We start from the raw sequence: 142,623 nt of genomic DNA, 5'->3' as shown, positions 1-142,623 counted from the left end.
GGAGGAAGGTGAACAAGATGGAGCAGTACCTGTTGTTTCCGGGTTCTTCATCACCAACTTACCCGCGCAGGAAAACACAGCCCGCGCTGGGAAAGATGCAGATCAACCGAGCATGCGCCAGGTGACGTCAATCTGAAGAGACCGAGACTTACCTGGCCGCACCTAGGGAACGCCCCTATCACGCCCTTATCCGGCCCACTGCCCTCCCCCTTCCACTACCAATGCATAAAAGTCAGCTGCAGGCAGGAGCCCGCGTGACTTCTTCCGCCCGCATTCATGGACAGGAGAACATCATCCCAGAGCGCCCGAGCGACTTCCCTGGCCCCCCCACAACTGAGGACCAGAGAACCTCACCTGAGAGCTGTGCATATTTGCAATAAAAGACTGCCGCTTCCTTTTTTTTTTTTTTTGAGACGGAATCGCGCTCTGTCGCCCAGGCTGGAGTGCAGTGGCTGGATCTCAGCTCACTGCAAGCTCTGCCTCCCGGGTTCATGCCATTCTCCTGCCTCAGCCTCCCGAGTAGCTGGGACTACAGGCGCCCGCCACCTCGCCCAGCTAATATTTGTATTTTTAGGAGAGACGGGGTTTCACCGTGTTAGGATGGTTTCGATCTCCTGACCTCATGATCCGCCCACCTCGGCCTCCCAAAGTGCTGGGATTACAGGCGTGAGCCACTGCGCCCGGCCAAGATTGCCACTTTCTTATGTACTTTGGTCTCATGTTTAATTACTTAGCTCTCCTAAATTAAGTTACATTAAATTAAATTAAGACAGGTGGTGCCCAGACCCGGGAGGAGACCCCTCCTCAGGGCCCCCCAAGGTCCAGGGAGCCTCCTCCTCCTTCCACACCACGACGGACCAGGACCCAGACGCTACTTTCCACACCTCCAAGCCTCCTAGGGGTGAATACCTCTTGCCTCCCTCTCTTACTCCTTGGCCAGAAGTCCTGCGCAGGCCCAAGGCTTTTGGTCACCAGGTGACCCACAGGAGAGTTCCCAAAGGTAGAGACGTCTGCCCAAAGGAACTCCATTCCAGTCCGCATGAGACCCAGTCCAGGACGGAGACGTCCGCCTGGAAGTAATCTCCATTCCGGCTCCAGGAGCCATCTGGTCTCTAGTGGCTCCAAAGGATGCTTTGCGCCTTCCGCGAGAGAGAGGCAATGAGAAATCCCCAATCCAAAATACCTAGAGACACCCCTTTAAGGTGTCTTCTGGCCAATCTGAAAACTTTACAATTAGAACAAGATCTTAAACGAAAGCGACTAATTTTCCTCTTCACGGTGGCATGGCCGCAATACAAGTTAGATAATCAGTCTCAATGGCCACCAGAAGGAACCCTTGACTATAGTATTTTACTTGATTTGTCTAATTTCTGCCAAAGGCTAGGAAAGTGGTCACAAATCAATTATGTCCAAGGCTTTTAGGACTTGTGCTCTCGCCTGGACCTGTGCACCCAATGTTCAATGGCCCAGGTCTTGTTAGCAAAAACTCGGCCCTCAGCCCCCACCTCAGCAACTGAGGAGGACTCCACCTCCATTTCAGATGGGGCCGACAGCGGGCGACCTCCCTCCCGACCTTCCAACCCACTCCCACGGACCTCCTGACGCCCCTCCCTCAGCCACTCCCCTTACCCCTCCCTATGCACTTCCCACCTCCCCTCTCGACACTCCTCCCTCAGCAGCCACTCCTCCCTCAGCAGCCACTCCTCTCACCTCTCCCATTGCAGCCCATACCCATTCAAAGACTACTATACCAAACCTTACAAATCAGCCTTCCACTAACCAATCTAACCCTGCCTCCCCTGCCAATCTACTGGCCCCCTCCGAGAGGTCGCCGGAGCCGAAGGGCTAGTTAGAGTCCATGTCCCTTTTTCCTTGGCTGATCTCTCCAAAATTGAACAACGACTTGGCGATTTCTCAGCCAGCCCCATGCAACATTCCAAAAAATTTAGGTACCTTTGTCAGGCATATGATCTAATCTGGCATGACTTACAGGTCATTTTGTCCTCCTCCCTTAACCAAGAGGAAAAAGGGCGTATTCTCGCAGCCGCCAGGCAACATGCATATCAATGGCATTTAACTGACGCCACCGTCCTGTTAGGAGAGATGGCTGTCCCATTCATAGAACCAGATTAGGACTACCAACCACAGCAGCCTGGCCACTGTAGGAGGGACATTATGATTCAATGTCTCTTGGCCGGTATGCAGGCAGCCTCTAACAAAGCAGTAAATTTTGATAAATTAAGAGAAATTATCCAACACCCAGATGAGAACCCGGCTTCCTTCCTAAATCGCCTTACAGAGGCACTGGCCCAATTTACCCAGCTAGACCCCACCTCCCCAGCCGGGGCAGCTGTCCTAGCCTCCTATTTTATTTCCTAGTCAGCCTCAGATATTCGAAAAAAGCTAAAAAGGTTGAAGACGGGCCTCAGACTCCCATACAGGACCTAGTAAAAATTAGCCTTCAAAGTTTTTAACTCCAGACAAGCAGCAGCTGAGGCCACAGAGCTAGACAAGGAGAAAAGAAGGGCTGCGCTTCAGGCGCAAGCTTTAGTGGCTGCCCTCCAACCAGCATTGCCCACTCTGCCGGCAGGGAAGACACAGGGCAAGTCTCCTAAGGGCTCTTGCTATAAATGTGGAGACCCAGGACAGTAGGCAAACCAGTGTCCCCAGGCCAAGCCAGCCACTCCATCTCGTCCATGCTTTAAGTGTGGCACAACCGGGCATTAGGCAAAACACTGTCCAAATCCTCGCCTGCCTACCACGCTGTGCCCAACCTGCCAACAGGAAGGACACTGGAAGTCTGATTGCCCCACCATCAGGACGGGTGCGGCGCCTCAACGTGGTGCCTCTCCTCAAAGGTCAGAAGGCTCCTTCCAGCTCCTACACCTTGACGACGATTGATGGTGCCCACACTAGGAGACCCCGGTCACCCTTGCCGAGCCCAGGGTAACGCTACAGGTAGCAGGTAAGCCAATTTCTTTTCTCCTCGTTATGGAGGCTACCTACTCAGTTTTGCCATCCTATAGTGGACCTAGCCAACTCTCCACTATTTCAGTAGTAGAAGTAGACAGTAAGCCATCTAACCCTCGCCAGAACTCAATGTTAAACTGGTGCCTGGACTATGCATGTTTTGCCCACTCTTTCCTCATCATGCCTTCATGTTCCACCTCCCTCTTAGGACGAGACATCTTAAGCAAACTCTCCATAGAGACACGTCAATCGTGGGTAACCCTGCTTCCCGTTGCCCTTACCAGACTATGGGCGACACCTAGAAGCCCTACAGGCCTTAGCCCATTTGAACTAGTTTAAGGGCGCCCTCTTGCATTACAAGAACTTCCTATTCTTCCCACACCGTTGGCACCCTACTTGACCTATCTCTCTCTCTTAAGACAATTACTTAGAGAACACGCCAAAAGGTCACTTCCCCCACCTACATAAGGAAATCCAGACACCCCCCCCTTCCCTTTCTCCAGGTGACCAGGTTCTACTGAAGGATCAACACCCTCCTCAAATTTTCCCATTTCCTCACTATTCTTCATCTTAACTGACTTCTCCCTCACAAACCCCATAGATACCCTCCTCCCCGACCCATCCCCAATCAGTGGGTCTTCCGACTTTCTACTCTCACAGAAAACCTAGCCTGGCAGGGTGCCCTTTGTGATTTCAGCAATGTTGAACTTACTCTCTACACTTTTGCCACCATTATTATGGTTCACTCTAATCCCCCTAGTTACTCCTACTAATCCTAACTTTGTATGGAAATTTTCTATAACTGAAACCTGGTCTACAGACAACCAGGTACACTCAGTCATGCAGGGCACTGCAGAATATCCCCCCCAGGGCTGTCAATCTGCCCTCTCCCTAAACTTTTCCCTAAGTTCCATCACTGGAGGCCTCCCGGCCATATGTTTCTTATATGACCAAACAGAATATAATTGTAAGAACTACTGGCAAGAAACCAACCTCGGGTGTCCATACAATTACTGCAAAATCCATCCTTTGTATGACTTCTTTGCACAATCCCAACATAAAAATATGTTTCAAAGCCCTTCGCCAGGAACATATAGTCTTATTATTAATGATCCCTGGGACCCTCGGTGGGCCCAGGGAGTTAAAGGTGAACTATATGCATCAACTTCTTCCTCATATCCCACCGCAACCATCCAGGTAAAGAGAATATACGTTCAGCAAGTACAACTCCCTAAGGGTGTACAGGCCCTACAAAATTTAACCTCAGCCGTAAAATCTCATGAACAAAAAATACAGAAGCTGTTAAGCAGATGCTTCCATTCCTAATTCCCATACTAATCCTCTGTCTTATGTTATGTCTTGCTCCCATTCTAATAAAATTTCTCCGAGCCAGGGTCCAAGAGATCACCTGAGTCACCTTCAACCAAATGCTCCTGCATGCCTACACCCAACTGCCAACCTCAGACCCTAACTATGCCCCTTAATAGCAGGAAGCAGCCAGACAGACCACGGCGCCCTAAATTCTTATAATCAATAAGAGGTTGGACTGTTTGGGTGAGGGAGAAGGGACAAAATGGAGGAAGGTGAACAAGATGGAGCAGTACCTGTTGTTTCCGGGTTCTTCATCACCAGCTTACCCACGCACGGGAAAATGCAGCCTGCTCCGGGGACGATGCAGATCAACTGAGCATGCGCCAGGTGACGTCAATCTGAAGAGACCGAGACTTAGCTGGCCGCACCTACGGAACGCCCCTATCACGCCCTTATCCCGCCCACTGCCCGCCCCCTTCCAGTACCAATGCATAAAAGTCCCCTGCAGGCGGGAGCCAGTGTGACTTCTTTGGCCCCCGCATTCTTGGACCGGAGAACATCACCGGAGAGCGCCCGCGGGACTTCCCTGGCCCCTCCACACCTGAGGACCACAGAACGTCGCCCGAGAGTATGTGCATATTTGCAATAAAAGACTGCCACTTTCTTATGTACTTTGGCCTCATGTTTAATTACTTAGCTCTCCTAAATTAAGTTACATTTTTTTTTTTTTTTTTTTTTTTTTTTTTTTTTAGAGACGGAGTCTCGCCCTGTTGCCCAGGCTGGAGTGCAGTGGCTGGATCTCGGCTCACTGCAAGCTCCGCCTCCCGTGTTCCCGCCATTCTCCTGCCTCAGCCTCCCGAGTAGCTGGGACTACAGGCGCCCACTACCACGCCCGGCTAATTTTTTTGCATTTTTAGTAGAGACGGGGTTTCACCGTGTTAGCCAGGATGGTCTCGATCTCCTGACCTTGTGATCCGCCCGTCTCGGCCTCCCAAAGTGCTGGGATTATAGGCGTGAGCCACGGCACCTGGCCTGTTTGCTTGTTTTTTAAGACGGAGTCTCGCTCTGTCACCCAGGCTGGAGTGCAGTGGCACAGTCTCAGTTCACTGCAACCTCTGCCTCTCAGATTCAAGCGATTCTCCTGCCTCAGCCTCCCGAGTAGCTGGGATTATAGGCATGCACCACCACGCCTGGTTAATTGTTGCTTTTTTTTTTTTGGAAGAGACAGGGTTTCGCCATGTTGGCCTGGCTGATCTGGAACTCCTGACCTCAAGTGATCTGCCTGCCTCAGTCTCCCAAAGTGCTGGCCTTACAGGCCTGAGTCGCTGTGCCCGATGCCCATATTTTGTTTTATACTTTTAACAAGTCTATTTAAATGTTTAAATGAGCAAATTATTTGGAAGTTGCCTTGCACATTCTGATGCTGCTTTGTAGCACATTAAGAGTCTTGACATTAAGCCATCATTCATTTCCTCTTTCATTCCGCCAACATTGATTCCCTGTCAGGCATGTGGGAGAGGTTGCAGACACAAAGGCAAACAATCCCAAACATAGGCTTTCTCCACCTTGTATATTGAGACAAAGAAGCAGAAATGAGCCTGGGATCAGAGTCTGCGCTGAGCAGCATGGAGCAAACAGGGAGTCCCCTTCTCAGTGACAGCGGGACTCGGGCTGACAACCATCTTGGCTTCCCTGGGACCGTCCCAGATCAGCACTAAAAATCTCACGCCCATGAACACCCCGCAGGCCTGGGCAGATGGGAACCTTGGTCACTCTTGCAGAAACTTGAGTCAGGTAAGGGTGGTAAACAGACAAATGGAATTGGGGTATGGAGGTGGGTGACAGATTGGATCTGGACCTGAGATGTGAAACAAGGATCATTAGCATACAGATGATCATTAACTAGTGAGCATGTGGATGAGGTCCCCTAGGGAGACAGTGTTGATTTCCTCCCTTATCATGCAGAGCAAGCAGACCTCCACTTTCCCAGGGAGACTTTTCGCTTTGAATCCCGGCCGATGCTAACATATCCCCCCTCACTTCCTTTCTGGTTCTCCTGTACCTGGTACTATATGTTTGCCTGTAATTATCTTTCCCTTTGTCCTCATGTCGTGGGTCTGACTTGTAAGCAACCTATTATTGGATTTTTGTTTTTTAATTCAATTTGCTTCCTTTTAGTGATTGAATTAACCCATTTATATCCATCAACATTGCTTCTCTTCAGTTTCACTTCTGTAATTGTTTCCTCTCTATTCCGTATGGTTTTGTTTGAGTGAGGTCTTCCCCCCCCCCCCGCCCCCGCTTTTATTTTCCTGTATAGATTCTAGTACTGATTTGTAAGGTAAATATTCTTTTAATCTAATAATTGTTACATGAAAAAAAGTTTTTTTGAAACAGGGTCTCATTCTATTGCCCAGGCTGGAGTGCAGTGGCGTGATCTCAGCTCACTGAAGCCTTACCTCCCAGGCTTAGGCGATCCTCCCACCTCAGGCTCCTGAGTAGCTGGGACTGCAGGTGCACATCGCCATGCTCGGCTAAGTTTTGTATTTTTTAGAGAGACAGGGTTTTGCTATGTTGCTCAAACTGGTTTCGAACTCCTGAGCTCAAGCAATCCTCTTGCCACGGCCGCCCAAAGTGTGCTAGGATTATAGGCATGAGCCACTGTGCTTGGCCTACATGAAAATATTTAAAAACGTACTTTTTTTTTTTTTTTTTTTTTGAGAGAGTCTCGCTCTGTCACCCAGGCTGGAGTGCAGTGGCGTGATCTTGGCTCACTGCAGCCTCTGCCTCCCAGGTTCAAGCGATTCTCCTGCCTCAGCCTCCCAAGGAGCTGGGATTACAGGTGTCTGCTACCATGGCCGGCTAATTTTTTTGTATTTTAGTAGAGACGGAATTTCACCGTGTTAGCCAGGATGGTCTCGATCTCCTGACCTCGTGATCCGCCCACCTTAGCCCCTCTAAGTGTTGAGATTACAGGCATTGGCCACTGAGCCCGGCCTAAAACTCTATTCTTAAACTTAATGGAAACTAACTGTCAAATTCAGCAAGGAAAGGATCCTTGTAATAACCTTATAAGGAAAACAGTAGATTTTGAAGTTTTCTTCCTTACCTCCCCACCCCCACTCCAAATTAATCCAGACCTGTAAACATCATCATTTTAATATTTTCCTGCAAATCATTTCTTTCAATAACAACAACAGCAAAGTACTTTTAAAAATTGTGTCTTAAAAGTTGCATGGCTTTTTCTCCATATGTTTAACTTGGGTCACTGCCTGCCCTTTCCAGCCATGATTTCCTCATGTTGGAATTCTATTTTTGGGCTGATTTGTATTTCATTCTACAAATCTTTTTTTTTTTTTTTTTTCCGAGATGGACTCTCACTCTGTCGCCCAGGCTGGAGTGCAATGGCATAATCTCGGCTCACTGCAGACTCTGCCTCCCGGGTTCAAGCAATTCTCCTGCCTCAGCCTCCCAAAGAGCTGGGATTACAGGCACCCACCACCACGCCCAGCTAATTTTTGTATTTTTAGTAGAGGTGGGGTTTCGTGATGTTGGCCAGGCTGGTCTCGAACTCCTGACCTCAAGTGATCCGCCCGCCTCAGCCTCCCAAAGTGCTGGGATTTCGATTGCAGGCATGAGCCACTGCGCCCAGCTCATTCTACAATGTTGATGATTGGTTTTGCCCCATCTCCATTCTGGCTCTCTGAAATGTTATGATCATATTTTTCTGACCTGTCCTGGCGGTAGTGTTGTCTCTCTGACCGTCTACGTCTGCTTGTCCCTTTATAACACAACCGTCTGTGAGCCTTCCATCTGCTCCCAAACCTCAGTTTTCCAGCCTGAAGACTGCATTCCCACTTCATTTCCTGGGCACACATAAACTTCTCTTCTCTGTGTTCTGCAGAGATTCTGGGAAAACTTGAGAGCATGGGAACCTCCTCCAAGGCTCTACCACTGCCTTGTCTGGAAGTCTCCTTCACAAACGGGAAGGGGTTGGATATCCTGGGCTTCTTCCTTCCAAAGTGATTCTTTCTTTCTCTCTCTCTTTTTTTTTTGACACGGAATCTCACTCTGTCACCAGGCTGGAGTGCAGTGGCCCAATCTCGGTTCACTGTAACCTCCGCCTCCTGAGTTCAAGTGATTCTCCTGTCTCAGTCTCCCAAGGAGCTGGGAATACAGGCGTGTGCCACCATGCCCGGCTAATTTTTTTGTATTTTTATTAGAGACAGGGTTTCACCATGTTGGCCAGGATGGTCTCAATCTCTTGACCTTGTGATCTGCCCGCCTCAACTTCCCATAGTGCTGGGATTACAGGCGTGAGCCACTGCGCCTGGCCCCAAACTGACTCTTTACCTCAAGTGGCCAGGTTTGCCTGGAGAGCAGGTTTCCTGGTGGGGGACAGGAAGGGGCGCCTCTGTCCTGACAGCCTGACAAGAGGAGAGCAGAGGCAGCCAAGGGAAAGGCAAAGCCCAGGTCCACGGGCCAAGGTAGGGACTTCAGACAGCACGACATTGTGATAAGAGGCACCCCTCACTCTCACCAGACTCAATCACACTAGCAAGTGCAACATACAGTGTGTGAAAATCCATACTTATGGAGGCCAGCTTTATCAGAGCCTACTTACGGGGAGAGGGGAGCAGTAGAGGGGCTGAGGCAGAGAGAGCCTGACCCGGGGGTGCATGGCTGCCTCCACAGAGAGGGCACAGGCCCTGCCTGCTACCTGCCCCCAGTGCCACCTCTAGACTCTGGCGACGATCTCAGATGCTTCTGCCTCTGAAAAGGCACCTTCAGGTTCCCATTCACACTGTGCCCTCTCATTTATCTGGCTGTTGCACCCCAAAACCAATAAACAATGATTTGAAGGGGAAAAAAAAGAAAATATCTTGGTCTCCTTCTAGCTCCTCCCTTATCTTGATCCATTCATAGCCAATTTCTTCTGTTTTTAAAAAATTGTAATAGCTTTGGGGGTACAAGTGGTTTCTGGTTACATGGATGAATTCTGTAGTGGTGAAGTCTGGGAGTTAGCACACCCATCACTTGGGCAGTGTACACTGTACCCAATGTGTACTCTTTTTTTTATTTTATTTTTATTTTTTATTTATTTATTTATTTTTTGAGACGGAGTCTTGCTCTGTCGCCCAGGCTGGAGTGCAATGGCCCGATCTCGGCTCACTGCAAGTTCCGCCTCCCGGGCTCACACCATTCTCCTGCCTCAGCCTCCAGAGTAGCTGGGACTACAGACGCCCGCCATGACACCCAGCAGTTTTTTTTTTTTTTTTTTTTTTTTTTTTTTTGTATTTTTAGTAGAGACGGGGTTTCACCGTGTTAGCCAGGATGGTCTCAGTCTCCTGACCTCGTGATCCGCCCGCCTCGGCCTCCCAAAGTGCTGAGATTACAGGTGTGAGCCACTGCACCCAGCCCCAATGTGTACTCTTTTATCCCTCACTTGCCTCCCACTCGCTGTGGAGTCCACAAAGTCCATTAAATCACTCTATATGTCTTTATGCATAGCCAATTTCTTAAAAACATCCTGAGCCCGGGTCTCCCACTCTCACCTCCCAGTCTGCCCTCTGCCCTCTGCCCTTCTGTCATGGCTAAAGCAGCCCATGCTCTTCCTGTTGCCAAACCAACAGAAGTCCTCTGCTTTTCTCTTTTTTGCCATCCCACTCACATCTGACATGACTGACCCTTCTCTCCTACTTGAAATCCGTTCTCTCCTGGCCTTCGGAGGCTGGGCTACCTTGACTTCCCTTCTGTTTCCCCAAGTGTACCTTCTGAGTCTTCTCTTGACTCCCTCTGGATGCTCACTCATTCTCTCCACAAATATTTCTGGGGCACCAACTTGTTCCCAGGGAGCGTTTAGGCCCAGTGGATATGGCAATCGCCTCTCCTCTGGAAGAACTTAACGTTTCAATGCAGGGTGAGGGTGGAGAGCAAGGAACAAGTGACAAATAAATGAAGGCTTAAGTATGTACCACGAGGACGGGTGATGATAAACACTGGGCAGCAAAATAAAAGGAGGCGAAGTTGATGGAGAGTAACAGAAGAGGGCTCTACCTGGATTAGGGTGATCAGAGAGGGAGGCTGCTGATTAGAGGTGGAATGACACAGGAAGGTGGCCAACGTGAAGTCCTGGGGAGCATGCACTTGGCAAACAGAACAGCAAGTCCGGAGACCCTCAGGCAGGTCCCTGTTGCATATGTTTGAGGAGCAGCAGGGGAGATATGGCAAGAGAGGAAGGGGTGGAGGGAGAGCATGCGCCAAGGTGTCCAGGAGGGAATGACAGTTTCCATTATTGTCCTGATGAATCTACAACGTCAGCCCACACTTCTTGGTTAAGAATCAGACCCCCATCGTTAGGATATCTCGATTTGGATGTCCCAGAAATATCTCAGACTCAACATGTCCAAACCCAACTTCCTCTTTCCCCTCAGAACTGCTTCCTTTCTGGGATTCCCCATCCTGTGAAGGGAGACATTACCTGCTAAGTCAATTGGCCGAACGGAGGCATTGTGCTAGTCTTCTCCTTCGTTCTCTCCAAATAGCCACAAATCGAACAGCGTCTACTGTCCTCACATCGAGCATCTCTGCTTACCACACTGCTACCACTCCAGTCCCAACCCTCATCACTTCTTGCTCCAGTTTCTGCAACAACCTTCATGTCCTTCATGACCCAAGTTTCGTCCCCTTCTGGTCCACCTTCCATACTCCAGACAGGAGGGACTTTTGAGGAACAGATGTCCTCATGGCCCTCCCCTGCTTTCAGTCTAGAGTATTCCATTAACATCGCTTGGAAAAGTGATCTGTCCTTCATCTCACTCTCAAGTCACATTCTCTCCAACACAGACACATGTGCTACAATCTCACTCCTCCAGCCCACCCGGGCCACCCATGCCCAGCTCTTGCAATGTCCTAGGCTGTCCCGCATCCCACATCTTCCCACTGACTTCCTCCTCCACCTGTGATGCCCAGAGCTCCCTCTCAGTTAGTGGATACCTGTCATCCTTCAGAACCAACCCAATGTGGTGAATAAAGTCTGGCACAGCCGTGCAATGAAACACTCTATGTCCATTAAAGAGAAGGAGACAACACTCTGTCCTCTGCTTTGGCACCATTTCCAGGATATTCTGTTTAGGCAGAAGGTAAGGTGCAGAATAGTGTTGTGCGGAGGCTAGCATTTGTGTGTTAAACAAAGAGACTATTAGAAGTGTAATGGCAAAGATTTTAGAATTCAGTAGAAAATTTGGAAAATAAAATGAAGGCAGTATCTAAAAAGAGCTGAGCAAATAGACACAGAGATAGGGAATACATGAGGAAAAAAAGAAAACAGGGTCAAACATCCAAAAAATCAGAGTCCCAGAGAGAGAAAAAAATCAGAGTTCCAGAGAGAGAAAATGGAGGAGCTCATTTTCTTTTTCTTTTATTTTTGTTTATTTATTTATTTATTTTGAGACAGAGTCTCACTGTGTCACTGAGGCTGGAGTGCAGTGGTGCAATCTCGGCTCACTGCAACCTCTGTCTCCTGGGTTCAAGAGATTCTTCAGCCTCAGCCTCCCAAGTAGCTGAGATTACAGGCATGTGCCACCACGCCTGGCTAATTTGTGTATTTTTAGTAGGGACAGGGTTTCACCATGTTGGCCATGCTGGTCTCGAACTCCTGACCTCAAGTGATCTGCACCCCCTCAGCCTCCCAAAGTGCTGGGATTATAGGTGAGAGCCACCACGCCCGGCCGGGCTCAAATTATTAAAGAAAAAAGATTCAGGAAAATCTCCCACAATTTAAACAGAAGAAGCACGTGTGTTTCCAGATTGAAAGTCTGTTAAATTGTTCATCACAAATCACAATAGATGAAAATAGAACGCAAAGTGACATCTCAAGAAATTTCACAACCCTGAGAACAGAGAGAAATTTCTAAGAACACCGAGAGAAGAAATATCTATCCATCAGATGCGCTGTGCACGTTAGAGGTGAAAAACGCTGGTCTATTTGGATAAGTGATACAATTCTTGTTAGTGGATAATAAGTGTATTCATAACTTCCTGTGTGTTCCCTTTTCTTTGGTTACCTGGGAGCTCGGTGTTAAATCTTATGCTCAGTTGCAGGCATACACCTCAGCCAAGTTTTGCTGGGATAAAAAAATAAAAAATAAAAAAATAAAAATAACTCCTTCCATCTTTAGTCCATATTACAAGGCTCTTAAACATGTACTTTCTTTTTAATGGCTTTATGGACTTTGTATTATTCATCATGAACTGTCTAAATCCCCTTGGAGCACACATGGGCATGAAAAATAAGCCTGAAGAAACAGTTGGCCTTTATCCCACCCCACCCCAGAGATGTCAGCCTCTAGCCAGTGCTCGGGGCACACTGCAACCCTGGGAGTCTCTGTGTATGGGAATAGCCCCTCTCCTTCTGAACGGTCCTTTTTTCCCTCGAGTTCTCAATGGTCTTCCTTGGTAGTGATTCTCATGTCTAGGGAAAGAAGAAAGGAAAACGCCTCCCCTAGACTTTTTTATGTTGTCATGTATTGCCTGTTACCCCTACCTGATTTTAATTCTGTGACAGCATGTACGTTGTAATATTCCCTGGGGCTCCAACAATGCCTGGCCCACCGTAGGCTCTTAACTGTTTATTAAATGAACACATGAACCTGGGCTGTCAAGGCTTGAGGGGACTTCAGAGATGATCTAGTTCATCTGCTTATTTGACCCAAATGTAGGAAGAAAAGTGACCTATTCAAGGTGACACAGGCAGCTGTGGGCACACCTAGGACTGTACGGCCCTCGCCTGTGGAGAAGCATCAGTAGGCACAAGCCTTGCCGATGAAGAACACATGCTGTTAGGGAGACCTGGGTTCGAGCCTGTCATGTGCCACTTCCCAGCTATCTGTGATCTTGGGCAAAGTATTGAATCACTGAGAATGATTTTGTAAAAATGAAAATAGGCCGGGCGCGGTGGCTCAAGCCTGTAATTCCAGCACTTTGGGAGGCCGAGACGGGCGGATCACGAGGTCAGGAGATCGAGACCATCCTGGCTAACATGGTGAAACCCCGTCTCTACTAAAAAAATACAAAAAATTAGCCGGGCGAGATGGCGGGCGCCTGTAGTCCCAGCTACTCGGGAGGCTGAGGCAGGAGAATGGCGTAAACCCGGGAGGCAGGAGCTTGCAGTGAGCTGAGATCCGGCCACTGCACTCCAGCCTGGGCAACAGAGCGAGACTCCGTCTCAAAAAAAAAAAAAAAAAAAAATTAAAATAATAGGAGGCAATGTGTGCAACATAGTATCTGCCTCAGAAGAAGCACTCAAGAGCTGTTAGTTCAATTTGACTCGGTGTTCATTGGGGAAGGTGCTACCCTGGAAAGTACGCAGAGAGATCTGAAGATGACAATCTATGCCTTTGCCTGACTCTTTCCGCAGCTGCCTGAGACGCTAGACCCAAAGGCTAGGGCATCAGAGGGCACCCCAGCCCAGGCGTGGTGATCCACCTCCAAAGGTGCAGAGCAGAATAAATGCCAGGAAGAGCTTCCCGTGTAAACAACTGATAAAGACTCGGAATCCAAAGGTGGCATTTGGAACAAGTGTATAAACAGAGAGCCAATCGTCAGGCCTGGGAGTTCTCCCCTGAGAGATACGGGTGACTGGTTCTTGTGCAGATGAAATATATCAGGTTTATACAGGATGAAGCAGCAGCCCGGAAACCAGTGTCCCATTGCCTAGGTTCCATACCCTGCCTCTATGAGGAGGAGGAACTAGAAACTGACATCAGAAACAGAGGTAGGAGCAGTTGGGGGAGGGCAGTTGTACTTTTAGCCTGCAGCATATAATGATACATTTTTAATAAGTGACAGTTTTTGAGACCCAGTCCTTTTGTTGCTGTCTAAAAGAACTTCTCAGACGACCTCCTTCCTGCCCTCATCTATGAGAATTTAGATTCTGATGCTCAGAGGAGAAAATCAGGAAGCCCCCTCCCTGTTCTTTCCAAGTGTGTGTAGACAGTGAGCCTGTGAGATTACTGCCCCCATGGTGGCCTTCTCTGACCATGCCCATTACCTGGGGAGGGAGCAGGGCCACCTGCCCTTCCCCTCTCTGCCCTTCCAGAACCCCTAGGGAGAGAGGCTGACACACAAAACTACCAGCTTAGGGAGAGATCACCCCAAAGCTGAGCCTGCAGCAGGCCCTCTCCCTACGCAGCCTCTCTTTAGTGACAGCTCCAACTGCTGCCCTGCTCTGCACTGACCAGAGGTGTGGGGCACCTGGCAGCCTCCGAATTCCTCTCCAGGGCCGGTACCTGCTTTCAGGCCAGCATGCTGCTGGGGAAGAATGAACTGTGAAGTCCAGGCTCAGACTGTCTTAGAGTCCCAGCAAGTGTGAGCTCTCCTCATCACTTACTGGGCTGGAGAAATGGGGCCCCACACAAAACAAGCACCCCACCAGGGCACTTCTTGTTTTCTTTTTTTTCTTTTTCAAACTATCTCTCAAGAGCACCTGATGCACAAGCAAGCATAAAAAAGCAAATCATTTCCCTCCTCTGCCCTTTATAACCAAAACAAAATGGACATAAGAAATGGACATCACTTACTTTGTAGCTTCTCTCCCGCATGCTTCCAGCAAAAGCCCCGGGTTTCTGTCCCCCTGGCCTGACCTGGCTCAGGTGTCTGCCTCTGAGATTTGGAGGTTCTGATTGGCTGGTCCTGGAGTCAGGAGCTGCAGGCGCCACCAGAAGCACACATCTGAGTGTGACTCTCTAAAGGAAGATGAGGGTACGGTTCACCAAGGAGGGGGTAGAGTGGCAGGCAGGCAACCCAAAATGCACCAGAGGCCAGGAACACAAAGGTTTGCTATTGACTTTCCAGATGTTAAGAACCATGTGTTGACCAGACCTTTACCTCTCCCCAGTGAGTAACGTGCTATCTAAACAGAAATCTCAAATCTATGCTTCTCTCTGGCCCTCAAAAGGTCAACAAGGACAGAAATGTGGCTAAGGTAGATAACCGGTAAAGAAAGCTCCTTATAATGCAAGAGAAAAAGGGGAAGGAAAGAAGAGAGGCAGGGAGAGGAGAGGAGGATGGAAGGGAGAATGAAAAAAGAAAAGGGAGAATGGGAGCCAGGGAGGAAGACAGAGGGAAGGAGAGAATGCCCTCTCCAACATCTTACACACGGAGAGAAAAGTCCACCCACCAGTAGACACAACAACAAAAGAGAAGAAAAATTTGCAGGTTTTGCTATGGAATCTATGTCCACATCTCCCTGACATTCTTGAAAACACCAATTTTTTTTTCTGATTATATCTAATTATCATTTTTATTATAAATTAACAAGCTATAGTTGTAAATACTTACGGGATACAAAATGATATGCTTCATGAATACAATATGAAGTAATTAGATCAAGCCAACAAATACAACCATCACCTCAAATATTCATCATTTTGGGGGGTGAGAACACTTAAAATTTACTCTATTAGCAATTTTGAAATGTACAATACACTATTATTTGCTATATTTGCCATGCCTTGCAACAGATTTCAAAGAAAATGATTACTATTCCTCCTGTCTAACTGAGGCTTTGTACCCTTTGACCTTCACCTCCTCATGCCCCCAACCCCCAGCCTCTGTTACCACCATTCTACTCTTGGTTTCAATGAGTTTGATTGTTTTAGATTTCCCATGTAAGTAAGAACCTGTGGTATTTGTCTTTCTGTGCCTGAGCATAATGTTTTTCTCTGCCATCTATGTTATCGAAAATTACAAAATTTCTTTCTTTTTAAAGGCTAAATAGTATTCTACCGTGTATATACACAACATTTTCTTTCCCCATTCAACTGTTGATGGACACTTAGGTTGATTCCATATTTTGGCTATTGTGAATAGTGCTGCAATGAACATGGAAGAGCAAATTTCTCTTCAACATACTCATTTCAAATATTTTGGGTAAACACCCAGAAGTGGGATTGCTGGATCATGTGGTAATTCTACTTTTAGTTTTTAGAGGCATTTCCATACTGTCTTCCATAATGGCTGTACTAATTGACATTCCCTTCAACAGCCTACAAGGGTTCCCCTTTCTCCACATCCTCACCAACACTCGTTACGTTTTGTCATTTTGATAATAGCCATTCTGACAGGTGTGAGTTGATGTCTCATTGTGGTTTTAATTTGTACTTCCCTAATGATTAATGATGTTGAACACTTTTACATATATCTGTGGGCCGTATATATGTTTTCTTTTGGGAAATATCTATTCAGGTTTTTTGCTATTTTAAAAATCAGATATTTTTTTCTCCTAATAGAGTTGTTTGAATTTCTTACATATTTTGTGTATTAACCCCTTATTAGATATATGGCTTGCAAATATTTTCTCCCAATCTGTGGGATGTCTTTTCATTGTTAATTGTTTCCTTTATTGTATAGAAGCTTTTTTAGTTTGATGTAATCCCCTTCGTTTATTTGTGCTTTTCTTACCTCTACTTTTGGAATCAAATCTAAAAGCATCATTATGCAGACTAATGTAGCTTTTCCCCTATGTTCTCCTTCAGCAGTTTTATAGTCTCAAGTCTCAAGTCTTGAGACCTGGCTTTTCTTTTTTTTTTTTTTTTTTAATATTTTATGTTTAAATATTTAATCCATTTTGAGTTGATTTTTGTATATGGGGTGAGATAAGGATCCAGTTTTATTCTTCTGCATATGAATGTCCAATTTTCCCAGTACCATTTAGTAAACACATTGTCCTTTTCCCATTGTGTATTCTTAGCACCTTTGTCAAAAACCCATTGACTGTACAGATGTACATTCATTTTCGGGCTCTCTATTCTGTTGCATTGGTCAATGTGTCTATTTTTATGCCTGTGTCATGCTGTTTTAATTACTATCACTTTGTAGTATAGTTTGAATTCAAGTAGTGTCGTGCCTCTAGCTTTGTTCTTTTTGTGTGTGATTGCCTTGGCTATTTGGATTTCTTTTGTGGTTTCACATGAATTTTAGGATCATTGTTTCTATTTTTATGTAAAATTACATTGGAGATTTTATAGTGATTTCATTAAATCTATAGATTATTTTGGGTAGCACAGACACTTTAACAATATTACTTCTTCCAATCTATGAACATAGGATATCTTTCTATTTATGTGTGTTTTCTTCAATTTCTTTCATCAGCATTTTATGGTTTTCAGTGTACAGGTTTTCACCTACTTGGCGACATTTATTCTTAAGTTGTTTTTGTTTTTGAAGCCATTGTAAATGGGATTGCTCTTTTAATTTGTGTTTTGGAAAGTTTGTTCATAGTGTCAACAAATCAATAGAAACTACTGATTTTTGTGTTGCTTTTGTAATACTCAACTTTACTGTATTAATTTCTTAGTCCTAATAGTTTTTTGGTGAAATCTTTAAGGTTTCCTCTGTGTGGGATCATGTCATCAACAAACAGCAACAATTTCACTTCATCCTTTCCCATTTGGATGCCTTCTATTTCTTTCTCTTGCCTAATTGCAAGGACTTCCAATATGATGTTAAATAGAAGTGGTGAGAGTTGGTTTCCTTGTCTTGTTCTGAATTTTAGAGGAAAGGGTTTCAATTTTTCACCATTGAGTATAAGGTTAACTGTGTGCTATATATATATATATATTCTTCATTGCGTTAAGGTACATTCCTTCTATACCTAATTTGTTGAGAGTTTTTATCATGAAAGGATGTCAAGTTTTGTCAAATGCTTTTTCTGTGTCTGATGACATGATCATATGGTTTTTGTCCCTCATTCTGTTAATGTGGTGTATCGCATTTGTAGCTTTACATTTGTTGAACCATCTTCCTATCCTATGATAAATTCCACTTAATCATGGTGAATGATCCTTTTAATGTGTTGTTGAATTCAGCTTACTAGTATTTTGTTGAGGATTTTTGTATCTATGTTCAACAGGGATCTTGGCCTGTAGTTTTACTTACTTATTTATGTATTTATTTTTGTAGTGTCTTTTTCTGGTTTTGGTATCAGAGTAATGCTGGCCTCATAAAAAGAGTTTGAAATATTTCCTCCTCTTTAATGTTTTGGAAGAGTTTGTGAAAGACTGGTATTAGTTATTCTTTAAATATTTGGTAAAATTCAGCAGTGAAACCATGAGGTCTCTTAGGATCCTTTATATTTCTGTAGTATCAGTTGCAATATTTCTTTTATTTCTGACTTTATTTATTTGTCCTCTCTTTTTTTCTTCGTCTAGCTAAAGGTTTGTCAGTTTTGTTTATCTTTTCTTTCTTTCTTTTCTGAGGCAGAGTCGTGCTCTGTCACCCAGGCTGGAGAGCAGTGATGAGACTTGGCTTACTGCAACCTCTGCCTCCTAGGTTCAAGCAATTCTCGTGCCTCAGCCTCCCGAGTATCTGGGACTACAGGTACACGCCACCACACCTGGCTAATTTTTGTATTTTTAGTAGAGACAGGGTTTTACCATGTTGGCCAGGCTGGTCTTGAACTCCTAGCCTCAAGTGATTCACCCCCTTGGCCTCCCTAAGTGCTAAGATTACAGGCATAAGCCACTGTACCTGGCCATTTATCTTTTCAAAAAAACAACTCCTGGTTTTGTTAATCTTTTGTATTTTATTTTTAGTCTTTTTCATTTATTTCTCCTCTGATCTTTATTTTTTTTCCTTCTACTAACATTAAGCTTATTCTTCTTTCTGTGTTTCCTTGAGGCACGATGTTAAGTTGTTTATCTGAGATCTTTCTCCTTTTTTGATGTAAATGGAAAACACCAATTAAAATCCCTATGTAAATACAATTGATATCCATGTTGACACGACTAATAGTTACTGATTTTTTTTTTTTTTTTTTTGAGACAGAGTCTCAACTGTGTACTCCTTAAGTAGAAGAATCTAGAACATACCTATCTTCCTATCCTCAGCTCCTATCAGTCATCCAGCCTGGAGTGTAGTGGTGCAATCTCAGCTCACTGCAACCTCCGCCTCCGGGATTCAAGTGATTCTCATGCCTCAGTCTCCCAAGTCGCTGGGATTACAGGTGCCCGCCACTACGCCCATCTAATTTTTGCATTTTTTAGTAGAGATAGGGTTTCGCCATGTTAGCCATGCCTGTCTCAAGCTCCTGACCTCAGGTGGTCCACCAGCCTCCGCCTCCCAGAACGCTGGGATTACAGGCGTGAGCCACTGCTTCTGGCCCGGATTTTTTTTTTTTTTTTTTTTTTTTTTTAAGAAATAAAGCAACTTCTCCCAGGCCAGGTGGAAAAGCCATGTGTGACCCAGAGAAACAAATGTGGGTAAATCTCAGCCCTCTAGACGGAATGTTCTGCTGTTCGTGCTGTTTCCTAATCACAAGACTGGCTGTGGGATACAAACCTATCACCTCTTTTATACATTCCCAAACTCACCAAAATGCCTTTGTCAAATTTTCATAGTTTGACACTGAAATATTAACTGTGCAGATGATGACTGGCCTTGCACAGTTTTGATTCTACTCTTTGCAGGACTTTCTGGGACTTGAGGTAGCCTGCATGTCTGGCCTGGTCTTCCTCGGCCCCGTAGAAACATCCCACTCTCCTCACCAGACACAGAAAGCCCTTTGATCCTTTCCTGGAACTCCCTCAAACCTCCAAATTTTGCACTTGCAGATTCTGCCTGGGATGTCTGCCCCCTAGTTCTGTTTCTTTTTTTTTTTTTTTTGAGACAGTTTTGCTCTGTCGCCCAGGCTGGAGTGCAGTGGCTGGATCTCGGCTCACTGCAATCTCTGCCTCCTAGGTTCAAGCGATTCTCCTGCCTCAGCCTCCTGAGTAGCTGTAACTACAGGCATGCGCCACCACACCCGCTAATTTTTTTTTGTATTTTTAGTAGAGATAAGGTTTCACTGTGTTGGCCAGGCTGGTCTTAAACTCCTGACCTCAGATGATCCACCCACATTGGCCTCCCAAAGTGCTGGGATTATAAGTATGGGATTATAAGTATAAGCACCGCGCCTGGCCCCAGTGCTTATAAATTTATTAAGGACAGTCAGCCGTGTGGAGGGGGCTCCCTGTCACAACTTTTTAGAACTGGAAGGATAGAGGCTTCTCAGAATGGCAAACATATCACCCAACATTTTCTGGCAAAACCGAAGTCTCGCTGTCTCTTATAGCTAGTGTCTCACTGAATTTTTGGCAAAGTAATGTTCTCCAAGCTGCTGGGGAAGTTACAGAGGATGGGCAGCATCTAGATGCCCCATGAGCCCGCATTTCCCAACACAGTCCCCTTGGAATCTCTCTCTTTCCCTCTTTCCATTCACTTAATTCTTTACTCTCTGGTCTCACTGGTGTCATTTCAGTCCCTGAGGGTGTGAAGCGCTTTCAAGCCCCAGGGTCTTTGCACATGCCTTTCCCTCTGCCCAGCATGCCCCTCTCCACTCCTTTCCCTTTGGGTCCAATGTCACCTCCCCTAGTGCCTTCTCCAGCCCTCCCACATAAAGCAGGTCTCACGTCATCCTAGTTCACAGCCGACTGTGCTTTCTTTTAGGACGCTTCTCACCACCTGTAGGCTTTGTGGTTCCCCTTCTGCCTGGCTCCACTCTGGAATCTCAGCTGCCTCTGTCTCACCAGGGCTCTCACTCCCTGGGGCCATGCTCCAGGGCTGGCATGCAGCAGATGTCCAATAAATATTTCTTGAACAAATGCATGTCATTCTGTAGGCTTTTGAATCATGTAAGCAGCATTTTCTCCCTCAACTTAAATCCACTGTATTAGGCTGTTCTTGTGTTGCTATAAAGGAATACCTGAGACTGTGTAATTTATACAGAAAAGAGATCTATTTGACTCACAGATCTGCGGGCTGTACAAACACGGCTCCGGCCTCTGCTCAGTTTCTGATGAGGCCTCAGGGAGCTTTTACTCATGGTGGAAGGCGAAGTGGGAGCAAGAGAGAGAGGGGGAGGTGCCACATACTTTTATAGGCCAGATCTCCCAAGTACTCACTCACTATTGGGGAGGACAGCACCAAGCCACGAGGGGTCTGTCACCATGACCCAAACACCTCCCACCAGGTCCCACCTCCAACATTGGGAGTTATATTTCAATAAGAGAGTTCAAAGGAACAAATATCCAAATTTTATCACCAACAGAGGGTATGTATCCAGGCTTGCATTTTGATAACAGGTCCTCTCTCCGCATTCTGAGTCAGAGACAACTAATTTAAAATTCCATTCACCCACATTGACAATTCAATTTCTATTGTTATGGATTCCATTTGAAAAATACCCTGTGCGTTGTGCTCTTCTTCGCTCCTTCAGCTGTGTTTTGTACATTTGTATTCTATTTTCCCTGTGACATGGACATTTTGGTCACTGATGATTTCACTTCACCAGAAGAACATTATCCTCTTTATTTCATTGCTGAGAATGTTTCTGTCCACAGGGAGATATTTTCGTGGTGGGCCACATGCAATTTCTGAGTAGTTATTTCCTAATGTGAAGTGTATTTTATAGGTGGCCAGAACGTTGTAACTTATTAGAGGGCTTATGTAGAGTTCAGGAGAGTGTGTATTACTTGGGAGTTATTCTTGCCCGGGCTGCTTTTTCTGGGAGTGTTATGTCTATTCTGAGAAGTCCCTGTGATGAATTGGTGGTGCTTGGTGTGATTGAACTGTTGCTGGTGTTAGTAACAGACGCAGCACATTGACCGTCAAACCTACCCCAATCTTTCCCTGCACCGTCTGTGTGCATCTTACTTTCCTAGACGACAGAGACACTGAGTACACCCCAACACAGAGGAGCCCGTGCTCACCAAGAGATTTGCCAAGTGGAGTCCTTTCAAGACGTCCAAATTTCACTGTTTTTGACTTATTAATGTGAAACAAAGAATAGTGTGTATGTGTGTGTAAATACTAATAGTTACAGCTTATATTTGTAAACGATGTGCCGTGCGCCCAGCACTACGTTAAGCAGTTTCCATGCAGCACCTCCATTAATCCTGGTGAGCACTGTACCCACTCCAAGGTGATAACACTGGCACTGAGTGACCCTGCTTTATGTCACCCAGCGGGTGAGTGGTGGGGCTGGTATTCAAAGCTGGGCAGCCTGATTTTAGAACCCACGACACCGTCTTTATACATAGGTGCATTTGCATGTATATATACCCATACAAATCACACACATATGTATCATCTATACATGCACACATCCAACACGTGCAAACGCTTTCCCTAAGATGCTTGGGGAAAGCCTCTGGCAGAGTATAATTCACGGTAAACTGTGGAATCTGGGAAAGGGTAGGAACTTAGGATCGATATTTACTTTTTACTCTATAAAATTCTCTAATCATTTTAATCCTTTGAAACAAATGTGTTATCTCTGTACTAAAAAAACTCCCCAAGTTATTGATTTTGCTGTATGTGTTCCCACTGGAAAGCTTATTGAATAATTGAGTGTTACGAATGAATAGCTCATTTTTTTTTCTTTTGATCCAGAGGCCTTTAGAAGAGCAAGTAACAAAAATTGGTGGAAGAAAAGCACACATTCAACAGGAAGCAACATCTAGAGACCTTTCTGCCTTCCAGGATGCAAAAAGAAAACAGTTCACAAACAACTTACACCTAAACCAGTAATGTTGACTCCCTGGCTCATACCAGCTGAAGAAGAATTCCAGTTACTGTAGTAAGAATATAAGGTAATATGTTCTTCCCCCTCGCCCCCTGCCCACACTTTGTTTAAATATTCTGACCTCTGTTAATTCCTCTCTAGGATGTGGACTGGTTTGAGGATGCTTGAGGCATGACTGTAGCCAGTACTGCGCATACATATGTGGACATCATAAGACACGTTCTCTGCTTCCCCAGGCGAAATCTGTAATGCCTTGTTTATTCACGTTCTATCCTGCATTTCCACGGCACTTTGTTCTTTGTAATTTTTAGGGTATCTTCCTCCCTCTCTGCTCAGTGAACTGAGCTGCCTGGACAGGCCTTGTGTTTTCTCATTCGATTTTTGTGTGTGTGTGTATTTAGCCCTAGTTTCCTCACTAGTATAGTCAAGGAGCTTTTCATGCTTTGAACCATTTTCAGGAATTATCTACGTAGCTTTTGTTCATTTTCTACTGGCTTGTCTTTTTCAATGTTTTTATAGGTATTTTTTTAAAACCACAGTGTGGATGTTATTTGGGATAGCAGTACTAATAGCAGCTAAAACTTATTAAAAGCTACTATGTGCCAGGCAGTCTGCTGAGCACTTTGCATACTGCCTTTCATTTTCACACTCATTTAGGAAACTGAGTCACAGAGAGGCGAGATAACTTGCCAGAGATTCAGGCACACTCCAGACACATCCCTACACCAATCAGACCTTCTAGTCACCCAGAACTTTCCTCTGTTCGGAGGCTTCTCTGCTTCCTCTACCTGCCCCTTCGCCTCACTGCCTCCTTTTAAAATCTGCCGCATGTATTTTAGGGATACTCGTATCCATTTTCAGGAATTCCATGATCTACACACAAATGACACCAAAATCAGAACAGCAATGTCCACCCTTCTCCCGAGCCCTAGGTCGGTGTCTCTGTCCACCTGTGTCTCCTGAAACTTCAACACAGATTTCAAATGCAGCGGAAGAAAACCAGATTCCTTAGAGAAAGGAAGGTCTACCAGACCACAGGAGCGGCAGGGCTTGGGGCAGCCGCAGGGGCTTGGGAGTCTGAACGTCCCCGGTTTGAATTCAGACTCTGGCACGCCCCATGCGATCCTAACATAATGTTTAACGTCTCAAGCCACCTATAAAATGGGGACAATAACAATATCTGCCTCGGGGTTAATGGGGAGGACTGACTGTGTGTCTCGGAGCAACAAATGTTGGCTTCTTCCCGCGCTTTCTCCTGGGCTCCGGGTTCCCAGGGTGGGGGTGGGCGTAGTCCCTAGGGCCCCAGGCAGTGGCACAGTGGTTAGACCCCAGCCTCTGGAGTCGGCCTCGGTTCAGATTCTGGTTCTACCCTTCTCCTGCTGTGGCGAACCAACCCTCCGAGCTCTAGTTTACTCGTGTGAAATGGACTAAGGAGAGTAGCCAAAATTGTGTGTGTGTGTGTGTGTTTTTAAGGATTAGATGTGTCGGTCCATAGTCGTCGCTGGCCACATAGTTAAGTGGTGCGTTCATTCACTGGGCATTGATGGAGCGCCTACTACGTGCCAGGCCTGTTTTACGCGCCGGGGGCCCAGAAGCGCCCAGGTCAGACGAAGTGTAAACTATTCCGACCAGAGCCCTTCAATCTGTATTCCGCTTCGCAGGAAGCTCTCCTCCCTTTACGATTTTCAGCGTGACTGCCTTCCCTCTTGTTAGTGTGTAACTTTCGCGCCGGCCCCCGCAGCCTCGCGCCTGCCTTCCCTCCACGGTCCTCCGCCAAGGTGTTGTAAGACGTCTACGAACCCGGCGCGACCCTCGCCAACGCCCGCTCGCGGGGGTGGGGGGGGTGGGGGATGGGGCCGCATCGCCCCAGGGGTCCTAGCTAGGGGTTCCCGGAGAAGGGGTGGGAGATGGGGGTGCGGGGGAGCACAGGAGCGCGGGCCAGCACCCAGACCTGCTCGGTACGGGAGAACTAGACCCGGGGATGCCGGGCGGCCAGGACCCCGCTACCCTGGCCGGCTCCGGGCAGAGTAACAAGAGAAGGCGCCCAGACTGCATCTCTGCCGGGACCCGGAGCGGCGGCACCACCCCCAGCCCGCCCCACGCTCGCCAACCTCAGGCGGCCGCGCCCCGCCCCGCCCCTCTCCCGAAGCCCCGCCCCGGCTCGGGACCACCCCTCCGCGGCCTCCGCTCTCGTCCCGGCCCCGCCCCCCGCGACCCCGCCCCGTCCCCGCCCCCGCCCCGGCGCGGGACCACCCTCCGCCCGGCGAGGTGGGGGCCCAGCGCGCCCGGCACTCTCGGCGGTCCGGGCCCCTAGCCACCACCGCCGCCGACGCCGCCGTGAGTCCCGCGGAGCCGCGCGCGCCCCCGGCTGGGCCGAGCTGCCGGCCGACCAGCGGAGCCGCAGGAGCCCGCGGGGACGCCATGCGAGCCAGGTAGGCAGGCGGCGGCGGGGAGCGCCTCGGGCGGCAGGGCCCTGGGGGCCAGCGGGGACGCGGGGTCGTGCTCGGGGCTTTGCACTCCCTCGCGGGCGCCGATCGTGCCACCGCCGCCTGAGTTCGGGGCTGCGCGGGTGCCTGGGCGCGGGGCGGCTTCGGGGAAGCCTCGCGCGCCCCTCGCCGCTCCCCCAGGCGCTCGGGTCGTCCCGGTGCTGGCGGGCAGGGACCCGGCTCGCGGTTCCTGGGGCCGAGCAGCTCTCGGAGACCCCGCATGCGCTCGGGCCGACCCCCCCACCCCGGCTCTGGCCACTTCCCGGCGGGCGGCCCTGCAGGGTGGCCTCCCTGGGCAACCGGACGCGTCCTCGGGCGCGAATCGGGGGGCGCGCTCTGCTCGTGGGGGCCGTGGGGTCACGGGAGGGCGTGGAGGGGTCGGGGCGCCCCCCTCGCGCGGCGCTGGGGAGGAGGGAAGGACGCGCGGTCTCCAGTTAAACTTGTTGGTGACAATGCATATTTCAACTTCTTCGGAGATCCCTCCTGTGAGGATGAAATTGAAAACTCCGGTTTCTGGCTTGGCGATCGGGTGACCGGGCAGCCGCGAGGTGACAGCGCCGGCGGCCCGCGGGCGGGGACCCGCTGGGATAGAGGCGCGTTGTTCTCCGAGCGATGTTTACGGAGAAGCCCGCTCCGCGGCACGGGCGGGTGTCTGTTGGGACCCCAACCCTGGGTCCCGCGGCTCCTAGCCCGGGGCCTGCGGTGTAGACGGGGGTGGGGGACAGGCCCAGCTGGCCCTGACCGGGTGTCGGGCGCCCAGATATGCCGCGCGGGAGGAGCTGCGGGAGAGCCGCCGGGCTCAGCGAGCAGAGGGTCGTGGAACCTGATGGATCAATGAAATCTGAAAAAGAACACTGTGCGAGATTGTATTCTTGCTTATTCTTTTCAAGTTAATAGGCAGATTGGAACTATAGAATTTATCCGGGATAATAATAAAGTTCGCATAACTTTTATTCTGATTACAGAAACAATGTTATGCTCATGCAGAAAGCTGGAGATAAAGAGAAATATAAACAGCAAACAGGAAGCCATCCCCAATCCCGCGGTTTCTACCAGCCTTGTCACAGCCTGGCAGATTTGAACATTAAGTTAGAACTGGAGCCATTCTTGCCTAAATCAGAGAATCCCTGAATGCAGCTTCCCCTGCTCACCCTTGTGATCGTCTCGGAGCTCCAAAGTTTGGGTTTTTTCCTTGCTCCCTACTCGGGCACAGTCTCTGCTGGCCACGAGTCCTCTTTCCTGTGGGCTGGGGCTTTCCTTGAGATCCGTGGCCCAGATGGAATGATGGGAGAGGCCTGGATCCTCACCGCCCTCTGTGGTTTTGGTTCCTTGCCTTGTAAAAATGAAGGTAATGATTCTCAATCTGCTTCTCAGGCCACCATAAAAATTAATGGGTGGTTTGCAGAGCGTTTTGACATCCGTGGATGGACAGCGGCTGTACTTTAAGGTGCTGGGGAACATTTTGCCGTTCCTGATTGCAGTGGCCATCCAGTGTAATAGGCTGCTTCTCACCTGGCCATCCTGCCCAGGAAACAGACTCCAGGAATGTCCAGTGGAGCCCTGAGGACAATATTCCTGGTTCCCTGCTCAGTGCCCTCAGGACTCGGCCAAATCCCTCAGAGTGGGAAGCTTGGGAGGAGGCAGCACTGTCAAATCCCTCTCCCTGACCTCTGCTTTCTGCTTGTAGGCAGATTTCTTAAAGTAAGGGGACAGTGATATTTAGGCAGGACCCCAGATTGCCCACTGCCTGATGTTTGTGGGTCTGTGCAATGCCCGGGCCGTGCTTATCCAAAAGAACAGTTAGTTCTGGGAGGACGCGTGAACTGAACAAACCGGGCTTCCTAGGGATTTCTATGGCTCACTTGTTTACTAAATGAACAATGACCGGCTGCGGAGAAGCCCAGGACACTTCTGTGAGCTTTATTATTTTTTTTTCCTGTTGCCCTAAGACTACATTTTAGTGATCTTATAAAACAATAAATAAGAATCCATGCCATTTGTTAATTCCGGGTACCAAAGGCCCAGGTGGGGAGAGGTACTTCACAGCATGCCTTTGTCCTCAAGCACCCACACCACCCCGCCAACCACAAAGTAATCAGGGTAGAAGATCCTCTTTCGGTAACAGTTTGTCATTTGATAGTTTCATTTTTTAAATTGTGGCTTCCACCAGCACATGGATCTGATCAGGGTCTGTCTAGTTGCAGATGACAGCTCAACCGGGGGTTTTGGAAAGACCGAGAAAGTGGGCTGAGAAAACTGCTGATAAAGTATCCTTCACCGGGTGCCTTGTCTGTTAATGTATTGTGCTCTTACTTTTCTCAGTGGAGGGAGGACCTTCCTGGATTTTCTCCATTGCTCTTGTTTGCTAATCCGCCAGCCTGGAATTATTTCCCTCTGGGCTGCTTGAATAGACTTTCTTCTTATTCTAATGCTGGGTTCTGGTCTGATCATAAGATATGCGAATGGTGAATGTGGTTTACGCCCTTGAGTCCTGGGAGGTGTTCCTGGTTTTAAATCCTGGGTTCCTGGCCAGTTAAGAGCCCTTGGCTCCCCTGAGATTGTGTGGGAGGTATGTGTGCTTTCTCTTCCTGGGGAGCTTCTTACAGAACCCTTGACCCAAAGAAGGTTAAGAGCTCCAGAGTGCGGCCCTGCAGACCTCGTCCCTGGCCCCTGTCCCTGGCCCCTGTCCCTGGCCCCTGGCTCTGGGCAGACCTCCCCGTTCCTTGTTTCAGGTACCAGCCTTGTTTTGACCAAGTAGGAACTGCTGTTTACAATTGGCCAGCCATGTGGATTTCCCTTAGCTTTATTGTTTTCAAATTCCACACCTAAATTGGGCTGTGTTGTGATTTTTCTTCTGAAAGTTGGAGTCAGGCCCCTGGGACATTTCCCAAGGCCCTGGAGGTGGGCATCAAGTCTCTTTGTTGCGAGGTCGCCGCCTGACAACCAGGAATCCGAAAAGGTCACCGAGCACTAAATAGAGTTCTCAGAGCACTCTCAGTGTCCGGGTCAGCTTTGCTCCTGGCCGGGAGTGAGCCTCAGGCCAAGCAGCGTTTACACTTAGCTTTTGGGGAGCTGGGCTAGGTCTCTGGGCTCCCCAGCTATTTGCACAAAAGAAGCGTCACATTCTGCCACCACCCTGTGGAGCAGTGACAGAAAAACAATTCATCTAGCCCCCAAACGCCTAGGGAACAGTCCAGCTACTTGATTCAGTATCCTCCAGGAAGCCGAAACCAGCTCCTCGGTGGGCCCTGAGGGCATCCGTGTGTTACATAACCCAGCACCTGATGCCACCGTGACCTCGCTCAAGGGAAAAAGTCTCAATAATCAGTCTTCAGATGGCGAGGGAGTGCAGAATACGCTTTAGAAAGAAAGGCTGTGTGTGGTGTTTAAGAAGGGTGAAATCCCATGTAGAACATCACAGCCTCCCATCTTCCAGGTGAACAGTGCCTCCTGAAGTCATCAGGAAGCATGTGAATTTGAGGAGGTAGAATTGCTGTATGGAATTCCTCTAATTTAAGGTTTGGGGTATTTTGAGGGATGGCAATAGGTACCCCTTGTTGAGGGCTTATCATATGCTAGGCCACGTGTGTGCTCTTTTCAATCCTCACGAAAACTGCCAGAGGTTTCATTTTACAGGGAAGCTACGAGAGTGTAAGAAACTCCTCCAACCTTAGACTTGAATGAGTGCTCGACTTGGGATTTGAACCTGGATCTGTCCAAGTCCAGAGCTCGTCATCACATATCCCAGGGTACTGAGGTTAAAGAAATAAACGGCTCTCAGTCACACATTGGAGCCTGAAGATACAGGCATGCAAATAGCAGGGTGCCAGCCTCCTTCACCCAATTAGAAAATAGCTTGTACTCTGAAGGTGATGAAATCTTTAAAACATGTGACGCTTTCTTAGCCTAAATGGAAGGCAGCCATTTTGCACCTTTGTTCTTGAAACCCTCACCCCATCGCCAGGGTGAAGCAAGGTTTATTTGGAAGATTGTGACTTTGAACTCGGGATAACTCCAGATTTGGTACAACGTCTTTCCTCGTCCCGTGAAAAGAGCGCGTTTGGGCACATGAGGTCACTAGAATGAGATTAAGATTATAGGAAGGCTGTTAAGTAAATGTACAATAAGGGTTCCACCTTCCTCTTTACAATCAAATAAATGACATACTAATGAGATTATTCTTATCTGTACAATAAAAGCTTGTCTCAGGGGAGCTCTCTTTGCTGAAGCCTGTTAGCCCAATTCTTCTGTAGAGATAGAGAAGAATACTTCCTTTGAAAGGATTTTATGGTTCCAAGTTTTTGTTAAATCTTCCCCCCAATCTGCATAACTGAGGACAACCCTGCCTCTGTGTGTGTGTGTGTGTGTGTGTGTGTGTGTGTGTGTGTTGAGATTTCTCTGTTACCCAGGCTGGAGTGCAGTGGCTCAGTCATAGCCCACTGCAGCCTTCAACTCCTGGGCTCAAGCAATCCTTCTTCCTCAGCCTTGTGAGTGGCTGGAACTATATAGGTGCACACCAGCATGCCCGGGTAATTTTTTTTTTTTTATTCTTGTAGAAATGGGGTTTTGCTATGTTGTCCAGGCTGGTCTTGAACTCCTGGTTTCAAGTGATCCTCTGGCCTTGGTCTCCCAAAGCACTGGGCTTACAGGTGTGAGGCACGTTGATCTGCCCTTGTCCCATTTTTATGAGCTACTAAAGTCTGCAGGCCTGAAGGAAGCTTTTCTAGCCCCTCCGATGTAGGAGGTCCCTGAGCTCATAGTGTGCTGGTAAACCTGCTCTCTGAGGAAAAAGCAGAACTTTGATTGCAGTATCTGCCAATTTCTATGATGTAAATACTCCCACCGCAGCCAATTTCTTTCTTTTCTTTTCTTTTCTTTTTTTTTTTTTTTGAGTCTCACTCTGTCGCCCAGGCTGGAGTACAGTGGTGCAATCTTGGCTCACTGCAACCTCCACCTCCCAGGTTCAAGCTATTCACCTACCTCAGCCTCCTGAGTAGCTGGGACTGCAGGTGTGCACCACCAAGCCCAGCAAACTTTTGTATTTTCAGTAGAGACCAGCTTCCCCAGCCCACCTTGGCCTCCCAAAGTGCTGGAATTACAGATGTGAGCCACCGCGCCCAGCCTGATTTCAAACTGCCAGTTTGGGCTAGGAATATTACTAAACAGTTAACAAGCTGTGTGAGCCAATAAGAGCTGGGTCCTGCTCACTGTTCCTTGCACTGAGCCCACCCACATGACACCCCCGCTTCCCCTCCCGTCTGCCCCATCACTTAATAGCTGAAATCGTGGCCTCACTTCTGCTTGGTCCATGTCTGCCTAGGAGCAGTGCTGAAAAAGGATTTGGGTACTATTGAGTAACCAAATTTGGCCAGCAAGAGTAGAAGGCTTCAAAACTCAGGCTGCATTTTAAACTCACCCGGGAGCTTGAAAAAACAACAGTCCATATTCCAGGCCCATCCCCAGTTGAATCAGAACGTCTGGGTGTGGGGCCAGACCTCTGTAGATTTGGAAAGCTTCCCGGGTGACTGTAATGTATATCCACGTTGAACTCCAGGGATGTGGTAATGAATTTGTTCAAGAAGAAATTTGGGGGTGGGGGGCAATTTGGGGCAGGGCGTGGCAGACCCTGTATTTGAGCCCAGGGAAGTAAGATCTCTCTTGAAAAGCAGGGAATGTTTTTCCTTGAAGCCTCGGAGCGGGTGAGGAAGTGCTGGGCTAGGAGAGGCAGGTGGAACCCATCTTCCCCCCAGCAGGTCTGTCCGCCTCCAGGGGCACGTGTCCTACACTGATGAGGTCCAATTGCTTGTTTAGCTTTGGTTGCTTCTGCTGGTCTAGAAAGGAAAAGGGTCTTCCTTCCAGGAAGTCAGGGGTCAGGATGAAGCCAGGCAGACGCCCTGGGTGGGTGTGATGAGCTGTTCTCAGATGTTAAAGCAGAGGGGCTTCCTGGGACCACCCAGGCGAAGGCTGGAGGACCATAGCTGAGCACTGTAAGAGTCCTTGAGCTTGGGTGCACACATAAGCTGATTATTTTTTCTCCATCATAATTAGCAGTAAAATTATTTTAAAATGTGAGAGCTTTCTTTGGAGGCAGTAAGCATGTGGGAGGCAAACGTCATTCAACTTCAGAGCCAGCCTTGGTGAGCGGGGCTGGGACTGGGGAGAGGCACACGAGGCCCCTGGGGTGCAGGATTCAAGGAGGTGCTCACCCTGGGGGGTGTCTGGGGCAGGGTCTGTCCTGCTGGCCAGAGGAGGGCTGTTTGAGAGAGGGTGGGCCTGGGCTCAGTTCCTTAGAGTTGGACGGTGAGTGTGGAAGAGCTCACACATGGGAACCTAGTGTGAAGAGCAGGGGCCGGGATCACACTGCTGGGTCACCCCCGGGTGGGGCAGGAAGGCTAAGGGGGAGCCAGTGGAGGAGCAGCTGGGATGGGAGAACAAGTGCCCTGCGTGGCCCTGAAGCCAAGGAGGAGAAACGTGGGGGTAGGGGGAGAGGGGGTTGAGAGCTCAAAGCAGACGGGACAGTTCTGGGTCTATCATGTGCTGAGGATTTATGGACGGGAGGACTGGAACCCTGTCACTGTGGTAGTGGAGAAACTCCTATAATGGAAGAAATAGTGCAGAGTGGAGGCCACGCAGAAGAATGTTGGTGATAAGAGAAATTGGACTGTATTTGATGGTGTGGAGACAGGGCAGGAAGGAACCAGGGCTGGGTCAGAGGGACTGGGATTCTAGCAGGGGCGGAAAATTCTCCTTGGGGTACCCGTGCACTGGGGAGTGGCCGCAGATACTGAGAGGGAAGCATTGGGTGTGAAGAACTCATCACCAGGAGCAGCTGGTTAAAAGACCTTCCCCAAATGCTTTTTCAGATCATACATCTGCAACTTTTTCCCACTAGCCTTTGTGGAGGGCTGGCTGGGGGAGCCCATTTGTCCTTAAGACGCAGTTCACTAGACTCACTTGCTCTTCCAGGCCCAGTTCACACTCCCTTCTCAGACACACCCGAGTGATTTGCACCTGGCTCTGCCTGTGTCCTAGCTTTCTTACCTGTCTGTTGTCCCCCTAGGCAGGGCGCTGCTTGGGAGCAGTTGCATTTTATCATCTCTGCATCCTCCATACACAGGAGCCCCTCAGACACCATGCCCAGTGCATGAAAGAGCTGGCAGAGAGAGAGAGAGAGAGAGGCTGGGCAAGGTGAAAACTTAGGGTGGTGACTTCATACAGCTATGTAGTGACAACTCCAATATTCTCTTCTTGACATCTTGGCGGTTTAAAACTTACAATATATGATAGAAGTAATTCCTCCTTATGAATAATAAACAGCTTACTTATAAAAACTGTCAAGTGGCCGTCCCCATAGTTCTGTGCAATTTAATTTTTAATTCGGGTAGGTTTACCTCGCCTTTGTTTACCCATTTTCTACTGTTGCCCTTTGTAAGAGGATTTGACTTTTTTTTTTTTTTTTTTTGAGACAGAATCTCACTCTTGCCCATGCTGGAGTGCAATGGCACGATCTCGGCTCATTGAAACCTCTGCCTCCTAGGTTCAAGTGATTCTCCTGCTTCAGTCCCCCAAGTAGCTGGGATTACAGGCGTGCACCACCATGCCTGGCTAATTTTTGTGTTTTTAGTAGAGATGGGATTTTACCATGTTGGTGAGGCTGGTCTTGAACTCCTGACCTCACTTGATCCGCCCACCCCACCCAAAGTGCTGGGATTACAGGTGTGGGTCACCTTGCCCAGCAAGGATTTGATTTTTTAATAGCTTTAAGATATTAAGAGGTAAATGGAGTATTCTTAAAATGCATGTGCATTTAAGCATTTTTAAATCCTCCTATCAATCATAGTTGATGGACAAGTGCTGTCAAATATTTGTATGTGTCCTGTGCATAAATGGGAAATAAGGGTCCTGTGTTCAGATCTAACTGAAAATAATGATTGGAGCTGATGTAATACTTACACATAATTCATGTAGAATGCTAGGCCCAGGGCCTAGGCCCCAGTGCAAATTGGTGAATAAAAATATGGTTGTGATTCTTACTGCTGTGGTCTAATCTCACTTTTCCTTACCCCTGTCCCAGATATCCCCTCAGGAAAGTTGGGTTTTTGTTTTTATCTTGTGGTTTGGGGAATCGATATTTCAGATGTTTGTAAGAGGCATGCTCTGTTCCGGTTCAGAACTGAGCAGCAACCTTTGGTTCTCTCCTTTACAGTGTGGGACTGGGACATCAACACGATTTTGAATTTTGGTTCCATTTCAGGCCTGTGTGAGGGGGTGCTGACTGGGTGACATCAGGAGATCAGGCACTGGCTAGTCATCAAAAACAGAATCCCAGGAGTTCACTTAGTGCCCATTTTTGCTAATATGTGTATCTTATTGGAGCCATCTGTGATTTTCAGAACTACTGAATTGGGGGAAAGCAGATGCTACGGTTGGGGCCACATGCACACACACTTGAAATGCTCAGTTGTCCTGTGTAACGTAAGATGTTTCCCTGGGTTCGGATTCTTCCCAGATTTGTTGGCCTTTTCCCTGTGTTAGGCACTGAGACACTTCTGTACACAGCTGTTTCTTCGAAATCAATCACGTATGAAACAGCCTGATTTGCAAAACTGAAAGTTGTCGTACGCAGGAAAATCCTTGGTAAGAATTTCATGGCTCACGCATCATGTTCTTCTAACATTGTTTTTTGTTTCCCAGCCATTGTCAGGGAACAATAGCTGGAATGACGTTTTCACAGACTGCAATATGAGAAGTTCCTTTTTCCAGTGGAGGCTCCGTGGCTCTTTGTTGGGACCTGGTTCATTGCGGGGACATCACAGTGGGAAAGAGCAGGGGTGGTCTCAGCCCCACACACCTGTCTGTGTCCGAATATTTGGCTTATCTTCCTGTTATGACCTCAGACACATTTTTGTATGTCTTTGAGGCTCAGCCTTCTGATCTCTAAAATGGTGACCATCATACTTTGCTCCTGGAGTTGGACAGTTTAAATGAGATCACACTAAATGCCACTGTACTGTTAGCTGTGGATTTGGCTGCATCATTGTCCCTGTGGTTTTTGTTGTTTGTTTTTGAGATGGAGTCTTGCTCTGTCACCCAGACTGGAGTGCAGTGGTGCGATCTTGGCTCACTGAAATCTCCACCCCCCGGGTTCAAGTGATTCTCCTGCTTCAGCCTCCCAAGTACTTGGGATTACAGGTGTGCACCACCATGCCCAGCTACATTTTGTATTTTTAGTAGAGATGGGGTTTTACCATGTTGGCCAGGCTGGTCTTGAACTCCTGACCTCAGGTGATCCACCTACCTCAGCCTCCCCAGGTGCTGGGATTACAGGCCTGAGCCACTGCGCCTGGCCCCCATGTTGGTTTTGAGTCCCATCCTTGTCAGCATGCAGTTCTTTATGCCTTGCTTCTTTTGTCTTGTGTACATGTGCTGTAGTTTATTCTTAGATATTGAGTTAATAGAGTTTCTGTGATGTTCCAGCATCTGAGTTGAACAGAGTGTAGGGCTTTGTTCTTTTGGTGCTCAACTTGACCTTTAAAAAGCATGTAGGTGTGGACCAGGGGCTTGATGCGGTCCTAAGTGTCTAAATAAGATTTAGGGCTCATCCATGCTGACTTTGCCCAGTTCCTGAAGTTCCTGGAGGAGGTGGGGTGGTGGGTGTGTGAAGAGAGGGATGTGTTTGATGAGGCCACAGGTCCCCGACTTGGGGTGGAGTGTGGCTCTGGCGGGTGGCATAGAAGGACCAGCAGCAAGTGCCGGAGGCCCCTGTGCCTTTGTTTGCAAGAGGTCTTTACCTGCCCTGACTTCTTGGGTGGGGTGGGGAGGTGAGAAACATCTTTTGTTCACTGTAAGTACTTTGTAGACATATGAGTTGTTTTTGGAATTGTTCCTTGTGATTTTCTGTCTTTTTTTTTTTTATTTCTGGAGGCAGCATCTCCCTCTGTCACCGAGACTGGAGTGCAGTGGCCCAATCTCAGCTCACTACAACCTCCGCCTCCCGGGTTCAAGTGATTCTCATGCCTCAGCCCCCGTAGTAGCTGGGATTACAGGTGCCTGCCACCACGCTTGGCTAATTTTTGTATTTGTAGCAGAGACGGGGGTTTCGCTGTGGTGGCCAGGCAGGTCTCGAACTCCTGACCTCAAGTGATCTGCCCGTCTTGGTCTCCCAAAGTGCTGGGATTACAGGTGTGAGCGAGCCACTGTGCCTGGCCTCTTCTTTAAAAAACAAAGCAAAACAAAAAAACCCTTTCTGCTTATGTATTTTAAATGACTTAATAAATTACAGGTTTGTACGTGTTTGTTTTAGAAACACTAGAAAATGTAAAAGGAAAAGAAATTCACATCAGTGGAATTCTGCCACCCACAATGACCCCTCTGGACACTTGCATATGCGTCTTTTAGATATTTTTGCCTGGAAGTATAGAGCTTTCAGACAAAAACAGGCTGGGACAATGAGTGGTCTTCCCTGTGTATCTGGCATATAGCAATTTTTCAATAAGTATTTGTTGAATGAATACTACCTTTTTTTTTTTTTTTTTTTTTTTTTGAGGCTTTTTGAGTATCGCTGTGTCACCCAGGCTGGCTCACTGCAACTTCCGCCTCCTGGATTCAAGCGATTCTCCTGCCTCAGCCTCCCTAGTAGCTGGGATTACAGGCACTTGCCACCATGCCTGGCTAATTTTAATATTTTAGTAGAGACAGGGTTTTGCCATGTTGGCCAGGCTGGTCTTGAACTCCTGATCTCAAGCGATCCACCTGCCTCGGCCTCCCAAAGTGCTGGGATTATAGGCGTGAGCCACCGTGCCCAGAAATACTATGCTTTTAAAAATAGCTTTTTATCTAAAATTGTTGACATATTTTCAGATCAATAAATACAGATTTACATCCTCATTTTTCATGTCAGGTTTGTATAGGTAAGTACCCTGTTTGTTTAACAAGCGTTTATGAATAGACACTTCCCAGTTATTTTGAAATTATAAACAACACTGCAATGAAAGTCTCTGATATATAGATTTTTCCATGCATATTAAGTTTCTCCTTTGAATGAATCTTTTACTTTTATTGTGCTTAAAATCTATGAAGAACTTCTAATTATATTAATTGTTGGGTGACTGTGTAATTACTATACAGAAAAGCACCTCAAAAGGGAGTAATGTTGGGAAGAGTTCCAGAATCTGTTGTATAAAACTTGGTGAACTTTTAAGAGCAGTCTTATTCATTCCCATCCTTTTTGGGGGAATGCTTTCTGTTTCTCCAGACCCTGATGTGCTTTGCGTCCTGTGCTTTTGGAGTGGGAGGTTGGGTAACAGGGTCACGTTGATGCCTTCAGCGCCTACTTCAGTTTTAGGATGCACACATACGTGCCAGCTTCAGAAACATTAACATCTGGGAGTAACTGTGTCCTAGAGCCCAGGAGGTGTTTCTGCTGGGTGATCTTCAAGGCCCACTCCTTCCTAGAAGGGGATGAGTGATGTGTTCAGCTTTGGAACTGCCGTTGCGAGCTTCTCCGGGGTCATGTCGTCATGGGTGTCCAGAGTGATTTTGTGGCTGTGTCACTTGATCAGCTGTGACAAGACAGACTGCAGTTGGATCTGGCATCCGGTAAAAGCGCAGACTTGGTTTTCAGGACTTCTGGGTTCACTAAGGGGAGAGTTTGTCATGCCTCCTGCTGATTGCAAGACTGTAATTTGGATCTTTGACTGCGGTCTGGTGTCGCAAGCCTTCTTTCTGGCAAGGGAGGAAAACTAATTTATGGGCGGAATATTTTTTGGCCTGTCTCCTGTGCGTAGTTTTGCACAGGGGCCTGGCTGCCTCCTCGGGTCTTGGCACTGCAGTATTTGTGAGTCATCCACCTATAGGTAACATGAGGCAGCACTTTGGGGCTTTGTGAAACCCCAGCTAGGCGGGTAAGGGACTGGCCAGCATTCCCAGGACACCCCAGGGGCTGCCTGGAAGCAGGAGACTGTCCATGAGTTCTGGTTTTTTGTTCTGAGTGTGGGGGACACCTTCAGGAGGCTGGGAGGGGGGCCCCGACATCAAGCCTGAGAGCTGACCCCTTTTCTAACTCTCTGGGACATGGTCCTGGCTCTTCCCCTCTTCCTCTTCACGCGTTAACGCCTTTTAATTCCTTGACTCACTGCTGAGCCCCTCTGGATTCCAGGTGGAGGAGATAAATGGGGAGCCCACCAGACACAGCATCTGCTCACAGGGAGTTCGATACCCAGCACGGGAGAAGGGGCGTTAAAGTGCACCAGGGGAAAGGTCAGGGCTCGTGAGGTTGTGTTGGGGGTCAGGGCAGGATCCCCAAAGAAGTCCCACTAAGTAGGGGGACCTGAGAAATGAGCAGGCTAGAAAGTGCATGGTGATTTAGGGGGGGCAGTGGACTGGTAGGTTCTGGGCAGGGTGACTTGATGAGTCCAAGGAACCAAAAGGGGGCCATAGTGAGACCCCTTCCCAAGAGCTCCTGGGAGGGATTCCGGGGCAGGTGGCTGGATCGGACAGGTCCTTCTGCGCTTCCCTAGCTTTGAACTTGTATCTAAGGGCACCAAGAAGATGCGATTAGATGTGTAAGCACGACTTGAAAGGGGCCAGGTGACCTGCCCGGGGTTCCCTGGCACAGGAGGTGATCCGTCCATCATCGAGGCGTGGCGGGGAGGCTACCCTGTGCACCACATCCTGTTCCAGACCCCCATCTTCACAGCCCTGGCACTACGTGTAGCAGAGTCGGTCTCCCAGCCCAGTGCTCCCGTGACCCACATGTGGTACTTCTCCCTCCCGGCCTGCTGTGAGATTCTTATAAAATTGTCTCCTGATTAACCACCCTGTACAGCTTTTTTTTTTTTTTTTTTTTTTTGAGACGGAGTCTCGCTCTGTCGCCCAGGCTGGAGTGCAGTGGCCAGATCTCAGCTCACTGCAAACTCCGCCCCCCGGGTTTACGCCTTTCTCCGGCCTCAGCCTCCGGAGTAGCTGGGACTACAGGCGCCCGCCACCTCGCCCAGCTCGTTTTTTTGTATTTTTTAGTAGAGACGGGGTTTCACCATGTTAGCCAGGATGGTCTCGATCTCCTGACCTCGTGATCCGCCCGTCTCGGCCTCCCAAAGTGCTGGGATTACAGGCTTGAGCCACCGCGCCCGGCCTACAGCTTTTAAAAGTTACTTTTATTACCCAAAACAACACTTCAGAAACTAAGCTGACCGTTGAATCATTAAAGAAGTCACAGCATTCTTTCATCCCAGAGGGAAAAAAGTGTTGAAGAGGAGACTGTCCAGTGAAAACCACGTGAGAGGCACCCAGCATCAGTGCACCTCTCTCTGGTCAGCTGAGTCCTTGAACTCCTCGGCAGTTCCCCCTCAGGGAAAGTCAGTGAACAGGCCGTGTCCTGGCTTTAATTGTCAGTTTCTGAAACTCGCTGGGCTGGGTGGTCAGACTCCTGACAGCCACTGTCTCTGCACTCCCGTGAGCTGCTGAGTTTACTGGCCATTCAGAGAGACTTCTGTGTTGAACCCACATGAATCTGGCTAATCCCATCTCTTCTGTGAAAACTTGAATACAGCCTTCTGCTGCGATAGGAAAACCGGCTGTCCTTAACTTGCTCAGAGGAAAACCATTGATTTTTCAAGGTGAAAAGGAAATGGTGAAAAGCTGAGAGATGATGTCATAAACACGGAATTTTTTGTCATTAGTGAAATTGTCTAGAAATTGGCTGCTTGCTAAATTGGGAGTCGGATTGTTATTCTAGGAAGATGGGGGTTACTTTCATGAGCAGGAAGATGGGTAAAATGGCAGTGATTCCCACAGCGAACCTGTGTTGGAGGGCTGTGACTAACAGGTGAGTAACATTCAGGACAAAATTCCGATGTACTGCTTAGCCGATGATTGCCAATTAGGCATTATGGGAAAAACTTGCGCTTGTGTGACTTTGAAAGTCAGGTTGTTTGTTGTCCTCTTGTGCTACTAGGAATTGCAAATAGGCAACGCAGTAGAGCTTGCAAATAGGGTCTGGAAGGGAATGTACAAAAATAACAATTGTTGTTTGGGTTGAGATTTGGCCTGGTGAGGTTCAGGATGGTCATCTCCTGCCCAGCCACACCTCACCCCTCCCGTTGTCTTTAAGGAAACAAAGTAAACTGTAAATTTAAATACTTTGGAAGAAAAGAGGAGAAATAGGCTGGCCACGGTGGCTCACGCCTGTAATCCCAACACTTTGGGAGGCCAAGGCAGGTGGATCACTTGAGGTCAGGAGTTTGAGACCAGCCTGGCCAACATGGTGAATCCCCATTTTTACTAAAAATGCAGAATTAACCGGGCATGGCCTCTAATCCCAGCTACTCAGGAGGCTGAGGCAGGAGAACCGCTGAACCCAGGAGGTGGAAGTTGCAGTGAGCCGAGATTGTGCCATTGCACTCCAGCCTGGGCGAACAGAGCAGAACTCTGTTTAAAAAAAAAGGAGGAGAAAGGGAGGTGGTGGCTAAAATTTGTAAAGCAGCTATAGGCAGTCACTGTACTAGGTTATTTCACTTCCTTAATCCTCAGGAAAACTCAGTGGAGTAAATGGTTTTGTTTCCATTTTGTGATGAAACTAAAGCCAAGAGGATAATTAATGTGTCCATGAACACAGCAAGTATCTGAAATACCAAACAGTAAATCTTGTGTGTGGCACTTAGGTCTGGATATTAACCGAGGGGAATTGGAGACACAAGGCACCGGCATGTTGCTTTTACTTTTCTGCAAACTCTATTTCACATTCTATGTTTGAGGATGCCTGTGACTTGGACATCATTTTGACTCTCTAATATTCCTTTGAACTATAAGGGTCTTTTGAAACTTTGAAAATGGTTATTTTCATTGGCAGCAAATAGCCCTGGTGTCAAACTAATGTGAACATTGCCTGCTGGCAGAAAAGGTAAAAAAAGCTTTGCTTAATAAAGGTAACATTATTCTTGATAATAGAAATATTAAAAATATGTAATCCTACTTTGCTAACTAATCATGTTTGTGTATTCCATCTTTCTGATTCTTGTTTAGTGTTCATGCGTAACGCATGTATTATGCTTATAGTAATAATAGTAATAGAATAGGGCTGCATGCCATCCTGTGTTTTCAGCACTTTACAACCTTACAACACAAGAGGGGAGGGATTCTTTCTCTGTTTAACAGATCGGGAAACTGAGGAACCACAGAGTTTAGGGACTTGTGTGAGCTGGGAAGGGCAGAAGCCAGGAGTTAAGTCCTGGCTGTCTCAACCATGATACCGTTCTCCCCGACGCGGGCTGCCAGGTCTCGATTCCAGGGTGAACAAGGTGCTTAACTGGGACCAGACTGGGGAGCAAGATGGGCTGTGTTGTGGGAGGTGAGGAACCTGAGGTCCCAGATGAGGTGTGAGGATGGGCGGGAGATTGCCAGGTGGGTAGTCAGGAGGATGAGTCCAGACCTACAGCAGGAGCCACTTCTTGGAGGATGAGGGGAAGGCCCTAACACCAAGAGGGTATGGAGCTGGGGTCTCACCACTGCACCCTGACACATGGGCTCCCTATCTTCCCTGCCAGCTTGGAGTCTCCTGCAACAGTCCTCGGCCTTCCAGCCCTGCGGCTTCTGCTGCACCCTTACACTTCCCTAAGTGGTACTGGAGCTGTGCTCATTGCAACAAGGAATTCTTCTCATGGCTTCATATCCGTGTCAGGTTTCCTCTTTCCCATTCCTCCCTGGCTGCCCGGGTTCTTGGTGCTCACCTCTGCACAGAGAGGTGTCACTGAAGCCCCTCACCTTGTGACCTGGGGATGCTGAGTCCTGCTTTGGGAGGCGTGGCACAGGGGCAGCCACAGTGGACCCTTGGTGGAGATGATCAGAGCCAGGATCCCTGCCACCCTGAGTGGCGGATGCTGCAGAGACACTATACCTGAGAAGCTTGCCCTCAGGTATCTGTACGTTGTGGGGTTTCTCTGATTGGCCATTGTGTGTTCATCTAAGAATTAGTGCATGGCAGGAAGCTCCCACCCAGATGGTGAAGGCACCTGCTGGGTTTCCTTCCACCTGTGGAGAAGCCCACTCCTTTGCTTGTTCAGTTGAGGGCGACCACACCCAGGTCCGCCTGGTTCCACCAAGCGGTCTGTAGCTGATGGAGTGAAGGGAGCAGCTGGGCTGTAGCCGGGTGGTCAGGGATCTGGTCAGCTCGGTGGTAGCAATGATAATAGATGGAGTGTTCTAGGTTTTCCCGTTTAGAAATCTGAACTCTACTCAGGGAGTATTTGTTAGTAGCAACCTCAGTAGACTCATGAGGTGGGGATTGGAGGCTTGTGTTTCCATGAGGGGCTGCAGAAACACAGCCACCTGGTGCCCAGTGGGTTTGTAGAGCCAGATAGAGCCTGGGGTATTCTCCTTGTACCTTCTAAGGAGTCTTTAACTCAAGAGAGTTTTTTCTTTCTTTCTTTTTTTTTTTCAAGTTGTTTACTCTTATTTTCTAGTTACCTTCTAGAATTATTGCACTGGGGCCAGGTGGTGTCTAGTACAGGTTTTTACTTTGGGGAATTTATTGAAATTTTCTTTGGCTGAGAATGCCTTCAGTGTTTGTGGTTGCTCCTTGGATACTTGCAAAAATATTGTATTTTCTCTGGGACACGGGGTTTCAGATAGATCGGTTAAATCAAGCTTGATTGTATCGTATTTCACATCGCATGCCACGTGTCTTGTCTGTTGGACTGTCAGATCTCAAGAGACGGGCTTGGGTTTCCCTGTGTGGCTGCTGCTTTGCCCTTTCCCTGATCCTCACTCACAGCTTTTACCATATGTTTTAGTCATTCTTTCAGCATAATTGGATGTTTCCGTTGCTTTGCAGTTTTACCAGTAGAGAAATCCTGTGTGTGTGTATTTCATACTTTTCCTGATACCCCTTTATTGCCTCCCTTTCTAGGTCATTTGTTGTGGTTTTATTTTATGCAAATAGTGTGCAAGTGATTCCTTCTGCTGGTTTTCATATTTGGTGTTGGAACTGACTCCACTGGTTTCATCACTGCCCTCTTACATGAAGATACCATCTTCTAGAGCTCTTTCTTCCTTTATGATTTGGAAGTGAGACCAGCCACCCTGGTTCCAGGTGACTTTGCTGTTAGCTTTAGAAAGGAGAGAGTTCAAGCTCGTCCCAGCCCAGGGCTACTTCCCCCAGGGCGCCTCTTGCCGGTAGCCACAGGGGAACTTTCATTTAAGAGGTTCTAATTTTGTGTTGTTGAAGCTGCCAGTCTTGTTAGGCAGATTGGCAGCATAGGATATCTCATTTATTGGCTTTTTGCAGAATTTTGTGGGTGGTTTTAGTTTTGTACTTTTGGTGCTCTGATCTGTGGGGTGGCTTTGGGGAACAGTAGAGTCTGGGTCTATGCCACTTCCTCATGCTCAGAGTCCCCTCCCCTGAAGTTTGGAAGTTGCATGCCATCATGTGCAGTCCTGGGACGTCCCAGTGCGTGCTGGCTCTGAGTAGGTGGCTCTGTGACCCTGGCCTCTGTCTGGGAGGCTACCCTTGTGCCTCCTGCCCATTCATTCATTGATTCGCTCAGCAGACACGCGCAGGCTGCCTTCAGTGCCACTTGTGGCCTTACTGCTGTTCCAAGGACTGAAAACACAGATCTGATCGTGCCTCTTCCTGGCCTGCAGACTTCCGAGGACTTCGTGGTTTTACAGAATAAGCCTCCACTTTTCCACACAGCACTCGGAGCCTGCCAAGCTGGACTTGGAGGGTTTTATCCAGAGCCTGCGCCTGCCCTGCCTCCTCCAGTGGGCCCCTAAGATGCCTGTGGGTCCCTTCAGGGAAGCATGTGTGCACCCCAGCCTTCCCTTTACTGCCTCTGCCTGGTGGGACCTTCCTTCTCAGCTTTGAGGCTGAAACACGTGTGTGTGTGCACACACTCACACATATACACTCACACACACTCACACAGAAACACACACACACTCTCACATACACTCTCGCTGTCTCTCTCACACATGCACACACACTCTCACACATACACACTCACACACACATAAACACGCACTCTCACATACACACACTCGCTGTCTCTCACACACACACATAAACACACTCACACACTCACACACACATAAACACACACACACTCACACACACTCACATACACACACTCTTGCTGTCTCACACTCACACACACTCACACACATACACACACACTTTTGCTGTCTCACACTCTCACACTCACACACACATACACTCACACTCACACACACATAAACACACATGCACTCTCACATACACACACTCGCTGTCTCTCACACACACACATAAACACACTCACACACTCACACACACAAACACACACACACTCACACACACTCACATACACACACTCTTGCTGTCTCACACTCACACACACTCACACACATACACACACACTTTTGCTGTCTCACACTCTCTCACACTCACACACACACATACACACACTCACACACACACATACACACACTCACACACACACATACACACACTCTTGCTGTCTCTCACACTCTCACACACACACTCACACACACATAAACACACACACACACTCTTCCTGTCTCACACTCTCTCACACACACTCACACACACACTCACACTCACACACACATACACACACTTGCTGTCTCTCACACTCACACACACACACACACATAAACACACACTCACACACTCTTCCTGTCTCACACTCTCTCACACACACTCACACACACACTCACACTCACACACACTCTCTCACACTCACACACACTCTCTCACACACACTCACACACACACTCACACTCACACACACACTCACACTCACACACACACTCACACTCACACACACACTCACACTCACACACACACTCACACTCACACACACTCTCTCACACACACTCACACACACACTCACACTCACACACACACTCACACTCACACACACACTCACACTCACACACACTCTCTCACACACACTCACACACACACTCACACTCACACACACTCTCTCACACTCACACACACTCTCTCACACTCACACACACCCCTCTTTGTTTCTAGAGCACTTCTGCTTTAGTTCCAGCTGTGTTGGTCAGAACTCAAAACACTCGGGAACGCCGATGCTGAAGGACTGGCCGGATGGAATCTGAAAAGTGGACAAGCCTTAACCCATCTGTAAGCCTTGGTGGGACTTCTACTCCTGTGCATCAGAATCAAGTGTGAGGGCTGAAGATATTGCTCAGGTCCTTCCCCTAGAGATTCCATTGGCCTGGAGCTGGGACCTCTGCCTTTTTAATTTTACAAGCACCCTAGGTGACTGGATAGGCCCAACTGGCATTGAAAATGAGCAGTTAGACAGTTACCTCCTTTGGAATACGTGTCTTGAGTGGTATCATTTCTGAGATCATGGTTTTTCAAAACTTTGGGTGTGCTTAACTGTTTTTGTTGTAGGAATAATAAAAGCCTTTGTAGTCATTCCAAATATTACAGACACATAGAAAGTGAACAGTGAGTCACCCTCCTTTCCTGGAGCGCCTTCCCCCAGGGTGCCGGTCTTGCATTCCACCGCTAATTCCAGCTAATTGGGGTGCACTCTTCAGCTGACTTCTGTTGCGTAGGTTTCCATGTCTGTATTCCCAGATGGGATTTATGTGTTGTTTTCTTTTTTGTTTATTAGCGCTGGGGATCGGGATCACTTTTTGCCTAGTAAAAGCAATTGGAGAGAGGGTTGACTTTTTTTTAACTGCTTTAGAATTGTTTTGTGGGTTATCAAGTCCAAATGGAAAGAAGGTAGATGTGGTGATGGCATTAGCATGAGTTACCAGACACAAATTTCTTCAGAGACTGCATGAAGACAACAAAATAGGCTACTCAATATGGCCTTCCCTCACTGCCTTTAAAAAAAATTCTAAAATTGTGGTAAAAGACATAATATAAATGTTATCATCTTAACCATCTGGAAGCATACAGTTCAGTTGCCTTAGAGTTGTGTAGCAGAATCTTCACCACTTTTCCATCTTGCAGAATGAAAATTCTGTACCCGTTTCCTCCTGCCCCAGTTCCTGGCACCCACCATTCCACTTTCTGTTGCTATGGATTTGACTACTACAGGTACTTCATATAGGTGGAATCATACAGTATTTGTCTTTTTGTGATTGGTGTATTTCACTTAGCATAATGTCTTCAAGGCTCATCCATGCTGTGGCCTGTGATGTTACAGTTGAAGGCTGCATAATATTCCATTATATGTATGTGTTATATTTTGTTTATCCATTCATCTGTCCATGGACATTTGAGTTGCACCTCCTGGCTATAGTGAATAATACTGCTGTGAATCTGGGTATGCAGACATCTCTTCGAGACCCTGCTCCCAGCTCTTTTGGGTATATTCCCAGAGGTGGAATTGCTGGATTATATGGTAATTCTATTTTTAATTTTTTGTGGAACTTCCATATTGTTCTCCATAGCATTCACTCCATTTGGCGTTTCCATCGACAGTGTACAAGGGTTCCGGTTCCTTCACATCCTCACCAGCATTTGGTATTTTCTGTTTTTTTTTGACAGTAGCCGTCTCAACAGATGTGTGGTGGTCTCTCATGGTGGTTTTGATTTGCATCTCTCTGACGACTCATGATGTTGGCCAGCTTCCCTTCTTTAAACTGCATTTATTCACTTAAAGTTTCTGTAAAGTTTTCCTTTTTCGTTTCCCTTCTTTCTTTCTTTCTTGAGACAGAGTCTTGCTCTGTCGCTAGGCTGGAGTGCAGTGGCGTGATCTCGGCTCACTGCAACCTCCACCTCCCAGGTTCAAGCGATTCTCCTGCCTCAGCCTCCCGAGTAGCTGAGACTATGGGCGTGTGCCAGCACACCCAGCTAATTTTTGTATTTTTAGTAGAGACGGGGTTTCACCATGTTGGCCAGGATGGCCTCAGTCTTTTGACCTCATGATCCGCCCTTCTCAGCCTCCCAAAGTGCTGGGATTACAGGTGTGAGCCACCGTGCCTGGCCTTTTTTTTTTTTTTTTTTTTTTTTGAGACAGTGTCGCCCAGGCTGGAGTGCAGTGGTGCCATCTCAGCTCACTGCAACCTCTGCCTCCTGGGTTCAAGTGGTTGTCATGCCTCAGCCTCCTGAGTAGCTGGGATTATAGGCATGCGCCACCATGCTTGGCTAATTTTTGTATTTTTTTGGTAGAGAGAGGGTTTTACCATGTTGGCCAGGCTGGTCTTGGACTCTTGACCTCAGGTGATCCACCTGCCTCAGCCTCCCAAAGTGCTGGGAAGCATGGTGGCTCATGCCTGTAATCCCTTCAGTTTTTTGTTTTTTTTTTTTGTAGAGATGGAGGAGGGAGGAGGGAAGCTGAGGCAGGAGGTTCGCTTGAGCCCATCAGTCTGAGACCAACCTGGGCAACATAGTGAAACCCCGTCTCTACATAAAAATACAAAATCTTAGCTGGGCAGGTGGCATGTGCCTGTAGTCCCAGCTACTGGGGAGACTAAGGTGGAAGGATGGCTGAGCCCAGGAGAGGATGATTGAGCCCAGGAGGTCAAGGCTGCAGTGAACTGCGATCATGCCACTGCACCGCAACCTCCAGCCTGGGTACAGAGCAAGAGCTTGTTTCAACAAAAAAGAAAAAAAAAAGAAAAGAAAAAGTTAAGCTCAGCACTTTGGGAGGCCGAGACGGGCGGATCACGAGGTCAGGAGATTGAGACCATCCTGGACAACATGGTGAAACCCCATCTCTACTAAAAAATACGAAAAAAAACCTAGCCGGGCGAGGTGGCGGGCGCCTGTAGTCCCAGCAACTCGGGAGGCTGAGGCAGGAGAATGGTGTGAACCCGGGAGGCGGAGCTTGCAGTGAGCTGAGATCCGGCCACTGCACTCCAGCCTGGGCAACAGAGCGAGACTCCGTCTCAAAAAAAAAAAAAAAAAGAAAGAAAAAAAGAAAAAGTAAAGCTCAAATGAGTTGTTTTAGATAGTGTGTGTTTCTTTCATTGCACATTTGCTCGGGGAGCTTATTTCTGAACAGACTGCAGAAAGAAGTTCCTTCCGTGGAAAGTGGGAACGAGCCTTTTCCCTGGCTTTACTCTTCCAAAGCCACCTGTACCCTTGCAGATTGTTGAGAGTGAATGTAGTTGAAGTATGTTGTGTTGAAAAACACATGCGGAACACAGACATCACTGCAGACTCGAGGGCTGAGACTCCAGCCTCCTGGTGACTCTAAAGTATGGCCAGCAATTGTCCTTTTGTCTGTTGGTGAGTTACATGTGTATCGTAGAAGATGTAGAAAATAGAGCCTCGGAAAGAAATTAAAAATCATCTGACTTCTCTTAACTCCATTACTGTGAGCTCAATCACACAGACATTCTTTTTAGATGGGGTCATTTGTGTTCATATCTGCACCCTGCTTCTTTCACTGGCAGGTTTCACTGGCGGTGCTGACGTTCCCCACACACCATCCACCTGTGAGCAACCCCCGGCGGGAGGTGGAAGGCCAACTTCCGGGGAAGTTATTTTCAGTGCTGTTTCGTGACCCCTCACTGATGGAACACAGTGGTTCACCTACCCCTGTGCCATCCCAGTTTTAACATTTTCCTTGCCAATCTTCCTTGCTAAGATTGGCATCTTTGCAGCATTTCTAAGCAGTAGGTACAGCTTCACTTTGCAGAAGTCATTCCAGTGCTCTGTCCTGAAATCAAGTCATCGAGGATTTGTTGACCACCTCTTATGCGGGAGGCACCAGTCAGTCCCAAAGCAGTTTGACTTTCTGAGGCGGTCATATGCAATACGTACCCTCCTGAACTGACGGTACCTACCCTTCCTCACTTAATTCAGCTGTAGAAGCCCTTCTATCGAAAGCCCAGATTTTTTTTGTTTTGTTTTGAGACTCGGTCTTGCTCTGTTGCCCAGGCTGGAGTGGAGGGCACAAGGATGAGTGACTTCTGGGCTCAAGGGATCCTCCTGCCTCAGCCTCCTGAGGAGCTGGCCGACAGCCATGTGCCACCACACCCACCTTAGTTTTAAAACTGTTTTTGTAGAGGGTTTCCCTGTGTTGTCCAGGCTAGTCTCAAACTCCTGGGGTCAAGGGATGCTCCTGCCTCAGCTTCCCAAAGTGCCAGGACTATAGGTGTGAGCCACTACCTGGCCAAGCCTGGATTTTTGGGAGACTGTGAGGCTGCACTGCCGACACAAGCCAGTCTCCAAGTGCTCCGGGTCTAGTAAGTCAACAGGGGAGGCTTTTAGAACTCAGCAGCTCCTCACTGGTCCTGGGAAAACTCATTTAGCAATTTATGAAGGGCCTGGCGTGGTGGCTCACGCCTATAATCCCAGCACTTTGGGAGGCCAAGGTGGGTGGATCACTTGAGATCAGGAGTTCAAGAGCAGCCTGGCCAACATGGTAAAGCCCCATCTCTACTAAAAATACATAATTAGCTGGGTGTGGTGGTGCACACCTGTAATCCCAACTGCTCAGGAGGCTGAAGCAGGAGAATCACTTGAACCCGGGAGGCTGGGGTTGCAGTGAGCCAAGATCGCGCTATTGCACTCCAGCCTGGGCAAAGAGCGAAACTCTGTCTCAAAAAAAAAGAGAGATTTATGAAGATCATGAGCTCCCGCCCATTTCACTGCTCCATAAAGTGCTGCGTTCGTGAAGTGGGCAGGACATGCAGCTCTATGGATACGTAGCCCTGGAGCTAACAGGAGTATCCTGCATCCCACCACAGGATGTGCTGAGTCCACTTGGAAGCCCAGAAAAAGCCTCCGTGTTTAGCCCTTCAGGTCTTGCCTTAGTGTTGGGCTGGCACAGGCCTTCTGGTGCTCAGAGTCCCCGTTCCCTGGTTGCATTTTGCAGTAACAAAGGCTCCATGCAGTCTTCGACCCAGGGTGTTCACAAGCTCTCTTAGCTCCGAAAAATCGAGGGGTTCCTTGCCAGCTTCTCTGACTCCTCTCTGCCTCCTCTTTGTTCCTTGGCTGGTGTTGGGGTACTTTTTGGCCAAGGGTGAGGGGAGGGGTAGGAATCTGAGCCCGTCAGTGTGCCCACACTGGGGGTGCTGCAGGTCACGTTTCACCCTGGCACACCCTGCCTGCCCGTGACGTGGCGATTTGTTATGGGGATCATAATAAAACAGTCTGATTAGAGGCATGTGGGAAGCATGCCCAGCACACATCTCAGTCCCGTCCCTTGGAGCAGGCCAAGCTCGGGCAGCAGGCAGCTGCCTTGCAATTCTCAGAGTTTCAGGAACTGGACAGGGGAAGGTTAGCTTGCGATGTATTTCTCTGGGTTCGTTTGGTGCCGGGATTGAGTATTTCTGGTGGAGACAGTTGTTGGAGAGCTCCTGGGGAGACAGGCATTTTGTGGTTGGTTGCATTGTTATCCCACAGGGAATTGGTTTCTTGCCTCTAGGAAATGGCAGTAACATCGGGGACAGCAGCAGTCGCAGGACGGCAGATGCGTCACTCAGGGTGCAGGGTGCTGTGGCTGGAGCTGCTGCTGTTCTCCCTTTCACTGGTGGAGAAGCCAGGCCTGGGGAGGTGCCGGCACTTGCTGAGGTCACAGCAGCCAGACTTGAGCCCAGAAATCTGTCTGTACCTAAGCACAGTGTCTCTTACCTCCAGCATCTGAGTCCCATCATCTGATGTGGCTGTAACCTCAGGATCAGGCCTAATTCTAGAATCCTACCTGTGAGGCAAGCACTGTGAGTGACTTCATTTCATATATGGGGAAACTGAGGCACCAAGCAGTTTGCTCAAGCTTTGAGGGTCAAAAATTGAATGAAAGTTGTTTGAGGCTGGGAGCTGTGGCTCATGTCTGTAATCCCAACACTTCAGGAGACTGAAACAGGAGGATTGCTTGAGTCCAGGGGTTCAAATCCAGCCTGAGCAACATGGTGAAACCCCATCTCTACCAAAAATATGAAAATTTTTTGGTAGACTACAGGCATGGTGGTGCATGCCTGTAGTCTCAGCTACCCAGGAGGCTGAGGTGGGAAGATCACCTGAGCCCAGGAGATTGAGGCTGCAGTGAGCTGCAGTCATGCCATTGTGCTCCAGCCTGGGCAACAGAGCAAGACCCTCTCTCAAAAAAAATAAAAGTAGCTTGACCAGGAACATTCAACCTTAGTTTCCCCCTAACCTCTAGTGGCTTCCCCACTTCTCTGCTTAAAACAGGCTATTTCTTTTCTCCAGCCTCAGCTTCCTGTCTCCTCAGCTCCATAGAAACTGAGCTCCAGGTTACCCCAGCAGCAGCCCACCTGGCCAGCTTTGAAGGGCTTGGGCAGGACAGGTGGTATCTGGGCCTTTCTCCCAGAAATTGCCTTTTTATAAATGCAGGCCAGTCTGTCACCTTTATTTATTCATTCAGTCACTTAGATTTTAAACTCGTGTTGAGCTTATAGTCAACTGGCAGTTCTGAGTATCTCACTTAGATTTTTATGGGGTGACAGGGCCGGTGTGTACCAGGTTAAGGTCTCTGTTGCATTTTATGGGTGGCTGCCTGCAGTTAAGCAGGGCTACCGTCTCTTGGCCCCGGGCTTCTTTTTTCGTGATAAATACAGAAGCCGGCCGGGCGCGGTGGCTCAAGCCTGTAATCCCAGCACTTTGGGAGGCCGAGACGGGCGGATCATGAGGTCAGGAGATCGAGACCATCCTGGCTAATACGGTGAAACCCCGTCTCTACTAAAAAATACAAAAAACTAGCCGGGCGACGAGGCGGGCGCCTGTAGTCCCAGCTACTCGGGAGGCTGAGACAGGAGAATGGCGTGAACCCGGGAGGCGGAGCTTGCAGTGAGCTGAGAGCCGGCCACTGCACTCCAGCCTGGGCAGCAGAGCAAGACTCCGTCTCAAAAAAAAAAAAAAAAAATACAGAAGCCAATGTTTACCCCCTTCTGGTAGTGGACACAGGGGCATCTCTGAGCAGAAAGCAAGCAGGGGCCTGCGGAAGGGGTTAAGAGGGGCTAGACAGGTGACCAAGGTCACCATCGCATGGATAAGTCACACTGATGGCATCGTGTGGTGAGAAGGGCACTTGCCTCTGTGGTCTTCCTCAGTAACACACAACCCAGTCTAACTGGGAGAAATACATGAGGCAAACCCCAGCCGAGGGACGTCTTACAGAATACCTAACCAGGCCTCCTCTATCCTGGCAAGGTCACCCAAAACACACAGTGTCTGGGGAGATGCCCTAGCCAAGAGGAGCTTAAAGAGACACGACACGTAACGTCGTGTGGTGATCTGGGTGGGATCCTGGAACAGAAAAAAGGACCTCAGGGACAAACATAGGAGACCCGGATGAAGGACAGGCTTTATTGTTTGATGTTAGTGCACTGACATCCATTGTGACAAAAGTGGCCCTCCTGTAAGACATTCACAGGGAAACCGTGTGGTGGGAGGCCTGTGGGAATTCTCTATATTATCTCCACGACTTTTCTATGAATTTAAATCTATCCTATAAGAAAAAGCGTATTTAAGAAAACAGGTAAGAGTGGTTAGGACGACTGGTCGGAGCCCGGGGTTCCAGGCCTGACTCTCTGCCCCCGTGTCCGCTTCAGGCAGGCGACACTGGGCACCCCCTGCCAGGGAGAAGCCTAGGGTCCCCACTCCCTGGCTGGGAACTTCCCTTTCCTACAGACCCTCGCTTGGTGCGCCATGGCAGGTGGGCCCAGGACTCCCAGTTGGGCCGAGGCCCATCTCTTTTCCCAACAGCACGTCCTTTGTTCTCTCCAGCCCAGACGTGCAGAGGTGAGCCACCCTCCTGGCCAGTGAGGAGCTTCTAAACACAGAGACAGATCAGCTTTTTGCCGAGTGAACTTGAGAACCAGAGCAGAGCTGCAGGGACAATGGTGCATTATTAAACGGCTCTGAAACTCAGAGCCCAGAGCACCCGGCTCTGGGGTGATTGGCAGGTGTTGGACCTGTGACTGTGGCCCCGGCCCCCACTAATCCCATTACCGACTTAGCGGGTGAGTGGATGGAAAATAGAATGAGAGTGTCTCTCCCCCAAAGAGGGCTGGTTCAAGTGTGAATATTCACAGCCACACCGAGACACCTGCTCCTTAGATGTTTTTTTTTGCTTATGCAGTCAGTGCACAGAGTGAGCCCTGCACTGGAAAAGACACGCACATGCATGTACACACACACAGGCACACACACACACACATGCGTGCACACACACAGACCCTGAGGCCCTGCACTTGAGTTTCTAGTCTTAAGAAGGGGTCACTGAGGCTGTGTCCTGCAGCTGCCAGTGGCCAGTCTGCCCCACTCGGATGGTCTGTTTTATTTATTTATTTATTGTTTTAAGATGGAGTTTGGCTCTTGTTACCCAGGCTGGAGTGCAGAGGCACTATCTCTGCTCACTGCAACCTCCACCTCCTGGGTTTAAGTGATTCTCCTGCCTCAGCCTCCCGAGTAGCTGGGATTACAGGCATGCACCACCACACCTGGCTAATTTTTGTATTTTTTAGTAGAGATGGGGTTTCACTGTGTTCGCCAGGCTGGTCTTGAACTCCCAACCTCAGGTGATCCACCTGCCTCAGCCTCCCAAAGTGCTGGGATTACAGGTGTGAGCCACCATGCCTGGCAGTCTGTTTCTATTTTGACATTTCCTCACTGTACCTGGAGAAGAGCTTCATTCATTCATTCATTCGTTCATCCATCCATCCATTCATTCATTCATTCATTCAACAAGTACCTGCCAGCCTGTGCAGCAGTGTTGCCAGGTGAGAAGGGTGGGTAAAAATGCAGGGACCCCCTCACTACGGTCACTGCAGGACCAGGTATTCTTTTCCTGCACCCCACAGTGCCCTGAGGCCCCACTGGTCATCCGTCCAGCACTCTGCTGGCTGACTGGTGCGGTGAACTCTCCGGCTGGGCTCCTTTCCTGCTGCAGGTGCTGCGTCTCTTTCTTAAGCCTGTGTAGCAAGTTCTTTTGTCCGGGTGACATTGGCATGATTGAATCAGTGCCAGGGCCAAACAGGATGTGGTTCTGGGCGACTCCCAACTCCCAGCAAATCCATGGTTGTTTTCAGTTGCCTTAGGAAGAATAACTGAAACAGAGACAAACGCCCCAATGGTAGGGTGCTTCGAGGTCCTGGAGGGCAGCCCTGGCCCCGTGGAGAGAGACCGAGTTCTGCAGCATCCGTGGCCTGCATTTGAAACTGAAGGGCAAGAGGCTGGTGAACTCCGAGAGTCATGCTGCAGCACGGAGGAACAGGCTGAACCTCTGGAGGAACGGCTCTACCTCCAGGTCAGGCTAGAGGCTTTTGCATTTGGTTTGGCGAGGAGAGACAGCAGGATTTCTGGGTGCTGGACATGCTTCTGGGTCAGAGCTGGTGCGTTTCTTTGCAGGGCAAGGTGGACAGGTGGCGGGGATGCTGGGGAGGCATCTGCTGCATTTGTTGAAGTTTCACAGGGTGCAGAGCCCCTGTCCTCACTGTTCCGTGGGGTGCCAAGGAGCAAGCCATGTAGTTCCTGAACTTTGAGTAGATACAGATAATATTTGAAAATATTTGGGAATGTTTACACAATCACAAAAACAATGAACACTTGCATAGCCACTACTCAGGCCAAGAAATGGAACTTAACTTTGAAATTCCCTTTGCCCCTCCCAATCCCAGCTCCCTGCTGCCGATCCTCTTCCCTCCCTGCAAAAATGTGTTTATCAGATAAACCTGAAGCATTTAAGGGAGTCCCTGTCCTGAATTTCGCGGTTGTCATTCTCTGCTGTTTTTTAGTTTTATCACATGGGGTTGTGTTTCTAAGCAACCTCATTTGTTTTTGTTTTTAACTTTTATATACATGGAATCATGCAATATCTTTTGTGGCTGGCAGACTCTGAGATGGCCTTCAGTGATCCACACCTCCTGGTATTCACATCCTGTGAAGTCCCCTCCCTTTGGTGTGAGCCGAGCTAGCAACTTGCTTCTAACCAATAGGATGCATCCAAGTTGATGCTGCGCCTTCCTCCTGTGATTAGGTTATGTGGGCTTAAAACTTCCTCCTTGACAACAGATGGTCTCCCCCACTGGCTGTGGTGGTGCGGGCTGCCATATAGAGAGGCCATGTGGCAAGGAACTGAGGGTGGCCACCCCCTGGCAGCCAGCATGCAGTTGAGGCTTCAGTCCCATGGCCATGAGGAACTGGATGCTATAGCAAGCAGGTGACCCTGGAGGACCCCTCCCCAGTTTAGCCTTGAGATGAGACCCCAGCCTGGGCCAAGATCTTGATGGCAGCTCTGTGAGAGGCCCTGAAGAAGAGCGTCTCTTCTTCACCCAGCTAAGCCACATCTGGATTCCTGACTTATAGAAACTGTGCAATAATAGAAGTCTGTTGTTTGAGGCGATTTGTTACACAGCATTAGCTAGCTAATACATAGTCTTGCAAGAGTTCCTTTTTTGCCTGAGCATGATGTTCTTGAGGTTTGTCTGTGTTGATATCTGTAGTTATAGTTCATCTGCTTTCGTTACTATGTCTTTCCCTTGTAAGTAGTCCCCCCTTATCTGCAGGGAATACAAGGCCCCCAGAAGGTGCCTGAAACTTCAGATAGTACCGAACCCTATATATACGATATATTTTTTCCTATGTGTACATGCCTATGACAAAGTTTAGTTTGTAAACTTAGGCACACTGAGAGATGAACAATAATGAATAATAAAATAGAACAATTATAGCACTATATTGTAGTAAAAGTTGTGTGAATGTGTTTTCTCCCTGCCAGAATATCTTATTGTACTGTAGCACCTGTTTTGGGACCACAGTTGGCCAGGGGTAACTGAAACCATGGAAACTTGGGATGAGGGGGAACTGCTGTATGTTAATGCCTTGGCTTAATTATTCTTTCTGCTCCTGAAGGACAATAGGTTATTTACAGCCTTTGCTATCAGAAACCACACTTGCTGTGAAGGTCTTTGTACATGACTTCCAGCTCAGCGTGCAAATGTTTATCTAGGGAGTGCGGCTGGGCCTTGGCTGCCAGTCCAGCTCCACTTCCCACAGCAGCCTTCAGGTTTGCCCAGGCTCCTCCACATGCTCCCCTCCCTCAATATTGTCCGCCTTTTTTCACTTGGGGGGATGGTCTGATGGGTGTGAGATGGTATCTGAGTGTTTTTATATTCTTCCCGAAGCTAATGTTTACGGACCATTCTGATTTCCTCCCATGCGGAGATCCTTTTTGTGGTTTTTGCCCACTTTTCTTATTGAATTGTAGGAGTGCTTTTTGTTTTTGTTTTTTAAAGGCAGGGTCTTACTCTGTCGCCCAGGCTGGAGTACAGTGGTGCACAAGCTCTGCTCACTGCAACCTCCGCCTCCGGGGTAGCTGGAATTACAGGCTTGTACCACCATGCCTGGCTCATTGTCGGAGTGCTTTGGACTTTCGGGAAAATAAGCCTCTCTTAGTTATGAGCATTGCAGATACTGCATCCCAGTATGTCCCTTGCCCTCATAGGCTTTTAAAATCAAATCAGGCACAATTCTGAGTTTTTCTGTCCCGGGGGGATAATTTGCAGAATTATGCTTTGCGGCATTCCCAATCCTGGCCTGTGTGTCCTGGTCTCTGGGTCATGGACTGATGCCTGTGGACTTGGCCCCTGTTTATCACTGTTGCTTGATGGTGCCTTCCTGAGGTGGAGACTGCTGGGCTCTGTTCCCGTCTGTGGCTCACCCTCTAGTCTGGGAGTGCTTTCCTGTTCAGATAGCTCATTCCAACCTCTTAGTCACTTTGGAGAGCATCGTTCAGTGAGTCAGCACGGGACCTGGAGCCCAGGGACCCCTCCCAGCCAGGCCAGCGCACACTTGAAATCTGCAGTTTGTCTTGGGTTCCCTGGAGGTGATTGCTTGACTGCAGAGGAATGCACGGGTCTGAGGAGAATTTGCCCAGTGTGTTTAGAAGGAATGCATTCCTGGAGAAAGTTAAAATTAGAAAAAGCTGCTACATTTCCTGCCATTCAGTCGCAGTTGGCTGGTGTTTGTTTGCACAAGGATTCTTTGGTAAGGATCTGTAGTTGGTTTCTGGTGGAATGCGAGGTGAAGTCACGATTTTCGGGATGGAGGTGAGCGGTTTCCACAGTGATCTCTGTTATGGGAATCGCTGCTTTGTTTTCCGAGTGGTTGAAGAATCATACTGGAATGGAAAAATATTGTTGAAACAATCCGTTGTTGATAATTAGCAAGAAGATTTTTTAAAAATTTATTTTAGAAAACAGCTCTTTAGTGGGAAGCAAATATTGTGGAGTGTATCTCTTTGTAAGCTCGGCTGCCGTTTTCCCGTGTCCGCCTGCTTCCTGGGTGGCCACCTCTGATGTCATCTCCTGAGGCTGGGCTTTTTAGGAACCCCCCTCTGACTGGCACAGGCAGTCCAGGGGTCCAGGCTGCGCAAATACGAATACCCAAGTCCATTTGAATATCTGGGGTAACGTACACAAAAACATTATTAACTGTACACCTGAAATTCAGATGTAACCGGGTGTTCTGGGTTTTGTCTAGAGACCTCTCCCAGCCCAGCTACACCTTGAAGGCCCCTCTGTCCTGGTCTCGGGTGGTGCCTGGGCCTCTCCCAGCTGAAAGGGGTGTCGCCGTCACCAGGCGGGCTATTGGCACCAGTGGGCACACCTGTGTCTTTGCAGGGTTTTGTCCACTTCTGTGTTGGCACCCTCCTGCTGGTGCTGGGCTGGGGTCGTGTACCCATTTTATGGAGGCGGAAGGGAGAGGCTGGAGGGTTACCAGCCTGTCCAGTGGTGTGCAGCTCGTGAATGGAACTCTTAGTCTGTAGAATTCAAAGCCCAGCAGCTGGAGGGCACAGGAGAAATGAAACCATCATCTTGCCTGGAGAGCAAAAGAGATGATCAGAAACTCGTGCACAGGGAAGAAGTGCCATGGGGCTGAGAGTCTGGGTGGCAGGGGGGCTATCCCCGAGACCTGGGAACACAGGCTGCAGGGAAGCCTCAGTGTGGGCCTTGAGGGAGAGGTAATTTTTGTGCAGGCAGGGAGGGGAACAAGGAGGCATTGCCTAGTCACAGGCAGTGGGCAAATGGGAGGAGGTGGGATGTGTGTAGGAGAGTCTGAGGGTGGGGCCGCTGACCTGGCTTGAGTGAAGGGGGTTGGCGGTGGATGCCATGGAGTCTGTCCACGTGGGGTAGGGCAAACTGCAGAGAACCCTGAAATGAGGCAGGGAAGCCTGGCTCCAAGGGAGGAAGGGGCAGGAAGGAGCAGGGCACCCTGTGCTCTTGAGCCGAGGATAATACACTGATGGGAGGTAGTGGGGCTATACGTTTGCTGGAGAGATGCCGCTGAGATCGGCGGGGAGGCGGTGGATCGGTGGACCCAAGACCAAGCTGCTGGTCACAGGTGCTGGGGAAGCTTCGTTTTCTGTTCAGGCAGCAGGTGCTATTGATGCAGCTACCACTAAGTACTAGTGCAGGCCTAGGGACTGGGCATACAGAAGTGAGCAGGACAGGTGGGTTCCTGCCCACAGGCCATACAGGCCAGCTTGCCAAACACCCAGATGCCAATTCCCCAGGGCACTCCACGCAGCCTGTTCAAGGTGCTTCTTGTTCTTGTCCACAGATTTGTGCTTGAGAAGCTCTGAGTTCCCGTGCGTCCACCCGCATTGGCATTACAGGTACTCTATAAATCATCCATCCATTCAAACACTGACTGCACCTGCTATGTTCCAGGTGGTTCCCGGTGAACAGGACAAAGTCCTTGCATTCATGGGGGCTGTTCTGGTGGGAGAAAAAGGAGAGAAGTAAATGATAGATAAAAGAATGTCACGAGTGGTGGATGAGACCAGGGGAGGGAGTGGGCAGCAGTGGTGTGCTTGTGTTTTTGATATGGTGTGTGAATCCCCTCCACAAAAAAGATATTTCTGTCCTAATGCTCAGAACCTGCAGGTGTTACCTTATTCGGCAAAAGGGACTTTGCAGGTGTGATTCATTGAAGGCTCCTGAGATGGTGAGATACCCTGGATTACCCAGATGGACCCTAAATGTTATCACGAGTCTTTGGAGAGGGAGATGGAGATCTGACCACAGGAGGAGGCCCTGGAATGGTGGAAACAGAGACTGGAGTCCTGAGCTTTGAAGACGGAGGAGGGGCCTTGAGCCAGGAATCCAGGCAGCCATGGGATGCAGGAAAGGGCAGGGCCACGGAAGCACCTCACCCCCTTGAAGCCTCCAGAAGGCACTGGCCCTGATGTCAGCCCAGTGAGCCTGGTTTCAGATTTCCAGCCTCCAGAACTGTTGGAGAGTGAATGTGTGTTTTGAGCCACTAAGTTTGTGGTAATTTGTTACAACATCGGTAGGAAAGTCATGCAGGGTTCTGCGGCTTTGAGGGAGGTATGTTTGAGCAGAGCCGTCTGAGGTTGGGGCTGGGCTTCCCTGCCGACACGTGGGCTGGGGCCACAGAGCCCGAACCAGGATCCAGGCCTAGCTAAGGGTCAGGAATCCCTGCTCTGGCAGTTAGTTGTCCTCAGCCTGGAAATGACCCACAGTGCATATATATGTGTATGGGTTTTGTTGTTTTGTTTTGTTTTGTTTTGTTTTTGGTGCGGGGCAGGGTCTCATTCTGTCTCCAGGCTGGAGTGCAGTGGTGCAATCATGGCTCACTGTAGCCTCGACCTCTGGGCTCAAGTGATCCTCCCACCCCAGCCTCGTAAGTAGCTGGGACTACAGGCGCGCATCACCATGGCTGGCTAATTTTTTTTTTTTTTTTTGTAGAGACGAAGTCTTGCTGTATTGCCTGGTCTGGTCTCAAACTCCTGGGCTCAGGCAATCCCCCTGCTTGGGCTGTCCAAGGTGTTGAAATTACAGGCATGAGCCACTAAGCCCTGTCCTTTTAAATGTAAAAATGTCAGATGAGGTATCAATCCCCTTTGCTGAGTATAAGTGTATCTTATTAACAGAAGAAAATATTTGCTTGGCTTTCTAAATTGGGAATTTCTAACAATCCGTAACAGCCCCACTGGCTTTGACCAGAACCGACCGAGTGCTCAGTTACGTCACTCAACGGAGTGCCTGTGTCGTGGACAGAAAACCCAGTGGTCTAGCACCATTTACCATCTGTCCTGGTTTGCAACCCCTGAAAGCAGAGCCTGAGGCAAGGACTTGGGTGCTGATGTTTTCGGGGAGCTGACTGGTCCCAGCAGTCCATCCAAGCAGAAGAGGGTGAGAAGAGGGAAGAGGAAAAGCAAATCAGGGGTCAGCTACTGAGCTAGTGGCCACTGTTAACCACTATTAGGGCTCCATCATGCTGGAGATGCATCTGAGGAGCCATGATACTATGCCCTAGAATTGTCTTTCTAGAGGCCAGAGGCGGGGACGTCGACCCCAGGGCAGCCCCGGGCGCTATATCTCTGCAGCACATCCTCCATCCTGCAGGCTGACCCGGGCTCCTGGGGCTGCCTTGTGCTGGGGTGGCAGAGCTCCTGCAGATCACACCCACCATTTGGAGAACGTTTTGACAGCGCAGCAACGGAGTAGTGAATGTATAAAGATCTGCTATAGCTGGCCTTCCACTTCCACCAAGTCCTCACTTTGTGGCTGTCCCCTGGGAGTCATAAGAAAGGCCCATAGTTTAGCTCCATCCACCAAGACTTGAGTCACCTGCCAACGTCTGCCTTAATGACTTTACAAACAGTCAGCGTGGCGGAAGATGTTTAGAAGAATATGGGAGAAAGTCAAAGTGTGCGTGAATGAAGGGGAACGAAGTGGGAAAGCGCATCTCACCTGCACATGCGTTTTTTGACTCTTGTGCACAAGCATTTCTGACCCAAGATACACAAGCGTTTTTGACCTTCTGCGCACGGGCATTTTTGACCCTCTGCATGCAGGCATTTTGACTCTCCGCGCACATGCGTTTTTGACCTTCTGCGTGCAGGCATTTTGACTCTCCGTGCACAGGTATTTTTGACCCTCTGCCTACAGGCGTTTTGGCTCTCTCTTTGTAGCAGCCTCCCTTGATGTATGTTCAGGTGAACCAACCCTCAACGCACACCTACAAGCTCAGGGACCATGTGCAGACGAACCAACCTGTGACGCACACCTACGAGTACAAGGAGCACGGTGCAGGTGAACCAGCCCTTGATATATACCTATGAGCTCAGGGTCCCTGTGCAGGTGAACCAGCCTCTGACACAAACCTATAAGAACAGGGACCGTGTGCAGGTGAACCAGCCCTGGATACATACCTATGAGCTCAGGGTCCATGTGCAGGTGAACCGGCCCTCAATGCACACCTGTGAGCACAGAGACCATGGTGCGGGCATTATCTCTCTTATTCACGAGGGGGCCCAGTCATTTTCTCCCTACCCTGAGTGGAGGAGGAAGGATAAGACTTAACTCTGGTCCCAGCATTTCGTGGCAGAGCCAAGATTTGAGTCCATATTCAAATAATGTCCAAGTCTTCAACACACTCATGTTTCCTAGATACTTTCAGCCCTAAATTAGGTTTTTTAGGGGGACATAAACTCTTTCAAGACTCCATCACAAACATTGTTAGTCTGATTCAGGGGCAGGAATGTTAACTTCTACTTTAAAAGACTTGCAGTTTTATAACCTGCCATGGGAAAAGGAAATGCAGGATTGGAGCCTTGTCTGGAATCTTACACCCTCACTTGTCCACGTCCTGTCTTACTGCAGCCTGTCTGGTCCTGGGATTGTTCTGTTTGTGTTTGCTGTTACTCTGCATATCAAGGCTGCTGGCTTTGGGTTAGGATCCCAGCTTTTCAATTCCTGATCTTGGGTGAGTCTTTGAAACCGGGTCAGCCTCAGTTCTCTTATCTGCTAAATGATGGCATGATAATACATGTCTGGCCTACCTCGCAGGGTTGTTGTGAAAAGCGACCGAGAGGCCAGATGGGAAAGTATGTTGTCAACTAGGATACATTCTGCTAATAATTCTATTTGTTTATTTTTTTTGTGATGAAGTTCCACTCTTGTTGCCCAGGCTGGAGTGCAATGGTGCAATCTTGGCTCACTGCAACCTCAGCCTCCCAAGTAGCTGGGATTATAGGCATGTGCCTCCACGCCCAGCTAATTTTTTGCGTTTAGTAGAGACGGGTTTCACCATGTTGGTCAGACTGTTCTCTAACTCTTGACCTCAAGGGATCCACCCACCTCGGCCTCCCAAAGTGCTGGGATTACAGGCATGAGCCACTGCGCCTGGCCTGCTAATGGTTTTCAGAGGCAGCGTCAACATCAGCTGGGAGCAGGTTAGAAGTGCACATTCTCAGGCCCACCCCAGACCTACAGAATCAGAAACTGAGGGTTGTTGGGCCCAGCAACCTGTGTTAGAATCAGCCCTCCAGGTAATTCCAGTGAATGCCGGTGTTTGAGAACCACTGCCTCAGTCACAGAATTTCACGGGTGTTGTGTGCCATTTCTACCATGTATTTGGCGCTCAGTGTCTGGTATGTTTCAAAGAAAACAAAACAAAACGAAAGACAGGGTCTCTGCCCTCAACATGGTCTACAGGCTGGAAGAAAAACTAAAAGAAGAGAAACCCACACGAACTGGATGTACGCTAGAGTTCTGCGTTACAGTTGTGGAAAACGAGACCCAGGAAAGATAAGTCACTTAGCAAAGGTCGTGGAGCTGGGGTGAGAAACGTGAACCCTCTCGTTTGACTCATGACCATCTCCAGACCCTTCATTCCCCAGGCTGCCTTCCCCCAACATGGGCGGCTCATGGTGTCCCCCTACTTGTTCATGGGAGAGAGTTCTGAGGTCAGAATCAAAGCCTAGGATGCCTTCCCTGTTTTTTTTTTTTTTTTTTTTTTTTTGAGGCGGAGTCTCGCTCTGTTGCCCAGGCTGGAATGCAGTGGCCGGATCTTGGCTCACTGCAAACTCCGCCTCCCGGGTTCACACCATTCTCCTGCCTCAGCCTCCCGAGTAGCTGGGACTACAGGTGCCCGCCAACTCTTCTAGCTAGTTTTTTGTATTTTTTTAGTAGAGACGGGGTTTCACTGTGTTAGCCAGGATGGTCTCGATCTCCTGACCTCGTGATCCTCCCGTCTCGGCCTCCCAAAGTGCTGGGATTACAGGCTTGAGCCACCGCGCCCGGCCAAGATGCCTTCCTTGAGACGCTGTCCTTGGCTAGCTTTTAGGTGGTGATTGTCGAAACCTTGGATTAAAACCTTCACCGGCCGGGCGCGGTGGCTCAAGCCTGTAATCCCAGCACTTTGGGAGGCCGAGACGGGCGGATCACGAGGTCAGGAGATTGAGACCATCCTGGCTAACACGGTGAAACCCCGTCTCTACTAAAAATACAAAAAAAACTAGCTGGGCGAGGTGGCGGGCGCCTGTAGTCCCAGCTACTCGGGAGGCTGAGGCAGGAGAATGGCGGGAACCCGGGAGGCGGAGCTTACAGTGAGCTGAGATCCGGCCACTGCACTCCAGCCTGGGCAACAGAGCGAGACTCCGTCTCAACAACAACAACAACAACAAAAAAAAAAACCTTCACCGCCCGCAGCCCCGGTAGAGCCCAGAATGATGAGCTAGATCAGCTTGTGAGGCTCCGGAAGTGATTGGTCAGTGAGTTGAAAAAGTCAAAGTCTAGAAGAATCATTAAAAATACAAGGAAAAGCTGCGTGTGTGCGGATCTTCCAGTCTTTCTGTTGGGTTCGGGTCTTTTCTGAGTGTGGGTTTGGCCCTGGTGTCTCCTGTGTGACCCACATGCATGATTCCATGATTGATTTCCAGTCCAAGATGGTGCCATGACACGGGGACACTGGTGAGGCCATCTGTGCCCAGAGTTCTAGAGTTGACTCCATTTTTCTCAGGTGTTGAATGTCATCTAGCTTGCCAGCCACATTTTTGAGTCAGCGTCTTGCTCTGTCGCCCAGGCTGGAGTGCAGTGGTGCAATCCCGGCCCACTGCATCCTTCGCCTACCAGGTTCAAGCAATTCTCCTGCCTCAGCCTCCCAAGTAGCTGGGACCAAAGGCGCCCGCCACCACGCCAGGGTAATTTTTTGTATTTTTAGTAGAGACGGGGTTTCACCGTGTTAGCCCGAATAGTCTCGATCTCCTGACCTCGTGATCCGCCCACCTCAGCCTCCCGAAGTGCTGGGATTATAGGCATGAGCCACCATGCCCGGCCCGCCAGCCACATTTTTAAGTGATTCACCTTTAGTGAGTCTTTCTGAAATATTCCACTTGAATTGCCATGGGAGCTGCCCTTGTCTCACCCCTGCCATCAGTTTATGTAGTAATTAAATATGTAAAATTTCCACAACGAGCTTCCCCCAGCTCCAGCCAGGGGAGCAGAGCCCAAAGGGGAATGAGAAAATGGTCTTCTGGCCCCACAGGTGTAGTGGGCCCTGTGTCTCATCATCCTCCTGTCTTCACATTCAAGGGCAGGGGGCCTCCACCTCCTCCACTGCCCTGCCAGGGTGGAAGGGCGTTCAGAGAAGGCAGCCACTTGGTGCTGCGCAGGTGCCAGGAGGAGCCCACGGTGTATAGGGGGGACTCATGAACAGGTGTACAAAGCTGTTGCAAGTGCTGGGTGTGTGGTTGTCTCAACGCCCCTCCCCCGTTTTTATGCTTAGTATTCATTCCAGGTTTAACGCAGGAGAGAGGAAGGTCATATCCCATTCCTTATCACATTCTCTGTAAAATTGGAAATTTTGTGTAATTATGGGAAAGGTAAATGAAGCGGTTTTGTGTTTTGCATAAGAAAATGTAACGTGCATCAGGTGAGATTTCAGGCCCTCTCACGTGGCTGCTTCATCCTTCCCTTGCCCAAATACATTGTCAGTGTGTAAGTTTTAATAGTGCTGATTTTGATAGCATAAAGTACAAAGGCTTTTGTCCGTCTACCAGAGTGCCGCTGTCTCAGTTCTGTAAATTGGTTGTCTCGGAGTGGAATGATCTGCCCTCACAGAGAATGAAGAACCTGGGGTTGAGTCCATGGCCAGGCCATGAAGCCCCCGTGTATTCTTGGACGTGCCGTGCATGAGGACTGATTGTGCGAACCCGAAGCTGGAGGAGGACGGTGTCACTGTGCTGCTGGAGGGGGCCAGAGATGCCTCCCCTCTTTTTGAGGTTGGAGCCAGCTCTAGAAAGAAACCTTGAAATGGATGTTGGGCCCGTTCCCGTCTCCCTTTCTGACCACACCTCCGTCTGATTTTCTTTCCTTCCCTCTTGCCATCTCTTACCCTAGCTGGTCTCTTGGCAGACACTCCTGGCATGCAGCCATGTACCGGGTGAATGCCCACTTCCGTTTGGCCTGAGCCTACATCCCGCCTGGCCCTTTGCCCACTGCGTAAGTAGGAAGGGTAGAGAACAGGGCTTGGCACACTTTTCTCTGTAAAAAGCCAGAGAGTAAATATTTCCCACTTTGTGGGCCATAAGGTCTGTGTCACAGCTACTCTGTTTTGGTTGCACAGAAGTGCTATTGATAAACGGGTGGGGCTGTGCTCTGTGAAACTTAGGTAAGGACATTGGGACTTAAATTTCGTATCATTTTCACATTGTGAAATATTACTCTTTTTATTTTCCCTCCAACTATTTAAAAATAGAAAGACATTCTTTGTTCATGGGCCATACAAAGATAGGTGGCCAGGCTGGATTTGGCCCACGGGCTGTAGTTTGCCTTTGATTTGGACAAGAATTTTCCGGGTGAACACCCCTCATCCAAAAATTTGAAATCCAAAATGCTGCAAAGTCTGAAACTTTTTCAGCACCGACGTGATGCCACAAGTGGAAAATTTCACACCTAATCTCACATGACAGGTTGCAGTCAAAGCTCCAGAACAAAATTATTTAAAGTGTTACGTAAAATCACCTTTGGACTGTGTGTAGAAGGTACGGATGAAACATAAATGAACTTAGTGTTTAGACTTGGGTCCTATCCGCAAGATATCTCATTGTATATATGCAGATGTTCCAAAATCTGAAATCCGAAACACTTCTGGTCCCAGGGATTTTGGATAAATGGTACTCAGCGTGTATTTAGTTCTACTTTGTAGTTTGGTTCTAGTGATTGGCTCTGATGTATGGTGGTGGGTGAGGATGGAGCGACCCCCGTCATCCAGCTGTCGGGGATGCAGGATATAGAGGCTCCTCTGGCCAATGGCTCCATTGATATTCACTGTGGAGGCTTGGAAATCTAAGAAATAGGCTTACACGTTTTTCAGTTTACTCAACACCAGCCTAACATTGCTTCACCTCAACCCTTCAAGAACTATGTCTCATAACTAGTGGGTTGGACTTTTGGGCCCATACCTGAGGTTGCTGTAACAAAATTAGTTGTGGGTGTTCCTGCATGTTCACTGTGCGGATCTGGCCCTGAAAGACTCAGCTCTGCAGCGTGGACCAGCTCTTAGTGTGGTCAGCACCGGCTGGCCTGTAGGTTGAGTTGGGTGAAGAGTTCATGTAATATTTTCAAATCTGTCACTCACTCAGTAACCTCTGAGATGGACAGAGCCGTGAGAATTCCTTTTCCCAATTTGCAAATGGAGACTCTAAGGTCTGATGAATTACATTGACGGGGCTGTTGTCAATGGACCACAAACTGCTGGGTGGTTTGCACCACGGAAAAGGATTATCTTACAGGTCAGGAGGCTGGAAGTCCAAGATGAGTGTCATTGGGGCCAGTTCCTTCTGAGGCTGAGGGAGAATCAGTTCCAGGCCTTTCTCCCTTAGCATCTGGGGGTTTGCAGGTAGCTGTTGGCTTGTAGAAGCCTCACACCCCATCTCCGTCGTCCTGTCACCTGTCCCTCTTTGTGTGCATGTCTGTTGAAACTCTCCCCTTTTATAAAGTCACCAGGTCATATTGGATTGGGACCCACCCTGGTGCTCTCACTTTAGCTTGATTGCACCTTGAACGCTGTGTCTCCAAATAAGGTCACTTTCTGAGGTATTGGGGATTAGGACTTAATGTGCAAATTTGGCGGGACACAATTCCATCTGTACCACTTAGGAAATGGGGCGATCACTGTCTTTTTGACTGTTCCGAAATGAGGATTTAGGACACAGTGGTCGTCTCTGTGTATGAATATAGCTTCCTGTCTGGATGTGGTGGGGTGAGGACCACAAGCCTCATATCATTTATCCACTCCCGCTCCCAGACCTGCCGAGGTGGGATAAGAGGTGGGATGAACCCTCTGCAGATTTGTCATCAGCTGAGACTGTCAGCCATTGTTAAAACAGCTACTCAGATGGACAAAGCGACATAACTGCCCTTCTCTCTGCACCATGGGAGAAGACTCTTGTGTTTTGAGCTACTGAAGACAATAGAATCTTGTCTTCCTGGCATTGTGGTTTATGGCGATTTGCCCCAAATCATGGTTAATGACAACATTGATGTTTCTTGAAACAACCGGAGAATAAGGCATCCTCTAGACTTCATGCTAATTCCATCCACCCACACTAAACTGCGTGGTTTTCTTGGGGCTCCTGAAGACTGATGGGCCCACACTGGTGTCTGGTGGTGCCCACGGGAGAACAGTGCTTGACTGAAAGATCGTGCCCCCCTCTTCTCAACAGGGCCGGTCCTTGTCCAGAAACCTTGGGCCTCTGGAGAGGTTGATCAGGAGGTGATCAACCTCCTGGGGAGGTAGAAAGGGGCCAGCGGTCCTGTCCATTGAATCCATCCACTGGGACCTCCTGGACTTGACAGAGCCAGATTCTCTCCTCCCTCCACTCCAGCACTGAGGGGGCCAGTGGTGCCACATGTGCACCTGTCCCTGCCCAGGGTCCAGTTATGGCATCTCTGAGTCCCTTGTCAGGGAAGCTGGGTCCTCCCTTAGGCATGAGGTGTGAGTTTACCCAATCATCCTCGCTGTCCAGGGAGCCTTCTGGGCTCAGTTTCGGGCCACAAGGCTGTTAAGTAAAGACGCCACCTAAAGAACCTGCCACAAGGAAAGCTCCAGAGGGCTTGCAGGGCCCTTATCCAAAAATGCGAAGAGAATCAGTGCCGAAAGCCACAGTGACGGAGAGTGTTGTCAGTGCAGCCTCTCTTTAAATAGAGAAAGGAGCGTGGCAGCTTTTTGGAGTTGGGCCGAGGTGGTATCTGGAATTATCCAGCAAAGATTTATTTTGCACCTTGGGGGGCGGGAGCTGGGCAGCTTGGGGAGGGCTGGGCAGCAGCGAGAATGGGGAGGTTGAGGCCCTAGGCCACACGCAGGTCGTTTTCCTTGTGGCGGCTGGAGGGTGGCTCTTCAGGTAGCTCTGTGGCCTCAGTAGCCCCCACGACCGAGTGGAGTGGAGTGAGTTGGGGGAGGAGTGTCACAAGGAGGAAGGCATCTTGGGCCCCTGGAGATCCATGTGTTCCTGCCGTGTGGCTCTGGGTCTGGAGCCCCTGGAGATGGACGCGTTCCTGCCACGTGGCTCTGGTTCTTGGCAGCACCTGGAGATGGATGTGTTCCTGCTGTGTGGCTCTGGGTCTGGGCAGCACCTGGAGATAGATGTGTTCCTGCCGTGTGGCTCTGGGTCTGGGCAGCACCTGGCAGGCTTTGAGGTAGGCCTTGCCCACAGCCTGGGAGGCTGGGGAGTTCCTGTGAGGGGAGCCGGGTCTTTCTGGGGAGCGCTTGGTGGGGCAGGGAAAATACACTTGTCCCTGCCTTGGGCTTGTCTCAGGAAGTGCCCCGGGCAGAGTGAGGAGGCTGAGATGAGCCCCGGCGGTCCGTTTCTTGAAGCCCCTGTCAGAGCTGATGTTCGGGCCACACGTTCTCTTGGGGTGTTCTGTTCTGTGTCACTGGACTCGCCCTCCCCTCATTTCCTCACCTGCCCAGTAGTCACTGCAGCCACTGGAGGCGGGTCCCCACTGAGGCAGTTCCCATCTGTCCTTTATGACAGCCTGCAACGGACCCACCTGACGAAGGGGCCCAGCAGTGCCGGTGCCTGCCTAGAATTCAGGATGAAGATTCCGAGTACCCTGACCTTGGGGTACAAAGGAAGGAAGAGGCACCAGGTTCTCAGAGATGCTGGTGCAGTGGCTTTTAGAATCAGAAGAAAAGGGAAAGGCATGCTCACGGTAGAGGAAACGGGAAAAGCTGCAGAAGTCTGAAGAGGGCAGGGATGTATACCACGAAGCCAACCCCCTTTGTAGCTTCACTTCCCCCAGGTGTTTTCAGTGCCCTTTTATTTCTTTTAAGATGATGAGATTTTCAGCTGCTCTGTCTTGGGATGACTGTTTGGAGAACGAGTACTTTGAGAGAGATTCCGAAGAGCTCTGAGCAACATGGTAGACCTGTCTCAAAGGAGGGGGATGGACGGATGGCGGCATCCTGCCTTCTCTCCTGTGAACAGGGCCGCCTTGGGGTTCCTGTCCAGAAAGTCAGTCGCGGTGTGGGTGGCTGCGCGGGAGCCGTGGTGGCACCTGCAGTCCCGCCTGTCTCTTCCTACCCTTTGTTTTTGTCTTCTCTGGTTTGAGATCTTTTGTTGTGTGTGTGCATTTATTTTGTCACATTGTTGTGGCCTTTTTCGTGGCGTTCATTGATTCTTTTCCTTTTGCCTGTGTGATTTTGCACGTCGCTTGTACCCTTAGAAGGTCCGTGTCTATGTAGAGATCAACTCTACAACTAGATTTTCTATTATCTACTGGGCAATTTCCTTTCCTCCCTCCCTCTCCCCCTCCACACGGTTCTATTGATCTGGAATTCATTTTATCTTTGGCTATGAGTTGAAGCCCTGAAGTGGGGAGGTCTGTGCTCTGAACACCAGCCAGTTGTCCCAGCACCACAGGGAATGATTCTTTCCTTCTGGGGTGATTGTGGTGCTTCTTTTAATTGCATGTTAAATATTGACATGGATGGAGGTCTGTTCTGGGCTGTCTGGTTCCTGCGGAGGCTGAGTGGCCATGATTTAGGAAAGGTGTCCAGAAGGAAGTTCCCACTCCTCCTTTCACAGTCCGATGAGGTCCCGGATTCCTCTGAAGGCCCGGGGCCCACTCTGTTATTCCTGTGGAGAAAGTCAGCTTGAGGGGGAGGGCGTCATGGTGGCACCTGCAGTCCTGCCTGTCACGTCGACGTTGGCCAGTTCTGCTCTCAAAGGCGCCGGCTCTGTAGTGATGTCAGCGCCCTGTGACTTGAGGAGGAGACCCCACTGCTGCGGCATGTCTGAGGTTCATCTTCAGGGCGCAGCTGATAAGATGCTTCTGTGGCCCTCACGATGCCAGTCGTTGCAGCAGAAGTAATGGCAGGTGACGGGAGACTCAGTCTTGGGGTGAGAAAAGGCACAATAAGCTATTGTCACAGGCAGGGCTCCCTGTGAAGCGGACCATGACGCAGGGGCCACTGGGCGGGATGTTTAGGTTTGCTGGGGAGCACAGCAGCAGGGGCAGAGGACAGTGAGGCTGGGACGCAGCCTCCACGCAGCCCGTCGCTGACCCCACAGGAGCTCTGGCCTGGGCCAGACTGCCAAGTCACCCCGATTCAGGAGTGGGGTGAGGGGCAGGCTTTGTTACCCTGCGTTGGTCACTGGTCTGGTCATTGGGTGCAGGCTGGCCCAGGAATGGGGCCGATGTGACCTCGAGAAGGGCTCTTTCCAGTGAGACAGTTCTGGGTGGCCCTGGGTCAAGGTCCTTCCTCTGGCCACACTCCCAGAGTTGGCTTCAGAAGGGGACCTGGAGGCCGCGTGGCGGCGTCCACCACTGTCCTCACCTGCCGTGGAAATGCATTGCAGAGTCCGTCTGTCCTCCAGGACGTGAAGGGGCCCTGGCGGGAAGCAGGCCTGAGTTCTGCACTGGATGGGACTGAAGCTCACTTGTGTTTCCTTCTTGTCTTGCAGCGCTTCGCTTCTCTCCTGGACAGAAGGCCGTGTCCTGGGACTTCTCTGACGGCAGGAGGCTGTGGCTGTACCAGGTACGTAGTGCAGGCATGGTGTGAGTGGGTTGCCGTACCTGGACCCGCTTTACCATGTCATGACCAAGGTGCCGGACTCATGGGGAGACGGGCCCCAAATGTGTGCAGAGCAGCTGCAGGAGGGAGAAAGCTTCTGGAAGCTTCTGGTGACACTTGACCTTTTGCAGGCACTGCAGGCCTGTCCCTCATGGTGCTCTCCTCCTGTCCTCGAAGCCCACAGTGTTGGCCCCGGTGTGGGAAGGTCGTTTGTCATCCTGGCATCCAGAAGCCTAGCCCCAGCGCATTCCCAGAACAGCCCCATGTTTCTGTTTTCAGCGAATCCCCTTTCTGTTGCCTCCCGTGGAACGTTCTCACTCTTCTGAGAAGCCGGGCTAGCATCTCATCCCCGCCCCAGCAGCCGCGGGACAGAGCCCAGGTTGGCTGTCCTTTCCTGTGGTGCGTGCACAAAGGAAGGATTGTTCTCACGTCACAGGAGGTTACCTGCAACGAGATGGGGATGACCCGCGGTTACAGGTCACCCTCCCTGAGGCGTCGGGGGAGCATTTGTCCTTGAAACACGCTGGCAGAAAATGTTCCAAGGAAGCCTTGACTGGTGTGCATGAGGAAGAGCTGGATTAAATGGTGTTCTGGTAAAATGTTCCTGGAGGTTTTCTTGGCTGTTCTTGGCCTTTATCGTCCTGGTTGGCAATAGAAGGAACACCCTCCTTTGTAAAGTCAGTTGGATAGGATCGCCTACCTCGTAGGGCACAGCCTCTGTTTGCTTAAAAAGCAACATACGAGTCGTTCCCCAGCAAGCAGAAAGGATTGATCTCAGTAAACGCTACATATGGATGCTCAAGGCCGAAGGGGGAGTTGAGAAGCCGCGGCTTGCAGTGGGATTCCTGTTTGGGCCATGTTGGAATTTTAAAAACGCTTCTAAGTAAAGCAGGCAGCTGCTTGCACTGTTTCAGGTTTTTCTTAAATCCTGTAAACTGAGGGTAGCTGACTGGATTTTTGTTTAAACTTCTCCCCCCACCCTTTCTGTCCTGTCTCTTCGTTTTCCAGTATCTGCCTGTGCCTTAGGGTGGAGAGAAGGTTTGAGACATTCAGGAGGAGGATCAGGGCTTTTCACAGTGACGTGAGGAATTCAGGGGTTTTCTGGTCCTAGGGTCAGTCCTCCGCCCACTGGGGCCTCAGTGACTTGAAACACTTCAGCCCAGGCAGAGGCCACCAGCAGGCCTTTCCTTATAAGTGCAGCCCCTGGCCCCAGAGGCTGTGGTCTCTTTGGGCTGCGGTGAACCCTCCTGAAAGGCGTCCACATTCCTGGCATTCTTTTGGCCTGGCATTGGTCAGAAAGCGGGGGTTTCTAAAATCAAAGGCAACTACTGCAGCTTGGTTCTTGTCTCTAGATAAACTGGAGAGATGTGGGGGTTCTTGTTTCTAGATAAACTGTGCAACGTGGTTCTCTGGGGGCCCCCACGTGGGCTCGCCTCGCTGGACTTTGCATTTGAGGCTTTGCCAGAGCAGGCCCCATCCTGAGCAAAGCAGGAGGAGGTTAATGGGGGTCCCTCTTGGGCTGCAGCAGTTTCTTGGGCGGCACGCATGTGGTTTGCTTTTTCTGACCCTGTGCCAGAGTTCCTGGGGCAGCAAGAGGTCTGGGAAGAGAAACAGGAGGGTGAGACGGGTGTTGCCATCCCACAGTGGTGCCCGCTGGTCTCCATGGCGGGTACACAGGCTTCCGGGAGCCTGGTGAGGGAGGTGCACCCAGACTTGCCCTGGATACAGTGGGCAGAGCGTTGCATGCACCTCTGGGTGAAGTTTAGGGGTGCTTGGGGGCGTGGGTCCTCACAGCAGTTAGAGACCATCCACAGGCCACCGAGCTGATTTTCCTTTTGCCTTGTTTTCCCAGAGGCATACATGCAGTGTTTTCTTGGTGCCTCTGAATAGTCACAGTCTGATTTGCCTGGGGGTCAGTGAGAGACGGGGCTGCCCAGGGTTTCTGTTTCCGTGCCCTGAGTTTTGCCCGTGGCAAATTTTGTGATTTGCATGTAGTTCCCCCCTCGTGGGTTCAAGTTGTTAACTTGTTCCTGCTCCCTTGGTCATCACCATCTGAGGTAATTTATCCTGGTGCCTGGTGTCCTTCAGGACAAAGGAGGCAGCAGAAATGCTCCCTGACTCAGTTTCTGAGACCAGAACGACTGAGGAAACGGAGGCCTGCAGCAGAGCAGGACTGACTGCTCCTCCGGGGAGTGTCAGCCAGAGGACAGAGCCGGTGCGGGACTGAGGCCCCACAAGGCCTGCCCCTGTGGTTGTTCCCACCATCCCACTGATGGCTGGGAAGGGTGAGCTCCAGCCCCTGGCGGCTTCAACACCCACCCTCTGTGGTTGTGTCTGTTCAAGTCCTGGGAACACCCTGCCTGTTTCACAGATGAGAAACTCATCTCAGAGTACTCAGAAACCCAGACTACTTCATTCAAGTTCAAGTTCAGTGGGTGATTAAGAAGTATCAGTGGACTGGGTACGGTGGCTCATGCCTGTAATCCCAGCACTTTGGGAAGCTGAGGCGGGTGGATCACGAGATCAGGAGATCCAGACCATCCTGGCTAACACGGTGAACCCTGTCTCTACTAAAAATACAAAAAATTAGCTGTGCGTGGTGGCGGGTGCTGTAGTCCCAGCTGCTTGGGAGGCTGAGGCAGGAGAATCGCCTGAACCCAGGAGGCGGAGGTTACCGTGAGCTGAGATCGCACCACTGCACTCCAGCCTGGGCGACAGAGCGAGACTCTGTCTCAAAAAGAAAGAAGTCTTGGAGCTTAGCCTGGAGTCTAGCTGCATTTGTGTGCCGCCTAAACCACTCCTCTGTTCCCTTAGCTTAGCTGGGTGCCTGGGGCGGGGGGGCACATGAACCACGTGGGCTGGTACCACACCCCCCACTTTAGACTGGCCAATGGGAATACATTGTGAGCCACAAACAGGAGACATAAAAATGAACAGGTAAACATGATTTTTTTTCTTAGGACTGTGAATTCACACGACAGTTGAAGGTGCAGTGAAGAAATGGGTGGTAGCGGCATCACCCACTCTCCACAGGGCAACTGGCCATGCCGGCTCTGCCTGGGCACCTCCTGCCCGGACCATATGGAAAGTCTGCAGGGGTCCCTTCGGACTGAGGGTCTCCTAAGTTCCTCGCCCTGTGTGTGTTTGGTTCCTAGCCCTGTGTGTGTTTGGTTCCTAGCCCTGTGTGTGTTTGCTGAGCTTTCTGTTTGCTGGTTTTGGTTTCAAAGTAAAAGTCACGTGACATCCAGCTGACCACTGCTTGGGCATCGGACGCATTCTTGGTGCTGTGTCACCTCCACCTCTGTCTCGTTTCAAAACTTCCTCATCACCCTGGAAGAGCACCCTGTACTCGCTACGTCACCACTCCTGTTGCCCCTGCCCCCGCCTCTGGCAACCACGAATTGGTTTACTTTTGAGGTTTGCATTGGGCTAAGTCCCCGTGGCCTTCAGTCTGGGACAGCGATCCTGGCTTTCATACATCCTTGGGACAGAGAAACTAAGGCCAGCGACCTTAATAGCATGACCAGGTCTGCTTGGACTGTCCATTGAGGTGACCTGCAGGCACTGATTCGGCACCTGCCAAGGCCTGACCTCTGGGTTATCAGCAGATAATCCAACGGAGGAGAAGGGCACTTGAGGCCATGTAGCGGCGGAACGGGAAGCCGTGCTCAGCATCTCTCCAAGCCTCTGCATTCCGGTGACAATGTCCGCAGGGCCTCAGTGAATAAACCGCTGCAAGTGCACATTGGTGAGGCCATCAGCCGCCGAAGGGAAGCTGGGGAATCTGCACAGAGGAGAAAGAAACATGAGCTGTACTCCCGGCGACACACTGGACTAAGAACGGCGCCTGCCTTCTTAAGAGGCTTGTTCTGTGGTGTCATAACTAGCCTGCCTTACACCTTTCTCAAAGCAAGCATGTCGTGAGTTCACAAGAGGGATTTTTAACATACTTGAGGCTGTGGGGACAAAAGATGTCAGTCAAAGAAAGACTCCACTATTATTTATTTCAAGAGCCTTTGATTCTCTTGCTGAAATCTGCTCCCGTTTGGAAGAACCTTCCCATCAAATCAGAAAAGCCCTGATTTTCCTGTCTCTGTGCTTGGAGTTGTCCTCCACCCTTAAAGCTGACTGGGCTGACTGCAATTTCAGAAGGGCACCTGGATGTATTTCATTCTTGGGTCCGAAAAATACCTATGCGAAGAGCTTCTGACTAAGCAGAGACAGATTTCAATTATTGGCACAATAGCATGTTATATAAATCAATTTCCTTGGACCTCAGTTTCCTCTGGTAAAGATGGAACCTGGGTCTCTGAAGGTTCTCAAAGACTAAAAAGGAATCGAAGACACTCTCAGACTTGCTCAAGAAGAAAAGGGGGCAGGATTATTGGAATGATCCAGAAACAGAGCATAGTGAGTCTTCTCAAACTTTGAGAAATGAAAGCCATCAAAAATTATACTTTCCTCTCACCTGTGTGGCTGGCTCCGTCACCTGGCCTCTGCTGCTCACCACCAGCGCACACCTGGCCCGGGAGTGGCCACCAGCCAAGGTGCAGAAGCCCATTGCAGGACCTGCCCTTGGGCCGCTTTGGAGTTTCTGAGCATCCAAGTCTCAGTCTCAGAAGCAGCTGGTTGGGCCACCTCAAGCTCTGGGTCTGCTGTGGATTCATTCACCTGTACCTGGTCTCCACCGCTGATCCATCTGGGGAGGAGTGAGGCCACAGGGGTTTCCGGGCTGAGGGTGTGCCTGGGCCAGGCAGCGACAGCCACTGGGACCCCCAGGCAATCAGGGAAGTGTCACTCATCCTCAGCTGGGCTTCTCTGCAAGCTCCCTCTCTCCTTCCCTTCTTCCTTCCTTTCGAAAGTCCCCACAACCCCATCACTTTAAGCAAGTCCTGTATCCTCTCTGGACCTCGCTTCTCTCATCTGCTTATGGAGGGCCCCCCAGCCTGAGCTGTGTGGCTTCACTGTTAATATGTTATTGATGTGACCAGGGTGGCCACCCCTGTCCCTGACATTTCATTCATGCTATTCTCCCATGCAGGTTGCTCTCCTGATCTGGGCCCCGCCCTTTGGTTCCAGGGGATATGAAGGTCAGAGGAGGGATTAGCATGATCCACTGGCCAGAGTCAATAACATGAGGCCCCTCCTTCCAAGAAGTCAGCAAGAGGCTTAGCCAGAAGGGAAGCCTGGATCTTGGGGTCGGGCTCTGATCCTTTGTCTCTGAGTCACTGACACGGAGGACGTCAAGCTGCGATGTTCATGTCCCTGTTGCATGGTCCTGGAGCCCCACATGTGGTGTGCCCAAATCTCCTTTCCACTCTGTTGGATGGCCAGAGGGACTTGAAAGATCACAGAGCCCAGCCTTGCATTTGGCAGAGGAGGAAGCAGAGACATAAAGGCCAGGGACTTGTCCTGCATCCTACCCTCCGTCTGGTGCCCCACACACTGGGGCCTGTCCCCACTGCCAGCAGCCTCCATATGGTTTCTGCCTTTTTCTACATTGGTGGTATCTCCCCGTTGCCCCAGCTGCTTGTGGGCAGGCGTCACCTCGTTCTGACCCCTTTCCTTCCCCCAGGCAGCAGCTCTGGACTTTGCTCTCAGTAAACACAACTTGATTCTTTTTCTTCTTACCTTGTCATTGCCCATAAATCCCGTTTACATGGTGCTCACTTTTGTGTCTGAGCTGGGGCGTACAACCTCGTCTCTGCCTCCAGTTTTTGAGAAATTAATTATAAACAGTGTTGACAGAGGCTCTGGCTTGACCTGGGGCATCTGCTGCTCTTCCCAGCCTTGGTCTTCTGAAGGTAACTGTTATCAGTAACAGAACAGATGTGTTTATCCTGGGCTCCTGGGCTCCTGGGTCCTTGGCGTGGCCCTTTGAGAGGGTCTGTGAAACCCCTGAAACTGCATGCAGAACTTTACAGGTGGAGGTGGTTTTCTAAAGAGAGGGTCCAGAGACTCTGTCAGATTCCTTAGAGGATTTGCACCCTCAAAAAATGTTAACAACCTCTGAGCTGGAGGCAGGCCTCAGGCAAGCCTATTGCACTTGGAGATAAGATAAGCCGAGGTGGGACCTAACGGGGGCCTGAATGGGGCCTGAATGTCGTGGCTGGAGTGCGCAGCTGAAACAGAGATGACCCTTGACAGAAACCAGAGTGTAAAACTCTCCTTCCCTTTGTGTAGCTTTTATTTCTTGTGCTTTTCATTAAGTACATGTATTCTTTGCCCACTTGCAGAACAGGGAAGACCTGGCTTCTGAACATTATCTTTAGGTTTTTCATTGAATTTGGTCTTCTTCTGAATGACACCTGAGAGTCGAAGGTGCTTCCCTAGGTAGGTTAATAGAAACCCACAGTCCAGGGCAAGAGGCAGCCTCCAGGGAGCCTGTGGAGAGGTGACTGGAGAGATGAGTCCTCACAAATCATTTGGGCTTCCTGGTATTCAAGCCCGGACATTTCAGGGCTGCATTTGAAGAGGAATTATGAGTTGGCTCTCAAAGGAGGGTTAGGTATTTTTTTGTTGTTGTTTTTGCTTTTTGTTTTTTGTTTTTGAGGTGGAGTCTTACTCTGTTGCCCAGGCTGGAGTGCATTGGCGCGATCTCACCTCTCTGCAACTTCCGCCTCCCGGGTCCAAGTGATTCTCCTGCCGCAGACTCCAGAGTAGCTGGGATTACAGGTGTGCGCCACCACACCTGGCTAATTTTTGTATTTTTAGCAGAGGCAGGGTTTCACCATGTTGTCCAGACTGATCTCAAACTCCTGACCTCAGGTGACCCACCCGCCTCGGCCTCCCCAGTGTGCTGGGATTACAGGTGTGCACCACCACACCGGGCCAGAGGGTAAGTTTTTAAGTGATGCAGTTCTGGGGCCATCGTCAGATTTGGCGAAGAGGAAGCTGTGGGACAGAACTGTTACCATACAGGGTTTGAAGAACTCTCCTGCAGGCTTATTTTATATTTACATTGTGCACAGTGGTTTATAGATTGCCAAGCTCTCTTGGGTTTGTTATGTTGCATAATCTTCTCAAGGACAGGTGGGTTGAGCCAAGTATTCATTAGCAGCCTCGTTTTGCAGATGAGGAAACTTGTGCCTCAGAGAAGCTAAATAGTCATCAAACCAAGGTCAAGCTGGATGCAGTGGCTCACACCTGTAATCCAAGGGAGGCTGAGGCAGGCGGATCACTTGAGTCCAGGAGTTCAAGACCAGCCTGGGCAACATAGCAAAACCTGGTCTCTATAAAAAATACAAAAAGTTAGCCAGTCGTGCTGGTGACACTTGTATCCCCAACTACTCAGGAGGCTGAGGTGGGAGGATTGATTGAGCCCAGGAGGTCAAGGCTGCAGTGAGCTGTGATCACAGCACTGCATTGCAGCCTGCATGACAGAGTGAGACCCTGTCTCAAAAACAAAACAAGTAAAACAAAAAGGGTCAGGCATTTGGCAGGGATGGGCCTAAACAGAAACTTCTGATTCCAGTGCCATGACATAGTGCACCCAGAGCAAATGGGCTGGGTTCAGATCCCAGAAGGCCACACAAGATTCCAGAATTGTCAGCAGAGGGAGGAGTTGGCTGACAGTAGCAGATTCCAAGGAGGGCCCGGATGAACCTCTAACGGGAATGCTGATTCCGTTCTGCCTTTGATCTCTTGATTTCAAAAGAACTTGAAGTAACTTGAACCTGGCTGCCATCTGCCCAGGCACAGATGTGTGCCAGGAGGCAGGTCTGCATCTAAGTTGCTATGAAATAGTTTGCCCAGCTCGGATGCTACGTTTCTTTAGAAAATCTTCACGCGAACACACATGAGTAGGCTTCTGATCGAATAAAGCCAGGGCTTTGGTGGAGGGGGTGTGGCTGGCAGCAGGGCCAGTGTGGTCCTGTCCTTTCAGTCCTCCATAGTAGGGACCCGGGAAGTAGAACCCAAGGGCTGGAACCAACGTGACCGAGGAGAGCTCTCCTCTGGCCAGGGCCTGGCATTCAAACGCCAGATTCTGGGTGGGCTTCGATCCTACAAACCCAGGCCATGGAGGCGAGGGTACCAATGTATTCATTTGACAGGAAGAAAGGGGATACTTTGGAGGTGCAGATAATGCATCCTCACTGTACATACAGGTCAGGGGCATGAGAGCAGAATGGGGCTGTTTACAGTCTGTTTACAGTCTGTTTACAGTCTGTTTACTGTTTCATCTGAGAAGCAGACCCTGTTTTCTTCCCATTTTGTTGGCACCTGTGTGTAGCCTGGACTCTGGAACTAAACTGTCTGGTCTTGCGGGTGGAGGGGGTCGAATCTTGCTGAGGAACAGTTGCATGGCTCTGCTCGCTGACCCCTGTTGGGCCTTAGTTTGCTCATCTGTAAAGTGGGAGTGAGAAGTCCCAGTTATGGGCGTGTGACGCCTTCCCAGTCACGCTCCTATGCAGGGAGATGTGGCTCTGGCATACAGAAGCTGAACTCACAGCGACGGTGACAGAGGCTAGAGGCTGGGGGGCTTGGAGTGTCTGCATCCAGGTGGCTCCAGGGATGGCCCCACCCCTGTCCTCACCTCGGTGTGATTTTAGGGGCCACGGTCTGTTCCTGTTTTTTCTTAGTTCGTTTGAGTTAGGTTTTTAGAGTCCTAAAACCCACCCAAGATAGCCCTAGGTAACTGCCTTCTGTGGGGTGCATTGCTGCAGTGGGACTGCAGGCTTTGGGGCTGCCTGTTAGCACCCCAACAGCTCCCAGCTCCTGGCTGTCACTCGGTGAAGTTTGCCACGGCTTCTCCTGTTGGTGGCGTTTTCCCTGGGCCTGACTGACTAGGGACCCTCCTAACTCCTAACTAAACATAGGTTTGCCTTTTCTCTGCTTTAGTAGTTTATTGCTCATGATAAAAAAAATGCTGTCAGTGTCCCGGTTCTTTTTAATAAATGTATCTTTCCAGACTGTTCTCTGTGCATGTGCATAATATTTTAGCCCCAGATGGGTTCCTCGTGGGCAGCTTCTTAAGGTGTCATTGCCTGTAGTGGCCTCGGTGGCACTGGGCCTCTTTACAGTGACTTTGCTTCTTTATAGGATTTCATTATTTTTTTAAAAAATGATTGAAATGAAGTTCACATAACATGTAATTTACCATTTTGAAATGTCACAATTCTGTGCTGTATAGAATATTCACAAAGTTGTGCAACCACCACCTCTATCAATTTCCAGAACATTTTTTCAACCCTAAAGGGCCCCCATGAGCAGTCGCTGCCCCTCCTTCCAGCCCCTGACAGCCACTGCTCTGCTGTTGGTGTCTATGGATTCCTATGGATTTGTGTATTCTGGACATGACTTATAAATGGAACCCTACAGTATGTGGCCTTTGGTGACTGTCTTCTTTCACTGCAGAGTGTTTCCAGGGTTCATCCACGTGGCAGCATGTGTCAGAACCCCATTCCTTTTTATGGCTGCATAATATTCCATCATATGGCTGCATCACTTTTTGTTTACACTTTCATTCGTTGATGGACATTTGGGTCATTGCCACCTTCTGGCTATTTTGACTGGTGCTACTAGGATTCATGTATTTGATGGTCTAATTCTATTCTAAGAGCTGTCTTCTCTCATTCCCAAGTTCTTGGAGAGATCCCTGGCTTTTGATTCCTTCTCCCCCATCCCATGCCTATCCCCAGGATTTTATGGATCTCCCAGGAGCTAGGGCTTGGTCTGTTGTTGAACTCACTGTTGGCATGGACCAGCAAGGGTCACTGTCATATAAAGGCCTGTGCTAGGTGCTCTCCACCTGCAGATCCCCCTGGGCGTTAACACAGGAATGCGAGGAAGCGCTGCTTGTGGAGAGCAGGGTAGTCAACAAGAGACCTAGACCAAGTGTTTGCCCAGGTGTCGCACAGGAGGCTTGTGGGGGAAAAAGCAGCTTCCTGGGCCTCCCCTGTGCTGGCCATGTCTGTCTGTCTGTCTGTCCCTCCCAGCCCTGCTATGCTGTTGGCCCAGGGAGTGGTCTGAATTGGCTGCACCCCAGGAGCTCCCCTGCCTTCTGGCTTGCAGTGGAGAGGGAAGTGTCAGGGGAGCCCCTCGCCTGGGGCTGACTCTGGCTGCCCTGACTGGGGGTCCCTGTCTCCCCCAGGTTCCAGTAGAGGCTTCTCTAGCGTCACTTCCCCCCGGGGTCCCCGCATTGTTGTAAATTGCTGCTTTCCTGTTGGGACCTTGAGTGGTGTCTCAGCCCGAATGAGTGAAGATCTCCGAGGCAAGGCGCAGAACCTGCATTTCAGCAAATCTTCCCCTGACACCATGAACCTCTCAGAGTTGCTGAACCCCCTGCCTCCGTCCACCCCACTTAGTTGTTGATCTCGGCTTCCTTGTGCCCAGGCTACAGGCTGACCTCTCTCGTGCTTTTGCCTTTCAGAGCTTCAAAGGAAGGGCTTGTTTGCTGAACCCTCCCAGGGATCCAAGCTTTGCAGGTTTCACACACATCTTACAAAATGCAGTGGGGGCAGAATGGGAGGAGAGCCAGAGCATGCTGGCTTTGGGAAGGTGGCCCATTGTAAACGAGCCAGCGCTGGCCGTCCCAGGGTCCCAAGCAGGCTGGCTTCGTGGGGTCTGCACACAGCCAAGCCCTCTTAGCTCCTGCAGTTGGAATCCCGCTGTTGTGTGCCTGCCTGTGTTCCTGGCTGTGGGAGTCGCCAGGGGGAGGTTTGGATCCCTGGGTGAGTAGGAAGCCCGCCCAGCCCCTGCTACTGTCTGGCCCCAGCCACTAATCCTGGGCAGGAGCTGCCTGTCCTGGCACAGTGCTGGGCTGGCTGGAGCGGAATGACCTGAGAGCGGAGCCTGCTTTGTACCCAGAGCACACTGCCGGCCACGGCTTTTCTGACCTAGTGAGCAGGATGGAAAAAGGACAGCAGGTGGGAGACTAGGGAGTCAGCCTCGGTCTCCTTTGTCTTCGCAGGCTTTGTTCCGCGAGGCTTTTTTCTTTCCTGCCCTTTTCCTTTGGGCTGGGCATGGATGTGTTCAGAAAATCTCAGAGCGGCTACTTGCTGCCTGGGGGGTATCATACGCATTGTGGGTTTGGTCAAGAGTGGATCCATCAAAAATCTGTGGGGTAGCATTTTTTTTTTAGGAACCAAAGCATAGTGCCTTTTATTCCTAATGGATTTTTAGCTGTGATACAAAAGCATTCCCGGAAGGAAGCCAGCAGATGAAGGTCCCGGTGGTGCTGGGCTGGCTGCAGTCGGGACCACAGGACTCTCAGAAGCAGAGGGCCTGTGCTCTCAGGGGCCTGTGTCCTCAGGAGCCTGTGGACTCAGGGGACCCCCTTGCTCTGCTTTGCCAGGAGCCGCCCAGCCTAGATTTCTGCTGGGCCAGCACCCTGCGGGCTCTCGGATGAGACTGGCAAGGCCAAGGGCGTGAGGCCTGTTCCCAAATGGAAGCATCCGTCTGTACTGCTGCACGGCTGCCAAGACCCTCCAGCTCTGACCCTCCATCTGGGTTTTGCCTGGGGGTTCAAAGAGGGGCTGGGTTAGGGGAGATAAAGAGAGGGGGAACCAGGGCAGGACCTCAGTGACAGCAGCAACATGGCTGATGGTGCCTGTTTAGTGAGGAAGATTGGGGGTGCCATGCTGCATCTGTGTGTCCTTAGACAAGTTCATTCTCCAAATCCATTCCATTTCCTCTACTCATCGGACCTGCTTCAGAGACTTAAATGAGCTGACGGAACATTTATTACAGGGCCTGGCCGTGGGTAAAGGGTGTCATCATCCCGGTCAGGATGGAAATGAATTCCATTTCCTAGGGTCAGGTGAACCCACATCTGAGAAATCAAGTAGAGGGGAGGGAGTGGAGGCAGTTGAGGAGGAGAGTCCAGGTGAGACAGGTGAGTCCCTACAGAAAGGCAGGGGCGGGCGACGCAGAGGGGAGCTGGTCAGAGATGGAGAGATGGCAGGTGGGGTCCAGAGCAACTCCTCCCTGCTTCCTCCAGGTTGCAGTGGAGACCAAATGGCCTGAAAAGCCCCAGATACTGACTCTGATCCTTTACCACAGGGCTTCTCACCTGGGGCGACCTTGCCTCTCCCAGCCCCCCAGGGACATTTGGCAATGTCTGGAGACTTGTGGTTGTCACCTCTCAGGGAGGAGGGAAGAGGTTGGGGTGGGTAGAGCCTGAGGACACTGCTGCACATCGTACGGTGCCCAGGACAGCCCACAGCGAAGGCTGATCCGGCCCCAAATGTCAGCAGTGGTGACGTGGAGAAATCATTTTCCAGACAAAGTTTGCTGTTTCACCTAGAGAATTGATTGACTGGTTTTGGAGGAAGGAGGAGTTTAGGATGAGGGATTTCTGGGTGCTGCCACTTGCTATCTGGGGAAGAAGAGGCCAGGTGTGCAGTGCTTGAGAGGCTGCAGCCATCCTGAGCCCATGGGGGCAGTTGTGGGTGGTGCTGAGGAGGCAGGGTAGAGACAAGGTTTGAGCATCAGGAGAGATGCTCCTAGCCATTCCCAGGGCGGACTCAGGCACCCCAGGAGAATGCGCCAGGGAGGAGACCAGCAGAGCAGGGATGGACACCGGAGAGGTTGGACATCAAGGACAGGCAGGGGAGGAGACTCTCTGAAGGAGGCCAAGAAGGACCAGCCATGGGGGGTGGACGATGCCCCGTGAGCTGCACCCCCGCGGGAAAGGGAGAGCCGCAGCTGGCTGGCTCGGAGGTTTCGGAGCTGTCAGGAAAGCTGCTCTGGGACATGGCCCTCTGTGTGGCCTTCCTCTCCAGCCTGGGTGGGAACGGTGTTGTGAGCTGTTAGGTGGGAGCTGGTGCCCGGAGAGGTGTGGCACAGCTTGAGGGGCCACTGTAGGATGTATATAAGCTGAAAGGAAGGAGGCCTGTTTGCCAGCCTCGCCTCCCAGCTCAGCCAGCCTGAAGCCCTGGGCTGGGACAGCCCCTTGATGGGAGGGAGGCCCTTTGATGCAGCCGGGGCTGTGTGGTCGCCTGGTATGAACTCTGGGCTGCAGCCTCCCTGCAGGGCACCAGGAGGGCCAGAGAGAAAACGCCAGGAAGAACCAGCTGAGGCCTGCTCAGGAACCATGGCAAAGTCAAGCAGGGGGCGGAGGATGCTTGAGGTGCTGCCTCTTGTACCGTTTCTCCTTGGAGGTGGTTATTTTCTCCTGATTCTGTTTTTGGTACCCTCTGTGTGGAATAATGCTCCTTAGGTACTTTTTAGTTGGAGACAAGAAAGAAGCTTCTCCAAGCTCCCCTTGGTTCTGGCGGTATCCTCTGGCTCTGGATCACTCTTGGTGCCCTTTCCAAGCACCTCTCCCTACGTCACTGTAAAAACTCCAAGGCAAACAAGCTGTGAATTACCAAAAGGCCACCGGCCTCTGGTGAACTCATTCTCCTGCTAGGAAACCTGTTGGGTAAGTTTTGTTCCATTTTATCTCCACCTGGTATGGGCCTGTAGCAGAGGCCCTACTGAAAAACGGGGTGATTCACACACTTTGCTCATTTATGCTTTGCTTTAAAAAAGAGAGCAATGGGAGCAGCTGGCTGCTGCCTGCCTGTTTTTGTCTGACTGCCCTGTTACCTCCACCACACCAGCACAACACTGGGGTTCCAGCTGGCTTGCAGGGGCTGGGCTGATATTTGCCCAAGGGACAGGTGGAGGGACAGCTTGTGTTCTCTGGGACTGTCTAGAAATCAGCTGATTTGCATAAGAGCGTTTCCCCATAGCTGAGAGCTAAATGTTCATCACTGACCCATTGGTGAGTTTGTTTAAATAGAAATGGTTCTGGGTAGAATATACTTGCCTCCTTACCACCTGAAGGACTATTACTTGGGATAAGCAGGCTTCCTGGAGTGCTGTCTGGGCCCTCCTGCTGCCCAGCTCCCCTCTGAGCTCTGCAGGTGCCATCTGGCCTGCAGTGTGTATCTGTCTGCTGTGGGCCTCCACTCTGCAAAGGCAGTTGGCCCCTCCACTTCCAAGGAACAAAACTCAGAGGCTCGCTCCAGTATGGCGGGATGGTTGAAGGGACCAAAGTGTCACTGAATGGGCCAGAGATAAGAGGATCTTAACGGAGAGTGTGAGAGAGGGGCCGTGGTATGCCTGGGACCCTGGAGGGCAGAGCTCCTAGGTCATTGTGTCCAAGAATGCTTTGGGGATTCAGCTCCTTCCGCTGGCCTCCATTATTTCTCAGCTTCTCTGTCGTGTCTCTTCTCTCTCTCCTTGGCCTCTCTCTGCATCTGTCTCTGCTCTTTGCTGGCTGGCCCACCTTTGATGGTAACTGTTCTCTGGGGTCCTGGCCTTGACCCTTGCCTCCTTCCCATATCCTTGATCTCATCCTCTCTCTATGGATCTCTCCCCAAAAGTCTATTCCAGATCTAATTGAGATTTACCTCTCGCTGCCAGAGCCATGTGTTTGCTCCTCCTATGGGTACCCCACATTGGCATGTCCAGAAGAAAACCCTCTACCTTCCTTTTTCTCCATGCTGCCCACATTCAGCCTATTTTGGAGATCCCAGCTAATAACGTCTTTGTTTGTGGTTTTTGCTCGCCACCTCCATGTCACCCCCAGGCCCTGCCTCTTACTCCTGGGCAAGTGTGTTAGTCTCATCTCTCCTCAAACCCTCCCTGCCGTGGTGGAGATGTTCCATCACCTCCTTCTGGTGAGTGCTGGAGCTTCCTGGAGGGTCTTTTTTCAGGGTTACCCCCTGCTTATCTACCCTTCATCCCATCCCTGGAGTCCCCCAAACTACGTAAGGTGTATCATCCCCTCCTTGGCAGCCTGACTTGCAGATTGGAAACCCCTCCCCATGGTGCACACAGCCCCTGTGGCTCCCACCCCAGGTTTTCTCTGTAAACCTTGAGCCAGTACACCTTCGCACGCAAGAAATGATGGGTGTTTCTGTGAGCCCCCTTTGCTGTGTCCCTGGGCCCACCCCACTTTATCTCCAGTTGCCTGTCTGAGTCTTGTGGTGCTGACTGCCCGTACTGGGCCCAGCCTGCTTCGAGGAGGCCCGCAGGGCAAGGTGCACACAGTAGGCCTCAAAACTACTTGGTCTAGCTGTTTGGTGGCTGGAAAACCTTGGACAAGAGGCTTGGCTTCTCTGCATCTCGGTTTCCTCATTTGTGAAATAGAGGTCATAATCCTTATCTGTCTCATAGGGCACTTGTGATACACAAATGAATTAACACGTTGAAAGCACTTAGAATGGTGCCTGACACACACCCAGCAGCCAACGAATGTTGCTGGGCATGCTGGTTCCCTAGGGCTGCCGTAACACAGTGCCAAGGACTGTGTGCCTTAAACCAGAAAGACATTCTCAGTCTGGAGGCCGGAGCCTGAAAGCAAGATGTTGGCAGTACCATGTCTCTCCAAAGACTCTAGGAAAACCCTTCCCCACTCTCCTAGGAGAACCTTTCCTCCCTCTCCTAAGAGAACCCTTCCTCCCTCTCCTAGAGCCCTTCCTCTCGCTCCTAGGAGAACCATTTCTCCCTCTTCTAGAACCCTTCCTCCCTCTCCTTGGAGACCCTTCCTCCCTCTCCTAGGAGAACCCTTCCTCCCTCTCCTGGAACCCTTCCTCCCTCTCCTAGGAGAACCTTCCTCCCTCTCCTAGGAGACCCTTCCTCCCTCTCCTAGAAGAACCCTTCCTCCCTCTCCTAGGAGAACCCTTCTTCCCTCTCCTAGGAGAAACCTTCCTCCCTCTCCTAGGAGAAACCTTCCTCCCTCTCCTAGGAGAACCCTTCCTCCCTCTCCTAGGAGAACCCTTCCTCCCTCTCCTAGGAGAACCCTTCCTCCCTCTCCTAGGAGATACCTTCCTCCCTCTCCTAGGAGAAACCTTCCTCCCTCTCCTAGGAGAAACCTTCCTCCCTCTCCTAGGAGAACCTTCCTCCCTCTCCTAGGAGACCCTTCCTCCCTCTCCTAGGAGAAACCTTCCTCCCTCTCCTAGGAGAACCCTTCCTCCCTCTCCTAGGAGAACCTTCCTCCCTCTCCTAGGAGAACCCTTCCTCCCTCTCCTAGGAGAAACCTTCCTCCCTCTCCTAGGAGAAACCTTCCTCCCTCTCCTTGGAGACCCTTCCTCCCTCTCCTAGGAGACCCTTCCTCCCTCTCCTAGGAGAAACCTTCCTCCCTCTCCTAGAAGACCCCTTCCTCTCTCTCCTAGCTTCCAGAGGTTGTTGGCAGTCTTCATTGGCTTAAAGCTGCCTTCCTACAAAAAATGTCTGCCTTCATTGTTATGTGGCCCTCTTCTGTCGGTGTCTCTGTACTGGATTTAAATTTCTGTCTTATAAGGACACCAGTGACTGGAGTTAGAGCCCATCCTAATTCAGTGTGACCTCATCCTGGTCACATCTGCAAAGACTGTATTCCAAAATACGGTAAAATGTACAGGTACCAGGAGTTAGGACTTGAGCACATCTTTTGGGGTGACTCAGTTCCACCCATAACAATGGCTCTTGCTGTCTTCCCTGGATCATAGTCTTTGATAGCGCTCATCTGTGTCTGCCATTTCTGTAAACCTGCTGGGATCAGCGACAGTCTTGCTTTTCTTTGTATTCCTGGCAAAGGCTCAGTACCTGTGTATTTAGTGAATGTCCTTCCTCTCGACTTAAATTAAGGAAGACCTGCAGTTCTGATAACTCTGGTTGTCAGAACATATGCCTGTACCAGCTGGAAATGAGAAGGATATGAGCATAAGATGTCTTGCTTTTGGGAAGCAGCCCCATTCATATAGAAGGAGATGGATGGGAGCCACCCTGAAGCCCTCTGTGCAGTTGACTAGTGTCCATTGAGCGGTTGCTGCTGCATTCCAGGCTGTGGGTGGGGGCTGGAATACTGAGAGACAGACGCAGCCCTTGCTGACCCAGAGTGCACAGCTTGGCTGGAGAGACACACAATTCAATAAGCTGTTACAATAAAGTGATCAGGTCCTATTAGAGGGAGAGCACGGGGCTGGTGCCCGTACACTCGGTGTGGACGCAGGGAGCAGCTTGTTGGCTTAAACACTCTGGCATCTTCCCTCCAGCTGCTTGTGGGTGTTACGGGGCACTGACGGTGGCTCAGAGCACTGGGAGGGACAGCCAGCCCAGAGGAAACACAAGAACAGTAACTGGAACAGGAAGGGTCCTGACCTCGGCAGACCATCTCCTGGGTTTCTGCTGCACACGGCACAGTTCAGTGATTGACAGCCACAGCCAGTGACCCAGTGTCTTCACCCCACAGACAGGTCATGCTGACCAGGCTCCATCTACACAGGTCGAGAAGGGTGGTAGCTACAAATGTGTCCTGTAGTGTTCTGTAAACGGGAGCTGAGGGGACGCCTGAGTTGTCTGCCAAGTTTTCATCCTGGTTGTCATGTTTCGATCATTGTACGTCCCACCTAAAGAAAGCACGCCCTATGTCTTAAGTGGGGACAATGACCGGCCACACTGCAAGGGAGGGCTCTTCGTTTTACTGCTGGTGACCCGTGTGCCTGCAGGCCTGGCCTGACCCCAAGCCTTGCTCATAGTTCCCCTCCTTCACCTGCCCGGCCGGCTGGGCTGCAGTGCCTGCAGGGTGCACTGGCCTGGCACCAGCCCATGACCCTTGCTGTCACCCACCTTACTCCCTGGAGTGCATTACACACTTCTAACCCCAACACGCGATTCCAACTCGTGCCGTGCCGTCACCCCAACTTAGTCCCCGCTGTGGTCCAAGGAGCAGGAGGAAGGAGACAGGGATGAGTTTTTAATATTTTACCAAGGATCAGGTGAGAAAGCCAAGGACCACACCAGACGAGTACACAGGCCTCTGGGAGCAGAGCTGGCCTTTCTGTGCCTCGGCTTTGGGGCTGGAGGCCGGATGCTGAATGTGCACGCTCTCTAAATGCAAATGGTGACCCAGCTTTTCTCCCAGGTTGTGGAAACTTCAGCCCACTCGTAATAAAAAGAAATGTTTCCAAAACAGCCTTTCTGTTCCCTGGTCTTTTCCCAGAATGACTCTCTTAAATCAGCAGAGGTGAGAGTCAGACTCGCCGGGCACATCTGGCCAGTGTGGGAAGGGAGGAGGTCTTCAGGCCTCCACTGTCTGAGTGGCCTTCTCCCTGGCCTGCGTGGTTTGCTGCCAGCCCTTCCTCCCTCCTGTGCAGAAGGTCCGGCCCGTCTTTCCCATGATCACACAGGAACCTTGTGTGTGGAAGCTGTTCCCCCTTCTCCAGTTGTCCCCCCTGTCTCTGGGCAGTCCATGTGCTTCCCAGCCCTCCTGCAAGCTGGGATCTCCCACCCTTGGCTGATTTTCACTCTGCTCCTACCAGCTGCTGGAAATTTCTCCTTGGAGTTTGATCTTAGCGCTGTGACTAGGGATGGGCATTCATTTGCATTAGTAAGTATTTTGTTAGTTGGTGCGTATACTGCTGCAGACTAGCTGGGCCCCCACCAGGAGGAACTTGATTTTCTGGGGAGATCAACACTGCCTCGAGAGCTCCCAAGGTAACTGCTGGGCTGAGGACAAGGGGGTTTTGCCTGCCGTCTCTTACAGGGTCTCTGTTCTGCTCTGTCCTTTTATTCCCAAGACCCTCCCCCCATTTTCTAATGGTTTGAGTGCATTCCTAGTTAATCGCAATGTTCAGGTAGCTCCAGTATCTTAGTGAAAGCGAGTGTGAAAGCCCCAGTGATTTGGTTGCCATTAAGAAATGCCTTTGCGTGGCTCTTAAGGTGACGTAGCAGGATTTAGTAAATTGCACGGTGGATATAGAGGTATAATTACCCGTTGCCTGCCGACGTCAGCCTGATCCTTCAAGAATGGCGAGCAGGATCAGGCGATGCCAGTTAGTGTGGGCTCTTAGGAAAGTACATTCAGTGAGCATGAAGGCTGGCTGAGTTTCGCGGTGGAGGCCTCGTCTCTCTGTTTCAGGAGCTTGCCCTCTGTGTGCTCTGAGTCCGCGTTGTGTTAGATGTGAGAGGCGCCTGGGAAGCAGCACCCACACAGCGTTAAGGGGAGTGAGTTCTGAGAATAGGGATCTGTGTCCAAGCCTTCTTGGTTTTAGCCTTTAAGGAAATGTTTGTTTCCTGGGGCCGCCATAACAAAGCACCACCAGCTGGGTGTCTTGCCCGTGGAAGTCTGTTCTCAGCTCAGGAAGCCCGATGTCCACAATCAAGCATCAGCAGAGCTGTTCCTCCTGAAGCTGTGAGGGAGAATCTGTCCCATTCTCCACTCCTGGCTTCCACTCCTCGGCATCCCTTCTTGGCTTGCAGTTGGTCACCGTCTCACCGGATCTTCACATCATGTTTCCTTGTGTGCGTCTCTCCGTGTCCACATTTCCTCTTTGTATAAATGAGGATGCCAGTCCTCCTGGATTTGGGCCCCCCAGTCACTTCATCTTAACTTGATCATCTGCAAAGACCTTCTTTCCAAAGACAGTCACATTTACAGTTATTGGGGATGAGGACTTCAGCGTCTTTAGAAGGGACAGAGGGTATTAAAACAATGGGAACACAGTGACTTCTCAGTATCATCCTCTCCCTGGCCTGGTGGCATTTAGGTTTTAGCCAAAAGGCGCTTGTTCACAAGCATTTCTGTGTTATCCTTTAACCCCTTGTTTGGGCCTTAAATGGCTCAAACAAATGCAAATACGGTGCAGTGAATATTGCTGACCCTTCACTAACAAAGCCCATAGTTTCCACAGCTATCAATGGAGGGGAAATTTAGTAACTGATCAGTAGTTAATAAAGAAATCATACTACCCAATTTAATGAAGCACCTGTTAACGCAATCTGGTGTAATTCTTTGCATTCCAGACCACACTGGAACATTTGGGAAGCAGCAAGTCTGAGTAAAAATAAGTGTGTCAAACAAACTTTCACAGACTTTGAGCTCTTGCCACCATGCCCAGCTAATTTTTTTGTATTTTTAGTAGAGACGGGGTTTCACCATGTTGGCCTGGATGGTCTCGATCTCCTGACCTCGTGATCCACCCACCTCTGCCTCCCAAAGTGCTGGGATTACAAGTGTGAGCCACCACAACTCATCTTTTCATCCGTCCTGTCTGTCCATCCATCATCCATCCATCCATCCATCCATCCATCCATCCATCCTCATCCATCCCTTCCAAGCTGATGCAGAGATGCGGGTTTCTGTCTACGGGAGATGGGGATGCCACCTCACACTTCCCCCAAGAACAAACCACGTTGCTTCAGAAGATACAGGGAACACAGAACAAAATTACAAGCAACAACATAAATCATCCAGCTCTCAATTCCTGCAATGAGTTTCTGTTTGCTTTCTTTTTTTTTTCCTTTTTTTCTTTCTTTTTTTTTTTTTTTTGGTATGTAGCTTTCTCATGTACCCAAAGAAAATTGAGACCATGCTGTAATATTGTTTGGTAAAATACGCTAAGACTTAATATATTCACATTTCTCATGTCTTAAAATCCTCTCCTGGCTGGGTGAGATCCAGCACTTTGGGAGGCCAAGGCAGGTGGATAACGAGGTCAGGAGTTTAAGACCAGCCTGGCCAAGATGGTGAAGCCTGTCTCTACTAAAAATACAAAAATTAGCCAAGCGTGGTGGCAGGTGCCTGTAATCCCAGCTACTTGGGAGGCTGAGCCAGAGAATTGCTTGAACCCGAGAGGTGGAGGTTGCAGTGAGCCGAGATTGTGCCACTGCATTCCAGCCTGAGCGACAGAGTGAGGCTCAGTCTCAAAAAAAAAAAAAAAAAAAAAAAATCCACTCCTAAGCCATATTAATGGCTGCTTGGCATTCTGTCATCCATAGATCAGACTTAATTAATCAGTTTCACCCTTGTCTGTGGAGTTATCTCGAGCTTTTGTGTCTGGCTTCTCAGAATGAATGGCTGGGCATAAGTGGCTTTATCAACACGGGTGGGCGTTGATATTTCTGCACACGTGCTTATCTCCCCTGCCTTCCAGGGGCCCAGGGTCATTCCCTGGGTGCCATGTGTCAGGCCCCCTCCCCTGCCTTTTCATATGGGTGGAGTGTTATCGGCGTTAAAATCCCTCTCAGGAAATTAGAGGCAGTGCCACATTAAATCTGTAATGAATTATTTTAGAATGTTGGTTTTAGTTTGAACCACATCAAATGGTTGATATTCAAGCAGTATTTTTGGTTCTTTCTAAAACATAACAGGACTCTTGGTGGGTCCACTGGAGCAGAAAGCACTCTAGGTACCTCGTATCTTGGGTCCTATCAACACCACCTACATAAACATTCTGTGTGGAAGTGAGACACAGGCCCTAATTCCGGGGACCTGGCAGATCTCCATGGCCCAGGGAGAGTGGGGACAGACAAGAGCTTACAGGGTCTTGGATTATCTGTGTTCAAGGGTCTAAGTGGCTTATGGTGTAGCCAAACCCTTGGTGTGGGGCAGGGAGACTGCAGGAGGGAGGAAGCTGGATGAGGTGATTGTTTCTGTGCAACTCATTTCAGACCATGGCCCTGAGTTCATTCTATAGAGTCTGGATGCTTGCTCGGAGTGAGGTGCAGTTCCACAAACCAGGGGATTGGGCAGGGGGCAGGTAGAGCAATAAATGAAACAAAACAGCAGTCCCTGCACCTGTTTTAGTCTCGTGGGGAACGGGTACAGGCTGTCCCTCCCAGGCCAGTGTGCAATAGCCAGGTTCAGGCCTCTGGGCAGGTGAGTAGGAAAAGCTGCCACTTCCCTCTTAAACACCAACCTTAGTTACCAAAGCATCTAGCATGATTCTGGCATAAGCTTGCCTTCAGGGGGGCTTTATTGAATGGGTAAATCATTCTTCTACCCCTCCATGATCTTTGCAAGCAAAAGTTCCTGAAATTTTTTATCAAAAAAGGCATGTATTATTATGAGTAATTTAGATGACTATTGTTTCCACGGTGAAGTACTTCCGGGAGAAAGGGAGCCAGGACTGGGGTGCTCTGAGGGGCCCCTTTGGTGTGCATTGCTGTCTTCGGGTTTCGGTTGCTTTTTTTTTTTAAACCCATGTTCCTGAGTGACTAAGTCATACCTGGTGCTGTTCTGGGAATCGGGGCACATCTGGGAACAGGGAGTTTGTTCATGGAGCTTACCTTCAGAGGGAGCCAGGAAATAGACAAGACCTGAAGACAGAGTTGATTGAGGTAAGTCATGTGCCCTCCAGAAAACAGCAAAACCCACTGAGCAAGGCTGCAGTGGTGAGTGGTCAGATCCGCCTTTCTGGTGCAATGGCATTGGCCTGAGATCTGGGTGGCAAAAGTTATCAGCCAGGTGATGTTCTGGAGCAGGGCTTGCCTGCCAGAGGGAATAGCCAGTGCAAGGGTCCTGGGGCAGGAACAGTTCCATTGTGCACCAGGGAGGAGACAAGGACAGCCAGGGCTTCGGGGCCTAGTCAAGAGGTGAAATTTTGTTCTGAATGCAGCGAGATGCCCCTGGAGAGACTTAATTTGTTGAAAGAGCCCTGGTGCCCTAAGGAGAATGGTTTTGTTGGTGGGTGGGTGGAGGGAGTGGAACCAGGGAGCCCAGGCGAGAGGGCGCTGCAGAGCATCCAGGTGAGTGATGGAGCACATGGCCAGGAGCAGGTAATAGAGAGAGGAGATCAGACTGGAATACAGTGGCGATCACACTGACTGGACATAGTGGGCTGGATTGGGGGCAGAAGAAGGGGAGAGATGCAGGGAAAGCCTCTTGTGTGAGGATGATGGGCTTGACGGCGGGAAGGGTGATTTTTTTTTTTTTTTTTTTTTGAGATGGAGTTTCGATCTTGTTGCCCAGGCTGGAGTGCAATGGTGCGATCTCAGTTCACTGCCACCTCCGCCTCCTAGGTTCAAGCGATTCTCCTGCCTCAGCCTCCCGAGTAGCTGGGATTACAGGCATGCACCGCCACACCTGGCTAATTTTGTATTTTTAGTGGAGACGGGGTTTCACCATGTTGATCAGGCTGGTCTCAAACTCCTGACCTCAGGCGATCTGCCCGCCTCAGCCTCCCAAAGTGCTGGCATTACAGGTGTGAGCCACTGCACCCGGCCAGGGAAGGGTGAGTTCTGTTGTCACCACTGTTTCTGCTGCTGCTACCTTCTCAATCTAGAAGAAGGTCCATTCCACTCCTCCTTTTCCAGATGAGAGATCTGAGGCCAGAGTTCCCAGACTATACTCTAAATTCTTTAAAAAAAAAAAAAAAAGAATCTTTAAAAGAGAGAAAGAAAAGCAAGTTACATGTTCTATATGGAAATGTTGTTGTAAATGACATTTTAATTGATTATTGACCAGATTATGAGAAAGAAACTCAAGCTGGAACTTGTGGCCTCCCCCCGAGGGAGAGCCACCAAATCTAGGAAGATTCTTCTTTGCGACGTAAGAGATAGAACGGGAAAGGCAGTGAAACAGACACCACTGAGCTGGGCAGACTCTGGCTTGCTTTGAAGCAGGTTTGTAGGAATGGGTGTCTTTAAAACAAGATTTTAGTTACTGAATTGAAAATGCCTAGATATAGAAATAAGTGACTTCTTGAGCAAGTTCAGTAACTCACGCCTCTAATCCCAGCACTTTGGGAGGCCAAGGCAGCAGATCATCTGTGGTCAGGAGTTCAAGACCAGCCTGGACAGCATGGCGAAACCCTGTCTCTGCCAATAAATACAAAAATTAGCCAGGCGTGGTGGTGCATGCCTGTAATCCCAGCTACTCAGGAGACAGAGGCAGGAGAATTGCTTGAACCCAGGAGGCAGAGGTTGCAGTGAGCCAAAATTGTACCACTGCACTCCAGCCTGGGCCACAGAGTGAGACCCTGTCTGAAAAAAAAGAAAAGAAAAAATAAGTGACTTCTGTTTTCCAGCAATAATCTCCTGAAAATATAATCGGAAAAAGAGATGGCATTCACGGTGATGACAACATCCTAACCCAAATTTAAAATATCATAATGTATTAAAAATGTTTTCTGCAAAGAAAACACTTTGAGTCCTCTTCTAACTCCTACTGTTACTACTACAGCTGGTTTTGGTGGTAGTGCTGGTGTTACCCGACAGTTATTGTTATGCTTTTAGTTAATATCAACCCTAGAAGCAGTGCTTTTTGTGTACCTATAATCTCATTGCGTTTTCATTGTTTCCATTTTGCAGTTAAGGACTCCTTTCAAGGTCAAGTGATTTTTGCCCTAAGCCTCCCAGCTGGTGATTGGCAGTGCCAAGGCCCCAAGTCCATCAGCCAGACTCTAGGCAGAGTGTTCCACCCTCATAATCTTGACACCAGGGAGAGGCAAACTATCTGCCTCCTGTTTTTTATAAATACATTTTTGTTGGAACATGTTCCTACTCATTTATTTGTATCATCTATGGCTTCTTTTGGACCACAAAGGCAGAGCTGAGTCTTTGTGACAGAGAATATATGGACACCTAAAGCTTCATTTCATCTCTGTCCCTTTACAGGAAAAGTTTGGCAATTTCTGCCCTACACTGCTCTGGGACTCATATCTAAATCAATGGGGACCCAGTGACATTTGTGGAAGAAAAGATGGAAGAGTATAAAGATGTCACTTACTGTTGGGCAGTACCCAGGAAATCCCAGTGGGAATATGTTTTTGCAGAAATTAGATGATGGCAGACATTTTATTAAATTATTCTAAAGTTTATTTGGAAGAGGGCTGGGTATAGTGGCTCACTCCTGTAATCCCAGCATTTTGGGAGGCTGAGGCATGTGGATCACTTGAGGTCAGGAGTTCAAGCCTGACCAGTGACCAGCCTGGCCAGCATGGTGAAACCCTGTCTCTACTAAAAAAAAAAAAAAAAACAACAGTCAGGCATGGTGGTGCATGCCTGTAATCCCAGTTACTCAGGAGGCTGAGGCAGGAGAATCCCTTGAACTTGGGAGGCAAAGGTTGCAGTGGGCCAAGATCATGCCACTGTGCTCTAGCCTGGGTGAAAGAGTGAGACTTTGTCTCCAAAAAAAATGATAATAATAAAGTTTATTTGGAAGGAAAAAAAGGTAAAAATAACTGATAGGACTTTGAAATAGAATAGGGCATAGAAACTAGACCTTCCATGTAGCCCAACACAGCAGAACTATCATGGTTAAATAAAGGTTGATATTGTGATAAATATAGGCAAACTAATGACACAGAACAGCCCCGGTTCAGACCCTAGTGTCTGTACACATTTAAAAATGCATTAAGATGACATCACATGAGTCAGAAGGGGACAGATTGTTCAGGAATTCATGCAGGAGTAATTGCTCATCTGTTTGTTAGTTAATTTTGTAACATCCCTCCCCGAGAAGCAAAATAAATTCTTTGTACATTAATCTCAGTCCACAAACCTTTTTTTTTTAAGTAAAGGAAAATAGATGTGAATGTTTATTGAATTTGTCATCAAGGGAGGCCTTTCTGTGCATCAAGGAGAAATAACAAAGGAAAGATTGATACGATTACATAATTGAGACTTTATCAAGTTACCAAATGGATTAGTGCAAGTGAGCACAGAGCGGAGGAGATATTTGCAGCTGACCTGCTGAGATTTTAGGATGTAATTGAGCAGAGGGTGCAAAATGATAATCCACCAGGTGGGACTAAGAAGTAGTTGCTACTTGGCCAGTTGCGGTGGCTCACGCTTGTGATCCCAGCACTTCGGGAGGCCGAGGCAGGCAGATCACTTGAGGTCAGGGGTTTGAGACCAGCCTGGCCAACATGCTGAAAACCCATCTCTAATCAAATACAAAAATTAGCCAGGTGTGGTGGCACACACCTGTGGTCCCAGCTACTCAGGAGGTGGAGGCTGCAGTGAGCCAAGATCGTGCCACTGCCTTCCGGCCTGGGCGGCAGAGCAAGACTCTAATGTCTCCAAAAAAAAAAGAGGTCGCTGATACTTGAACTATTTCTGACTAATATTCAAAGGAGGGTGGATTAAGATGTTGAAAGCGGATGAATTGAAACGTTCACGACCCATCCCCTTGCTGTCAGATGAGCAAGGCTTTTCTTGACCTGCTGGTTAAGGGTGAGAACTGGACACTCACTGCTGTGGAGAGGATGATTGCCACAGTCTTCCAGGACTGCTTTTGGCAACCCTTCATACTGTACTTGAAAGCAGTCTTAAGAAAATAACCCAAAATGCTGAGTATGGTTGGATATAAAGATGATCACTGATGTGCCAATTACAGTAGCAAAAATGTGGCAGTCTTGCTGGGAGGAGCATGGTCAGGGTGGTGCTCCCTCTGCAGAGCTGCAGTTGGGGGCCCATGAGTCTGGTTGAGCCCCACTCCTTGACCTTGTCCCTCCTCACATCTTTCTAGCTAGTAGCCCATATCTCCTACTTAGTGGAGTAACAAGGCCAAGAGAAATAGGTGTGCCTTTTATTTTCATGTAATGGCAAAATGACTTTCCCCAAATCCCAGAGCTGGAATCGGGAATCCTTGAGTTAGATCCACCGGGATTAGTACACGATTAGAGGTGCTCAGTCAAGTAAGTATCTGAGAACATCCAGGATCAGCTCGGCTGGCATCCTTTTCACTTGCTCGTAGCATGGCCTTACAAAGTTGCAAAGACCTGCTGGAATCAGGCCTCATGTTTCAGAATGAGAATGGGAATTCAGGCTGGGTGCAGTGGCTCACACCTGTACTCTCAGCACTTAGAGAGGCTGAGGCGGGTGGACCACCTGAGGTCAGGAGTTAAGACCAGTCTGGCCAACATGGGGAAACCCCGTCTCTACTAAAAATACAAAAAATTAACTGGTGGCGGGTGCCTGTAATCCCAGCTACTTGGGAGGCTGAGGCAGGAGAATTGCCTGAACCTGGGTGGTGGAGGGTGTAGTGAGCCGAGATCGCACCACTGCACTCCAGCCTGGGTGACAGAGTGAGACTCCATCTCAGGGGTGGGGGAAAAAAAAGAGAATGGAAATTCATCTTATAAAAAGCATTTTTGATTATAGAAAAATCTTGGGAAAATTAAGAAATTTTTGAAGAGGAAAAGAGCTCTCCATATGCTTGCTACCTAGAGATAATGTCAGCATTGAGTGTGAAATTTACTCTTCTTTTTCTATAAAAGGTATTTTTTTGAAAACAAAGTAGAAGAAGATTTTATGATACAATCTGTGGATTTAATTGTTTAAATATCATGTTGTATGGATTTTCCGTTCTATTAAATAGCCTAAGAAGAATTGTAATGGCTGCATGGCTGTTTGTGGAGATATGGTGCCCTCAAGCTCTGCGTGAGGGACTAGGTTGTTCCCATTTCCATATCACTAAACACTTTGTCTACATCTTTGATTTCCTAAAGACAGGTATATTGAGGGACAGTGGGAAGGGAGGAGGGACAGCAATTCTGTCCGCTCTCATTTTCTTAATAAATATTGGTCAAGGATGGAGTTTCCATTGCTTTTTTGTTCTAGATAGCTCGATTAGTAATTCATGGACATGTGAGCTCTTCAGTGGGGAAATCATTCATTCACAAATTGTACTAATTGCTTAGAGGCCAGATTCTTGATCAATTGGTGGATAAAATTGCAGTTGCTCCCTTTCTTTGTGGCTGAAGGTCTGGCTGAGAGGCAGAGGCTAAAACAATAAACTAAGGAGTGACACCTTGCAAAGTCATCTCTCCTAAGTGACACCCTGAGGCCCTTCCACAGTTTGCATGTATGGGATTGACAAGTCAGGCATCTTGGGGTGTGTTGGCGCTTTTTCAGCAGATCCATTGAGTGGGTTTTGCTTTCTGCTTGTGGCTTTTTGCAATGACTGTGGCATCCGCATGGCTGCTTTGGCTTCAGGGCTCCGCTCACGTCCTCACAGTATGAAATTCCTTGAGCCTCAGACATGGCATGTGTATGGCACTACTGAGAACTGTTAGTAGAATCAGGAACAGTATGAAACCCTAGAAGCCACCTTCCCCTCTCCAGCCTGTTCAGATCCAGTGTTTTAATCAGGGAAAGCCCCTTTCAATAAAAGTGAGGCCTCAGTTTTCTCATCTGTAAGATGTGTAGGGCTAGCTCTGCAGTTTTCAGAATGGCACCTAAGATGCACTTTAAAACAGTCCTTTAAGTTAATGTGTACTAGGAAAGATCTATCGAGTCTCTTTAGAGTACGATAGAAAGCTTCCTTTAAAACAACCAAGTTGTAAAAAGTGGGTTGATTGATAAAGAAGTATTAATAACATTTGATTTTTTTTTTTAAAAGAAGATGGTAAGTCAGTGACTAGTGTTTGGAGGGCACAAATCCTTCCAGTGCTGATGCTTTGCAGTCTTAAGTGGCAGGTGGGAGCCGGGAGTCTGACTACAGCCCTCTGGCCAGCCCCAGTCAAATGAATGGGACTCTCTGCTTGCTGCTCTTTAAACGTCTTCAGAGACAGTTGCACTTTTTCTTTCTGGTCACTGGCTGGGGACCAGAGCTTGGAAGTATTTCTGGTCTGGGCTGATCGCAAGGTCCTACTTCACAGCCTGTCTGCTGTCAGTCGTCTGACACGGGCAGGCCGGCCTTCCCATGTGATTCAAGGGGACTGACAGAAGCCCATTGCAACAAATATCCACCTAAACCCCAAGCTTGATGAGCACTTGACAGGTATACACTGGTGTGTCTGTGAGCTCTTCATGATTCTCAGTGGCTGGGTGAGGGCGGGGAAGGTGAGGGATGTAGGTGAAGTCCTTTGACCTAGGAGCACGCTAGGGAAGGTGTCTGTGGACTTCCAGTCCCATCCACGCCCAGAAGACGTGGTGGGGACCCCCACCCCTCTCCTGTGGTGTTGGTTTCACGTGTGTATCTTTCCAGCTTAATGATAAGCAGTAGAGGGAAGGTCCGGGTCCTGCTTTCCCTTGTGTATTTACTGGTCCTGAATGCGCGTGATGCTGAATTAATGTCTGAGCGCAACAGTCATCCGTGCCACAGATGGCACCAAGCACCAAGCTTCAGAGGCCCCCGCAGTCTGTGGGAGACAATCCAAGCTTGGGCTAGGCACTGCGCTCAGTGCTGGAAAATTATAAAGACAGAGCAGCCAAGTCACCAGCTTTCAAGGAAACGAGTATAGTTAGGGAACTAAGAAAAAATAACAAGCATGATGAACAGTGTGACACTCGGGATAAAAGCAGTAAATGCCTAGGGACGATGACGATGTGTCCAGGAGAGCTAGGAAAAGAGGTGGACTTCCATTTGCAAAGGCAAAGGCAGTGTTTAGAAATAGGGAACCCTGTTGGGTCTTCAAGAAAGTGGGTGGGAAGAAATGCACGAGGTCTGGAGATGTTTTGGAAGAAACAGTAGCTGTGTTTGGTGAGTGCATGGGATGTATGGAGGAAGGTGTGAAGAATCTGGAAAGCTTAGAATGTCTCCCACAGACTGTGGGGGCCTCTGAAGAGTCCATAATGGTTGCTTTCAACACAAGGAGATCTGTGCAGTGTGCTGAGCACAACCCCACAGCCCGGCATCACGTCGAGGGGAGGTGGAGAGGGAAGGGACCAGGAAGGGAAGAAGCAGGGGAGAGGGGAGGCAGGAAAGGGAGGAGGCCAGGTGAGAAACTCAGGCCTTGGAGAGGGATTCGCATGCCCTCCCCTCCCCTTCCTGGCCTGTCTGGGCGATCCCCAGCCTCAGATGTTCTTAGTCTGGCCAGTGAAAACATCTGGAGTCCTGACTCCAGCCGCCCTAGCCATCTCACTTTTTACAGTGAAAACTGAGCAAGCAAGGAGCACCTAGTGGCAACTCGTGGCCCTTGTCTTCCATGCATCTCTGGAGTCTGAGTCACCAGCTTTGCACCCACTGTTAAGCCTTGAATCTGTGCAAGTTATAACCTGGTGTCGGGCACGGAGAACCTTGGCGCTCCTTCCCCTCCAGGTCTTCCGTTTTGTTGGTGTGTCTCCAATACCGGTCCCTTCAAAACCGACTCTCTTCCATGTATTTCTGTCCCTAGTTTTGAGCACAGAGCCTCGTTGCTAAAGCCTGGCACTCAGTAGATGTTCACTAAGGTGACCTCTGTGCATGGTCCCAGGTAGATGTGGCACCCGGGAGATGCCCACCTTTCTCAAACTCCGACTGGAACGCGTGGTCCTGTCCTTGTTCCTCATTCTTTCACTCTGTGGCGTGGCCTTGGCTCTGAATAACCACTGCCACCTCCTGAACTGAACTCAGTTGTTTAGGGAAGTGCACCCCAGAGGGGCACTGTGAGTGAGTCTGATCTGCTGGCGTGCCTGTCGGTGGCTGCCCATGCCTTCCAATGGGCCGTGCTGTTTTCTCCCTCAATAAGAGGCAGCCCACCTGAGCCCCGGGCAGCGTGTTCCTCCTGTGCCCTGGGTGCATTAGGCGAGATCAGGCGCGTTCGGGGTGGTATGACCATAGACAGTGCTCCGGGTGCATTAGGAAAGGTTCTGCTGATCAGGCTTCTGTAACAGGGAGGGGCATCTGCCAAGGTGGCGGGAAAGATTTGGATTTCACTGCACCTGGGCTGGTCCTCGCCCTGAGTCGGGGCCTTGCATTCTCTGCCAAGCCACGCCCAGAAGCATCCTGGCGGGGACACCAGTCACGTGTTGGCTCCACTTGGGCTGTTGCCCAGACCAGTCGGGTCAGGACTAGGAGGCAGATTTCCATGATTTTGCTTTTGGAGTGAGAGAGGGAGCTGGGGTGTTAAACCCACAGTCTCCTTGTGGTCCCATCAAGTGACTCTGTGAAAGCCAGGTGTCCCTCTCATCCACCCCGGGTCCCCAGGCCCCCAGACCCTGAAGGCTTTTCCACTATAGCGATGGGGTCCAAAGCGCGGGGTGCTGGGTGTTAGGCCGTCACTAACAGGAGGACCGACCTGCTGGGGAGGAACATCTGTGGATTTTAGGGTCGTCTGGAATGCACTCTTGCTCAGGGAGGGTGGTGAGCAGATGTAATGAGTTTCCATTGACAGAGGCTGGTGACAGAAATTACAGAGAGCAGGTGGAAACTCACGCTTTTTTGTTTTCTAACCCAGAGGAAATCTGATGAAATCAACATGATACTCCAGAAATTATCATCAAACATGGAGCATGAGTCATCCTAAACAAGGCAAGCAGGGAATTGGCAGGGGAGGAGCAAGGGCAGTATTTATGCCTCGATTCCCTCCAGGCTGGCTGCTTTCCTTCTGCAGGGTTCAGGTTCGTGGCCGCAGGAGAACAGAGGAGAACACGAACAGTCCGTGTGCTCAGCCTGAGGCTCCCGTAAGACCTTCTCCACCCCAGACACGCTCTTGTTAGGTTGGTTTTTCTGGATGGGTTTGTTCTCTAATGGTTTCTTGGGGCAGATCGTTGGCAGAGGCCACAGGGAGAATATTCTGTGATGTGGAGTCTGCGCATGGCGTGACAGCAGCCGTAGCAGAGAGGGTGTGTGCAGGTTCTTGAGTTTGCCGCTGGATTCTGTCAGTGATTCCTTCTGTATGCAGTGATGGTGTCTGTTCAGCGGCTGCTCTCGTGGTTCCTGGGGAGGAGCCAAGAGCAGCCTCTTTTGTCTCTAGATGAATCAGCCTTTGCACAGAAAAAGGAAAAACTTATCAGTTATGAGCTCAGATACACCTTCCTGTCTTCCTAGACCTGACCCCGGCTGGGAAGAGAAGAGGTGAGATGGACCCTGCTCTTCTAGGGGGTCTTGAGATCCAGTGGTGGCTGCCCTGTCCAGGGTGGGCCCTGCACCTGCAGGCTGTCCTAGAGAAGTGACCACTGGGACCTGCTGAGTAGAAGGTGGCCAAGCTTTTTGGGCGGTCCAGGTAGACCCAAGGTGCCCACCAAGGGAACCTGTTGGTGTTTTGAGAACGTGTGGCTTAGGTTTCAGGAATAGAGAATTCCCAAATTCAGCCTCCTGAGTATAATCCTATCACATCAGCCATTTGGCTCCTTTGAAGATTATCCCGAGATACCTACCAAGGTAACTCTGAAACAGTCATCTTTATTGAAACCTAATTCATTCATTGATTCGGGTTTGAGAGGCAACCATGCACATGACGGGAACAGAGAGAGACAAACAGATGATCCTGTGTCCTGGGAACACTCAGATTCTCATGGAAAAATTGGGCGAGGGACAAGTCTATGCATGGTGTGTCTAGTGGTGATAAAGAAGGGCAGAGAAAGAGGATGGGGTGAGGGCTGTTTCTGTTGTGTTGACATTTGAGCAAAGAACTGAATGAAATGAGAGGATGAGAGCATCTTGTGTCTAGGCCGGGGCCTTCTGGGCTGAGGGCACTGCATGTGCAAAGGCCCTGTGGTGGGATGGGCTTGGTACCTGGGGAACTTCATGGAGACCAGAAGAGTCAAATGGAGGGAGGCAGAGAACAGCAGGAAATGGGACAGGGGCTGATGATGTTGGGCTTCTAGGGCACTGGAAGCTGCTGATGAGAGCCCAGGAGCCTTTGGAGGGTTTCAAACAGAGTCCTGAGGGTGTCTGACTGACTTTTCAAAATGTTCCAGCTGCTAATTGAGGGGTGGACTCCAGGCCGCAGGCAGGCCTGCTGATGACTGTAATTGCGATGAGAGATGACGGTGGTGTGGAGGTGCTGGGGAGAGGTCAGCCAGAGGTTGTGTTCTGCAGGTGGAGCTACCAGGAGTGCATGAGAGAGGGACGGGACAGGGAGGATGGGGAGGGATGTTCAGCTTCTTGGCTGGTTGGATGGAGCTGCTGTACATGGCTGAAATGGAAGAGGCCAGGGGCAGGGGTTTGGGGCAAGCTCCAGAGTTGGCTTTGGATCCAGGAAATTCAAGTTGCACCTTAGGTACTGAAGGGAGCACTTGGTGGGCAGGGGGGTGTCTGAGTCTGAGGTTCAGGAGCCACTTGTCAACAGAATGGGAATGCAGCCATGTCCACCTGCACTTTGAGGGGGCTCAGGCTGCCTGGGCATTTGAGTTGGTGGCTCCTTAGCAGTTTTTCTAGCCAAGAGGAGATAGCCACACCCATGAACACACATTCTCTCTCATGGCACGTGCCTGGGAAGGTAGGTAATGCATGTTTCCTAATATTTTCTAGTTTTAAAAATGTTTTATTGTGTACATTTTCATACAAGTACATAATTTTAGGAAAGATAGCATAATGAACCTTTGGGAGCTCATTATAAAGTCAATCACAGCGACGTGCCCTTTACAACACTACTTTTCTACTAAAGCAAGGACCAGTTCACGGGCATGGCACTTGGGCTGGGTAAGGCGGGTCTGAGGCTCTGGGCTACCTGCGCTCCGCAGGCGGTGCACTGGTGAGTCACTCTAGGACCTCGCAGGACTGGGGAACAGTGGAACTAAGAGATGGGGAGAGAGAAGACGGGCTTCCTGGAAGCTTGGGTGAGGCCTGGCTCTCCAAGCAGCAGTTGAAGGAACAATACAGAGGTGGACAGTGCTGGGCCGGCTGGAGACACAGCAAGCTCCAGCGAATGTGGCCGGTGATTGATTGAAGGGTTGATATCGGCGATACGTAACCCTGGAGGTAGAGGTGGAAACTGAGGAGCGGGGGTTTTGCATCCCAGGCCAGGGGAGAGCAGACTGATTTTTTTGAAAAGCAGTGAGCACTGTCCAGAGGTGTTCGGGCAGGACAGCAGCATGACTTTGAGAAAATCAAGGGCTCACCAGAGGTGGATGGCGAGGAGCTTGAGGAGCTCCAGGGGCCCGACAGCCACTGGCAGCGAAGGCCTGGGCAACCCTGGGCATGGGAAGAAATAGTTAGCAAGGCTGGGGGCAGAGAGTGTTTTGTCAGGCTCACGTCTTGGCTGCATTACCCTGGGCAAGTTGCTTTAGTGATCTCTCCAAGCCCGTTTTCATGGAATCTGCAAAGTGCAGCCAAGTCTGGTACCTGCTGCCTAGGGCCCTTGAGGACGCAGTGGGATGGTGCCTGGTGGAGCTTGGAGCTTAGCCTGTGCTGTAAGGGGAGGACACGTAACCATCAGCATCCATGTCTCTTCGGCATAGGAGATGCTGTTAGGATCCATCGGGGGAAGTGGGTGATCCAGGGGAGATTGGGAGGTTATCAGCCAGAGGTGACCAGAGAGGGCGGCCACACCAGGCTGAGCTGGGAGGAGGAGGAGAGGTGGGAGGGGAGAGGATTCTGCTGTAGGAAAGAGGACAGAGCTGACATCCCAGTGAGGAGCACACAGGGCAGCCCTGTGGTGCTGGCTGCGTTCTCCATCTCGTGCTAGCTCTCTGTAGATGCGGTGGTGTCTGGAGGAGCAGAGCTTAGCTTCCCTTTTAGCCCTCAGTCTGACTCCACCTGCTCAGGAAGGTTTCGGGAGTGGGGAACCCTCCACACTCAGTCCACACCAGGGCTGGCTGCCCTCTTTCTGTACTGTAAAAATGGCCCCGAGGGTTCAGACAGTGGGCATCTCTGTTACTTACCCCTGAATGTCTGGATGGGTGAAGCAACACCCAAGGATGGCCTCTCTCTGGCCCTGGGGAAGAAGCTGTCAATCTGGGGATTTACAGAGCATTGAGGACCACAGGACACACGTCTCCCACCTGCTGCGTGGAGGGGAGGGCTGCCTGTGAGTGAGCTCAGTGGTGCCCATGGGAACATGATGGCATCTGGGCCCTGGGAGTGGGACTTCCCTGCTTGGCTTCTCTCAGCCTGAAAAGGGGCAAGGGTGGCAGAGTCCACAGTTGTTGACACGTCTTCCTTGAATGGCTTCCTCTATGAGGAGAGGACTGCAGATCTCTTTCTAGAACCGCAAACACTTTAGCTTTTTGTCTCATCACTGGCTCAGGGGAGTGGCCATACCCCTCCATCAATAATAAACACAAACACTGCTGCATCTCCAGAAAGCACGTGCGTAGTTCTGTGACTTCTTTCTTCTGCCCCCAGGGTACTGGAGGCCGTATGTCAGTAGTTTTCAAAGAAAATGACATTGCTGCTTCCATTTTCCCCTTGTCTACAGCCAGAGTTCTCTTTCTCAATCGGAAAGCTGCAGTGGCTTTCTGGGGTGTCCTGGGCAAGACTGACCTTCACCACCGCATTCCGCCCGCTTACCTGGCCTCCTGCCTTCGCTGCGGGCCCCACCACAGCCCCTCCATCCCTCTAGCCCCTCCACACTGGTGTAGCCAGGTCTTCACTGTGTCCACCTGTTAGGCCTTCCACAGTCCTCTGGGCCGCCGCCTCCTCCTCACTGAACACTCACTGGCATCTCACCTTGTATGGGAGCTCTCTGGGCCTCACTATGTCACCAGTCGTGCTCTCCAGACCCCGTTCCTGTTACTGCCCTCGGTCCCACCAGGCCTGGCGATGTCCTGAGCAGCCTGTGTGGAGCCCCAGGTGCCTGACACCCGTCTCTGCTGACAGTTTTGCAGAGCCAGGACATGCCGAGAAGCTTTTGGGAATGCCTCCCTCTTGCGCCCAGATGGACTTTTTGTTAACCCTCCATGAAATAATTCTTCCTGGTGTGATGGGAAACCAGGCAATGCTATAGTCATGAGGGGGTGGGGTGACCATGGTGGCCGAGGCAGCCCTTTCCCTTCTGCAGGAAAGTCGTGGCCCCAGTGGGAAGGGCACACATTGGTGATTCACAGGAGCCTTCGTTCGGCCACCGTGACCCAGAGTCTCACCTGGCACAGTCCTCAGAGTAGCTCTGGACTGGTGGGGGTGGGGGCACCCCAGTCCCTGACCGGATGGGCAGGTGGGCTCCAGTTGCCCTTACAGCTGACACCCTTGACTTTTCCTCCTCCTCGGGTGCAGTCAGATGGAGACTCTCAGGCAGGAACTGTCACCGTCACACGTGAAAGGCCGCATGGCAAGTACTGGTTGTGGGCTTGCGATTGTCCTGAAGCTCCTCCCCTCACCCACTCATGGGTCTCTTCATTTTCTCGCCGCACCGATTCTCTTCAGTACATGATCCCGCATTTTTGTATGGGAAGGATTTTTACTCCTCACTCAGCCTGTTGAAGTCAGGCTGCTCTGGAGGTGGCCGTCACTGAGGTCTCTGCAGTGGCCTTCAAGCAGCCCGGGGGCTTGCACATGTGGCCCTTGCATTTGGGGGCTGCCAGGCTACCTGGCTGTGGTAGGGTGGTCTCCCAAGACCCCTTCATCCAGCTCTGCATGCAGGCTGTGCAGACAGAGCCACTCAGTCACTGCTTCTGGTAGGGGCGAGGGTGCTGTCCCGTCAGTGTTGAGCCTCAGCATCCCAGACCCCAGCAGAGGGGTGGAGTGTGGGGTAGAAGGAGGCCTCCTCCTGGCCTGAGCTCCATCACTTCCAGGCGGGCGGTCTGGGTCCCGGGCGTCCAGGGAGTCCGTGGTCTCCCCAACGCACAGTTCTCTGGGGCCGGGAATAGGCAATGAGCATGCAGACCTGACCATCATAACTTCGTAGGGAAAGATGGAAACATCTGTGACCACCCAGTTTGGGGAGAACAGCTTCATTCCTTCCTGTGAGTAACTGGCCTGTGTGAGTGCTGGCCTCCACTCCGCCCCTCCCTACCGTGCTGGGTAGGAGAGACGGTGCGGCTGGCCTCAGGTGCGTGTTTTCTAAGGGAAGGGCCCCCAGCAGGGCAGCTCTACCCCTCCCCAGAGAGGTGGCCACCGTGCCCTCCTCTCCTGCTGCCTGCTTCGTTCAAGCACCACAGCCCCAGCAGCTCCAGCAAGGGAGGCTCATCTCTCACAGTTCTGGGGGCCAGAAGTCCAGAGTCAAGGCGCCGGCCAACTCTGTTCCTGGGAAGGCCCTCTTTCTGGCTTCATGTGTCCTCACGTGGTAGAGGGAGAGAGAACGGAAGCTCTCTGGTGTCTCAAATAAAGGCGCTGATCTGATCGTGGGGACCCCACCTTCATGACCTCTTGTAACTCTAACTACTCCCCACTGCCCCATCTCCCAGCGCCATCACATTAGGGGACAGAGCTTCAACATAGGACTTTAGGGAAACACAGTTCAGTCCGTAATACATGCCTTCTGTCCAGAGAGTGTTCAGGTGCAGAATGCAGCCTTCTGAGGCCTTGACGTGGAAATGGTCCCTCTCTTGAGCCACTGTCCACCGGTCACTCACAGCTGGGATAGCAGCTTCTGATGCAGTGGTGACAGTGGCTGAGACTTGGCAGGGTTAAATATTGAACACAAGATTGTCCCTATAGCAGCATGTGGACACACGCCTGGCTCTGCTTACTGCACAGGGGCCCTCCAAGCCGTGCTCACTGCACTTGGAGCCTGGGGGAAGAATGGGGATGGTCAGGGCTCCATCCCGGCTGCTGCAGAAACATTGCAAAGGGTAGTGTCCGGGCCTCCGGGTCTCTGCATGGTAAAGGCGGCACACTGGGTCAGAAGCTACATTCTCAGCTGTCTCTGGATAGAGCAATTGGGGAATAAGGGACCTCAGACCATCGTATATGTGCCTGGTTATGTAGGGGTGAGATTTGCCTGCTCAGAGCTCTAAATACTGTGGCCTGCTGTGACAGTGTCTGCCAGTTTCTCTTGGAGAGCATATGAAATTCACCGCTTTGAAATCGGCTCACTGCTCTTCCTGTCCCTTCTCCCTGGGCCCTGGTGAAGGGCCTGCTCAAAACCAGTTACCTCATTCATATCCAGAACCCCCAACATGCTTCTGTCCTGTCTGTGGGCCCGTCCAGAAGAAAAAGCAGAGGCCTCAGGGGTTATTCTTGTGGTCTCTTCCACGGAAAGATGTTTCCTGCTTAGTAACAGTGGTTCAGTAAATATGCCCTGGTTTCATCTGTATATGTTGCATTGAGAGTACCTTATGGCTGCTCTGTGTTGTGTTTAGAATTGTTTCTTTGGGGTGCAGGGGGGATTTCAGCAGCGGATGGGTAGGGAGCATCACCCTTGGGGCCTCTGCTGGGCTGTGCTCATTGATGGCTGCTTCCCAGGGCCGAGTCACCATGATGACTCCTCCTGCACTGGGATCAGCCACTCTGAACAAGCAGAAGCTGATTTTTCCTTTTCCGAGCCCTGCAGCTAGCAGCGTGGACTGTACAGTCCTACTCTGTCCTCCTCTTTGACTGTAATGAATGGGCTGGCCAGGTGCTGGAGCACGTTTCACAAACCCTCTTGTGCCCCCAAGAAGAGCAGGTGCAAATAGCCAGAAAACACTACCGGGCTGTGTGTGCCCAGGGTGCCAATGAGACAAGCACAAAGTGGGCACACAGGCCAAGGAGCAAGCGCTGCTCTGCTCTGTGGGGCCAGGAAGGATGAAATGGGTCTATCCTCCTTGGAACAGCCTGGAAGAAAGAGGATTCCCACTTCCCATAAAATTACCATTGAGCCCATGTTTCGCTTGCTCAGGGGACTTTTTTCCTCCTCTACTTTCAGGAAGAAGCATATTGCCAAGTGGATGCCGCCGCGCAGCATGTTTGCTTGAGGCGGAAGCGTCAACGTCTGCTGGGATAACTGGAGGGAGAAATATGAAGCCTTAGCAGCTTTACCCGGGAAGCGAGTTTCAAGATGGCGGCGCAGCGGATCCGAGCTGCCAACTCCAGCGGCCTCCCTCGCTGCAAGTCAGAGGGGACCCTGATTGACCTGAGCGAAGGGTTTTCAGAGACAAGCTTTAACGATGTCAAAGGTGAGCTTCTGGGGAACAGGACTGTGGCTAAGGGAGAACGTTGGGATTTCCAAGTTGGAACTCAAGAACTTTTCTGCTTTAAAGATTGCCAGTTTAGCATTCAGAGAATTAAAGTTTAGTTCTTTAAACTTCACCGTGTTCGTAGGTTTAGCCCTGGAATCATAGCCACTTGTCTTATTTTTTGTTTCCCCCTTATTAGTGAAACCCCTTCTTAATACAGGGTATGTTTCTTTTTTCTTGATAAAATTCAGTGACAGTGTGGTAGGGAGCTTGGTGGTACAGAAACCCAGGGGAACAGAGAGTGTGGCAAATAGATGAAATAGTGAGAACCACTAGAGAAGAAAAAAAGGTGGCTTAGGGGAGGGGTCAGCAAACCTTTTCTCTAAACGGTCTGATAGGAAATATTTGAAGCTTTGCAGGCCATGTACCGACTGTGTCACAACTATTCATTGCTGCCCCATTGCATGAAAGCAGCCACAGAAGTAAGTCATTAAATAGCCACAGTCGTGTTCCAAGATAACTTTTTTTTTTTTTTTGTAGACAACCCCATGTGGCTCCAGGGCCGTGCTTTACCAACCCCTGTTCTAGAAGGTGGTCCTAAGGTTTAATAACCCTGGGTCTCCGGGTTTCTCCAGTGGCCTCATAAAATTGAGTTCATGAGAAGACCTATCTTTTGGACACCAAGGTTGATAGCAGTAGGGCATTTTCTTCCTGGACATCTGCCCCAACCTAGGCCACATTCAGTCTCTCTCAACGTGCTCCCTCAGGGCGTGGCAGCTGCAGTGACGGCACCATCATCATCAATATCATCATCCCTTGGCTTTCTCTTAGCTGTTGAAATTGTCTTGCCTGGAGCACAGCTGAAAAGTAGGAACTTGACTTTGACCTTTGTATCCTCAGCCCCGGCCTAAAGTCAGTGCTAAGTAAATGTTTCTTGAACTAAACCGCTGTCCCCCAGATAAAGTTGTAATCCTCTATCCTGATGTACTAGAAATTATACGCACTGTGTTTGTGTCTGCCTAATTGAGTAGCTTCTCCTTCCCCTTTATCCCAAACATCTTCTCCCTGCCTCTGATTGATGCTGGCATCCCTGAGCATTGCTGTAAATGTTCTTTAAAATAAAAGGCTAGCCAGTATGAGATGTTATTAATAAGAGAGCAACAGTGATTGGGTGTTGCCATAAATAACTGAAGCATTTATTTTTCAGATTCTGTTACTGGACATTGTTTTTTTTTTTACTTTGTGGCCCAACTCAGAGTCAAAGCTAGGACTAGGGAGCATAAATTATGTGATTTGGGCAGAGTGTTACAGTGAGGAGGGCAGAGTCTTAAAGTGAGGTGAATTTTTAAAAATAATGATAGTGGGCCGGGCACGGTGGCTCACCCCTGTAATCCCAGCACTTTAGGAGGCCGAGGCAGGCAGATCACAAGGTCAGGAGTTCGAGACCAGCCTGGCCAACATGGTGAAACCCCGTCTCTACTAAAAATACTAAAAATTAGCCAGCCATGGTGGAACGTACCTGTAATCCCAGCTACTCAGGAGGCTGAGACAGGAGAATCACTTGAACCCAGGCGGCGGCGGTTGCCGTGAGCTGAGATCACGCCACTGCACTCTGAGACTCTGTCTCAAAAATAAATAAATTAATAATAATAATAATAATGACAGTGCTCTGGAGGAAATATTGGCTGTTATCCCTAAAAGACTCCCGAATTTAGAGGAGGAAGACAAACAAGACAGTCTCGAACGTGAGGAGGAGGGTGTTTTAAGAATCTGAGATTGACAGAACCGTGGGATCTCTGGTCTCGCCCAGAGATCCTGGGGAGTCTACCTCCAAGGCACCACATGTGACCCAGGCAGTGCACCAGCCAGAAGCTTCACGCACATCCCAGTGACAGACAGACTCCAAGGTGGGAATTTATTTCAGCCAAAATATCTGCCATGGAATCTTCTGCTCTGATGAATGTTTTGCCTGCAGAAGAACGTAGGCAGAGGGATAGGAAATGTATTATTCAGTACATTGAACTTCCTAAAACCCAGGGAGATTTTTTTGTATTACATCAAGGTGGCTGTGAATCTGCGTAACACTCCTCAGAATTCATGAAGATGTAATTCGATAGGGATTCTCTGGCATTTGATGGGATGGAAGCCCTTCCCCAGGGTCCCCAGCTGCTTGGTGGCAGTTGACTGATGGAGAGCCTCATCTAGAAGGGGGAATCACACAACAGTCCACCTTGTGGGGTTCTGGAAAGGAAGAGTGGGGTGGTTTCCCTTGGGTAAGCCTGATCCCTTGAGTGAAATCTGTGATGACTTCTCTTCCAAGGAGAGTGCTGGGAATTTTAAGCGAAACCGTTCTTCATTCTTCGGTTGGATGTAATTGAGTGATAATTCTCGTTGATACATTCTAGGCTATGCACAAAGCATGCTTGATTGCTTTGGTTTCTTAGTTTTGAAACTACTATAAGGGAATTATTCTGGGGGAGCATAATAAGGACATAACTTTTGAGGGATTCTGGCAAGATTTTGATGGCCGGCAAGCTTTATTTAATTTCCATTTAGTTTTCATCTTTATGTGACATTTCCAGTAGATTTGTCAAAGAGACAAAACGGTTGATATTCCTGGAGATCGTGACTAGCAAGCAGAAATAGGGGAGAAGAGCTTCTGTATCCTCTGGCCTCAGCCTGACCCACATCACTTCTTCCCACTTCTCCATCAAAGCCATTTTCTTTCACAGGTTTTGGTTCACTCCCATCTCATATTAAATAATTTGTCGGTTTTATGATTTTTTTAGAGCACAAGAGCATAGCCAGGGGGAATTCAGACATTGCTTTGACCAACACCAGGATCCAGTAACACAGATTGTGGCTTCTCTGTGTCATTTATGCACGCACAATGATCATTCATTCCACAAATACTCATTGAGCCCCTGCTCTGTGCCAGGCCTTGTACGAGGCCCAGGGATACAACAGCAAACAAAACAGGCTCTAATGGTACTGATATCCTAATGGGGAGATGGAGGCTCGCCTCCTGAAAAAAAATATATATATATTTTATGTTTTGTGTATATGTATATATATGTAAGGTATGTAGAGAAGGAAAAATGCTGAGTTCTTGGCTTGGGCCTCTTTAACAGAAGACATTAATAAGAGAAAAGCATGCAAACTGACTTAATCTATGTTTTATATATATTACAGACATTTCTTCATAAGGAAATGAAGACTTAAAGAAGTAGTTAAACCCGAGGGGTTCGATGAGGTGTGGAGAGTCCTGGAAAAACTGTGATGGGATAAAAAAAAAAGCAGGAGCAAGTGTCATGAGCCAGAGGACAGCAAGGCCTGGGCATTGCAGATTCCCTGTGTCCTTGGAGATAGGATGCTCTGTCCCCCACATACAGTGAGGGCCCCTCCCACTTGAGAGTCTATGACCTGCTTCAGGGGGTGGGCAGGGAGTTCTTCCTGCACCTACTGTTTCTCAAATTCCTCCAGCTTAAAATATGCATGGTACTATATTTTGGGGTAGCATGTTCTGAACCCCATCAAGTACATGATGTAGTGGTTGGTGATAAGAGCTATGGAAGAAGATAACATTGGGGCCAGGAGATGTCTATTTCACATAATATCCTGTGCCTCTTCAAGTTGGTACAAGCAATATTATGACAAGTGCCTTATCTACATCTTTGCGTTTTATCCTCTCCAAAGCTCATTGAGGAAATATACTTTTTCTCCACCATGAGTCAAGTCTTAGGCTCTGGAGATCACACAGTTTCTAAGGGCTCAATTCAAGTCTTGGTTCAGTGATCCCAGAGCCGGGTTCTCTGAGACACCCAGATAGACCACCTGCTGTAATTTCACAGGAGGAGGTAGGTGGGGCTTCAAGGCCCAGGGATGCTCCCAGCCAAGCACATCTCTGTGACCCAGTTCATGGAAATGAATAGAAACTGTCTACCTGATTTCCTAACACTTTCCCAAGGAAGTGTGATTATTTCCTTTCAAAGGAAAAGGAAACTGGCAGGTGATTTTTTCTGGGGCGGGGTGGAGAGGGGGGGCAACTTGATAGAATACGATGACTGTGGACTTAATCACATTAGAAAAGATGTAGGTTTAGTTCACCTAAAAATGTATTCCTTGCTTTGGTCATTTGCTTTGGCAACTTTAAAAAAAAAAAAAGACAAAGAAAAAGAAACATTTCCTTTCTTTCTTTCAATTGTTCATTACAGGAAGCCAGAATGTCAGCAGACTCCTGAAGTGAGGCAGTTTAGGAGGTGGGGGAGGGGAGTCCTGGGGAGAAGTATATATGCTTATTTTCTTCAGAAAGAATGTTCTTCATCTTCTGAATATACCTTCTCATGTATGAGAAGGAGAGAAAACACTTGGATATTTAATCATATCCATTATTTTTCAAAACACACCACTTGTTTAACTGACTTATTTTCGCTGTTTTAATTGTTGTCTACATTGGTAACATATAGAGTTTAATGGCAGGAACCATAAATTAACTTGATTCACTTTTTAAAGGGTTGGAATTTTTCAGACTGCTTCAACACTTGTTCAATGCTAGTATGAGCTATGACTAGGCGTAATCTCTCATTTTCAAGGTATGTGAACAGTCTATTTTCATGTCATGATTTTGAATGATAATTTAAAAGAGGTTGGGCCGGGCGCAGTGGCTCATGCCTGTAATCCCAGCATTTTGGGAGGCTGAGGCAGGAGGATCATTTGAGGTCAGGAGTTCGAGACCAGCCTGGTCAACATGGTGAAACCCCATTTCTACTAAAAATACAAAAATTAGCCAGACATGGTGGCACACACCTGTAATCTTGGCTACTTTGGAAGCTGAGGCAGGAGAATCACTTGAACCTAAGCGGCCGAAGTCGCAGTAAGCTGAGATCATGCCACTACACTCCAGCCTGGGTGGTGGAGCGAGACACTGTCTCATAAATAAATAAATACGTAAAATAAGTATAAAAGAGGTTGGAAGGAACTGACTTCAGAATTCATACTTTATCTGAGGAAACAGCTGGATGAGGAACAGGTTGAGGTTGGAAATTTAAGAAGTAGGTTGAGGGAACCTTTCCATCGAGAGGCAGAGCTTTGGAATCAGCTCAGACATGTCATTGTGGAAGTTTTGGGAGACTGTTCATTTCCAGTCCCTGGTCACATGCAATGGTCACCTAACTCATCATGTCACCATGTTTTCTAAGTAAATCACATTCAGTTTCTCTTTGTATCAAGTAGCAGTTCTTTTAAGAAGTTAAAGTTGCCCAAAATGAGATGTTTAGGGCATAGGGCATGTTAAATATTCCATTGCACTGATCTGCTTTTCTGTGAGTGATGGAGAGGCTCCTCTGTGGTCCTTCTGCCGGGCATAGGCTGTCGATTTTGAAAGTGACCAAGTAGCAATGGTGCTCTCAGTAACCAGTTCATTGGCCAGGTAAATTACGTACCGAATTTCACTTTGGTTTGTTTCTGCTGGTGACTTGCCTGGGTTATTGTCCACCTGTCTGGTTTATCACCTTCCTCCCTCCTTTGGGAAGCACTCTGGATGCACCACCAGCCTTGCCCTCACTGTCTGTTTTCTTTGTGTTTTGCACAGTGCCTTCTCCCAGTGCCTTGCTAGTAGACAACCCCACACCTTTTGGAAATGCGAAGGAAGTGATTGCGATCAAGGACTATTGCCCCACCAACTTCACCACACTGAAGTTCTCCAAGGGCGACCATCTCTATGTCTTGGACACATCTGGCGGTGAGTGGTGGTACGCACACAACACCACCGAAATGGGCTACATCCCCTCCTCCTACGTGCAGCCCTTGAACTACCGGAACTCAACGCTGAGTGACAGCGGTATGATTGACAATCTTCCAGACAGCCCAGACGAGGTAGCCAAGGAGCTGGATCTGCTCGGGGGTTGGACGGATGACAAAAGAGTACCAGGCAGAACGTACAGTAATAACCCTTTCTGGAACGGGGTCCAGACCAACCCGTTTCTGAATGGGAACGTGCCCGTCACGCCCAGCCTGGATGAGCTGAATCCCAAAAGTACTGTGGATTTGCTCCTTTTTGACACAGGCACATCCTCCTTCACTGAATCCAGCTCAGCCACCACGAATAGCACTGGCAACATCTTCGACGAGCTTCCAGTCACAAACGGGCTCCACGCAGAGCCGCCGGTCAGGCGGGACAACCCCTTCTTCAGGAGCAAGCGCTCCTACAGTCTCTCGGAACTCTCCGTCCTCCAAGCCAAGTCCGACGCTCCCACATCGTCGAGTTTCTTCACCGGCTTGAAATCACCTGCCCCCGAGCAATTTCAGAGCCGGGAGGATTTTCGAACTGCCTGGCTAAACCACCGGAAGCTGGCCCGGTCTTGCCATGACCTGGACTTGCTTGGCCAAAGCCCTGGTTGGGGTCAGACCCAAGCCGTGGAGACAAACATCGTGTGCAAGCTGGATAGCTCCGGGGGTGCTGTGCAGCTTCCCGACACCAGCATCAGCATCCACGTGCCCGAGGGCCACGTCGCCCCTGGGGAGACCCAGCAGATCTCCATGAAAGCCCTGCTGGACCCCCCGCTGGAGCTCAACAGTGACAGGTCCTGCAGCATCAGCCCCGTGCTGGAGGTCAAGCTGAGCAACCTGGAAGTGAAAACCTCTATCATCTTGGAGATGAAAGTGTCAGCAGAGATAAAAAATGACCTTTTTAGCAAAAGCACAGTGGGCCTCCAGTGCCTGAGGAGCGACTCAAAGGAAGGGCCGTATGTCTCCGTCCCACTTAACTGCAGCTGTGGGGACACGGTCCAGGCACAGCTGCACAACCTGGAGCCCTGTATGTACGTGGCTATCGTTGCCCACGGCCCAAGCATCCTCTACCCTTCCACCGTGTGGGACTTCATCCATAAAAAAGTCACAGTGGGTCTCTACGGCCCCAAACACATCCACCCATCCTTCAAGACGGTAGTGACCATTTTTGGGCATGACTGTGCCCCAAAGACACTCCTGGTCAGCGAGGTCACACGCCAGGCCCCCAACCCTGCCCCGGTGGCCCTGCAGCTATGGGGCAAGCACCAGTTCGTTTTATCCAGACCCCAGGATCTCAAGGTCTGTATGTTTTCCAATATGACGAATTACGAGGTCAAAGCCAGTGAGCAGGCCAAAGTGGTGCGAGGATTCCAGCTGAAGCTGGGCAAGGTGAGCCGCCTGATCTTCCCCATCACCTCCCAGAACCCCAACGAGCTCTCGGACTTCACGCTGAGGGTTCAGGTGAAGGACGACCAGGAGGCCATCCTCACCCAGTTTTGCGTCCAGACTCCTCAGCCACCCCCTAAAAGTGCCATCAAGCCTTCCGGGCAAAGGAGGTTTCTCAAGAAGAACGAAGTCGGGAAAATCATCCTGTCCCCGTTTGCCACCACTACAAAGTACCCGACTTTCCAGGACCGCCCGGTGTCCAACCTCAAGTTTGGTAAGTTGCTCAAGACTGTGGTGCGGCAGAACAAGAACCACTACCTGCTGGAGTACAAGAAGGGCGATGGGATTGCCCTGCTCAGCGAGGAGCGGGTCAGGCTCCGGGGCCAGCTGTGGACCAAGGAGTGGTACATCGGCTACTACCAGGGCAGGGTGGGCCTCGTGCATGCCAAGAACGTGCTGGTGGTCGGCAGGGCCCGGCCCAGCCTGTACTCAGGCCCGGAGCTGAGCACCTCGGTGCTGCTGGAGCAGATCCTGCGGCCCTGCAAATTCCTCACCTACATCTATGCCTCCGTGAGGACCCTGCTCATGGAGAACATCAGCAGCTGGCGCTCCTTCGCCGACGCCCTGGGCTACGTGAACCTGCCGCTCACCTTTTTCTGCCGGGCAGAGCTGGATAGTGAGCCCGAACGGGTGGCGTCCGTCCTGGAAAAGCTGAAGGAGGACTGTAACAACACGGAGAACAAAGACCGGAAGTCCTTCCAGAAGGAGCTTGTGATGGTGAGTGCTCAGCAGGTGCCTGGGAGGTTAGGGGTGCGGCTCAGCAAAGCCCTTCCGCCTTCCCAGTGCACATGGGCATGGGCTGTGGTGTCGTAAGTCACCAGGACAGTGTCTGAGGCTGATGTCCCGCTGCCTGAAATAGGTGCGGCTCAGCACAGCCTTTCGCCTTCCCAATATGCCTGGGCGTGGGCCGTGGTGTACGTCACCAGGACGGTGTCTGAGGCTGATGTCCCGATGCCTGAAATAGGTGCGGCTCAGCACAGCCTTTCGCCTTCCCAATATGCCTGGGCGTGGGCCGTGGTGTATGTCACCAGGACGGTGTCTGTGGCTGATGTCCCGCTGCCTGGGGTATACATGTGGGGCTTGAAGTGTGCATCTGGAGATACGGGTTTACCGGGGATCCTGGGAGGCCCCAGACCACCTGAACCCTGCAAAGAAGAGCATTCCAGTCACTTTTCCCACCAAGTCTCTGAGCTCCTCGAGGGTCCCCGAGTGGACCCGGTGGGGGTGGGGGCAGAAGGAGGCCTGTGCTCTCGCCAGTTCAGTTTAGATCTCTTGGGAGCAGATCTGTGGTTCGTTAGATTCCCAACAGGGTTTGTGACTCTAGAGTCTCAAGAACCACTGCCCCAAAGTCTGAGTTCATTGTAATGTGAGTTTTTCTTGCCTTTGCTTCCTTGAAGCTTCCAACATCTCTGTGTCGTTTCCACTTCCCCCTCTGTGTTGGTTTGAGTTGTGGGGCGAGGACAGCATTTGTTTTGCCGGCGCAACTGTGAACTGGAATCCAAAGAAATAAAAGGGGAAAGTAAGCGTCAGACTGTGGGTTACGCCCCAGCGCGCAAGCCAACTGGGGAGCATTTGCTCAATGCTTTCTCAGCGCCACTCCTCACAGGCGGCCCCGCTGTCAGCAGACCTGGGTCCTGGCGGTTACCTTGGCTAGGCTTAGCGACCCCTGTGTTCTGCCATCAGGGGTGTTTGTGGTGGAGAGTCCCTATGGACGTCTCCCTGTGATAGAACAGAGTCCACCCCTATCCTCCGGAGAGGGGCACATCGCTGGTGTTCATTCCTGGGAAAACCCTGTGACCTTGCCATGTGCCGCTCTTCCTCGTTCCCCAGAACCCGCAGCCTTTCTTGTGTCCTAGCTTCTGAGAGGTGTGGTTCTTGGTGCCCTGGCCTTTCTGCCGCCTCCCCGGCTCCCCTGGATTGAGCCCTGTGTGTCTGGGAGAGCCCAGAGTGTCCTGTAGACACAGGTGTGCAGGCAAGGGTTGCACATGGCACATACCTGGCTCGGCTGCCCATATTGAACCAGGAGACAGAAGGGACGCAGCCCAGCAGGAGTGGGGCAGGAGTGGGGCGAGAGACCTTCTCTGGGTGCCCTGCAGTTGTGTGCAGTACCAGAAGCATGGAGCCACGAGATTCGCTAGGGAAGGGAGATGGAACTGGAAGCGGCTGTCAGAGGGGCCACCTTGGCAACCAGGAAGGCACTGCACTTGGGTGGGGAGGAAGCGAACAAACGCAGCAGGGGAGCCTCTGGGGCCCCACATGGGGTCACCTGCAGGGAGGGGATGGCCTGTGTCCCTCCCATCAGCCATCACCCATCACCCATGTGTGATACAGAGCACACCTCCCGGCTCTCCAGTAAAATAACTTTCCAGAACCTGGTGCCTGGCCGTGGCCTGGTCTCCTCACGGGCGCACCCAGCACAGTGGCACACAAAGCGCTTCCATCCTGTGAGAGGCTTTGTGCGGGCGGCCCCGAGACCACAGCCATGGCCGTGCATGCCGTCATGGAACCTGACAGCGTTGGTGAGCCCAGGACACTCATCTCGACGCTGCACCAGAGGTGGAAAAATGACACGACCGGGAGTACTTCACCAGCTGTGGGAAATAACCTCCAAGGAGGTGGCTTTTACACTCATTTCCTGCTTTTTTGTCTTTTTCCAAAAGACGTAAATGATCAAACTCTTTCAATCGAATTGCTTGGCGTCTCTGGAAGGGGATTTGTTGGTGGGCCTCCCCGTCCGCTGCAGGGAGGGGTGTGTCCTCAGTACCGAGTCCTTCCTCTACCCAGAGAGGAGGAAGTGAAACTTGCCCTTGGCTAGGTCGGCTCCCTGAGGCAAGGTTAGATTTTGTGGTGATAAAGTAAAACTGGTTTTGCAGAGTCTCCACCGACACCTGTGTCAGTCATCATCTTGACCAAACTTCTAGAAACCGCAGATGGATTTCTCCCAGGGCGTTTATTAGGAGACCCTGAAAACTGGCTGTTCTATTCCGCTTGTCGTCACAGGGCTGTCACGATTTCTGCGGCCTCTGCCACTGCTTTACCTGCCCCTCCCAGAGAGTCACAGCCAGGCCACCCCCTGCCTCTTATTTTTATCATGGCTTTCTGTGTCCTTGTTCTGATGCCTTGGGTTGGAAATAGTGTTGAAATGATGGGGAAAGTGTGAGAGTTTGAGACGGTCAGTATGCAGGGAGATGGGAAGGAAAAAGGAATCAAATGAGACCTGGGTTGTTCCTCTCTCCACTGCCATTAGAACGGGGTCAGCCCCTGCCCTTGCCCCACAAAGTCCTGTAAGATCTTGCCCTACCCATCCCACCCCTGGAGGCCACCATGCTCCGTGCACCCCTGCCCTGAACACACCTAGCTCGCCGGGCTTCCAGCCCCTGCAGATGCTATGCTGTTCCTCTTCCTGAAGCTCCCTTTCCCAGACCTCCTCATCTCCCTCAGCTGCCAGCTCAAATACCATCTCTCCAGGACGTCCTTCCCTGCAGCCCGTGCACCCCATCATCCTCTGTCTCCATGGTGTTTCTTGAATCAGAAGCAGTTTGTTTTGGCCAGGCTTGGAGGTTCACACCTGTAATACCAGCACTTTGGGAGGCTGAGGCAGGAGAATCGCTTGAGCCCAGGAATTCAAGACCAGCCTGAGGAACATAGTAAGGCTTCATCTCTTTATTTATTTATTTTTTTAAATCAGCCGGATGTGGTGGTGCACATCTATAGTCCCAGCTACTCCAGAGGCTGAGGTGGGAGGATCGCTTGAGCCCTGGAGTTCGAGGCTGCAGTGAGCTATGATCGTAGCACTATAATACTCTAGCCTGGACAACAGAGTGAAACCCTGTCTTGAAAATAAAGGAAGAAAAGAAAAGAAACAAGTTTATGTTCTTGTGCACTTGTTTCTCATTATTGCTCTAACTGAACATAGGTCGCATGAGAGGAAGGGCCCCGGCACATAAGAAACACTGAGGCACTCGATAGATAAGTGGTGAATGAATGGATGAGTGATGAATGAATGATGCATGCATGAATGAATGAGTGATGAATGAATGAATGAATGCAGGCCTTGGGCTGGGCTAAGAATTCAAGCTGGAGGCATTCTCACGTGGCCGTACCATGCTTCTGTTCTGTGGTTCCATTTTCTCTTTCCATTGTTTTTGCGCCTGTTTTTGATAGAGCCCGTGCGTAAGGCATCCCAGTGCTTCTGCCTGCCCCTTCCCAGCAACATGGCTGTGGCTGCACTCAGAGTACCCCTCTGTCCTGGCCACCTCTCTCCCACTAGAGCCTGTGATGGTGTCGCTGAAGAATGACAAGGTTTGTGCATTTGGAAAGGAGAACCTCATTCCTCATAAAGGGTTGCAGCCTGTGGGTGGCTATTCTGACAGGTTGGGAAGGAAGGCCTCCTGCCAGAAGCCAAAAACAGACACTTCAAGGGAGGGGCAAAGGCAACAAGAATTTATGGATATTGGTGGCCAAATATACATATTCAATCAGCCGTAGGGGGAGTCATAAATATTTATGAAAGGAGAAGCGTGCACATTCACATTTAAGCCTTATGCTCTTTCGTGGTCCCATGTTCAAAAAAAATGGTGGCAATGGCATGATTCGAGGGTGGGGTTTTCTTTCAGCCACCTGAGACATCAGAGGGGAAGCAGGGGACATGAAACCCTCACAGTGCATCCTCTGTAGACTGGCCAGAAACACTGTGTGGTTGGTGGGTTCCTGTCAGGCAAAGAGAGGGAGCAGCATCTGGCAGTGGTGGAGGCCTTTGAAAAGGAACCCAGCTTTTTGAGAATCAGAAAACTTTGCATTCAGCCACACCCTTTTGATGCAAGAGACTATTCCCAATTCTCGGGATACTGTCAGCACTCGGCATGTGGTCTCTGTTATGGTGGGGAAGGAAGGGGAGTTGGCTGGAGATGGCCATGGGCAGTGACCATCAGCCATGGGGGCAGAAGCAGCCCACGGTGGCCTCAGGCCCAGGGAGAACTTCCTAAGGGGCCAGAGTGAGCTGTCACAACTGGTCCTGGATCCACCATAAGAACGAAGCCTGTGGGGTGTGGTGACCTGGAGCCATCGGTGATGGCTGTAGCAGGGACGTTTTGCTGAAGCTGTGGGAGGTAGGGAAATAGGCATGTTGGGCTCTGTGGAGAAGTTCCTAAGAGAAAGAAAGAGGAGTTGCTGTGGGATGCAAAGCAAGGGAGGGTGCTTGTTTTAGGAGTGGAGTGGGGGCTGGAATAAACCCAAAGAGACTTGAAAACTAACAGAAATAAGGAAGCTAGCAAGTGCATGGGGCGCATTGGGGTGGGAAAGAATGATGTGGAAGGACTCTCTGTGAATTGGGAGAAGACGTACTTTAACCTCCAGAAGAGGAGGAGTTGATGGACAGTGTGCATTGGATGGGGTCCTGGGGGGTTCCTCCCAGGCAGCCCCAGAGCCAGAGCCTGTGGCTGTTAACGTGGGAAAGGGAAGGAGGCTGGGCCCGTTGTCCAGGTGCCATGTGCAGAAGGCTTCCCTTCCAGTTTTGGGACATGTTGGGAAGGAAGCAGGATGGAATAAACATGCAGCAAAAAAGCCTGAATTGTATTTCTTTGTACTTTATAAGAATATTCCCCCCCGCCCCTTTTTTGAGACAAGGTCTTGCTCTGTCCGCTAGGTGGGAGTGCAGTGGTGTGATCACAGCTTACTGCAGCCTCGAACTCCTGGGCTCCAGCAGTCCTCCCACCTCAGCCTCCCAAGTAGCTGGGACCACAGGCACATGCCACCACACCCAGCTAATTTTTTGGTTTTTTGTCTGTAGTAGAGAGATAAGGTTTCACTGTGTTGCCCAGGCTGATGTGGAACTCATTGAACTCAAGCAATCCTCCCCCCTCAGCCTCCCAAAATGCTGGTATTATAGGGGTGAGCCACCATGCCTGGCCAAGAATGTCTCTTGAAACAAGTTGCCAAACTCTAGCCCCCAGGTCTGCTATTCCTGTCAATGGCATTTTGTTGGAACTCAGCCACGCCCATTCCCATATGCTTTGTCTGTGGCTTTCAGGCCTCGTGTGTCCCACAAAGCCAAAATTACTATCTGTCCCTTTATAAAGTTCAGTAACCCTGACTGAACTCATAGTGTACTCACTTTAACAAAATTCCAACTGAAATCAGGATAGTGCATCAGTCCACTGAGTGTTTCCTGGTGTACCTGTGTGCCCATAAAAAGAGGAAGCTGCAGGGATCAGGCTCCTAGAGCTAGAGCCTCCTGCTGTGAAAGTTTTCTATTGCTAACAATTGGCGGGCACCCAAAATTTGCCCTTTGAAAATATGCATCGATTATGCCTTGTTGATGGTACGGGTGGTTTGTAACAAACTAAACCAGGGCTGGACTCAGTAAAAGTTGTGTAAGTGGAGCCAAAGTGAGTGAGGGAAAGATGCCTTCATTCTTGGTGTTGGAAGTGCTGACCTCTCCATTCATCCAGGATCCATGGAAATGGGACCCTGGCTGCCCCTGGATGGAGTCCAGGCGCTCTCCTTCCCGGGGGCCAGAGAACACCTGTGTTTCCCAGGACGTTGGGGACCTGTGCTCAGTTCCCCTGGGGAGAGAGCAGTTTTGATCACTCGTGCCAGGAATGACTCGAGTCAGAAGCAGGTGACTTTGACATGTTCTGTTACCTAGAGAATGAGGCTACTTTGGAGCCAGGCAGCTGTGCCCACAGCCAGATGGGCTTGATGTGTGCTGAGTAGCCACAAAAGACCTGAGTGGGGACACTGAGTGACTTCGTGTCAAACCCTGTGGTGGTCCAGCACACCTTCCGAGGACCGCAGACGAGGCTCCCACCCCAGCAAGAAAATTAGGATCTGACAGCCTACCAGCTTAGTACACACCCTCCAAACACGTGAATACACACCTGTATGCTTTTTATCTGCTGAAACGAATCTAGCAACATTTCATTTTTTAAAACAATTTATTTTGAATATGTCCAAATTCAAATTGAAACACACCTTCTTCTGAAATATATAAATAGTTGATATGAAGCGTAATCCAGACCAGTATTACATGTGGTTCAATTCCCAATGCCCTGTGGGGCTCACGGCATCAGAAGGACGCTGGCCGAGTGCCAAGAAGTTTGCGTTTGCCCCCACGCCTGTCACTTCCAGCTGTGGGACCCGGGACAAGCCTGGCGTCTGCGGGCTTCTTGTGCTTATCTGTAGAACAGACGCCTTGCAGCCTACACAGCAGGGAGGAGCTGGGGATGGGCGCCCAGAGGCAGCTCTGGCTGTGGCATTTCTAGGTGTGAAACCCACTTCGCCTCTCTCAGCTTCTTCTGTAAAGTGGGTTGAACTCAGACTCTGCTTTGTGGGGTGGCTCTGGGGAGTGGAGGAGCCCAGTCAGCAAGCCCTGAGTTTCTAGTAGCTTCTACAAAAACAGAAACGGCCACCAGGTCCTCAAACCCCCCCCTTCTGGCCAGCCTCGTTGGTAGCCAGCTGTCAGCCTCAGCCTCTCATATCTAGGGAGGCATCAGAATGATCTGTCGCTCATGGTTCTTTTTTTGTTTTTGAGACTGAGTCATTCTGTGGCCCAGCCTGGAGTGCAGTGGTGCTATCTCGGCTCACTGCAAGCTCTGCCTCCCGGGTTCACACCATTCTCCTGCCTCACCCTCCCAAGTAGCTGGGAGTACAGGCACCTGCCATCACACCCGGCTAATTTTTTGTATTTTTAGTAGAGACGGGGTTTCACCGTGTTAGCCAGGATGGTCTCGATCTCCTGACCTTGTGATCCGCCCGCCTCGGCCTCCCAAAGTGCTGGGATTACAGGCGTGATTACCGGCGCCCGGTGCTCATGGTTCTTTTTAAATTGCATGGATTGAGATAGTGGGGGCCCACCTGGAAGGATCGTGAGTCACCTACTCTGGCTGATGCATGCCACACGTCACCAAAAAGGTCACCTTTTTGTATTGTTAGACTACCCCCAAGTAAACTTAAAATGTACCTTAGAATACTCAGTCTAAAACAGCTGGGCTCGCTTTGAAGCAAGCAGCCCAGCCGACTGCATGAGCGCTAGCAAGATGACCCAGCTATCCGCACAAAATAGTTGGCCAAACAGTGCTGGCAACCAGCCTCAGGTGCTGAAGCAGAGCATAGAGAGAAAGAGCACCAGGCCTGGTGACTTTCCTTTCTTCTTAGCAACTCGCCTGTCCGAGGGCCCACGGGAGCCTCAGAAACCGTCTCTGGGCTGCCTCGGGCCGCTTTGCCCTGGAAGCCAAGCCTTTCCCGTTGTTGGATGAGAGAAAGCTTGAAGGGTGGCAGTGAGCTGTGCCTTCTATGGCAGAGGAGACTCAGACGAGAATCAGACGCAGCGTGCGGCTCTCCTGCCTTCCTGGTGATGTCATCCTGACTGGCTCAGAGCCGCCCGCTAACCATGTGTGGCCTCATTTATAATTAGGATGGCGCCAGAGTTGCTCGCATGACACCCAGTGGCAGTCACGTGACTTGGCACGGTGTGCAGGACTAGCAGGCCTGCTGGCTTGTGCTAGCCAATTTGATTTGTTTCTTTAAACCAGAAATGTGAGTTTGACCCCAGCCTGGGGTCCGCCACGTATATTAGGCTATTGAGCCATATGTTCAGTGCCTGTCCCATCCAGCCACTGTCCCAGCAGGGCTGTCTGTCCTGTTACCTCCCCTCTGACTTCCTCTGTGGTTAGTAATCCCTGTCCTAAAGACACAGTACAAAGTTCTTGCCGCTTTGGCGTGGGAGCAATCCCACCAACTGTGGAAACTGTTTTCTCATGTTGCACAGTCCTGGGGGAGGTCTGTGGATCTCCTGATCACTGTGGTTCTTGGTGGTTCACCCTCTGTCTCTGCCCCGGGCCTCTTCTGTTCTCTGTCTTCTTCTCCCTGGGTGGTCTGTGTCTGAGTCCGAGTCCATCAGCCTTTGTCCCTTCTGCCCTTAGTGCTCTCTAACTGGCCAGTGTCAGCACTGCACGCTCAGCAGGTCCAGCTCGTCCTCCGTCCCTTTCAGCCTCAGGCTATGGTGTCTATTTGGTGAAATGCATTCGTTTCTCTCTGGCATCCCCAGAGAGTGGGAATGGTGACAACTATAATCCATATTCACCCCGTCTGTTAGCTTCCCGGGGCTACCAAGACAAATGACCACAAACCAAGGGACTTCAAACAACAGATACTTGTCCTCTCACTGTTCAGGAGGCCACAGGTCTCAGTCAGGAGTCCCAGGATGGCCCCGTCTGGAAGCGGTGGGGGAGAAGGTGTTGCAGGCCTGGGCCCTGCTGGCTCAACCCTCCTGCTATTCCTTGGCTTGTGGCCGCGTCTGTCCAGCTTCTGCCTCCATCTTCACATGGCCTTCTTCCCTCTGCCTCTGTGTCTGCTTTCTCTTCTTATGAAGACTCCAGTCATTGGTGACTTCCCCTAATGCAGAAGAACCTCATCTTAATTCTCTCTGCAAAGACCCCATTTTCAAGTAGGGTCCCGTTCTGAGGTTCTGGGTGGATGTGGGCTTTGGAGGGAGACGCTGGTGAACCCAGCACGCTCTGCACATCATCTTTTCTCTCCCATGAGCCCTGGCAGTGATCAATTTCAGGGGACATTTGGTAGGCCAGGGAACATGGAGAATAGAGAGCCCATGGCCATTCCTGCGCCATCTGCTGGAATTCTGCGGGGAGCAGAGCCTGCCTCCCTCCCTACACTGTCTCACACTGTGCCTCTTCTTCTGCAGGCCCTACTGAAGATGGACTGCCAGGGTCTGGTGGTCAGACTCATCCAGGACTTCGTGCTCCTGACCACGGCCGTAGAGGTGGCCCAGCGCTGGCGGGAGCTGGCCGAGAAGCTGGCCAAGGTCTCCAAGCAGCAGATGGACGCCTACGAGTCTCCTCACCGGGACAGGAACGGGGTTGTGGACAGCGAGGTGAGCCGCGGCTGAGCTTCGAGCTCACTGAGACCCTCTGTCCCTTGGCTCCCTGGACCCATGCAGTGCAGCTGATGGGTGGAAATGTGCACGCATGTGCCCAGCACTGGGTGCGCCTCACTGAGTGGGAACCGTCCTCTGGATTGGTTGCTATGAGCCCTGCCTTTAGGATGTCCTTCCCACACGACATGGGAAAGACAAACAGAACTCCCTGTCCCTTGCTTTAATTTTGATCTTAAATTACCATCAATAGGATTGAATAATGCAATAACGCATACACAGAGGCCTTTGTGAGCTGTTCTGGGCTGGAGTGATACCTGGTACGTTACATAACTTGGGCCAAAGCCGGTGTGGCCGGGCTGTTGCTCAGACGTCCTTTGTATTCTTGCATGTTTGTGGAGGGCACCCTAGTAAGCTTCCTGGAAGACGGTTCGGGCTTGCAAGGTCCAGGAAGCAGGAAGTCCCAAGCGCAAGGCTGTGTTTTATGAATGGGATGAATTTCCAAATGAATGGCACAGAGAGAAAGTGCCATAAGGATTGTAAGGAAAGAGAAATCCTTTCTGATGATTCATTTGTTGTGCACCTACTCTTGCACAAAGCCCTGCTTTTTTTCCTCTGGAGTGTGCTGACCCCGGCGCCGAGATGGTTCCACTGTTTTTTCTGTAGGCTTGTTCAGTCACGAAAGAGTGTCCCAAATAGTCACTACAGAAGCTGCACTAAGTAATAGGAACAAATCTCGTTCTGTCTCCTAATCTTTCTTCTTCTCTCCCTCCTTTTGCTTTTTACGACTCCACCTCCCAGGCCATGTGGAAGCCTGCGTATGACTTCTTACTCACCTGGAGCCATCAGATCGGGGACAGCTACCGGGATGTCATCCAGGAGCTGCACCTGGGCCTGGACAAAATGAAAAACCCCATCACCAAGCGCTGGAAGCACCTCACCGGGACTCTGATCTTGGTGAACTCCCTGGACATTCTGAGAGCAGCTGCCTTCAGCCCCGTGGACCAGGACGACTTCGTGATTTGAGTGGGTCCCCTCCCCTCCTGCTGCTCTGGAGTGCAAGCCCTCTCCTGCCCTGAGTGCCCTGCTGTCACCGCGGAGCTGAAGAGGGAGGAAGGGGCGGCTGCTCAGACAGATTTAGGGCCCGCCAGCTAGGCCTACACCCATCCTGTGCCACCCTCCTCCATCGAGGGAGAGGCCTGAAGGGACTGCCTATTGCAGGTCATTGCCAATCACATCGCTTTCTATTTGTTAAGGGTAAATGTAAATTTAAAATCACTTTTCTAAAGAATGGGGGGAAGGGATCTATGAGAAAGGTGGTGTCTAATTTTTTTATGGACCATAAAGGTTTAAAAGAAAACTTAATAGGGGCACAGGCTGTTGAGGTTTTTATGTTGTCGTAGACCTTTTTAAATTATGTTAGAGATGTATATAGGTATTTAAAGGTCACTAGGGGCATTTCTGATTCCCGGCCACACTTTGCATTTCAACACTCAGCCCAGAAAGACACTCGTTCGGTTGTTGGACCTCTGTCACTCCCTACACATCAGAACGTGAATCACGTGGGAAAAGTGGCTCTTCAGTAAACAGGTACAGCTCATGCTTTCTGAGAAGGCCCGAGGTCCTGTGCCCTCCTCGGATTTCATTGTCTTCTGAGCTTTGCCTCACGCGTAGTGAATGACCATCCACAGAACATGTGACTCTGTGGTGAGCTTTGGTGGGCAGAGTGAAGTCCCGCGTTAGCATGTAGGTGCCCTGAGCTGTTTCTGCCAATAGATTAGAAAGCAGCCGTGCCAGTGTGCATTTAGTCATTGACAAGAACAATGCCATTTGAGAGTGAGGTGGTCCTGCTGCTACGAGGCCATTGTACTGTTTTTTCCTTGGGGTCAAAGCAGTGCTTCCCATAGAGTTTGCTGCCTCTTCTGTGGACAGGAAGAAAACTTCACGAGCGAATCAGAGCCTTGGTGGCCACTGACTCTCGTGCTTCTTGCAGATGCTGTGGTTGGCCTCACAAGCAACGCCTTATGCTGATGTGCACAGGTGCCAGCTGCCATTTGCCAAACTCCGCACTTCATTTCATCTAAGGCTTAACCCCTCTTCCTTCCTGGTGTACCTGCGTCTCCTCCAAGGAAGCAATAGTTTAGATGAAACCGGTTTTTGTACAATGTAAAGATCATCTGAGCAAGATGAGCATTTTGTAAAAATGAAAATGTGTCTCACATAAAATCAGGAACTTGGCACAGTGTTGCATTAATAACTTTAGGGTGCAGACATGCTGTGTGAATCTCACAATGCCTCATAGATGTCACGTCTTGGAAGGGAGCAGGAGGAAGGACTGATACCCAGCAAATCAGTAGAGGGAGGTGATCCCCAGCAACGTGCCAGGACATACCTGTGTGCCTGCAGTTGTCAGGGGCCATTTGGGATCCCAAATCTCATTCTCTAAAACTGCTTTCCTGAAACATGTTACTTCCTTAGTGTAATCAATGTATACTCCCTTACTGGCCTGAAACGTTGTATAGCTACTTATTCAGATACTGAAGACCAATGGACTGAAAATAAACAAACACTAGCTATTTTATGCTGCAAGAACCAGGACACACAATTCGCCAATCATCCCACCATGTAACCTTCGATTGTGCTTCTCAACTCCACCCCATAATTTCTCCCAGAGATCATCTATCACCTTTTCCCCAAAGAAGATACAAAACCAGTTGCACCTTAAACCATGGATATTTTTTCCTCAGGGGCTTTAAATAGTTTTCCTATGCAACGTGTCTTGTAGCACAAATAAAATTCTACAAAAGTTGCAGTAAATTTTATTTGGATATTTTTACCTGTTAAGTGTGTGTGTGTTTTCTGTACCCAACCAAACTTTAAATAAAACAAAACTAAAACCTCATGTAAGTATTTATACATAGACCAATGGCTGCCTCCCCAAAATAGTCACCCCTAGATGACAGCATGACAGCTGGTATGGCAGGTGTCTATTTTCTTGCTATTCATTTCATTTGCTCTTGAAACAAGAGTCATTCAGTCATCACTAACCAAATGGGAATTGGTGTCACGCCAGGCACCCAAAGGAAAGCACATCGATGTCTTGCTTTTTTCTGGATCCTATGAATTGGCAACCCCAATCCCGCAACAGAAAGTTTAGGATGGAGTCATTTGTGTGTGTCAGGCATCCACCTTGAAGTGCTGATTGCAGCAAACAAGGGCACACCATGCTTTAGGAAGACCGTGTTGTGGGGGACTCCTAATGGAGACCAACTCCACCTGGAGGTAGAGGGAGGAATGGGGCTTATGGAACATGACTTTGATGCAAGGCTTGAAGGCTGAGTGGGAGTCAGACCACCAACAGGCCAGACCTGGGGACCAGTGTGTCAGCAACGTTGATAACACAGGGTACATGGGGCAAGGAGAGGCTGAACCCTCCACATGGCTGGAACTTGGGGAGTGAGCACAAGCCCTCTGTTAGCTGGACGCTTTCCACCCCTGCCGGGTGGGTCCTCACACCCATTTTGCAGTTGAGGACAGGGCTCAATGTGGTCCCATAATTTACACAGCCAATAAGAGGGGCAGGGACTTTGACTCAGGGCTGCTGTAACAAAGTGCCTGCATGGCTTAGGACAACAGAAATGTGTTCTGTCACAGTTTTGGAGGCCAGATGTCTGAAATCAAGATATCACATGGTCGCTTTTCTCTGTGTCTGTGACTAAATCTGTCTCTAAGGGCACCAGTCATAGGATTTAGAGCCTACCCTAATCCATCAAGACCTCATCTTAACTTGATCACACCTAGGATGACCCTGTCTTTAAGTAGGGTCACATTCACAGTGGGGTTTAGGACTTGGACACGTCTTTTTGAGAGGCACAATTCACCCACCACCCTGCTCCATGCCTGGCCCTTTGGGAGTAGCCTGCTTGGGAAGAACGGTGCATGAATCAGGTTTAATCTATCTTGGTGCCCTCCGCCCAACACAAAGCCAGGGTGGAGGAAGGCAATTCTTTAAAGGGAGAAAGCTCTTCTGATGGACTGCTGTGTTCCCCCAAGACCCATCCTCTTCCTGAGCCAGTGACTGGGCTGTCTTTCCCCATCTCCCTTGCAGTCAGGTACAGTCCAGCTGGAGGATGGGAACCAAAATGCTATGGGCCGCCTGCCGTTGAGTCTGGCTTGCAGGAACCTTCCAGAAATCCTCCATTCTTCCAACTGATCAGGAGGAACTCCAAGTCCCTAAAGGTGAGGCAGGGGCAGACAGAAGGACCCCAGGTCCCTTAGGAACCCCCCGTAAGCTCTGTTCAGCAAAGTATCTGTCACATGGTATCTAGAGAGAAAACTGTGATTGGCCACTGAGAAGGTGAGAGTTACTTGTTAGAGTGGCTGGTGTTGCTTTACCTTATCTCGGGTACATTATGCTCAGATGATCACTGTAATCCACAAGCTAGCGGGGAATGCACCTTGTTCTTAACTGGGAAACATCCTTACCACGCCGCATTATTTCAGGCAACAAGAACCCCCTTTCACACTAGTTTTTCTTGGCCTACACATGTTCACAATTGGTCAGTACCAGTCTGAATACAAATGACTTTTCTCCCTAATACTCCTAGGCCAGCTCAAGCAGTTCAGTTAAACCTCCAGCTTTTCATTGATATTGATTTGGACATTGACATTGTTGAGAATGATAATTAACGTTATGGTATTTGTAGGTCTTCTTCAGGACCTCATTCAGGAGAAAAGATTTAGTTAGAAAAGAGTTAGGCTCTGACTTCTTGAGGAAAGGACAATGTTGTCCCTGATTAATTCTTGCATTGATCTGCAACTGGCCATCTTTCTGTCAAGTCACTTGGGGCATGTGTCAAGTTAGTTATTTTGTAATCCTCCAGCCCCCAGCCCCTCTGAGTATCCATCACCCCACAGTAGTGCCCAAGCTCAGACTTGGTCCTGGAGCCCTTCCCCAGCCATAGTCCAGATTCCAGCAGCTCAGGTTTCACAACCATTCCTACCGCCATGAGCAGAATTAAGACTTTTTTTTTCTTGATGCGCATCCTCTTTTTTTGGTCAAGCTACTCCAACACCCTCCCCCTGGTCCTCCCTTCCAATTCTGTCCTCCCCTATCCATAGGACAAAGGACTCCTTTCACAGGAGCCTTTCCTGCTGTGTGGTCAACTCTGAGCTCACCCCCTTTGCTCTGTCCTTGCACACACGGACTTCCTCCAGCACTCCCTTGACCACCTTTTTGTAAACCTCCCTGCGTTGGTCTAAGCTGTGCCCAGGCTGTGGCACCTTTCCTTCCCTACCTGGCGGAGTCACACACTGAGCTCCTTGAGGACAGCGACCTTGTCTTGGCTCATCTCTGAATCCCAAGAGCCTAACACAATCAATATTGGTTTCTTGGCGGAATTGTTCCTATCTCTGCAATAGAAATGCATCTCCAAATAAGATGACTTTGGCTATTGTAGTGAATAAAATGGCTTCACGATGTGTTTACAACTAATGTAAGAAATAAGTGAAAAGTTGTCCACCAATGAATGCATCAAAACCAGCTTGGATTTTAAGAAGTCAAAGATGAACCTTGCAGGGATGGAGCTCAATGAAGTGTACACCAAGAACCATTATATTCCTTAATGAATCATTTTCTGGCATGAGGGAAACACTGTCAGTTTGGTCCATGATTTATGCTGCAATAAAATTTGGCTTTATGTAAAATAGATTGAAATGAACAACGTAGCTCTTCTGTGCCATAGATCAACCCCTCTGGCAGTTTGATAAAGGCTATAAACTCCTCAGTATTATGGAAATGCACATAAAAACCCTGGGTTCACAGATGAAACCAATTATGTTTACGTACAATTACCAACGATTTTTAGAAATTATGGTGTAATATATGTACTTCTTTATGCATTAAATAACACAATCTAGTAGTTCATCTTACATCCCCCGGAAACTCAAAATAGTGATGAGCATTTAGCTACCTGCAAAAGCATCGATGGAAATAAAAATATCAGAGATTTCTGTTTGGCACATCACAGGAACTCCTAATACTAGAGAGGTTCCTTGCCTAGGTGCATCCTTGAAGGAAGCACCAACATCCAGTTGCACGTTAATGAAAATAAAGATGTAATGTTTTCCCCTTATTCAAGAAAAAAGAGCTCGTCCTAAGGAAACTGAAGTCATCCAGATTTGCTATACACATTTTTTAAGCGCTTGTATTAGTCTTTTCTGCTCCAGGCTAGCAAGAATTGTATTTTTAAAGCTTTGCTTCTCTGATAGAAGTTTCTGCTTAATGAGGGAGAAGGAAAATGTGAAGAAATTAATTAGTTGCGCCTGTGACTTTTTAAATATCTAAAGTCTCTTTCTTAATTTTCCATTTCAATTGGCTTTAAAAAAATCTTTGTGCTTATGTCATATATATATATTACAACTTTCAATGTAATTTTCATTTTGGGAGGGTGCAGCATACATCTTAGTGAGCTGTAGGCAGCTTGGCGTTGGCAGAGGGTCACTCGCTGCTTGTCAGAGACAGGTCGGCCCATGTCAGTCCTGGGCACGCAGAGGGTCCAAAGGACAGCAAGGGAGAAAAGAGATGGTTCCTGCGCCTCTAGGAGTTTGCATCCAATAAGGAAGATCAACACACAGGAGCAGGCCGGGAGCACTGGTTCATGCCTGTTAATACCCGCACTTTGGGAGGCTGAGGCAGGCAGACCACTTGAGGTCAGGAGTTCGAGACCACCCTGGCCAACATGGTGAAACCACGTCTCTACTAAAAATACAAAAACTAGCCAGGTGTGGTGGCGAGTGCCTGTAGTCCCAGCTATTAGGGAGGCTGAGACACGAGAATCGTTTCAACCATGGAGGTGGAGGCTGACACTGTGAGTCAAGATTGTGCCACTGTACACCAGCCTGGGTGACAAAGCAAGACCCTGTCTCAAAAAAAAAAAAAAAAAAAAAAAAAAAAAAAAAAAAAACCCAGGAGAAAACACCTGAAATTCAAGGGAGACGGCAGCAAGCGGAGAAAGTGCTTGAGGAAGAGAAGAGCACCTGCTGCGTTATGGAGCTTTGGATCCGAGGCTGAGTATTCCGAGGCTGTGAGAAGAGACTCCCAAGGCAGGGTGGGGTCCTGAGAAGATAGAGAAAGGACAAGGAGAGGTGTTTATTAATTGATAGACACTGATTTTCTATTTGCCAGGCATTCTTCTAGGCCCTGGGATGGGGTCCCTATCCCCATGGAGCCCACATGCTAGTGGGGAAACAGCAATGAACTAGATTCATATGCTCGAGGAGAGAGAGGTGATAGGAAGAAAAATCAGTGATGCACTGGCCAGGGCGAGGCTGGAGCAGGGTAGCCTGGAAGGCCTCCCCAGTGAGGTGAAGTCTGGGGAAGAGTGAGCAGCTCAGAGAAGCTGGAGAGTAAGTTGCTTTAAAAAGGGCAAGGGAGGATTAGAGTGGGATGAGCTATGGTTTGGATGTGTCTCAAAACATCAGGTGTTGAAATGTAATGGCCGGTGCGATGGGATAAAGAGGTGGGTCTTTAAAGAGTGATTAGATCAGGAGGCTGCTGCCTTTACAGCCCTTAAAAAAAAAGAGGTTGTGGCTGAGCGCGGTGGCTCACACCTGCAATCCCAACATTTTGGGAGGCCGAGGCAGGTGGATCACCTGAGGTCAGGAATTCAAGACCAGCCTGACCAACACGGTGAAACCCCGTTTCTACTAAAAATACAAAAAATTAGCTGGGCATGGTGGTGCACACTTGTAATCCCAGCTACTCGGGAGGTTGAGGCAGGAGAATTGCTTGAACCTGGGAGGCGGAGGTTGTGGTGAGCTGAGATCGCACCATTGCACTCCAGCCTAGGTGACAAGAATGAAACTCCGCCTGAAAAAAAATAAAAAATAAAAAACGGTTTCAAGTAGCGTTTGGCACACTTGCCCCTCTGCCCTGCCCGTGAGGACACAGCATTCCTCCCCGTTGACGGTAGCAAGGTTCGATCTTGGAAGCAGAGAGCAGCCCTCACCAGCCCACAAACCTGCCCAAGCTGTGATCCTGGCGTCCCAGCCACCAAACTAAGAAATACATTTCTGCTGTCTTGACACCACCCAGCGCTGGGCATTCGTTACAGCAGCGCAAATGGACTAAGAGAGATGGGAAGACAGGCCAGTGGTGAGCAGCCTGGATTGGCAGACAGGGAGGCAGAGGCCATGGTACCATCAGGCAGTGCCAGGCTCAGCCTGAAAAGGCCCAGGAATGGGGAAGGCAGAAGGCAGACAGAGACGGGGGACGGAGGGTCAACTCAGTCTGCCGTTCGGCTGAACAGGAGCAGGCTGGGCCAAGAGGGACTGGTGTCCTGGGAGGATGTGGCCCAGGCTGTGGTGAACAGCTTTGCTGGACTGGAGGAGAGGAGGGGTGGAGGCTGTGGTCGGGGGAGAAGCTGAGTAAGACATAGATGGGGGAGCAGGAGGGAAAGCAGATCTAGGACTCAGCTCTGAATGGGAGGATCTAAGGCGTAGCTGGAAGATCGTGAACTTGAGGGTAAAGGCCTTTGAGAGACGGCCGGTGAGAAGAAAAGGTGGAAATACGTAGAAACCTGGTCAGCAGCCCCTCATGTATCCATCCATTGAGTTGGTCGTTAGGCGTCTGATTCAACCGCCTTCCATCTCTTCCTTCCCTCTCCACGGCGACTCCTGTACTTCCAGGCACTGTCACCTCTCGCTGTAACCTCAATTCCAGCCTTGTCCCATTAGCTCATCCTCCATGGCCCCCAGAAGGGTCCTTCTAAAATGAATTCAGGCCAGGCACGATGACTCACACCTGCAATCCCAGCACTTTGGGAGGCCAAGGCGGGTGGGTCACATGAGGTCGGGAGTTTCAAACTGGCCTAACATGGTGAAACCCTGTTTCTACTAAAAATATAAAATTAGCCGGGTGTGGTGGTATGTGCCTATAATCTCAGCTACTTGGGAGGCTGAGGCAGGAGAATCATTTGAACTCAAGAGGTAGAGGTTGCAGTGAGCAGAGATCACGCCACTGCACTCCAGCCTTCGTGACAAGAGAAAGACTACGTCTTAAAATAAAATAAAATATAGCATAAATTAAAAATTGGATGCAGGCTGGGCACAGTGGCTCATACCTATAATCACAGCACTTTGGAAGGCTGAGGTGCATGGATCACTTGAGGTCAAGAGTTCAAGACTAACCTGGTCAACATGGTGAAACCTCATCTCTACTAAAAGCACAAAAAATTAGATGGGTGTGGTAGCACACTCCTAGCTGCTAGGGAGGCTGAAGTGGGAGGATCACTTGAACCCAGAAGGCAGAGGCTGCAGGGAGTCAAGATTGTGCCACTGCACTCCAGCCTGGGCAACAGAACGAGACTCTGTCTCAAGAAAAAAAAAGGATTCATACCCCTCTCCTGCTTAGCCTCTGCCATCAGCAGTCCCCAGGTTTAAGCTGATGAATGGAGGCTCCCAAATGCCAGCTTGGAGGTCACTGTGGGTCCCGATGAAGCTTTCACTGGTACACCAAAAATGAGAGAAGAAAAGACGTTGAACGGAGGATTTTCATGAAGTCACATTGATGCAAATCAAATAACTGTCTCTGATCCTGAGATTAAGCCCTTCACTTCTTTCTGGTGTTAAAATGTCCTATATTCTGGTGACTGAAGGTGACAGGGGATTGTAGTGGCAGGAGTTGTTTTGGTGTTTTAATGCCTTGCTTGGCAAGGTGGTCACCAGGGTGAGCTCCTGACCCGGCTGAGAGTCCGTGGGGGACATACGGCCATGGCAGTTTGTCCTAGTGTCAGGCACGCCCACTGCAGCCACACGTTTATCACCAGGTCAGTTCTGGACGGGGTTCCTGGAAGCTTAGCGCGGAGTGTGGGGCTCAGCTCTCCCAACCCTGTTGTGAATTGCCCAAGTCTCCTTTACTAAGCCCCTGTGGTGAAGAATCAACCCTTGGCAATTTCTGTTGCCTTCAAATTAGCACCTTGACTTCCTACTCTGTTTACTCCTTCAGGATTCAGCTCTACAAATCGCGCTCCTAGGAGAGTCTTCTGGGATGTTCCCTCTGTGAAAGGTCCTTCCCTCGTTTTCCCATAGCTCTCTGACCTCACCACAAATAGAACCTGAATCTCTCTGTATCACAGCTGAGTCTTTGCCTGGTGTACCCCACAGACTGTGAAATGGACAAAGAGGATGTCACAGCACTGGACTCACACTCAATAAATTCCAACTCACACTCAATACATTCTTGGATGAATGAAATCTTCAGAGAAATTCCCTCAGGGGCATGGAGGCCAGGTCCCAGTGCCTGAATAGCTTTGTGAGTACCTTGTGGTACTCCTTTCTTTTTTTTTTATTGAGACGGAGTCTCGCACTGTCGCCCGGACTGGAGTGCAGTGGCACAATCTCGGCTCACTGCAACTTCTGCATCCCAGGTTCAAGCGATTCTCCTGCCTCAGCATACAGAGTAGCTGGGATTACAGGTGCCTGCCACCAATGCCCGGCTAATTTTTTGTATTTTTAGTAGAGATGGGGGTTTCACTAGGTTGGCCAGGCTGGTCTCAAACTCCTGACCTTGTGATCTGCCTACCTCGACCTCCCAAGGTGCTGGGATTACAGGTGTGAGCCACCGTCCCCGGCTGACTCCTTCTTTCTTAATCAAACAAATACATGTTTTGTGGGGGAATCCAGACTTTGTTCTAGAAAGTTTCATCTCTACTCGTTTCTGGTTTGCTGGTCTTCCCGCTATAATGTTACGTATGTTTAACTCAGCTGAAGCTCACACTTTGGAATAACAAGTGCTTGCTATATTTTTCACACACCCACGTATTTTTCTGCACTCGAAGTGTAAAATCAGTTCACACCCAGGGTGTAGATGATCCCACTTAGGCGAGAATAGCAAGTATGGGTACACTTGGTGGACATCTGTAGCCTCAGGTGAGCTTTCTGGGTGTTAAAAGTTCTCTCTGAACAGTCCCCTGACACCTGAGCCAGCCCAAGACAGGTAGAGGGGGGTAGGGAGGTTGCCTGGCAACTCCAGGGGGCTCAGAGCCATCCTTTTTGTCTAGGAAAGAAAAGATCCAGAGAACTGAGTCACTTACATTTTTTTATTCTGAGCCTGGTTAGAACCAACATACATAGAATGAGGAATTTACAGCAAAATTCACACCGACAGATCAGCATAACAACCTGTAACACTGACAGGTACAAACGCAACTCTGTGCCTGTTTATGGGAGTGCTGGATGGGGTGGATTCTTTGCACAGCCAGTGAATTCGTAAGGATATAATTATGCATTAAAAATCTCTTTAGAAAATCAGATTCCAGTTCTTCCAGGCACTTTGTACAACACCTTTATATGTTTCTCATTATCACATTTTCCACGCGATAGATGAGCTGAGAAATTAAAGACAGGAAAGGGGATGTGTGTGTGTTTTGAGGGACTCAGGGCACTTGACCTACTTAAAAATAATTCACACAGACCCTGGAGATTTATGGATTTTTCTCAGGTCCTGGGAGGTGGCTATCATTTTTCAAATATTAAGTTTGTCCAAAACATACACAGATATACCAAAGGCTGATGTCACTATGCCACGCATAAGAATATCAAAACAAGGATTTTTTTTTCACATTCGGAAATTCATATCCAAGCAAAAACAACTCCATTTTTCTGTTTGTGATGTGCATATAGCAATATTCCAAAATTCTTCTTCAAATATTATTAAAGTCCTTTGGTGTAGTCAGGCAGCTTTCTCTCCTGCAATAAAAGAGCTTTGTATGGTTACTCACACTTCACTTCAAACAAAGCAGTTTCTTAGTGTCATTATTGGTATCACTACTTCCAAAATGTCTTAAAAATATGTTTTCTAGGCTGAGTGCAGTGGCTTACACCTGTAATCCCAACACTTTGGGAGGCTGAGATGGGAGCATTGCTTGAAGCCGGGAGTTCGAGGCCAGCCTGGGCAACATAACGACACCCCATCTCTAAAATAAATAAATAAATAAATACAATTTTAAAAAAATATGGTTTCCTGACATTATTGATTTTTTTTTTTTTTGGCAGAGTCTCTTTCTTGTTGTCCATGCTGGAGTGCAGTGGCACCATCACAGCTCACTACAGCCTCAACCCCCTGGGCTCAGATGATCCTACCACAGCAGCCTCCCAAGTAGCTGGGACCACAGCTGTGTGCCGCCACCATGTCCGGCTAAATTTTTTCTTTTTTAACTTTTAATGGAGATGGGGTCTTGCCACGATGCCTAGGCTGGTCTCGAACTACTGGCCTCAAACCATCCTCCCAACTCGAACCCCCAAAGTGCTGGGATTACAAGCATGAGGCATGGCATCCAGCCACATTATTGAAATTTTTATAAAATTTTCTTATTTGGGCATTTTGCAAATCAACCAGATCACAACAGAGCTCTGGTTGAAATATATAATTATTATCTTGGGTTTCCATGTATATTCTTTCATTCACAGCTCTGAGAGGAGGCCGACTAGGTACCAGCCTAGTAATTGGGAGAAAATGAAAGAATTCCACTATTTAATATCATTCTGAAAACATAGTTGCTGTGGCCACTCGTCTGTGTCTTTAAGTGTAGCCCATGGAGCTCCTGAAGAAAACTCAGCAGGAGAAACCTGGTAAAAATGCAGCTTCCAAGGTCTTCCCAGGCCTCCTGAATCTGATGCCTGTGGAGGCACAGGAATCTATATTTTAGCAAGCTTTCCTTCGGATTCTTCCGTGTCCTAAAGTGTGAGGACAAGCTCCATTTTTGATTTTTTGGTAAAATTCTAGACAGAAAAGAAACAAATGTCTTCCATGTCTGGAGAGGAGGGGAGGAGGGAGGATTCTGTTTGTGATTTCTAAATATTTCAGCAGCCACAGCTCCAGCCTCTTCCTTCTGCACCTCCTGGCTTCCAATCATTGTCCAACTTGCAGTCACCTCCCGCTGAAGTTTAATTAAAATCCAGGCAGTTGTGTTCAGGCAGGCTTCTTGATGCAGATCATGTGACTGGGATCTGTTGGGTTGCCCCCGCTGAGAGGGATAAAGAAGCCAGCCAGGACTTAGCAACAGACCCCCTCTCTCTACCCAGTGTCTGTCTCAGGCTTTCCGTGCATCCAAGGGAGTGATTTTTTTTTTTTTTTTTTTTTTTTTTTTTTTTTTTTTTTTGAGACAGAGTTTCGCTCTCGTTTCCCAGGCTGGCGTATAATGGCATGATCTCGGCTTACCACAGCCTCCACCTCCCGGCTTCAAGCAATTCTCCTGCCTCAGCCTCCCAAGTAGCTGAGATTACAGGCATGCACCACCATACCCAGCTAATTTTTTTTTTTTTATTTTTAGTAGATATGGAGTTTCTCCATGCTGATCAGGCTGGTCTTGAACCCCCCGACCTCAGGTGATCCGCCCATCTCGGCCTCCCAAAGTGCTGGCTTTATAGGCATAGGCCACCTCGCCTGGCCTGAGAGAGTGATTCTTATCCCCTTGCTGGAAACTCTGAAACAGGACAGCATGTGCCCCCGGCCAGGCTGAGACTTGGGGCTGACCCGGGGCTATATGTTCAGGGACTAAGGGCCATGGCTGTTTGGACGGATAGAGGCTTCCTGTCTCTGTGGAAGGTACCACGTGGGCAGATCCACAGTCCTCACATCTGGCTGATGCCAGTCTTCAGACAGGACTTCGCTCAGGTCCCTCTTGCACACTGGTACCTGCACAGTAGGCCTTTGTAAGTCCCTGGGAGGTGTGCAGGTGAGGTATTTGTGTGTGTGTGTGTGTCCACCAGGTCAAGGAGGGTTCTGAGACAAGCCCAGTTCCTGGCATTGCTTACCCTGGGCAACACCAAGACTGCAGAAGCAAAAGCGGCTCCAGTTTTATTCCTAGGCCACCTGGACTAACAACAGCCAAGATTCACTTAGCACTTACCCTGTGCCCATCACAGTCCTAAGCACTTTAGAGATTTTTAACTCATTTGACTCTGGCAACAGCCTGTAAAGTAGACAGAATTAACCAAACTGCACGTTCTGCACATGTATCCCAGAACTCAAAGTATAATTTTAAAAAAGTGAGGCACAGAGGGGTTAAGCAACTTTCCCAAGGTCACACAGCTAGGAAGTGTGGAGCTGAGATCTAAATGCAGCTCCAAGACTCTAACGTGTGTGCAGTATCCTGCTGCCATCATGCTCAGGTGATGGTTTTCTGAGTCAAAAACCTCCAGCCTGGGTGAAGGAGCGAGACTCCGTCTCAAAAAAACAAAAAACAAAAATAAAACAAAACAAAACAAAACAAAAAACCAGCAAGATAAATAAATAGTGACTTAATTCAAAGTGGTAAATAGCAAAAGTTGTAATTTCTCACTCTTGACATGAAGAGGACGGTAAGAAGTGGAGAAAGACTTGCCATCGATTTAATGCTTTCTGTTTTTATTTCCTTTGGCCAAGCAGATATAATTAGTTTGTATTCTCTCTGCACACTCTGATGGCTGGCGTGGAGACAGCACACAGACCTCCTGAACCAAGAGTGATTTTAAAATTTGCTGCAACATAAATGTCTATCAATAATGGAGTAGTTAGATAGCTTGCACTACATTTATACAATGGCATCCTGTTCCACCATTAAAAGGGAAAAGGCAGCTCTAGAATTATTGGTGTGAAAGGCTTTTCAAGATACAGTAAAGGGAAAAAAGAGAGCAGTGACTATGAAATCTCTCATTTATAGTGAAAGAAAAAAATAGAGCTGTACGCGAAGTATTTCTAAAATGACACTCAAGAAACTTAGTTGTGGGTTTGCTGGGACCTGCAGTTCAACATTTGGAGAAGGACCCAGTTTCCATTGTGTATCCTTTGATGTTATTCAGCATCTTACTCAGTGCCAATGTAATTTTCATAATTCTACAGACTTTTTTTTGCGACAGATAATTTATGAAAGGAGAGCAATTTAGAATTGTCTGTAAGTACCCAAGGAATAGAGCAAATACCCCAATTTGCAAAATTAAAAATCAAACAAGTACCTGATTAACATGTTGTTAATCAACAAAGTGGGCATATACAGACAGATAATCAAAACGAATTGTGTATGCCTACAAGACTTTTGCAGCCAGGGTCCATGGATGGGTTTTAGGGGGTGTATTAGTTCGTTTTCATGCTGCTGATAAAGACATACCCGAGACTGGGTAATTTATAAACGAAACAACCATGGTGGAAGGCAAAAAGCACATCTTACATGGCAGCAGGCAAGAGAGAATTAGAACTAAGCAAAAGGGGTTTCCCCTCTAAAACCATCAGATCTTATAAGACTTACTCAGTACCATGAGAACAGTATGGGGGAAACCACTCCCATGATTCAGTTATTTCCCACCAGGTCCCTCCCACGACACATGGGAATTATGGGAGCTACAATTCAAGATGAGATTTGGGTGGGGACACAGACAAACCATACCGTGGGTCTATGAAACCCTTAAAATGATGCACAAATGTTTTGATAATTTTGACTTGTGCATCTTCTGAGGAGATTATGCAGAGTTTTTAATAGATTCTCACACAGCTTCGTGATCCACAAAAGCTTAATAACCATTAGCCTAGAAGTAGGCAAAGGAGGATGTCAGTATATTGTTAAAAGGTTAATGAGTATTGGTGAGGGACTCTCCTGTACAAAGCTAAACAAAATGAAGGTGTGAGGCCGTTAGTCTCCAGGGACCAACTCACTGACTCTGATGCCCAGGCACACCTTGCCCAGATGTTCTCAGCAAATACACATCAGGCAAAGCACACCCACAACAGGCACCTGCACCTCTACCAGTCTGCAGGATTGCACTCCACTGGCTGCAACAAGAACCCGACCAAGAGCGGATGTTGCAAGGAAAGGGTTTCATTTTCTCACCTAATGTGTTGTCCAGGGTGGGTGAGCGTCCTTTACTCAGAACACACAGCCTCCCTTAGAGTGTAGCTTTGTCCCACAGTCCGCCTCTGGGTGTCAGGTCCATTTTCAGGCAGGAGGAAGGGGAGGGGGCTCTGCCAGCTCAGTCTGTCTCTTTGTGAAAGGGAAACAAGGACCTTGTAGGTGACTGCACTCAGTGGAATTCTGTTGCGTTGCATTAGCAGAGCTGTGCCCCATGGTTGCCCCTGGTTATAGGGAGCCTGGGATGGGGCGCGGAGGGTTATGTTCACTCATTGGCTACAATCTAACCATGTACCCCTAGGGGTGCTGCTCATCGGGAAGAATAGAAGTGAAGAGAAATTATTCAGGCCTCAAGTGGAGTCTGCCATGTATAGCTTTGTTTCCCCTGTGAGCTGGCAAGCACAGATTCCTGGATCAATTGGGGTTAAAAACTGGCCTCATAGACCCATTGTGAAGGTGCAGCCAGAGGGTCTGACTCACAACCTGCATTCATTAGTGCCACTGGAATCTAAGATGAATGTACTGACACGATTTTTAACTACTCAAGTTTTATTTTGATAAAAGTATATGACACAGATGGAGCAGAGAATGAGTCTGGTCACCAGGGAAGTGGCTTGATAGAAAAAGTGGGAGCTGAATTGACAAGAAATGATCTTGAACCAAAGGACCAAACAAGTCTTTAAGAGTGCAGAGAGTGACTGCCTGTGGGGCATAAGACTTCCATCTACACAGAGTTCAAGTCGAATGAAGTAAGATCAACTTTATTCCTGTGAGTTTCCTTGAATTTTAACTGAAAGTCTTTTCTAGGCAGGATAACTGCATGGATCAACCGCTTTTACAATAGCTGCAAAAAAAATGAAATGCTTAGGAATATACCTAACCAAAGACCTCTACAAGGAATACTACAAAACACTGCTGAAAGAAATCATAGATGACACAAACAAATGGAAACACATCACATGCTCATGGATGGGTGGAATCAATAATGTGAAAATGACCATACTGCCAAGAGCAATTTACAAATTCAATGCAATTCCCATCAAAATACCATAATCATTCTTCACAGAATTAGAAGAAAACAATCCTAAAATTCTTATGGAACCAAAAAAGAACCCACATAGCCAAAGTAAGAATAAGCAAAAAAAGAACACGTCTGGAGGCATCACATGATCTGATTT

At 49.6% G+C, this 142,623-nt stretch overlaps 1 protein-coding gene across 10 annotated transcripts; it reads left to right on the top strand.

Moving 5' to 3' along the window:
- Positions 1-25,077: 25,077 nt before the first annotated feature.
- On the top strand, positions 25,078-128,464 carry SH3BP4 (SH3 domain binding protein 4). Of its 10 annotated transcripts, none has more exons than XM_030916873.1 (7): positions 25,125-25,275; positions 57,851-57,905; positions 70,011-70,084; positions 108,193-108,442; positions 114,033-116,392; positions 125,376-125,564; positions 126,366-128,464. In XM_030916873.1, the coding sequence occupies exons 4-7, from the start codon at positions 108,325-108,327 to the stop codon at positions 126,588-126,590; spliced, it is 2,892 nt and encodes a 963-aa protein (XP_030772733.1). In that variant the 5' UTR covers positions 25,125-25,275; positions 57,851-57,905; positions 70,011-70,084; positions 108,193-108,324; the 3' UTR covers positions 126,591-128,464. The 10 variants fall into 10 exon arrangements, with proteins under 10 accessions (XP_030772732.1, XP_030772733.1, XP_030772735.1 ...); XM_030916876.1 differs by lacking the exon at positions 25,125-25,275 and adding an exon at positions 53,465-53,537; XM_030916874.1 differs by lacking the exon at positions 25,125-25,275 and adding an exon at positions 56,154-56,275.
- The last annotated feature ends 14,159 nt before the right edge of the window (positions 128,465-142,623 follow it).

The sequence above is a fragment of the Rhinopithecus roxellana genome, chromosome 14 (assembly GCF_007565055.1).
Source record: "Rhinopithecus roxellana isolate Shanxi Qingling chromosome 14, ASM756505v1, whole genome shotgun sequence".
NCBI lineage: Eukaryota > Metazoa > Chordata > Mammalia > Primates > Cercopithecidae > Rhinopithecus > Rhinopithecus roxellana.
Note: the sequence above shows the minus strand (reverse complement) of the source record. Positions and strands in the feature narration are given on the sequence as shown.

Coding starts and splice junctions, on each gene's coding strand:
- SH3BP4 (XM_030916872.1), top strand. CDS start 108,325: ATGGCGGCGCAGCGGATCCGAGCTGCCAACTCCAGCGGCCTCCCTCGC. Junction 108,443..114,032: donor AAGCTTTAACGATGTCAAAG/GTGAGCTTCTGG, acceptor TGTTTTGCACAG/TGCCTTCTCCCAGTGCCTTG. Junction 125,565..126,365: donor ACGGGGTTGTGGACAGCGAG/GTGAGCCGCGGC, acceptor TCCACCTCCCAG/GCCATGTGGAAGCCTGCGTA.